This window comes from Strongylocentrotus purpuratus, unplaced genomic scaffold (assembly GCF_000002235.5).
Source record: "Strongylocentrotus purpuratus isolate Spur 01 unplaced genomic scaffold, Spur_5.0 spur5_scaffold_4, whole genome shotgun sequence".
NCBI classification, from domain to species: Eukaryota; Metazoa; Echinodermata; class Echinoidea; order Camarodonta; family Strongylocentrotidae; genus Strongylocentrotus; species Strongylocentrotus purpuratus.
This window is the reverse complement of record NW_022145610.1, coordinates 30,588,863-30,727,932: the sequence shown is the minus strand read 5'-3', so window position 1 is coordinate 30,727,932 and position 139,070 is coordinate 30,588,863. Positions and strand designations below refer to the sequence as shown.

The 139,070-nt window shown below is 38.6% G+C and overlaps 3 protein-coding genes, 2 long non-coding RNA genes and 3 other non-coding genes across 8 annotated transcripts; 5 read left to right on the top strand and 3 right to left on the bottom strand.

The window, feature by feature from the left end:
- Positions 1 to 47,412: 47,412 nt before the first annotated feature.
- LOC100893129 (V-type proton ATPase 116 kDa subunit a) lies at positions 47,413 to 112,336 on the bottom strand. Its single transcript, XM_030997764.1, has 21 exons — positions 112,262 to 112,336; positions 106,461 to 106,630; positions 106,039 to 106,117; positions 104,756 to 104,853; positions 103,459 to 103,587; positions 98,406 to 98,509; positions 96,582 to 96,708; positions 96,059 to 96,141; positions 95,459 to 95,552; positions 94,591 to 94,803; positions 93,947 to 94,097; positions 93,131 to 93,270; positions 91,895 to 92,040; positions 90,599 to 90,689; positions 89,801 to 89,919; positions 89,026 to 89,233; positions 87,787 to 87,894; positions 83,672 to 83,797; positions 82,073 to 82,190; positions 80,108 to 80,279; positions 47,413 to 50,305 (listed from the first exon to the last, which is right to left on the bottom strand). The coding sequence occupies exons 2-21, from the start codon at positions 106,575 to 106,577 to the stop codon at positions 50,215 to 50,217; spliced, it is 2,514 nt and encodes an 837-aa protein (XP_030853624.1). The 5' UTR covers positions 106,578 to 106,630; positions 112,262 to 112,336; the 3' UTR covers positions 47,413 to 50,214.
- LOC115929216 lies at positions 50,967 to 58,536 on the top strand. Its single transcript, XR_004066379.1, has 5 exons — positions 50,967 to 51,341; positions 53,780 to 53,838; positions 55,544 to 55,638; positions 56,184 to 56,252; positions 56,787 to 58,536. It is a non-coding gene; the product is annotated as an uncharacterized LOC115929216 (long non-coding RNA).
- Positions 63,459 to 79,313, bottom strand: LOC115929217. The gene is made up of 3 exons (XR_004066381.1): positions 78,773 to 79,313; positions 68,042 to 68,142; positions 63,459 to 64,164 (listed from the first exon to the last, which is right to left on the bottom strand). It is a non-coding gene; the product is annotated as an uncharacterized LOC115929217 (long non-coding RNA).
- Positions 112,337 to 115,370: 3,034 nt separating the features above from the next.
- On the top strand, positions 115,371 to 121,891 carry LOC115929194 (60S ribosomal protein L7a-like). The gene is made up of 6 exons (XM_030997683.1): positions 115,371 to 115,439; positions 117,248 to 117,368; positions 118,050 to 118,199; positions 118,923 to 119,143; positions 119,594 to 119,794; positions 121,518 to 121,891. Exons 1-6 carry the CDS (start codon positions 115,437 to 115,439, stop codon positions 121,617 to 121,619), a joined length of 798 nt encoding a protein of 265 aa, XP_030853543.1. The 5' UTR covers positions 115,371 to 115,436; the 3' UTR covers positions 121,620 to 121,891.
- On the top strand, positions 117,593 to 117,672 carry LOC115929393. The gene has a single exon (XR_004066468.1). It is a non-coding gene; the product is annotated as a small nucleolar RNA SNORD36 (small nucleolar RNA).
- Positions 119,417 to 119,493, top strand: LOC115929411. The gene has a single exon (XR_004066487.1). It is a non-coding gene; the product is annotated as a small nucleolar RNA SNORD36 (small nucleolar RNA).
- Positions 120,474 to 120,549, top strand: LOC115929389. The gene has a single exon (XR_004066464.1). It is a non-coding gene; the product is annotated as a small nucleolar RNA SNORD36 (small nucleolar RNA).
- Positions 121,892 to 125,222: 3,331 nt separating the features above from the next.
- LOC115929262 lies at positions 125,223 to 130,295 on the bottom strand. The gene is made up of 3 exons (XM_030997947.1): positions 130,049 to 130,295; positions 127,089 to 128,186; positions 125,223 to 125,421 (listed from the first exon to the last, which is right to left on the bottom strand). The coding sequence occupies exons 1-3, from the start codon at positions 130,137 to 130,139 to the stop codon at positions 125,267 to 125,269; spliced, it is 1,344 nt and encodes a 447-aa protein (XP_030853807.1). The 5' UTR covers positions 130,140 to 130,295; the 3' UTR covers positions 125,223 to 125,266.
- Positions 130,296 to 139,070: the final 8,775 nt, after the last annotated feature.

Here is a 139,070-nt window from a genome sequence, read left to right as displayed (position 1 = left end):
GACATTGTTATTGAGGGAATTGTTGATTTGGGGAATGTTTTGGAAGATTTATGATATTTTTGTAGGACTTGTCAGTAAAGATAGGATTAGATTGTCAGTTTTTAATGTTTAGACGGGGAAAAGGAAGATGACATGCTTTCAAACATTTTGTCATGTGTTTTTCCATCAAATTAGTTAGTTACGCATCAATTGGGTGAACTCCTTAATGCGCCCATCTTTTATTTTCAACGTGTGTACATGTACATGTTTACATTGTTTTCTGAACATTATTTTTAGTCATTTGACCTACATGTATATTGATGTTTATGGATATTTGGATTTAAAACATCATCGATACATGAATTCATAAAATATGTTTTTTCGTTACATAAATCATTTGTAGTTGAGATTTTATCGACCATAGACACTGTATTTGTATAATGTCTCCTTAAATCTGAGACAGTTTTGAAAGAGTTATATGTCAGAATGCATGCATATTCTCTGTGTACATTGTATTTCATTATTCAATTGGCTAACTTATTCCAAAGATAATTTTAACAGTAACTCACGAAACAGTGATATTTTTTTCTTTAGGTGAAGACATTGCCATGTATTTTGTTAATAGTTTTTGTTAAAAATTGCCAAATTGGGTATGAAGTATTTGATATTTTGTCATTTATGACAGAGACAGGAAAAAAAGGAAATTATTTAATGTTTATGTCTACAAAACATCAGACTGGAATTTTCCGGGTGAAAAAGGATAGAACCCATTGAAGTTGGGACGTTGCTTGAAAGATGTTCATTGATGAAAGCATACCATTTTTTTTGTATTCGCTATATGTGTGACCTTTCAAGTTAAACAGTTTAATTTTCCCTAATATGAATAGATGCTGTTCCTTAAAAAAAAAAAAAGGGAAAAAAAGAGAGAATTGTACAGAAGGAAAACTTCATGATTTGATGCGTTCAGGTATTTCAAGCAAATTTTATGTGACGCATTTTCTTCGGAAACAAATGCATGTTAATATGATGTATCTTTTAAAATGAGGACATTTTTCTGTGAAGATGGTATATTATGTAAGGTTTTAATTTCACTGACCCAAGTGGTTACTTGTTTATTTTACACTGTACATTTAGTTTTCCACTCCGATATGCTTTAGCGCACTCCTGACCTACATTCATTCTCTCCTGTCTGCTAGCTCTTGGCTTCTATTGTTCTGTCCCTATTCATTCATCCTCATGCACATTACCTGCTATAGCACCACACACACACACACACTCTTCCTTATCTCTTAGCTATTCAACCCAGCACACATGGCACATGGCACTCTATCTTTTACAAGCTTTTCTATTGGTTACCTATTTATTATCCAATCTTGTGATTGGTTATTATTGTTTGATGGACTGGATGTCAGCCATCTTGGCAGCCATTTTGTGGTTGGAATAAAATCTGATAGTGCAGCTCAAGTCCTCAACCATGTGAGACCACTTTGTTTTGTGTGGGACTTTACAACAGTATACTATTAAATATCAGGAATATTGGATGCTCTGTTTCAAATACAGTCCAGATTGCCGAGCAATGAATTATCTCATGCTTCTTGTCCTTAAACCATATCTAACTGGTTTTTAAAACGGTATCATTTTAATTTCCATTTCCCAGCATTATTTTGAACTGTCCCGAAATCGCTTTCCTTTTTTTAAATGAGACTACAGCCCCATTCTATCCTTTTTCTATTGGGATATTTAAAGTGCGTGTCCTCCATGCAGACAAGGAGAAAGACTTTCTCAGTACCTTTATGGACAATACATCAACATAATGCGGTCATTGTTGCAATGTCATGAATGCTATTATTACCTCTTATGTAATCCTCGCAACTGACAAAAATATTCCGTCAATGAAGGGAGGGTCGGTTTTTTTTCTTCAATTCATTAATTGATGCTGCAGGTGCAAGCTATTGAACACAGAATCGAATAGCCAAGCTTCCCTATTCATTTGTGCCCTGTTACAGAATTCGTAGCATATCCTAAATTGAATAGATCCGTGTTCTGTTCATTATGCTATGTCAGGGCAGTGGCCTATTGTCATATCACTTGAAGTTTAAGTCAGCAGATTGCAAAATAAATGAAAATAACATAAAACCTCACTATTATATCAGAAATATCAGTAACTGAAAGAAAACATTTACGGGCAATCTTGACAACATCGGACTGCAAAAATATGAATAATTATGCATCCCGAAATCGTTAAATCAGTAAATCAACATATTAAAGTCGTTAACATGCAGAAAGTGCTATAAGACCAAGAAGTGAGCCACTTAGTAGCAGTGAGGCAAAGTGGTCTTGCGGATAAGACTGATCGCTTCACAACGCAATGTATGTATGTACTCGGGTTCGACTCCCAGCTTCTTCTTTATACCTCATGTTATTTTTTAATTTTTTTTTCTTTACCCCATGATATTGACGTGTCCATCTCCTTTTTTTAAAGGGGACACCCCCCCCACCTCCTCAACAAAGGAGAAAATAACATTTGATACTCTTTTTTTAACAAGCGACTCTCTGAATTAGTTAGAATACGTTTTTTGCTACATCTACAAAAATAAGTATCAATATGAAAAAATACATAAAGATTACCAGTGTGACACATTAGTCTAGTGGATAGGCAAACGCCTGGCAACTGGAAGGTATCGGGTTCGACTCCCAGCTAGTGCTTTTTTTTATTTTTTTTTTATAAATCTTTGAAAAAGAAAAACTGATGTTAGAACCCATTTTCATCTCACTCATAGTTTGGTGTGATAAAATAATTATTGTTGGTGTTGTTGATGTATGGGAAAGGGTTCCAAACCACAATATGTCAATGGATTCCTCAAAAAAAACTTGAAAAAGGGCCTATGGTGAGGGGGAGCAGCTGAGTGTAGGAAAAAACTGTAATGGAGCCCCTTGGGGGGGGGGGGGTCTTTTTTTTTGGGGGGGGGGGTCTTTTTGGGGGGCGTCTTTTTTTTTTTGGGGGGGGGGTCTTTTTTTAGCTGGCGGTCGTCAGCTAGCTGGCGGTCGTCAGCTAGCTGGCGGTCGTCAGCAGCTAGCTGGCGGTCGTCAGCTAGCTGGCGGTCGTCAGCAGCTAGCTGGCGGTCGTCAGCAGCTAGCTGGCGGTCGTCAGCAGCTAGCTGGCGGTCGTCAGCAGCTAGCTGGCGGTCGTCAGCAGCTAGCTGGCGGTCGTCAGCAGCTAGCTGGCGGTCGTCAGCAGCTAGCTGGCGGTCGTCAGCTAGCTGGCGGTCGTCAGCGTAGCCGGTGGCCGGTAGCGTTAGCCCCAAAGCCATGTCCAATTTTTAAACTACATTCAAGAGTCCCTTATTGCCAGGTTAAACAAGTTTTTTACATTTTCAGTACTACTTACATCCATTTATTCAATTTGTACACTCCCATGCTATCCTTTTCCAGTCTGTAAACAACTTTACAAAATGAATTCAATGATGGGCAAGGTTTTACTCCTCATATGAAAACGCCCAAACTTCGCGAGGTGAAACAAAGGGTCTTTCAATTCAAGTCTATTCAAGCCCAATATGGGCTAACAACTGGCCTGCATACCCGAGCAGAATCATTTTGTGCTCGACAAAGACACACAGCCTTGGGTAAAGAGGTCCATTATTATTATTTTGTTTAGTTATATTTTTTTCATTGACAGTATACTATTAAATATCAGGAATATTGGATGCTCTGTTTCAAATACAGTCCAGATTGCCGAGCAATGAATTATCTCATGCTTCTTGTCCTTAAACCATATCTAACTGGTTTTTAAAACGGTATCATTTTAATTTCCATTTCCCAGCATTATTTTGAACTGTCCCGAAATCGCTTTCCTTTTTTAAATGAGACTACAGCCCCATTCTATCCTTTTTCTATTGGGATATTTAAAGTGCGTGTCCTCCATGCAGACAAGGAGAAAGACTTTCTCAGTACCTTTATGGACAATACATCAACATAATGCGGTCATTGTTGCAATGTCATGAATGCTATTATTACCTCTTATGTAATCCTCGCAACTGACAAAAATATTCCGTCAATGAAGGGAGGGTCGGTTTTTTTTCTTCAATTCATTAATTGATGCTGCAGGTGCAAGCTATTGAACACAGAATCGAATAGCCAAGCTTCCCTATTCATTTGTGCCCTGTTACAGAATTCGTAGCATATCCTAAATTGAATAGATCCGTGTTCTGTTCATTATGCTATGTCAGGGCAGTGGCCTATTGTCATATCACTTGAAGTTTAAGTCAGCAGATTGCAAAATAAATGAAAATAACATAAAACCTCACTATTATATCAGAAATATCAGTAACTGAAAGAAAACATTTACGGGCAATCTTGACAACATCGGACTGCAAAAATATGAATAATTATGCATCCCGAAATCGTTAAATCAGTAAATCAACATATTAAAGTCGTTAACATGCAGAAAGTGCTATAAGACCAAGAAGTGAGCCACTTAGTAGCAGTGAGGCAAAGTGGTCTTGCGGATAAGACTGATCGCTTCACAACGCAATGTATGTATGTACTCGGGTTCGACTCCCAGCTTCTTCTTTATACCTCATGTTATTTTTTAATTTTTTTTTCTTTACCCCATGATATTGACGTGTCCATCTCCTTTTTTTAAAGGGGACACCCCCCCCCCCCACCTCCTCAACAAAGGAGAAAATAACATTTGATACTCTTTTTTTAACAAGCGACTCTCTGAATTAGTTAGAATACGTTTTTTGCTACATCTACAAAAATAAGTATCAATATGAAAAAATACATAAAGATTACCAGTGTGACACATTAGTCTAGTGGATAGGCAAACGCCTGGCAACTGGAAGGTATCGGGTTCGACTCCCAGCTAGTGCTTTTTTTTATTTTTTTTTATAAATCTTTGAAAAAAAGAAAAACTGATGTTAGAACCCATTTTCATCTCACTCATAGTTTGGTGTGATAAAATAATTATTGTTGGTGTTGTTGATGTATGGGAAAGGGTTCCAAACCACAATATGTCAATGGATTCCTCAAAAAAAACTTGAAAAAGGGCCTATGGTGAGGGGGAGCAGCTGAGTGTAGGAAAAAACTGTAATGGAGCCCCTTGGGGGGGGGGGTCTTTTTTTTGGGGGGGGGGTCTTTTTGGGGGGCGTCTTTTTTTTTTGGGGGGGGGGGGGTCTTTTTTTAGCTGGCGGTCGTCAGCTAGCTGGCGGTCGTCAGCTAGCTGGCGGTCGTCAGCTAGCTGGCGGTCGACAGCGTAGCCGGCGGTCGTCAGCGTAGCCGGTGGCCGGTAGCGTTAGCCCCAAAGCCATGTCCAATTTTTAAACTACATTCAAGAGTCCCTTATTGCCAGGTTAAACAAGTTTTTTACATTTTCAGTACTACTTACATCCATTTATTCAATTTGTACACTCCCATGCTATCCTTTTCCAGTCTGTAAACAACTTTACAAAATGAATTCAATGATGGGCAAGGTTTTACTCCTCATATGAAAACGCCCAAACTTCGCGAGGTGAAACAAAGGGTCTTTCAATTCAAGTCTATTCAAGCCCAATATGGGCTAACAACTGGCCTGCATACCCGAGCAGAATCATTTTGTGCTCGACAAAGACACACAGCCTTGGGTAAAGAGGTCCATTATTATTATTTTGTTTAGTTATATTTTTTTCATTGACAGTATACTATTAAATATCAGGAATATTGGATGCTCTGTTTCAAATACAGTCCAGATTGCCGAGCAATGAATTATCTCATGCTTCTTGTCCTTAAACCATATCTAACTGGTTTTTAAAACGGTATCATTTTAATTTCCATTTCCCAGCATTATTTTGAACTGTCCCGAAATCGCTTTCCTTTTTTAAATGAGACTACAGCCCCATTCTATCCTTTTTCTATTGGGATATTTAAAGTGCGTGTCCTCCATGCAGACAAGGAGAAAGACTTTCTCAGTACCTTTATGGACAATACATCAACATAATGCGGTCATTGTTGCAATGTCATGAATGCTATTATTACCTCTTATGTAATCCTCGCAACTGACAAAAATATTCCGTCAATGAAGGGAGGGTCGGTTTTTTTTCTTCAATTCATTAATTGATGCTGCAGGTGCAAGCTATTGAACACAGAATCGAATAGCCAAGCTTCCCTATTCATTTGTGCCCTGTTACAGAATTCGTAGCATATCCTAAATTGAATAGATCCGTGTTCTGTTCATTATGCTATGTCAGGGCAGTGGCCTATTGTCATATCACTTGAAGTTTAAGTCAGCAGATTGCAAAATAAATGAAAATAACATAAAACCTCACTATTATATCAGAAATATCAGTAACTGAAAGAAAACATTTACGGGCAATCTTGACAACATCGGACTGCAAAAATATGAATAATTATGCATCCCGAAATCGTTAAATCAGTAAATCAACATATTAAAGTCGTTAACATGCAGAAAGTGCTATAAGACCAAGAAGTGAGCCACTTAGTAGCAGTGAGGCAAAGTGGTCTTGCGGATAAGACTGATCGCTTCACAACGCAATGTATGTATGTACTCGGGTTCGACTCCCAGCTTCTTCTTTATACCTCATGTTATTTTTTAATTTTTTTTTCTTTACCCCATGATATTGACGTGTCCATCTCCTTTTTTTAAAGGGGACACCCCCCCCCCCCACCTCCTCAACAAAGGAGAAAATAACATTTGATACTCTTTTTTTAACAAGCGACTCTCTGAATTAGTTAGAATACGTTTTTTGCTACATCTACAAAAATAAGTATCAATATGAAAAAATACATAAAGATTACCAGTGTGACACATTAGTCTAGTGGATAGGCAAACGCCTGGCAACTGGAAGGTATCGGGTTCGACTCCCAGCTAGTGCTTTTTTTTATTTTTTTTTATAAATCTTTGAAAAAGAAAAACTGATGTTAGAACCCATTTTCATCTCACTCATAGTTTGGTGTGATAAAATAATTATTGTTGGTGTTGTTGATGTATGGGAAAGGGTTCCAAACCACAATATGTCAATGGATTCCTCAAAAAAAACTTGAAAAAGGGCCTATGGTGAGGGGGAGCAGCTGAGTGTAGGAAAAAACTGTAATGGAGCCCCTTGGGGGGGGGGGGGGTCTTTTTTTGGGGGGGGGGGGGTCTTTTTGGGGGGTTTTTTTTTTTTTTTTTGGGGGGGGTCTTTTTTTAGCTGGCGGTCGTCAGCTAGCTGGCGGTCGTCAGCGTAGCCGGTGGCCGGTAGCGTTAGCCCCAAAGCCATGTCCAATTTTTAAACTACATTCAAGAGTCCCTTATTGCCAGGTTAAACAAGTTTTTTACATTTTCAGTACTACTTACATCCATTTATTCAATTTGTACACTCCCATGCTATCCTTTTCCAGTCTGTAAACAACTTTACAAAATGAATTCAATGATGGGCAAGGTTTTACTCCTCATATGAAAACGCCCAAACTTCGCGAGGTGAAACAAAGGGTCTTTCAATTCAAGTCTATTCAAGCCCAATATGGGCTAACAACTGGCCTGCATACCCGAGCAGAATCATTTTGTGCTCGACAAAGACACACAGCCTTGGGTAAAGAGGTCCATTATTATTATTTTGTTTAGTTATATTTTTTTCATTGACAGTATACTATTAAATATCAGGAATATTGGATGCTCTGTTTCAAATACAGTCCAGATTGCCGAGCAATGAATTATCTCATGCTTCTTGTCCTTAAACCATATCTAACTGGTTTTTAAAACGGTATCATTTTAATTTCCATTTCCCAGCATTATTTTGAACTGTCCCGAAATCGCTTTCCTTTTTTTAAATGAGACTACAGCCCCATTCTATCCTTTTTCTATTGGGATATTTAAAGTGCGTGTCCTCCATGCAGACAAGGAGAAAGACTTTCTCAGTACCTTTATGGACAATACATCAACATAATGCGGTCATTGTTGCAATGTCATGAATGCTATTATTACCTCTTATGTAATCCTCGCAACTGACAAAAATATTCCGTCAATGAAGGGAGGGTCGGTTTTTTTTCTTCAATTCATTAATTGATGCTGCAGGTGCAAGCTATTGAACACAGAATCGAATAGCCAAGCTTCCCTATTCATTTGTGCCCTGTTACAGAATTCGTAGCATATCCTAAATTGAATAGATCCGTGTTCTGTTCATTATGCTATGTCAGGGCAGTGGCCTATTGTCATATCACTTGAAGTTTAAGTCAGCAGATTGCAAAATAAATGAAAATAACATAAAACCTCACTATTATATCAGAAATATCAGTAACTGAAAGAAAACATTTACGGGCAATCTTGACAACATCGGACTGCAAAAATATGAATAATTATGCATCCCGAAATCGTTAAATCAGTAAATCAACATATTAAAGTCGTTAACATGCAGAAAGTGCTATAAGACCAAGAAGTGAGCCACTTAGTAGCAGTGAGGCAAAGTGGTCTTGCGGATAAGACTGATCGCTTCACAACGCAATGTATGTATGTACTCGGGTTCGACTCCCAGCTTCTTCTTTATACCTCATGTTATTTTTTAATTTTTTTTTCTTTACCCCATGATATTGACGTGTCCATCTCCTTTTTTTAAAGGGGACACCCCCCCCCCACCTCCTCAACAAAGGAGAAAATAACATTTGATACTCTTTTTTAACAAGCGACTCTCTGAATTAGTTAGAATACGTTTTTTGCTACATCTACAAAAATAAGTATCAATATGAAAAAATACATGAAGATTACCAGTGTGACACATTAGTCTAGTGGATAGGCAAACGCCTGGCAACTGGAAGGTATCGGGTTCGACTCCCAGCTAGTGCTTTTTTTTATTTTTTTTATAAATCTTTGAAAAAGAAAAACTGATGTTAGAACCCATTTTCATCTCACTCATAGTTTGGTGTGATAAAATAATTATTGTTGGTGTTGTTGATGTATGGGAAAGGGTTCCAAACCACAATATGTCAATGGATTCCTCAAAAAAAACTTGAAAAAGGGCCTATGGTGAGGGGGAGCAGCTGAGTGTAGGAAAAAACTGTAATGGAGCCCCTTGGGGGGGGGGGGTCTTTTTTTTTTTTGGGGGGGGGGGTCTTTTTGGGGGGCGTCTTTTTTTTTTTGGGGGGGGGGGTCTTTTTTTAGCTGGCGGTCGTCAGCTAGCTGGCGGTCGTCAGCGTAGCCGGTGGCCGGTAGCGTTAGCCCCAAAGCCATGTCCAATTTTTAAACTACATTCAAGAGTCCCTTATTGCCAGGTTAAACAAGTTTTTTACATTTTCAGTACTACTTACATCCATTTATTCAATTTGTACACTCCCATGCTATCCTTTTCCAGTCTGTAAACAACTTTACAAAATGAATTCAATGATGGGCAAGGTTTTACTCCTCATATGAAAACGCCCAAACTTCGCGAGGTGAAACAAAGGGTCTTTCAATTCAAGTCTATTCAAGCCCAATATGGGCTAACAACTGGCCTGCATACCCGAGCAGAATCATTTTGTGCTCGACAAAGACACACAGCCTTGGGTAAAGAGGTCCATTATTATTATTTTTTTAGTTATATTTTTTCATTGACAGTATACTATTAAATATCAGGAATATTGGATGCTCTGTTTCAAATACAGTCCAGATTGCCGAGCAATGAATTATCTCATGCTTCTTGTCCTTAAACCATATCTAACTGGTTTTTAAAACGGTATCATTTTAATTTCCATTTCCCAGCATTATTTTGAACTGTCCCGAAATCGCTTTCCTTTTTTTAAATGAGACTACAGCCCCATTCTATCCTTTTTCTATTGGGATATTTAAAGTGCGTGTCCTCCATGCAGACAAGGAGAAAGACTTTCTCAGTACCTTTATGGACAATACATCAACATAATGCGGTCATTGTTGCAATGTCATGAATGCTATTATTACCTCTTATGTAATCCTCGCAACTGACAAAAATATTCCGTCAATGAAGGGAGGGTCGGGTTTTTTTCTTCAATTCATTAATTGATGCTGCAGGTGCAAGCTATTGAACACAGAATCGAATAGCCAAGCTTCCCTATTCATTTGTGCCCTGTTACAGAATTCGTAGCATATCCTAAATTGAATAGATCCGTGTTCTGTTCATTATGCTATGTCAGGGCAGTGGCCTATTGTCATATCACTTGAAGTTTAAGTCAGCAGATTGCAAAATAAATGAAAATAACATAAAACCTCACTATTATATCAGAAATATCAGTAACTGAAAGAAAACATTTACGGGCAATCTTGACAACATCGGACTGCAAAAATATGAATAATTATGCATCCCGAAATCGTTAAATCAGTAAATCAACATATTAAAGTCGTTAACATGCAGAAAGTGCTATAAGACCAAGAAGTGAGCCACTTAGTAGCAGTGAGGCAAAGTGGTCTTGCGGATAAGACTGATCGCTTCACAACGCAATGTATGTATGTACTCGGGTTCGACTCCCAGCTTCTTCTTTATACCTCATGTTATTTTTTAATTTTTTTTCTTTACCCCATGATATTGACGTGTCCATCTCCTTTTTTTAAAGGGGACACCCCCCCCACCTCCTCAACAAAGGAGAAAATAACATTTGATACTCTTTTTTAACAAGCGACTCTCTGAATTAGTTAGAATACGTTTTTTGCTACATCTACAAAAATAAGTATCAATATGAAAAAATACATAAAGATTACCAGTGTGACACATTAGTCTAGTGGATAGGCAAACGCCTGGCAACTGGAAGGTATCGGGTTCGACTCCCAGCTAGTGCTTTTTTTTATTTTTTTTTATAAATCTTTGAAAAAGAAAAACTGATGTTAGAACCCATTTTCATCTCACTCATAGTTTGGTGTGATAAAATAATTATTGTTGGTGTTGTTGATGTATGGGAAAGGGTTCCAAACCACAATATGTCAATGGATTCCTCAAAAAAAACTTGAAAAAGGGCCTATGGTGAGGGGGAGCAGCTGAGTGTAGGAAAAAACTGTAATGGAGCCCCTTGGGGGGGGGGTCTTTTTTTTTGGGGGGGGTCTTTTTGGGGGGCGTTTTTTTTTGGGGGGGGGTCTTTTTTTAGCTGGCGGTCGTCAGCTAGCTGGCGGTCGTCAGCTAGCTGGCGGTCGTCAGCGTAGCCGGCGGTCGTCAGCGTAGCCGGTGGCCGGTAGCGTTAGCCCCAAAGCCATGTCCAATTTTTAAACTACATTCAAGAGTCCCTTATTGCCAGGTTAAACAAGTTTTTTACATTTTCAGTACTACTTACATCCATTTATTCAATTTGTACACTCCCATGCTATCCTTTTCCAGTCTGTAAACAACTTTACAACATGAATTCAATGATGGGCAAGGTTTTACTCCTCATATGAAAACGCCCAAACTTCGCGAGGTGAAACAAAGGGTCTTTCAATTCAAGTCTATTCAAGCCCAATATGGGCTAACAACTGGCCTGCATACCCGAGCAGAATCATTTTGTGCTCGACAAAGACACACAGCCTTGGGTAAAGAGGTCCATTATTATTATTTTGTTTAGTTATATTTTTTCATTGACAGTATACTATTAAATATCAGGAATATTGGATGCTCTGTTTCAAATACAGTCCAGATTGCCGAGCAATGAATTATCTCATGCTTCTTGTCCTTAAACCATATCTAACTGGTTTTTAAAACGGTATCATTTTAATTTCCATTTCCCAGCATTATTTTGAACTGTCCCGAAATCGCTTTCCTTTTTTTAAATGAGACTACAGCCCCATTCTATCCTTTTTCTATTGGGATATTTAAAGTGCGTGTCCTCCATGCAGACAAGGAGAAAGACTTTCTCAGTACCTTTATGGACAATACATCAACATAATGCGGTCATTGTTGCAATGTCATGAATGCTATTATTACCTCTTATGTAATCCTCGCAACTGACAAAAATATTCCGTCAATGAAGGGAGGGTCGGTTTTTTTCTTCAATTCATTAATTGATGCTGCAGGTGCAAGCTATTGAACACAGAATCGAATAGCCAAGCTTCCCTATTCATTTGTGCCCTGTTACAGAATTCGTAGCATATCCTAAATTGAATAGATCCGTGTTCTGTTCATTATGCTATGTCAGGGCAGTGGCCTATTGTCATATCACTTGAAGTTTAAGTCAGCAGATTGCAAAATAAATGAAAATAACATAAAACCTCACTATTATATCAGAAATATCAGTAACTGAAAGAAAACATTTACGGGCAATCTTGACAACATCGGACTGCAAAAATATGAATAATTATGCATCCCGAAATCGTTAAATCAGTAAATCAACATATTAAAGTCGTTAACATGCAGAAAGTGCTATAAGACCAAGAAGTGAGCCACTTAGTAGCAGTGAGGCAAAGTGGTCTTGCGGATAAGACTGATCGCTTCACAACGCAATGTATGTATGTACTCGGGTTCGACTCCCAGCTTCTTCTTTATACCTCATGTTATTTTTAATTTTTTTTTCTTTACCCCATGATATTGACGTGTCCATCTCCTTTTTTTAAAGGGGACACCCCCCCCCACCTCCTCAACAAAGGAGAAAATAACATTTGATACTCTTTTTTAACAAGCGACTCTCTGAATTAGTTAGAATACGTTTTTGCTACATCTACAAAAATAAGTATCAATATGAAAAAATACATAAAGATTACCAGTGTGACACATTAGTCTAGTGGATAGGCAAACGCCTGGCAACTGGAAGGTATCGGGTTCGACTCCCAGCTAGTGCTTTTTTTTTTTTTTTTATAAATCTTTGAAAAAGAAAAACTGATGTTAGAACCCATTTTCATCTCACTCATAGTTTGGTGTGATAAAATAATTATTGTTGGTGTTGTTGATGTATGGGAAAGGGTTCCAAACCACAATATGTCAATGGATTCCTCAAAAAAAACTTGAAAAAGGGCCTATGGTGAGGGGGAGCAGCTGAGTGTAGGAAAAAACTGTAATGGAGCCCCTTGGGGGGGGGGGGGTCTTTTTTTTTGGGGGGGGGGGGGTCTTTTTGGGGGGCGTTTTTTTTTTTGGGGGGGGGGGGGGTCTTTTTTTAGCTGGCGGTCGTCAGCTAGCTGGCGGTCGTCAGCGTAGCCGGTGGCCGGTAGCGTTAGCCCCAAAGCCATGTCCAATTTTTAAACTACATTCAAGAGTCCCTTATTGCCAGGTTAAACAAGTTTTTTACATTTTCAGTACTACTTACATCCATTTATTCAATTTGTACACTCCCATGCTATCCTTTTCCAGTCTGTAAACAACTTTACAAAATGAATTCAATGATGGGCAAGGTTTTACTCCTCATATGAAAACGCCCAAACTTCGCGAGGTGAAACAAAGGGTCTTTCAATTCAAGTCTATTCAAGCCCAATATGGGCTAACAACTGGCCTGCATACCCGAGCAGAATCATTTTGTGCTCGACAAAGACACACAGCCTTGGGTAAAGAGGTCCATTATTATTTTTGTTTAGTTATATTTTTTCATTGACAGTATACTATTAAATATCAGGAATATTGGATGCTCTGTTTCAAATACAGTCCAGATTGCCGAGCAATGAATTATCTCATGCTTCTTGTCCTTAAACCATATCTAACTGGTTTTTAAAACGGTATCATTTTAATTTCCATTTCCCAGCATTATTTTGAACTGTCCCGAAATCGCTTTCCTTTTTTTAAATGAGACTACAGCCCCATTCTATCCTTTTTCTATTGGGATATTTAAAGTGCGTGTCCTCCATGCAGACAAGGAGAAAGACTTTCTCAGTACCTTTATGGACAATACATCAACATAATGCGGTCATTGTTGCAATGTCATGAATGCTATTATTACCTCTTATGTAATCCTCGCAATTGACAAAAATATTCCGTCAATGAAGGGAGGGTCGGGTTTTTTTCTTCAATTCATTAATTGATGCTGCAGGTGCAAGCTATTGAACACAGAATCGAATAGCCAAGCTTCCCTATTCATTTGTGCCCTGTTACAGAATTCGTAGCATATCCTAAATTGAATAGATCCGTGTTCTGTTCATTATGCTATGTCAGGGCAGTGGCCTATTGTCATATCACTTGAAGTTTAAGTCAGCAGATTGCAAAATAAATGAAAATAACATAAAACCTCACTATTATATCAGAAATATCAGTAACTGAAAGAAAACATTTACGGGCAATCTTGACAACATCGGACTGCAAAAATATGAATAATTATGCATCCCGAAATCGTTAAATCAGTAAATCAACATATTAAAGTCGTTAACATGCAGAAAGTGCTATAAGACCAAGAAGTGAGCCACTTAGTAGCAGTGAGGCAAAGTGGTCTTGCGGATAAGACTGATCGCTTCACAACGCAATGTATGTATGTACTCGGGTTCGACTCCCAGCTTCTTCTTTATACCTCATGTTATTTTCTAATTTTTTTTTCTTTACCCCATGATATTGACGTGTCCATCTCCTTTTTTTAAAGGGGACACCCCCCCCCCACCTCCTCAACAAAGGAGAAAATAACATTTGATACTCTTTTTTTAACAAGCGACTCTCTGAATTAGTTAGAATACGTTTTTTGCTACATCTACAAAAATAAGTATCAATATGAAAAAATACATAAAGATTACCAGTGTGACACATTAGTCTAGTGGATAGGCAAACGCCTGGCAACTGGAAGGTATCGGGTTCGACTCCCAGCTAGTGCTTTTTTTTATTTTTTTTTATAAATCTTTGAAAAAGAAAAACTGATGTTAGAACCCATTTTCATCTCACTCATAGTTTGGTGTGATAAAATAATTATTGTTGGTGTTGTTGATGTATGGGAAAGGGTTCCAAACCACAATATGTCAATGGATTCCTCAAAAAAAACTTGAAAAAGGGCCTATGGTGAGGGGGAGCAGCTGAGTGTAGGAAAAAAACTGTAATGGAGCCCCTTGGGGGGGGGGGGTCTTTTTTTTTTTGGGGGGGGTCTTTTTGGGGGGCGTCTTTTTTTTTTTGGGGGGGGTCTTTTTTTAGCTGGCGGTCGTCAGCTAGCTGGCGGTCGTCAGCTAGCTGGCGGTCGTCAGCGTAGCCGGCGGTCGTCAGCGTAGCCGGTGGCCGGTAGCGTTAGCCCCAAAGCCATGTCCAATTTTTAAACTACATTCAAGAGTCCCTTATTGCCAGGTTAAACAAGTTTTTTACATTTTCAGTACTACTTACATCCATTTATTCAATTTGTACACTCCCATGCTATCCTTTTCCAGTCTGTAAACAACTTTACAAAATGAATTCAATGATGGGCAAGGTTTTACTCCTCATATGAAAACGCCCAAACTTCGCGAGGTGAAACAAAGGGTCTTTCAATTCAAGTCTATTCAAGCCCAATATGGGCTAACAACTGGCCTGCATACCCGAGCAGAATCATTTTGTGCTCGACAAAGACACACAGCCTTGGGTAAAGAGGTCCATTATTATTATTTTGTTTAGTTATATTTTTTCATTGACAGTATACTATTAAATATCAGGAATATTGGATGCTCTGTTTCAAATACAGTCCAGATTGCCGAGCAATGAATTATCTCATGCTTCTTGTCCTTAAACCATATCTAACTGGTTTTTAAAACGGTATCATTTTAATTTCCATTTCCCAGCATTATTTTGAACTGTCCCGAAATCGCTTTCCTTTTTTTAAATGAGACTACAGCCCCATTCTATCCTTTTTCTATTGGGATATTTAAAGTGCGTGTCCTCCATGCAGACAAGGAGAAAGACTTTCTCAGTACCTTTATGGACAATACATCAACATAATGCGGTCATTGTTGCAATGTCATGAATGCTATTATTACCTCTTATGTAATCCTCGCAACTGACAAAAATATTCCGTCAATGAAGGGAGGGTCGGGTTTTTTTCTTCAATTCATTAATTGATGCTGCAGGTGCAAGCTATTGAACACAGAATCGAATAGCCAAGCTTCCCTATTCATTTGTGCCCTGTTACAGAATTCGTAGCATATCCTAAATTGAATAGATCCGTGTTCTGTTCATTATGCTATGTCAGGGCAGTGGCCTATTGTCATATCACTTGAAGTTTAAGTCAGCAGATTGCAAAATAAATGAAAATAACATAAAACCTCACTATTATATCAGAAATATCAGTAACTGAAAGAAAACATTTACGGGCAATCTTGACAACATCGGACTGCAAAAATATGAATAATTATGCATCCCGAAATCGTTAAATCAGTAAATCAACATATTAAAGTCGTTAACATGCAGAAAGTGCTATAAGACCAAGAAGTGAGCCACTTAGTAGCAGTGAGGCAAAGTGGTCTTGCGGATAAGACTGATCGCTTCACAACGCAATGTATGTATGTACTCGGGTTCGACTCCCAGCTTCTTCTTTATACCTCATGTTATTTTTTAATTTTTTTTTCTTTACCCCATGATATTGACGTGTCCATCTCCTTTTTTTAAAGGGGACACCCCCCCCCCCACCTCCTCAACAAAGGAGAAAATAACATTTGATACTCTTTTTTTAACAAGCGACTCTCTGAATTAGTTAGAATACGTTTTTTGCTACATCTACAAAAATAAGTATCAATATGAAAAAATACATAAAGATTACCAGTGTGACACATTAGTCTAGTGGATAGGCAAACGCCTGGCAACTGGAAGGTATCGGGTTCGACTCCCAGCTAGTGCTTTTTTTTATTTTTTTTTATAAATCTTTGAAAAAGAAAAACTGATGTTAGAACCCATTTTCATCTCACTCATAGTTTGGTGTGATAAAATAATTATTGTTGGTGTTGTTGATGTATGGGAAAGGGTTCCAAACCACAATATGTCAATGGATTCCTCAAAAAAAACTTGAAAAAGGGCCTATGGTGAGGGGGAGCAGCTGAGTGTAGGAAAAAACTGTAATGGAGCCCCTTGGGGGGGGGGGGTCTTTTTTTTGGGGGGGGGGGTCTTTTTGGGGGGCGTCTTTTTTTTTTTGGGGGGGGGTCTTTTTTTAGCTGGCGGTCGTCAGCCAGCTGGCGGTCGTCAGCCAGCTGGCGGTCGTCAGCCAGCTGGCGGTCGTCAGCGTAGCCGGTGGCCGGTAGCGTTAGCCCCAAAGCCATGTCCAATTTTTAAACTACATTCAAGAGTCCCTTATTGCCAGGTTAAACAAGTTTTTTACATTTTCAGTACTACTTACATCCATTTATTCAATTTGTACACTCCCATGCTATCCTTTTCCAGTCTGTAAACAACTTTACAAAATGAATTCAATGATGGGCAAGGTTTTACTCCTCATATGAAAACGCCCAAACTTCGCGAGGTGAAACAAAGGGTCTTTCAATTCAAGTCTATTCAAGCCCAATATGGGCTAACAACTGGCCTGCATACCCGAGCAGAATCATTTTGTGCTCGACAAAGACACACAGCCTTGGGTAAAGAGGTCCATTATTATTATTTAGTTTAGTTTTTTTTTTTTCATTGACAGTATACTATTAAATATCAGGAATATTGGATGCTCTGTTTCAAATACAGTCCAGATTGCCGAGCAATGAATTATCTCATGCTTCTTGTCCTTAAACCATATCTAACTGGTTTTTAAAACGGTATCATTTTAATTTCCATTTCCCAGCATTATTTTGAACTGTCCCGAAATCGCTTTCCTTTTTTTAAATGAGACTACAGCCCCATTCTATCCTTTTTCTATTGGGATATTTAAAGTGCGTGTCCTCCATGCAGACAAGGAGAAAGACTTTCTCAGTACCTTTATGGACAATACATCAACATAATGCGGTCATTGTTGCAATGTCATGAATGCTATTATTACCTCTTATGTAATCCTCGCAACTGACAAAAATATTCCGTCAATGAAGGGAGGGTCGGTTTTTTTTCTTCAATTCATTAATTGATGCTGCAGGTGCAAGCTATTGAACACAGAATCGAATAGCCAAGCTTCCCTATTCATTTGTGCCCTGTTACAGAATTCGTAGCATATCCTAAATTGAATAGATCCGTGTTCTGTTCATTATGCTATGTCAGGGCAGTGGCCTATTGTCATATCACTTGAAGTTTAAGTCAGCAGATTGCAAAATAAATGAAAATAACATAAAACCTCACTATTATATCAGAAATATCAGTAACTGAAAGAAAACATTTACGGGCAATCTTGACAACATCGGACTGCAAAAATATGAATAATTATGCATCCCGAAATCGTTAAATCAGTAAATCAACATATTAAAGTCGTTAACATGCAGAAAGTGCTATAAGACCAAGAAGTGAGCCACTTAGTAGCAGTGAGGCAAAGTGGTCTTGCGGATAAGACTGATCGCTTCACAACGCAATGTATGTATGTACTCGGGTTCGACTCCCAGCTTCTTCTTTATACCTCATGTTATTTTTTAATTTTTTTTTCTTTACCCCATGATATTGACGTGTCCATCTCCTTTTTTTAAAGGGGACACCCCCCCCACCTCCTCAACAAAGGAGAAAATAACATTTGATACTCTTTTTTTAACAAGCGACTCTCTGAATTAGTTAGAATACGTTTTTTGCTACATCTACAAAAATAAGTATCAATATGAAAAAATACATAAAGATTACCAGTGTGACACATTAGTCTAGTGGATAGGCAAACGCCTGGCAACTGGAAGGTATCGGGTTCGACTCCCAGCTAGATTTTTTTTTTATTTTTTTTTATAAATCTTTGAAAAAGAAAAACTGATGTTAGAACCCATTTTCATCTCACTCATAGTTTGGTGTGATAAAATAATTATTGTTGGTGTTGTTGATGTATGGGAAAGGGTTCCAAACCACAATATGTCAATGGATTCCTCAAAAAAAACTTGAAAAAGGGCCTATGGTGAGGGGGAGCAGCTGAGTGTAGGAAAAAACTGTAATGGAGCCCCTTGGGGGGGGGGGGTCTTTTTTTTTTGGGGGGGGGGGGTCTTTTTGGGGGGCGTCTTTTTTTTTGGGGGGGGGGTCTTTTTTTAGCTGGCGGTCGTCAGCTAGCCGGCGGTCGTCAGCTAGCCGGCGGTCGTCAGCGTAGCCGGCGGTCGTCAGCGTAGCCGGCGGTCGTCAGCGTAGCCGGCGGTCGTCAGCGTAGCCGGCGGTCGTCAGCGTAGCCGGCGGTCGTCAGCGTAGCCGGCGGTCGTCAGCGTAGCCGGCGGTCGTCAGCTAGCTGGCGGTCGTCAGCGTAGCCGGTGGCCGGTAGCGTTAGCCCCAAAGCCATGTCCAATTTTTAAACTACATTCAAGAGTCCCTTATTGCCTGGTTAAACAAGTTTTTTACATTTTCAGTACTACTTACATCCATTTATTCAATTTGTACACTCCCATGCTATCCTTTTCCAGTCTGTAAACAACTTTACAAAATGAATTCAATGATGGGCAAGGTTTTACTCCTCATATGAAAACGCCCAAACTTCGCGAGGTGAAACAAAGGGTCTTTCAATTCAAGTCTATTCAAGCCCAATATGGGCTAACAACTGGCCTGCATACCCGAGCAGAATCATTTTGTGCTCGACAAAGACACACAGCCTTGGGTAAAGAGGTCCATTATTATTATTTTGTTTAGTTATATTTTTTTCATTGACAGATCTCTGTTCAAGCCTCAAGATGGTCTTATTCTAGTACGCCTCATTAATCCCTCTGACGAAGCAGTCGATCTACCTGCAGACACCTGCCTTGGTCAATTCTTCTTCCTGTTTCTGTCGATGACAAAATATCCCATCTTTCATTGGGTTTTCGGCCAGACACAGTTTATTGACACATTCAAGTCTTGTATTACTGCCCGAACTCGCCAACCAGGTGAGCCTTTAGAAGTGTTTGCATCAGCCATTGCTTCCTTAGTAGAAGAGGCTTTCCCGTCTTATGATGACAATGCAAAAGGTGGTGAGAGATTTCGACGATTTGTTGCCGGGGTAGACAAACCGCTGTTCAAGCCTCAAGATGGTCTTATTCTAGTACGCCTCATTAATCCCTCTGACGAAGCAGTCGATCTACCTGCAGACACCTGCCTTGGTCAATTCTTCTTCCTGTTTCTGTCGATGACAAAATATCCCATCTTTCATTGGGTTTTCGGCCAGACACAGTTTATTGACACATTCAAGTCTTGTATTACTGCCCGAACTCGCCAACCAGGTGAGCCTTTAGAAGTGTTTGCATCAGCCATTGCTTCCTTAGTAGAAGAGGCTTTCCCGTCTTATGATGACAATGCAAAAGGTGGTGAGAGATTTCGACGATTTGTTGCCGGGGTAGACAAACCGCTTCAAGTTAAGATTCACGAGCTCGGAGGCTTTGATTTTGACGAGGCCTTGAAGATTGCACTTCGTGTAGAAAGAGCACAACAAGCACACGATTTTGGTATAGTAGCAGCTGTAGATGATCGGGTCCAGGACAAGACGCCTGCAGAAGCATCGGTCTTACGACTACTACTGCCAAGACTCAACGAGTTAGAAAAGAAGCTGGACAGGATGTCCTTAAAGTTAGAGACAGTTGAAAGGCCTAGCAGATCTCAGCAACGTGGTGGAAGCCCTTCAGGACGTGCCCATGAGGGAAGACACATGGAACGTCGTGGGTCTCCGTCACCAAGCCGTGACTACCGAAGACACAGGTCGCCAGAATATACAAGACAGAGATCTCCAGAATATGCAAGACACCGATCTCCAGGATATTCAAGACACAGATCTCCGGAATATGCAGGACGCAGATCTCCTGAATATGCAAGACGCATATCTCCAAGCCCTAATCGGAGCTACGCATATCAATCTAGGCGGCCCTATGAATCGTCTAGCAGCCGAAATCAGCAGCATCCTTCCACTGCAGGTTATCAAGTTGACTCCCATAGACAGGCTCCCTATCGTCAAGTTCGTTTTGAAGACCAGCAGCAGGGAAACTTCTGGTAGTTGAGGAAGAGGGCCATTCATCAACTACACACACCAAGGCCCCAATTCGAATAGCACCTATTTCGCCAAAGAAATCGCCCTACATCCCTATCGTTATCGACAATGTCTATGTATTGGCACTCGTAGATAGTGGATCATTCATCTCTCTGTTGAGTGCCAAATTTTTGTCATCCATTCCAGCATCGCAAAGGAGCCCATTGGAAAAGTTGACATCCATGGCATCTACTATCACAGGTGGGCTGGTAGACAACATTGGGACAATCGTACCATCTCTGCACTTAGGGAACAAGGCTACACAACACAAGTTCGTTGTTGCACGCAACATCACTCATTCAGTTGTCCTTGGATGGGACTTTGTTGACAGCCAGAATGCCTGCATATCGCCAACATCGTTCAACATGCCTGGAAATGTTATTCCCTTCATCGATCGTCAGCAATACCAAGCCCCGCTGAAATGTAAAGTTTCTCTTGTTGGACAAGCTCGGATTCCCCCAAGCTGCGAAACTCATGTCCAGGGAAGATTGTCGTCGCCACAGTTCGACATCGTACCAAGAGACTATGATGGCTACTTTGAACCTACATTGCAAGATCACATTCCTGTTATCGGTGCCAGATCTCTGTTCAAGCCTCAAGATGGTCTTATTCTAGTACGCCTCATTAATCCCTCTGACGAAGCAGTCGATCTACCTGCAGACACCTGCCTTGGTCAATTCTTCTCCATTACTGGGGATACCGAAGAGGAATACAAGATCATGAGCGTAACTACTGACGCTGATCCACAAGTGACAGACAAGTCACCAGTTGCTGGTGTTCTCCCTTCTTCAGAACTCACGAGGACAGAGTACGAGAAAGCTGAACATCTTCTTCAGACCTACAGTGATATTTTCAGCACGACGTCTCAGGATATTGGTCAGACTGACATTATTCATCACCACATTGACACCACCACAGCTACTCCAATACGACAGAGGGCGTATCGAACTTCACCAGCAATGAGAGTGGAAATTCAGGAGCAAGTGGATGAACTTCTGCAAAGAGGCATCATTGAAGAGAGCTTCAGCCCATGGGCGAGCCCAATCGTCATGGTGAAGAAGAAGGACAACACATACAGATTTTGCGTGGATTACAGAAAACTCAATGCAGTAACTGTTCGAGATTCTCACCCTATTCCACGTCAAGATGATTCAATTGACTCCCTTTCTTCATCAGCATATTTCAGCGTCATGGACTTATCAAGTGGATATTGGCAGGTCAAGCTCGATCCCCAAGATACAGAGAAGACTGCTTTTACCACAGGCACAGGGCTTTACCAGTTCACTGTCATGCCATTCGGACTGGTCAACGCTCCCATGACATTTCAGCGCCTCATGGAAGCCGTTCTACATGGCCTCCACTGGTCTACATGCCTTGTATACCTTGATGACTGCATAGTCATGGGCAAGGACTTCGATGATCATTGCAAGAACCTCCAAGAAGTATTGCAACGATTCAGAGACGCTGGACTCAAACTCAAACCCTCCAAGTGTGGCTTTTTCAAGAAAGAAGTTACGTATCTTGGCCACATAATCAACACCGACGGAGTGAAACCTGACCCAAACAACGTTGAGAAAGTCAAGTCCTGGCCTCAGCCGAGGACACCGACTGATGTCCGATCCTTCCTTGGCCTGGCATCTTTCTACCGACGTTTTGTGCCAAGTTTCTCTAAGATTGCAACTCCCTTGTCGACCCTTACACAAAAAGGTCAACAGTTTGTATGGACAGCAGAGTGTGAAAATGCTTTTCAACATCTGAAAGAAGCTCTAACCAATCCACCTCTCCTCGCCTATCCAGACTTTGAAAAGGAGTTCATCCTATCTTCGGATGCATCCCTTCATGCAGTTGGTGCTGTCCTCTCACAGACTCAAGATGGTAAAGAACGTGTAATCTCCTACTTCAGCCAAACTCTCAGCGCTACACAGAAGAAATGGTCTACCTATGATCGAGAGCTCTGGGCAATTGTTACAGCTGTTCGCCATTTTCGTCATTATCTGAGACACCAACACTTCACTATCCTGACAGACCACAAACCTCTTTTGGCTCTCAGGAAGTTCCCAATTCAAGACGATGCAACTGGGAAGAGAACACGATGGATATTGGAACTCAATTCCTACACGTTCAGCCTTATTCACAAGAAAGGACAATCACACAGAAATGCAGATGCATTATCTAGACGCCCGAGTCAAGAGAGCCAAGTCACTCCAAGATTGACGGATCAGCTACTCAAGCACATGGTGACCAATCCACTGTGTAATGCAGTCGAGACTCGTTCATCAATGAACACATCTACTCCCAAAGATGCAACGAGGCAGTCTGCACCAAACGTCCTTCATCCTTATCGTGGTGTAATCCTTGACAGTGATGTAGATGTTCAACATGAACAGCAACTAGATCAAGACATCAGTACAGTCATCGAATGCGTCAACAATGGTGAGCGGCCAACCATTCGACAGATCCGTAGACACAACCCCCGGGTTAGACGTCTCTTGTGGCAGTATCCCAAATTCATCCTCCAAGACGGTATACTCTACAGGAAGAAGAAAGACAAGCTTGGTAATCTCTCATTCCAACTTGTCGTACCAAACTCCCTCATTCCAAGGGTACTTCAAGAGTTACACGGTGACCCATCATCCGGACATTTCGGCGCTCATCGCACAATACAGAGAGCAGAGTCAATGTGCTATTGGCCCTTCATGAACAAGGAAATCACTGATTTCTGCAACACATGCACAGCTTGTGAGTCTTTCCGGTTACCAACCCCTAAGCATCAAGCACCCTTACGTCCCATTACCACTACTCGCCCTTTGGAGATGGTTTTTGCCGACATTGCTGAGCTTCCAAGTTCAAGACGAGGATTTCGCTATATACTCGTTGTGACTGATCATTTCAGCAAATATGTCAATATCTTCCCAATGAAAGATCAGACTGCTCCAACCATCGCCAAACATTTGTTCGAAGAATATGTGAAAGAACATGGTATTCCAGAGACTTTGCACACCGACCAAGGTCGACAGTTCGAGTCAAGATTAGTGCAAGAACTATGCAGCAAATTGGGCATCAAAAAGTCTAGATCGACACCCTATCATCCCCAAGGAGCTGGCATAGTCGAACGTTGTAATCGCACCATCAAAGATCAACTTGCGAAGTACATTTCTCATCAAGGAGGAGAATGGGACACTCACATCAATCAAGTCCAGTTAGCGTACAACACAAGTACTCATGCCTCAACAGGTTTGACGCCATACTACATCATGCATGGCAGGGAAGCCCGTACACCTGCGAACATCACCTGTTCAACCCCCCCTCCATCGTCATCTGGCAAGACACTCCTCGAATACACAACCAACCTGTCTGAGCGATTGAGAAAAGCATGGGAGTACACCATACAAAATACACGACAGCAACAGCAACAACAGAAACGACAGTATGATGTGAAGAAACGCATTTCAAAGTATGACACAGGTGACTTTGTTTGGTTACATGACCCTACCAAAATCAGGAACAAACTCGAACCAAACTGGAAAGGTCCTTTCAGAGTATCTTCCTCATCAGACGATGGACTAAATTATGACATAGTTCATGTGCATGATGAAAAGTTCAAGCGACGGGTCCATCATAATCGTTTGAAACCACATCGAGCCAGAGCCCCACAAGTTATGTCAACTCCACCATCCCCACCAACCCCACAGCCTACGTCAATACATGGGACTGAGAGGACAACGACACAGTACCCACCAGGTCCCCCAGCAGACGACGAGACTAGGAGAAAGGTGCAGTCAAATCAACCTACTAGCCATGGACCAGCCTATATCACATGGTCATCTCGACCACCAGATCGCATCCTCCATCACGAGCAGTCGAACCATGACCGACCATCACGGTCAAGTTTGTCTGTTCGGCAACAAGCCTCAAACCAGCCAACCAGTTCAACAGAACGCCTCCTCCATCACCGACAGTCAGACCATGACCAACCATCACGGTCAAGTTTGTCTGTTCGGCAACAAGCATCAAGCCAGCCAACCAATTCTAGCCACCAATCCAGGCTGGTTGACTCAGCCCCACTTCAGCAACAATCTAGGCCATCACTGCCGACTACCCAAGCCCAACATCAGCTGTCCTCGCCGGTTGGCCAACTTCAACTCAGACCCCAATATCAACTGAGGTCGACGACTCACCAATCCCAACTTTGGCCATCCTCATCAGCTGAGCAACCTAAGCCGTCCTCATCCGCTGACCAACCTCAACCTCAGCCATCCTCATCAGCTGACCAACCCCAACATCAGCCGTCCTCATCCGCTGACCAACCCCAACATCAGCCGTCCTCATCCGCTGACCAACCCCAACATCAGCCGTCCTCATCCGCTGACCAACCCCAACATCAGCCGTCCTCATCTGCTGACCAACCCCAACCTCAGCCGTCCTCTTCCGCACGTTCGAGATCTGGTCGACAGGTTAAAGTACCCGCCAAGTTTCAAGATTACGAACTGTAAAGACTTTTGAGAAATAATGTTTGCAATAGTGATAGATAATTGGAAGACCTGCTGATTTTCACTTTTTCTCTGTCATACCTTGCATTGCTACATTGTTTGTGACATTGTTATTGAGGGAATTGTTGATTTGGGGAATGTTTTGGAAGATTTATGATATTTTTGTAGGACTTGTCAGTAAAGATAGGATTAGATTGTCAGTTTTTAATGTTTAGACGGGGAAAAGGAAGATGACATGCTTTCAAACATTTTGTCATGTGTTTTTCCATCAAATTAGTTAGTTACGCATCAATTGGGTGAACTCCTTAATGCGCCCATCTTTTATTTTCAACGTGTGTACATGTACATGTTTACATTGTTTTCTGAACATTATTTTTAGTCATTTGACCTACATGTATATTGATGTTTATGGATATTTGGATTTAAAACATCATCGATACATGAATTCATAAAATATGTTTTTTCGTTACATAAATCATTTGTAGTTGAGATTTTATCGACCATAGACACTGTATTTGTATAATGTCTCCTTAAATCTGAGACAGTTTTGAAAGAGTTATATGTCAGAATGCATGCATATTCTCTGTGTACATTGTATTTCATTATTCAATTGGCTAACTTATTCCAAAGATAATTTTAACAGTAACTCACGAAACAGTGATATTTTTTTCTTTAGGTGAAGACATTGCCATGTATTTTGTTAATAGTTTTTGTTAAAAATTGCCAAATTGGGTATGAAGTATTTGATATTTTGTCATTTATGACAGAGACAGGAAAAAAAGGAAATTATTTAATGTTTATGTCTACAAAACATCAGACTGGAATTTTCCGGGTGAAAAAGGATAGAACCCATTGAAGTTGGGACGTTGCTTGAAAGATGTTCATTGATGAAAGCATACCATTTTTTTGTATTCGCTATATGTGTGACCTTTCAAGTTAAACAGTTTAATTTTCCCTAATATGAATAGATGCTGTTCCTTAAAAAAAAAAAAAGGGAAAAAAAGAGAGAATTGTACAGAAGGAAAACTTCATGATTTGATGCGTTCAGGTATTTCAAGCAAATTTTATGTGACGCATTTTCTTCGGAAACAAATGCATGTTAATATGATGTATCTTTTAAAATGAGGACATTTTTCTGTGAAGATGGTATATTATGTAAGGTTTTAATTTCACTGACCCAAGTGGTTACTTGTTTATTTTACACTGTACATTTAGTTTTCCACTCCGATATGCTTTAGCGCACTCCTGACCTACATTCATTCTCTCCTGTCTGCTAGCTCTTGGCTTCTATTGTTCTGTCCCTATTCATTCATCCTCATGCACATTACCTGCTATAGCACCACACACACACACACTCTTCCTTATCTCTTAGCTATTCAACCCAGCACACATGGCACATGGCACTCTATCTTTTACAAGCTTTTCTATTGGTTACCTATTTATTATCCAATCTTGTGATTGGTTATTATTGTTTGATGGACTGGATGTCAGCCATCTTGGCAGCCATTTTGTGGTTGGAATAAAATCTGATAGTGCAGCTCAAGTCCTCAACCATGTGAGACCACTTTGTTTTGTGTGGGACTTTACAACAGTATACTATTAAATATCAGGAATATTGGATGCTCTGTTTCAAATACAGTCCAGATTGCCGAGCAATGAATTATCTCATGCTTCTTGTCCTTAAACCATATCTAACTGGTTTTTAAAACGGTATCATTTTAATTTCCATTTCCCAGCATTATTTTGAACTGTCCCGAAATCGCTTTCCTTTTTTTAAATGAGACTACAGCCCCATTCTATCCTTTTTCTATTGGGATATTTAAAGTGCGTGTCCTCCATGCAGACAAGGAGAAAGACTTTCTCAGTACCTTTATGGACAATACATCAACATAATGCGGTCATTGTTGCAATGTCATGAATGCTATTATTACCTCTTATGTAATCCTCGCAACTGACAAAAATATTCCGTCAATGAAGGGAGGGTCGGTTTTTTTTCTTCAATTCATTAATTGATGCTGCAGGTGCAAGCTATTGAACACAGAATCGAATAGCCAAGCTTCCCTATTCATTTGTGCCCTGTTACAGAATTCGTAGCATATCCTAAATTGAATAGATCCGTGTTCTGTTCATTATGCTATGTCAGGGCAGTGGCCTATTGTCATATCACTTGAAGTTTAAGTCAGCAGATTGCAAAATAAATGAAAATAACATAAAACCTCACTATTATATCAGAAATATCAGTAACTGAAAGAAAACATTTACGGGCAATCTTGACAACATCGGACTGCAAAAATATGAATAATTATGCATCCCGAAATCGTTAAATCAGTAAATCAACATATTAAAGTCGTTAACATGCAGAAAGTGCTATAAGACCAAGAAGTGAGCCACTTAGTAGCAGTGAGGCAAAGTGGTCTTGCGGATAAGACTGATCGCTTCACAACGCAATGTATGTATGTACTCGGGTTCGACTCCCAGCTTCTTCTTTATACCTCATGTTATTTTTTAATTTTTTTTTCTTTACCCCATGATATTGACGTGTCCATCTCCTTTTTTTAAAGGGGACACCCCCCCCCACCTCCTCAACAAAGGAGAAAATAACATTTGATACTCTTTTTTCAACAAGCGACTCTCTGAATTAGTTAGAATACGTTTTTTGCTACATCTACAAAAATAAGTATCAATATGAAAAAATACATAAAGATTACCAGTGTGACACATTAGTCTAGTGGATAGGCAAACGCCTGGCAACTGGAAGGTATCGGGTTCGACTCCCAGCTAGTGCTTTTTTTTATTTTTTTTTATAAATCTTTGAAAAAGAAAAACTGATGTTAGAACCCATTTTCATCTCACTCATAGTTTGGTGTGATAAAATAATTATTGTTGGTGTTGTTGATGTATGGGAAAGGGTTCCAAACCACAATATGTCAATGGATTCCTCAAAAAAAACTTGAAAAAGGGCCTATGGTGAGGGGGAGCAGCTGAGTGTAGGAAAAAACTGTAATGGAGCCCCATGGGGGGGGGGGGGTCTTTTTTTTTTTTGGGGGGGGGGTCTTTTTGGGGGGCGTCTTTTTTTTTTTTGGGGGGGGTCTTTTTTTAGCTGGCGGTCGTCAGCTAGCTGGCGGTCGTCAGCTAGCTGGCGGTCGTCAGCTAGCTGGCGGTCGACAGCTAGCTGGCGGTCGTCAGCGTAGCCGGTGGCCGGTAGCGTTAGCCCCAAAGCCATGTCCAATTTTTAAACTACATTCAAGAGTCCCTTATTGCCAGGTTAAACAAGTTTTTTACATTTTCAGTACTACTTACATCCATTTATTCAATTTGTACACTCCCATGCTATCCTTTTCCAGTCTGTAAACAACTTTACAAAATGAATTCAATGATGGGCAAGGTTTTACTCCTCATATGAAAACGCCCAAACTTCGCGAGGTGAAACAAAGGGTCTTTCAATTCAAGTCTATTCAAGCCCAATATGGGCTAACAACTGGCCTGCATACCCGAGCAGAATCATTTTGTGCTCGACAAAGACACACAGCCTTGGGTAAAGAGGTCCATTATTATTATTTTGTTTAGTTATATTTTTTTCATTGACAGTATACTATTAAATATCAGGAATATTGGATGCTCTGTTTCAAATACAGTCCAGATTGCCGAGCAATGAATTATCTCATGCTTCTTGTCCTTAAACCATATCTAACTGGTTTTTAAAACGGTATCATTTTAATTTCCATTTCCCAGCATTATTTTGAACTGTCCCGAAATCGCTTTCCTTTTTTTAAATGAGACTACAGCCCCATTCTATCCTTTTTCTATTGGGATATTTAAAGTGCGTGTCCTCCATGCAGACAAGGAGAAAGACTTTCTCAGTACCTTTATGGACAATACATCAACATAATGCGGTCATTGTTGCAATGTCATGAATGCTATTATTACCTCTTATGTAATCCTCGCAACTGACAAAAATATTCCGTCAATGAAGGGAGGGTCGGTTTTTTTTCTTCAATTCATTAATTGATGCTGCAGGTGCAAGCTATTGAACACAGAATCGAATAGCCAAGCTTCCCTATTCATTTGTGCCCTGTTACAGAATTCGTAGCATATCCTAAATTGAATAGATCCGTGTTCTGTTCATTATGCTATGTCAGGGCAGTGGCCTATTGTCATATCACTTGAAGTTTAAGTCAGCAGATTGCAAAATAAATGAAAATAACATAAAACCTCACTATTATATCAGAAATATCAGTAACTGAAAGAAAACATTTACGGGCAATCTTGACAACATCGGACTGCAAAAATATGAATAATTATGCATCCCGAAATCGTTAAATCAGTAAATCAACATATTAAAGTCGTTAACATGCAGAAAGTGCTATAAGACCAAGAAGTGAGCCACTTAGTAGCAGTGAGGCAAAGTGGTCTTGCGGATAAGACTGATCGCTTCACAACGCAATGTATGTATGTACTCGGGTTCGACTCCCAGCTTCTTCTTTATACCTCATGTTATTTTTTAATTTTTTTTTCTTTACCCCATGATATTGACGTGTCCATCTCCTTTTTTTAAAGGGGACACCCCCCCCCACCTCCTCAACAAAGGAGAAAATAACATTTGATACTCTTTTTTTAACAAGCGACTCTCTGAATTAGTTAGAATACGTTTTTTGCTACATCTACAAAAATAAGTATCAATATGAAAAAATACATAAAGATTACCAGTGTGACACATTAGTCTAGTGGATAGGCAAACGCCTGGCAACTGGAAGGTATCGGGTTCGACTCCCAGCTAGTGCTTTTTTTTATTTTTTTTTATAAATCTTTGAAAAAGAAAAACTGATGTTAGAACCCATTTTCATCTCACTCATAGTTTGGTGTGATAAAATAATTATTGTTGGTGTTGTTGATGTATGGGAAAGGGTTCCAAACCACAATATGTCAATGGATTCCTCAAAAAAAACTTGAAAAAGGGCCTATGGTGAGGGGGAGCAGCTGAGTGTAGGAAAAAACTGTAATGGAGCCCCTTGGGGGGGGGGGGGGGTCTTTTTTTTTTGGGGGGGGGGGGTCTTTTTGGGGGGCGTCTTTTTTTTTTTTGGGGGGGGTCTTTTTTTAGCTGGCGGTCGTCAGCGTAGCCGGTGGCCGGTAGCGTTAGCCCCAAAGCCATGTCCAATTTTTAAACTACATTCAAGAGTCCCTTATTGCCAGGTTAAACAAGTTTTTTACATTTTCAGTACTACTTACATCCATTTATTCAATTTGTACACTCCCATGCTATCCTTTTCCAGTCTGTAAACAACTTTACAAAATGAATTCAATGATGGGCAAGGTTTTACTCCTCATATGAAAACGCCCAAACTTCGCGAGGTGAAACAAAGGGTCTTTCAATTCAAGTCTATTCAAGCCCAATATGGGCTAACAACTGGCCTGCATACCCGAGCAGAATCATTTTGTGCTCGACAAAGACACACAGCCTTGGGTAAAGAGGTCCATTATTATTATTTTGTTTAGTTATATTTTTTTCATTGACAGTATACTATTAAATATCAGGAATATTGGATGCTCTGTTTCAAATACAGTCCAGATTGCCGAGCAATGAATTATCTCATGCTTCTTGTCCTTAAACCATATCTAACTGGTTTTTAAAACGGTATCATTTTAATTTCCATTTCCCAGCATTATTTTGAACTGTCCCGAAATCGCTTTCCTTTTTTTAAATGAGACTACAGCCCCATTCTATCCTTTTTCTATTGGGATATTTAAAGTGCGTGTCCTCCATGCAGACAAGGAGAAAGACTTTCTCAGTACCTTTATGGACAATACATCAACATAATGCGGTCATTGTTGCAATGTCATGAATGCTATTATTACCTCTTATGTAATCCTCGCAACTGACAAAAATATTCCGTCAATGAAGGGAGGGTCGGTTTTTTTTCTTCAATTCATTAATTGATGCTGCAGGTGCAAGCTATTGAACACAGAATCGAATAGCCAAGCTTCCCTATTCATTTGTGCCCTGTTACAGAATTCGTAGCATATCCTAAATTGAATAGATCCGTGTTCTGTTCATTATGCTATGTCAGGGCAGTGGCCTATTGTCATATCACTTGAAGTTTAAGTCAGCAGATTGCAAAATAAATGAAAATAACATAAAACCTCACTATTATATCAGAAATATCAGTAACTGAAAGAAAACATTTACGGGCAATCTTGACAACATCGGACTGCAAAAATATGAATAATTATGCATCCCGAAATCGTTAAATCAGTAAATCAACATATTAAAGTCGTTAACATGCAGAAAGTGCTATAAGACCAAGAAGTGAGCCACTTAGTAGCAGTGAGGCAAAGTGGTCTTGCGGATAAGACTGATCGCTTCACAACGCAATGTATGTATGTACTCGGGTTCGACTCCCAGCTTCTTCTTTATACCTCATGTTATTTTTTAATTTTTTTTTCTTTACCCCATGATATTGACGTGTCCATCTCCTTTTTTTAAAGGGGACACCCCCCCCCACCTCCTCAACAAAGGAGAAAATAACATTTGATACTCTTTTTTTAACAAGCGACTCTCTGAATTAGTTAGAATACGTTTTTTGCTACATCTACAAAAATAAGTATCAATATGAAAAAATACATAAAGATTACCAGTGTGACACATTAGTCTAGTGGATAGGCAAACGCCTGGCAACTGGAAGGTATCGGGTTCGACTCCCAGCTAGTGCTTTTTTTTATTTTTTTTTATAAATCTTTGAAAAAGAAAAACTGATGTTAGAACCCATTTTCATCTCACTCATAGTTTGGTGTGATAAAATAATTATTGTTGGTGTTGTTGATGTATGGGAAAGGGTTCCAAACCACAATATGTCAATGGATTCCTCAAAAAAAACTTGAAAAAGGGCCTATGGTGAGGGGGAGCAGCTGAGTGTAGGAAAAAACTGTAATGGAGCCCCTTGGGGGGGGGGGGGGGGTTTTTTTTTTTTTGGGGGGGGGGGTCTTTTTGGGGGGCGTCTTTTTTTTTTTTTTGGGGGGGGTCTTTTTTTAGCTGGCGGTCGTCAGCGTAGCCGGTGGCCGGTAGCGTTAGCCCCAAAGCCATGTCCAATTTTTAAACTACATTCAAGAGTCCCTTATTGCCAGGTTAAACAAGTTTTTTACATTTTCAGTACTACTTACATCCATTTATTCAATTTGTACACTCCCATGCTATCCTTTTCCAGTCTGTAAACAACTTTACAAAATGAATTCAATGATGGGCAAGGTTTTACTCCTCATATGAAAACGCCCAAACTTCGCGAGGTGAAACAAAGGGTCTTTCAATTCAAGTCTATTCAAGCCCAATATGGGCTAACAACTGGCCTGCATACCCGAGCAGAATCATTTTGTGCTCGACAAAGACACACAGCCTTGGGTAAAGAGGTCCATTATTATTATTTTGTTTAGTTATATTTTTTTCATTGACAGTATACTATTAAATATCAGGAATATTGGATGCTCTGTTTCAAATACAGTCCAGATTGCCGAGCAATGAATTATCTCATGCTTCTTGTCCTTAAACCATATCTAACTGGTTTTTAAAACGGTATCATTTTAATTTCCATTTCCCAGCATTATTTTGAACTGTCCCGAAATCGCTTTCCTTTTTTTAAATGAGACTACAGCCCCATTCTATCCTTTTTCTATTGGGATATTTAAAGTGCGTGTCCTCCATGCAGACAAGGAGAAAGACTTTCTCAGTACCTTTATGGACAATACATCAACATAATGCGGTCATTGTTGCAATGTCATGAATGCTATTATTACCTCTTATGTAATCCTCGCAACTGACAAAAATATTCCGTCAATGAAGGGAGGGTCGGTTTTTTTTCTTCAATTCATTAATTGATGCTGCAGGTGCAAGCTATTGAACACAGAATCGAATAGCCAAGCTTCCCTATTCATTTGTGCCCTGTTACAGAATTCGTAGCATATCCTAAATTGAATAGATCCGTGTTCTGTTCATTATGCTATGTCAGGGCAGTGGCCTATTGTCATATCACTTGAAGTTTAAGTCAGCAGATTGCAAAATAAATGAAAATAACATAAAACCTCACTATTATATCAGAAATATCAGTAACTGAAAGAAAACATTTACGGGCAATCTTGACAACATCGGACTGCAAAAATATGAATAATTATGCATCCCGAAATCGTTAAATCAGTAAATCAACATATTAAAGTCGTTAACATGCAGAAAGTGCTATAAGACCAAGAAGTGAGCCACTTAGTAGCAGTGAGGCAAAGTGGTCTTGCGGATAAGACTGATCGCTTCACAACGCAATGTATGTATGTACTCGGGTTCGACTCCCAGCTTCTTCTTTATACCTCATGTTATTTTTTAATTTTTTTTTCTTTACCCCATGATATTGACGTGTCCATCTCCTTTTTTTAAAGGGGACACCCCCCCCCACCTCCTCAACAAAGGAGAAAATAACATTTGATACTCTTTTTTTAACAAGCGACTCTCTGAATTAGTTAGAATACGTTTTTTGCTACATCTACAAAAATAAGTATCAATATGAAAAAATACATAAAGATTACCAGTGTGACACATTAGTCTAGTGGATAGGCAAACGCCTGGCAACTGGAAGGTATCGGGTTCGACTCCCAGCTAGTGCTTTTTTTTATTTTTTTTTATAAATCTTTGAAAAAGAAAAACTGATGTTAGAACCCATTTTCATCTCACTCATAGTTTGGTGTGATAAAATAATTATTGTTGGTGTTGTTGATGTATGGGAAAGGGTTCCAAACCACAATATGTCAATGGATTCCTCAAAAAAAACTTGAAAAAGGGCCTATGGTGAGGGGGAGCAGCTGAGTGTAGGAAAAAACTGTAATGGAGCCCCTTGGGGGGGGGGGGGGTCTTTTTTTTTTTGGGGGGGGGGGGTCTTTTTGGGGGGCGTCTTTTTTTTTTTTTGGGGGGGTCTTTTTTTAGCTGGCGGTCGTCAGCGTAGCCGGTGGCCGGTAGCGTTAGCCCCAAAGCCATGTCCAATTTTTAAACTACATTCAAGAGTCCCTTATTGCCAGGTTAAACAAGTTTTTTACATTTTCAGTACTACTTACATCCATTTATTCAATTTGTACACTCCCATGCTATCCTTTTCCAGTCTGTAAACAACTTTACAAAATGAATTCAATGATGGGCAAGGTTTTACTCCTCATATGAAAACGCCCAAACTTCGCGAGGTGAAACAAAGGGTCTTTCAATTCAAGTCTATTCAAGCCCAATATGGGCTAACAACTGGCCTGCATACCCGAGCAGAATCATTTTGTGCTCGACAAAGACACACAGCCTTGGGTAAAGAGGTCCATTATTATTATTTTGTTTAGTTATATTTTTTTCATTGACAGTATACTATTAAATATCAGGAATATTGGATGCTCTGTTTCAAATACAGTCCAGATTGCCGAGCAATGAATTATCTCATGCTTCTTGTCCTTAAACCATATCTAACTGGTTTTTAAAACGGTATCATTTTAATTTCCATTTCCCAGCATTATTTTGAACCGTCTTGAACTGAAGTTGTTTTCCTTTCTTATATTTCGATACCATTACGTCATCTTTCATACGCCTTCCCGGCATGCACCTCGAGCATTGTATACGTTTCTGTAGAGCAATGTAATGTGCATAGATAGCAATGTACCATACTTGGAACACAAGCCACCTTCAATCTCATATAGTGTAGATGACGCAAATTAGGCTCCGTCTCATTTCATCTCTCTCGGAGCTTCTGATACCGATCATGTCGAATTATGATGTTTGGTTATTTTGGCACATCTGCTCCTACTTCTATAATATCAAGTTTTCTTATATACAAGGCTTATGTTTAGGAATGTCACTAGACGTGAAAAACTAAATGGGAGAGAGAGAGAGAGAGGGGAGGGGGCGAGTTAGAGCGCGAGAGAATTATCACAATCTTTATTCCTAGATCGTGTAAGGGATTTCCTGACTACTTGCATATTTTGTAATGTTACTAATTTTTACATAAAGTTTTCACAATCTTTACTCTTTACCAATATATCAGATATAATGTATTATAAAGTACCGAAATGTCATGTCATACTGGCCAAGTCATCAAGGTTGCTGGTTCCAAACAATCTTGTTCTAAACAATCGTGTGATGATCACACAAGCCCCATACCTAGTATGTTTCATTTTGAAGAACTTCAGTTAGTGTTCTCGCTCATTAAGTATTAACTCCATAATATCTCCTAGCATGATTTCATTTAAAATTGCCTAGCACCCCCTCCATTGAGCCTTAGAGTTATTAGCTCCATCTATCCCCTAGCATGATTTCATTTAAACTTGCACTAACTACATCCAGCCTAGCACCCTCTCCATCTAGCCTAGCACCCCCTCCATTGAGCCTTAGAAATATTAACTCCATTTCCTAGCTAGTTTGCCATTAATGCTAGTTTTCAAAACTAATTTATGTATAATACACCTACGTGTTACTTTCAAGTTGCCTTTGATACCAGGTAAGGAAGTAATGTTCGATAATGTCAAAGTCTTCTGCAATATTTTATCGTAAGTATTGAGATAAGACTGAGTATATGCAGTGCGTCCCATAAAAAAAGAAACTGAGAATTATCAATGTTTTATCATAACTTAATCACAATTATAAACAAAGAAAATGCAATAATTTTTCAATAATTCATTGCATTTCACCCCGGTCCCCAACAGGAAAAATTCTTCTGTAGGGCTCTGCATTATGGTTCATGGAATGCCCACATAGAGGATACTTTTATGTTGGGGGTCGGGACAAAATGCAATGAATTATTGATAATTAAATGCCTTAAACCCCTTAGCTTACTGGGAATCTGCCCTTGACCAGTGGCGGATCCAGGGGGAGCCCGGGGGAAAAAAATCATAGAATTAATGATAGATATGATTCTATTGATATATTATAGAGGTAGAAAATCTAATGATAAGCTTGCTCTAAATAATAAAATAAATGTTTTTTTCTACAGCGAGAAAGACATGTACAAAGTTCATTGGTGTATAAACCATTGAAAAGACTGGAGCGACTATGTAAGATCTAACAAACTGCTACCGTAGTGCCGTAGACGAGTACAGCCAGCGACGTGCATGGGTGGGAGGACTGCAGATATGTTCACTACATTCAACAGTTGCTTCCCCTACTGACAACACGCCTTGCCAGCGCGTCAGTATATGGCAAAAAACCCTCATGACAATTATGGAAAGACAACTTAAAGGAGGCCGTAAAGCCCATGGCCGTAACGGGCGCAACACTCAGAGTTGCAAATTGACCAGTAAACGCATCGAAGAGGATTCTTTTGATGAAGTTTTGCAGTCAAAGCCAAATGGAAGCTGTAAGATGGAGGGATGCAATAAAACTGGCCAAAAATCTGAACTAAATATTTGTACATACAATGTTAGAACCTTGAGAACCGAGGAAAGTTTAGAAAGTTTGTTGGATGAACTAGAGGGATTCAAATGGGACGTCATCGGGCTTGCTGAAACGAAGAGACGAGGAGAAGGATTGACAGAACTGAAAGGAGGCACATGGCTCTACAACAGGGGAAAAACAGAGGATGACAAAAATGCAAAAGGAATTGGATTTTTAATCCATAACAAATTTAAGGACTATGTGAAAGAAGTTAAAAGCTATTCAAACAGGGTAGCAGCCATGAAAATACAATTGACGGGAAAGGATGAAATGTGCATCATACAAGTTTATGCACCCACAAGTGATTATGATGATATAACAGTGGAGGAATTCTATGAAGATATCAATAAGGCCATTACAGACAATTCGGGTACCTACACAGTACTTATGGGTGACTTCAACGCGAAAATCGGACAACGTGAAAAAGGGGAAGAAAATATCATGGGATCATTCAGCTACGGAGAAAGAAACAGGAGAGGTGAAAGGATGATAGAATTTGCAATGGAACATAAACTTAAAGTGACCAATACATACTTTAAGAAACACAAGAGTCGTTACTGGACCTGGGAGAGTCCAAATGGAGTTACTAAAAACCAGATAGATTTCATACTTAGTAACCAGCGAGGGATAATCAAGAACTGTGAAGTCATCACCAATGTAGATATTGCAAGTGATCATAGAATGGTAAGAGTCAATATAAGCATCAACAAGAAACTAGCTAGGCTTAGATTCATTCAAAATAAGAGGAAAACACGGATTAACATCATGAAGCTGAAGGGAAAGAAAGAAGAATTCCAACTAAAGCTTCACAACCGCTTTGATGGATTAGAGTTAGAGGATATGGACATTGATGAGCGATGCGATATGATGACATCAGCAATGCTAGAAGAAGCCAAATCTGTAACCCCAACTGAGAAAAGAAAGATAGTAAGATCGGAAGAAGACAAAGAAATAGAGGAACTAGATCAAAGAAGAAAGGAAATACGACTGAAAGAATCCAAGACAACAACAGAAAAAGTGGAGTATGCAGAAATAGTCAAATTGGTGAAAAAGAAACGACGTCAAAGAAACAGACGAAAAACTTCTAAACTCATTTTGGAAACTCTAGAAAGCGGAAGGGGACCAAAAACAATACAAAAGATGGCAAGCAAAAAGTCCAGAATGAGCAAACTGAAGAAAAAAGATGGAAATATAACTTCTGACAGATCGGAACTGCTAGAAATATGCGCCGATTTCTACCAGGAATTTTATGGTTCAACGAAAAAACAACCGAAGGATCATATAGATATCTCATCCAGAAAATCAGACATACCGCCAATACTACAGAGAGAAGTTGAGGAAGCTGTAAACAGTATGAAGGACAACAAGGCACCGGGAAATGATGAAATAACATGTGATATTATCAAACAAGGAGGGGAGGAGACAATCACACAGTTAATGAAACTATTCAACCAGATATTGGAAAAGCAACAGATTCCAACCACTTGGAAAGAGGCAAAAATAATTCTTTTATACAAGAAAGGTGACATCGCCCTATCAGCCTTCTATCTCATCTGTACAAGATCTTCACCAAAGTAATCCAAAATAGAATCAAAGATAGATTGGACTCAAATCAACCCAGAGAACAAGCAGGGTTTAGAGCTGGATTCTCAACAACAGACCACCTACAAGCTATAAATCAACTAATTGAGAAAGCAAATGAGTACCAACTTCAACTATGCCTCGGATTCGTAGACTACCAGAAGGCATTTGATTCCATCGAACACACAGACATGTTTGATGCCCTACGAAAGATTAACATTGAAGAAGGGTATGTGCGCATCCTGGAAGATATTTACACCAACGCAGTAGCCAGAATTCACATTGATAATGATGTATCAAAGGAGGTCAAGATCCAGAGGGGAGTCCGACAGGGAGACACATTATCTCCAAAGATATTCACAGCCACTATAGAGGAATTATTTAAAAAGTCGCATTTAAATGGAGGAATAAACATTGATGGGGAAACGCTTACTGATCTAAGATTTGCTGATGATGTGGCCTTGATCTCAACATCAACCAAAGACTTGGAAGACCAGCTGACAGGTCTCAATAGGGAGAGCAAACGTATTGGCCTAACTATGCACAAAGAGAAAACTAATATATGACTAATTATGACACAGATGAAAACATCGAGATAGAAGGTCGAACGTTAGAGAGAGTGAGCAGTTACAAGTATCTGGGACAAACTTTGAAAATGGAGGACACCACAAAAGAAGAAGTTATGTTGAGAGTAAAAGCAGGATGGATGAACTTTGGAAGATACAAAGACATGTTGACCGATAAAAACATACCCATGTCACTAAGAAGAAGAATGTTCAACCAATGCATTCTAACAACTATGACATATGGATCAGAAACATGGTCATTGACAAAGGATCTAGAACAGAAGCTTCTGACTACTCAAAGAGCTATGGAGAGAAAGATGTCGCATTTATCTCTGCGAGACAAAATCAACCACAAAGTCATACGCCAGAAAACAAAGGTTAAAGACATCATGAAGAAAGTAAGAGAATCAAAGTGGAGATGGGCTGGGCATGTAGCAAGACTGCAGGACAATAGATGGACAAATCGTTTAACAGAATGGCAACCAAGGGTGGGAAAGAGAAGAAGAGGAAGGCAGAAGAGAAGATGGAGAGATGACCTAACATCATACATAGGAACGGCCGCTTGGACCAGGACAGCTAGAGACAGAAGAGAATGGAAATTTCATGAGGAGGGCTTTGTCCAACGTCTGGATGAACTATAGCCTGATAGATAGATAGATAGATGATTCTATTGATATATTATAGAGGTAGAAAATCTAATGATAAGCTTGCTCTAAATAATAAAATAAATGTTTTTTTCTACAGCGAGAAAGACATGTACAAAGTTCATTGGTGTATAAACCATTGAAAAGACTGGAGCGACCATGTAAAACACACCGTTACATCAATCTCCAGAAATATTGGCATACTGTATAGAATAAAATGTTTTGTTTTTGATAGAATATTAGTTATGCTATATAATAGTCTAATCTTACCACATATATCCTATTGTAATATTTTGTGGGCAACATCCAAGTGTGTGACTAATAATATTCTTTTGCTGCAAAAGAAATCAGTACGCTATTTTGTACCCGAGTTGGTTATCGTGACCATGCTACCCCACCTGAAATGCTTAAAGGTTGATGATATTTACTTCCTCCAAATTTCCATATTCATGTCCCGGGGGTCTCAGTCATGTAGAAATACTGTAAGCATGCATGACCACAGGTCTTCCAGACACCCCGGAAACGAGGCTCTTTAAAGGTATATAGACCAGTTTTGGAAACGCCCCCTCTCGAAAAATGAAATGGAAGCTCTTACTACCAATCATGTGAAAGAATATGTTTTTACTAATACGTGGTCATACAAATTTTGCCAAGAAACCGCCTACTAATTGATATATTTGGTAAATTATTTTATCTATTTGGACCTGATAGATATAACACACGTGTCGCGCACGTGTGCGTAGTCCCATTAACATCTTTCTGTGTACAGTGCTTATAACATTACCAAGACTGGGCCAATATTTCTTATCATTTGATGATTCCTGAACCTTGGAGGACACACCAATACTTAGCCTATATGCTTGATGATCAACCTTTTCTGATCGATTCCACCACGCCTCTTTCATAATGCAATCGCATGACCATAACTGGTCTTTATCTTGAAGTGATTCGCACGCTTCGCTTACTCACCACCGCCCCCAAAATAAGAATCTAGCTACGTGCCTGCAGTTAAATATATAGCTCAAGCCCGTACAAGCTTTTAAGGAGGGGGAGGGGTTCTTATAGGGTTGCCACTTTTGAGCCAGAGGTGAGAGTGAATCATTGCGAGGGGTGTAATGAGCACTTAATTTGTTTTTCGTGAGAAAAAGTTTATCCGCGAATTAGCCGGCGAAAAGGCGGGGGGGGGGGGGGGTGGTGGGGGAGGTGGTGGTGAGCACTAATTTGTACGGGTGTAGCTACGATATTGACTAAGTTAACGAAATAAATCTTAATATATTTATGTTGTCGAGGAAAATGACCTTGTGCCCATATCGCAAGTAGGCCTACTATACAGTGCGTCCCAGAAAAAACGAAACCGAGAATTAATCACAATTATAATTAATAAATGACACATATTTGTAAAGCATAGATCCTCCTCTTTCATTTGATGTAACTCATATGATGCATATTTCACGCGCGAGTGATTAAAAACAAATTGAAGAGAGGGTACCAAAAGGTCATTTGGCGGGCGTTATCTGAATTTCAAAGAGAAAATCACATTTCTAGAAAGTTTATTTTCTGCCCTTTCATACGATACCTCAATCAGAAATAACAAAGTTCTGTTTGTTTAAATTAATGCTTGCATTTCCATAATTTGATGAAACGAATTGGTTTTTACTGGTTGCCTGCCATAGCAACTAGCAGACTCGACAAAAGACTTAACTACGTTTCGTTGACAATCAGCCATGCACAAAGAGGTCGAAAGAGCCCCCAGAAGCTTAGGGGTTTTGGGCATTAAATTTCCATCAGATTAGCATCCAGTGGACCGCCTTAGGGCCCTAGATAGGGTCCAGGGGGGGGGGGGGGGGGGGGCAAAGCCACCGGATGTTCAGGGGTCTTGTTATGCCGACATGTTTTGATCGAGTTATGAAATAAAATTATTTGAATTTAATTGAATTGAATGACAATACCCATTCGAAGACTCGAATCATATCACTTCCCCAAAACGACAGAACATAACTTTAGAGTCGATTTGATATTCGCAGAGAAATTTATTTTTAATTTTTAAAGATAACCAGATAGAATGATTAAAAAAAAAAATATTGGCTGCCATCAAAGCTGAATCACGAGACACACTGAGCTTAAATGTGCTAAATATTACTTTGATATGTATACAAAAATCATACTTTCCGTGCGCGTCTCAAATGTCTGACGGATAATCTGTGCGGAAGAGGTCTCGCACCAATAGTCCGCCTGCCGCACCGAATGTCCGTACTCTAGTCCACACGTATACATATTCAATACAAGTATAATTATACTTAATGAATGAAACGACTGGATAACCCATATTCAGCTTTGCCAGCTAGCTAGGGATGACACTACAGGTCTTCCCGGCGCGGATCCAGGGGGTGGGGGGGGGGGGCGAGAGGGCCTTGACCCCCAACCGCCAACAAAAAATGAAGAGAGAGAGAGAGAAGGTAAAGCGGAGAGTAAGGGAAAGGAAGAAGAGGAAGAAGAAAAGAAAAGGGGAAAAGAAGGTGATCGGGGGCGAAAGGCCTTTGCCTCCCAGGCTGTTGCCCCCCCCCCCCCCCCAGCAAAAAGAAAAAGAGAAGGAAGAGAAGGTAAAGAAAAAAGGGAAAAGAGGAGATAAAAGGAAGGAAAGAAAAAAGAGGGATATCAGTTGCAGTTTTCCCGCGAACAAGTTGGGGATCGGGGGGCGGCAAATGGCTCTTGCCTCCCCCCTTCTACAGCAAACTTCAAAGAGAGAGAAAGGAAAAGAGGAAAAGGGAAAGAAAAGGGAAAGAAAAGAGAGGTACGGGAGATCAATTGTGTTTTTTCCCTCCAACGCGGTGTGGATCGGGGGCAAAAGGCCTTCGCCTTCCCTCCCCTGGCCCCTCAGCAAACAAAAAGAGAGAGAAAGAGAGAGAGAAGGAGAGAAAAGAAGGGAAAGGGAAAGAAGAGAGAAGAGGAAAGGAAGAAGAAAGGAAAAAGGGGAAAAGAAGGAGATCGGTGGGGGGGTCGAAAGTGCCTTGCCGCCCATGCTGTTGCCTCCCCCCGCAAAACAAGAGAGAAGGAAGGAAAGGGAAAGAACCAAAAGAAGAAAAGAAAAGAAGGGATATCAGTTGCAATTTTCATGCACACAAGATGTGGATCGCGGAGAAAGGCCCTTGCCTCTGCCCCCCCGACCACCCCCCCCCCCCTCCCCGCCAAAAAAAAAAAAGAGAGAAAGAAGGGAAAGGGAAAGAGGAGAGCTAAAATGGAACACAAAAGAGGAAGAAGTAAAGAAAAGGGTAAAAAGAAGCAGAGATCAGTTGCAATTAATCCCACCAACATCATATGGATCGGGGGAGGGGGCGAAAGGCCCCTGCCTCCCTCATTAAAGTTAAATGAGAGAGAGAGAGAGAAGTAAGGGAAGGGAAAGGGGAAAAAGAGGAAGAAGAAAGGTAGGGGAGATCAGTTGCAATTTTTCCCGATGTGTACCCCTCCCCCCCCCCCCCCCTCAGCAAAGAGAGAGAGAGAGAGAAAGAAAGGGAAAGAGGAGAGAAAGGGACAGAAAACAAAGAGGAAGAAAAGAAAAGGGGGAAAAGAATTAGGGAAGATCAGTTGCGATTTTCATTGGTTCTTCTATCATCATTGTACAACTATCGTACAAATCGTATTGTACAAATGTATTTATATATTCATTTATTTATTCCTGTTTGATAACAAAAATATGAATATAAACTCATAACAGCAACAAAATTAAATGCAGAAGGAAACTATCACAAAAATGATCATGCGAAGGCTAAATTGTTATGCGCAAATGGTCATTTTCGTCGACGACATAAATATACAAACTTAGTTAGCATCATACAGGGGCGTACGAAGGGGAGGGGGGGGGGGGAGGTTTGGGGGTTCAAACACCCCCCCCCCCTTTGGTATTTTTATGTGTGTAAACCCCCCTAAAAAAACCAAACCCCCCCCCCCCCCTTTGGTTTTTTTTTTATTTTTTATTTTTTAATTATTTAAAAAAAAAAAAATAAAAAAAAAATTATACCCACGATTAACCTAAAAAAGGTGACCTTACCCCCCCCCCAACGAAGAAAAATGTCAAATTATGAAATTTCGAGACCCCACTGAGCGACTTTTCGGCTGGCTGAGTCGTTGCGATTTTTTTTGGACTCCAAAAAAAAAAAAAAAAAAGTGACCGCTTACCCCCCCCCCCCCCCCCCCCCCACTGAGCGACTTTTCGGCCGGCGCGATTTTCAAATTTTCGGGAGCAAACCCCCCCCCCCCCCCCCCCCTTGAAAAAATCCTGCGTACGCCCCTGGCATCATAGCTATATATTTAAACGCAGGTGCGTAGCTAGGATCTTATTTTAGGGAGGGGCGGTATTGAGCAAGCGAATCACTTAAATAGCGCGCGTGGGGGAGGGGATGGGTGAAAGGCCTCCCGCGCGAAGCGCGGTAACTTAGACGTTTCATTAAATTATTATGAAAAGAAGACGATTTGTTGTACCGTTCTCGACTCTTAATCCTTGTCTGAATTCAGTTTCCCCATCCCACGCGCAGCGCGGAAGCTTAGACGTTTCATTAAGTTATTATAGAAAGAAGACGATTTGTTGTGTACCGTTCTCTACTCTTAACCCTAATTGTCTGAATTCAGTTTCTCCCCCTCTCGCGCGAAGTGCGGGAGCTTCAACGTTTCATTAAATTATTAGAAAAAGAAGACTATTCATTGCACTGACTCTAAATCATTGTCTGAATTTTCAAAAATGTTTCTTTGTCCGATAAAAAGTCACAGCTCGAAGGGGAAAAACTTGCTGGCCGACCGACATAACAAACATCCCACCGACTTCAACCCCACACCCCCCCCCCCCTTTAGCGACGCCCCTGAATGTAGAGTGGCCTGAGCGGGTAGGCACAGGGCTTGGTTCTAAACCTACAGAGACACTTCGATGAAGACATCCTTATTTCATGATTGCGTGTGTTGAACTGCCCTGGACTTTACAACTTTAAACCTCCAGGGTTTATTTTGCATATATAGGTATTTATCAAATATCATAGGTAGTAAATAAAGGATGACTAAAAGAGGAATGAAATCAAACAGATAGGAGAGGATGATCGAGCATAATGATGTGCACCAATCTATAATGATAATGATAACCGAGCCCGGCCAAAATATGGGGGGGGGGGGGGGCTCAATGATATCCGAGCCTCTCACAAAATATCGGGGGGCTCCGTGATGTTATCCGAGCCCCACACAAATATCGGGGGGCTCCGTGATGTTATCCGAGCCCCACAAAAAACAATTGGGTGATATCTGAGCCCCACAAACATATGGGAGGGGGGGGGGGCTCAAAGATATCTGAGCCCCACCAAAATATGGGGGGGGGGGGGGGAGGGCGCTCAATGATATCAGAGTCCCGCCAAAATATTTGGGGGTTTCAATGATAATTATCTGAGATCCACCAAATATATTTTTGGGGGTCAATGGTATGCGAGATCCGATGTCTGAGCCCCCCCCCCCTCCTCCCCAAATAAATATTTATAAAATGTTTATATTTGAATGGTAAGCCTGTAGATTATAGGTATACATGAGTTTCATGCCTAGAATATAATGATTGGGGAGGAGGGGGGAGGGTTTAATGATATCCGAGCCCCGCAATAAGTATCGGGGGCGGCTCAATGATATCTGAGCACCGCTTAAATATTGGGGGCTCAATGGTATCTTAGCCCCTAAGGACTCAATGATATCTAAGCCCCACCGACAAATTGGGGGGCTTAATGATATCTATAAGCCCCGCAAAATATTTTGCGGGGCTCAATGATATCTGAGCCCCCCCCGAAGCCCCCCCCCGGTCCCTAAGCCTTTGTACTTGTCAATGAAGTCTACTTTTTGAAACTTAAAGGGATTGGGTAACTTTGTCTCAGGTTCTGAAACAAAATCCTGGAATGATAGTAAGGGCTAGTTCTGACCGGAAAACGACCCAAATATCGGATTATGCATGGCAAGCTGCCCCAGGGCCTTGTCCTATATACGGATCAGGAAAACAATACTTGTCAGGACCTGTGGAACGGCGGGCTTGGGGGCTCAAGCCCCCCCCCCACACTTTTGAAAAAGTATATTAAAGATAATTAAATAGAAAGAAATAGAAAAGAAAGTATGCTCATGTGACCGTAATTAAATGCCCATACCCCTGAGCTTCCGGGGGCTCTGCCCCCTTGATCCCACCTTGTGCCCTAAGGCTGGCCCCTGGATGCTCATCTGACCGTAATTTTAATGCCTAAAACCCCTGCGCTTCCGGGGGCTCCACCCCTTGGACCATACGCCAATTATTGACCTGCTAGTGTCATGAATAAGGTATGAAAATATGCTCATCTGACCGTAATTAAATGCCCCTACACCCTGAGCATCCGCCAATTTGTGCTACGCTCTACCTTATCTTAAATACTCTAGCCTCCCCCACTCACTTTCAACCACATTTTTAATCACTTTTATTTTCCTGGATCACGAGTATATACTAGTAGTGAGTTGGTTGAAGAACGAAGCCACGTACAAAAGTATAATCAATTACAACAGTTTTGGGGCCGATATTCATAGAATAAAGGTTTTAAATAAAATATTCACTTCTACTTTCAAAAGGACTGGCCCATTTGCTTTAAAAAAATTGTAGAGAGTTATTATTATGTAATATCTGGAAAAAATGTCTACCACATGATTTACCGAGTTGCTTCCTTTTATCAAATATACACGTAAAACAAAATGAGGACAGACTGTGCGGATAGCAAACCGCACGGATCGTCCCTCGGACGATCCGTGCGAGTCACGGACGATCGATGCGAGCAGAAAACCCGCATGTTATGTCAAACGAAACTGGTAGGACAAACGGTGCGGTCACACCGGCGGGCAGATTTTTTTTTTTAATTCATTATTTTTGTTGTCTTTCTTTAATTTCATTTTTTTCCCCCATTTCATTTAAAAAAAATTATTTATCGATCTAGATCTAGACCGTTATTTATTTTTCTGTAAAAAAAAAATAATAATAATTGGGATGTCAAGCATTAAAAACGACGGCAGAGCGAAGATCATAGTTCAGTTTACTTTGTAATTCTGCAGCCAAAAAGTATGGTATAAATTAAAAATATGTTATCAATACGAAAATGTCTTGTGTTTGCGTGCTTGTGGTGATGATACAATAAATAATGATATGATTGATCCACGCCACCTCCTCTTCCTGCCCTTTTCTGTTCTATTTTCACAGAGTAATTTGCTGAATTAAAAATACTTTTTCTCCCCTTTTTCTCTCTTCCTTCCAGTGTTTGGAGCATTAATTGCAAATGAAATAGGACTAGATTTTTAATTAAATCACTTTTTTTTCCCTCTGTAATTTCTTATGAAAATTCTAGCATTTCATCTCTTTTCAATTTTTCAATCTCTTCCTGCCCTTTTCTGTTCTATTTTCACAGAGTAATTTGCTGAATTAAAAGTACATTTTCTCCCCTTTTCTCTCTTCCTTCCAGTTTTTGGAGCATTTGCAAATGAAATAGGACTAGAGTTTTAATTAAATCACTATTTTTTCCTCTGTAATTTCTCATGAAAATTATGTGCCCCTTGTATCCTCAGTCATCATCGATCTTTTTCAGTTTTTTAAATCTCTTGTTCCTGTGTCAATATTGGATCTGACTCTCTCGCTCTCTTTTTACTATTCTTTCTCCCTTTCTTTCTCTCTTCAACTTCTCTCTCTCTCTCTCTCTCTCTCTCTCTCTCTCTCTCTCTCTCTCTTTCGCTCCCTGAAGTCCTTAACTGATATACTCCATCTGTTCCTCAGTATCTAATAATATGAACAAAACTTCAATTGAACAAAAACAGGTACAAGAATATTGAAAACAGAAATACACAAAAAGTTTTTATAATCTACACGAGTTATATTTTATTAATCAGTACTTTTGTTACATTAAGATCACATCACCATTTTGGTTTCAAATGCAGATATGAAGTACTTAAGTCCGTACATCATCAAGTTATAAATCTAGTTCTCTTTTAATCAAAGACAGATCACCATTCCATTCCTCTTAAATCCTTCTTAAATTTTAGCCTACCAGAAGTCATTGTTTCTCAAAACTATCCTACGTACAAATTAACCCAACATCCGATTGGATTGTGTATATTTAAATTGCCACATGTATCAATAAGTGGCCTTGCACTTAAAACACTTTTGTGAAACAATTCATGGGTTACACTGATTGGTGCTACAATACACACAGAAGGCATTTCGATGTATTATGTCTAAGAAGCACTTTTTAGCCATTCATAACACACATATAATCTATTGAAATAAATCTACAGTGATAATTAAGAAATGAGAACTGACTCATGTCATAGTTAAAGTGCGTTCAGACAAGACATGTAGTGTTTTTGTTAAAAATAATGACGTAAGTGTAATATGCTTCAAGTTTCTCTATCTTATAACACAGAGCTAATCAAATATGTGGAAGTCCTTTGTTGCATGCATTGCCATTCAATTACATGTAAATAAGCTTGGTGGTAATACCGCGCCATATCTGAACGAGGCTTAACTCATTGGCTACTGAATTATCTTATTGCCATAGGCTTAACACAGGGACCACTAGGTTCCTGTAAGCAATGAGTTAAAAGTGTTGTGAATTTAAAACATGTGTAGAAGAGGAACCTTGGCATATAGCTCTACAAAAATACATTAGCAAGGGTACATTCTCTACAAATGTATGTGAGTTATGTGTACTACAGTGAAATTCCTTTTAACAATGATATATATTCTATAAAAATGTATCAAATCTAAATTAATTTACAGTGTTAATATGCTCTCAAAAGCTTAATGTAGAGTTAATATTCTATATAGTATACATACCTTAAGTATTCATGGGAATAATTTGTTAGTTGAAAGCTTGAAGTGCAATAGTTACATGTAGGTATTAATTAAGTGACATGATGCCCTTCTACCTCAGAAAAGGTGATTTGTTTTTCAGAAAGGCACGGCTTTTCATCAAGAACAAAAAATAAAACATGTCGCAGTGAAATAACAGATATTGCAACATCTCATTAACACCGCATACAAATTACATATCTAGCATGTCCAGTGTTCATTTATGCACATTGTTCCCTGAATGTCATCATTTGTACATTAATATGTTGGCTCCCTCTGATTTGCAAGGCTTACATATACTGTGAACATTTATATATTGCCAAATTTTACACAATTTATGAAAATGGCAGTGTAAATACATGTACAACTTTTCACCCCCTTACCTGTCTTTCCAAAATACATTATGTAAATATCCTTTTGTTAATATCTTTCAATACAGACCCCAATTCATTAGAATCATATTTAAAAGAACCTTTGTTCTACTTCCTCTATCTCAAATATAATTATAATTCATGATGCGATTTAAAAAGGAATGTTAACACAAGTACCATTAGACCTCAGCGTATGTATGATAAAGGTTAGTTTGCTTTAATATTTAAAAGCAAAAATTAATATGACAAAGACAAAAAAGACATGAACAAAAAAGAAAAAGATACATTTACTCTTGCCCAAAATATACTGTAGTCCAAAATGGTGAAAAAGAAAAGAAAAGAAGAGATAAACAAAACAAAATACAAACAGTATGTTTTAAAACATAGACTGTCAGATTGTTCACATAATTAGTGAGGATCTACTATTTGAAACAAAGAAGAAAAGGAAATTCATAGGGGAGTTTCTCCAGACACATAATGCTGACGTAACATTTGGCTTCAAAATTAAAGAACAAAATCATAAATACTTCTCAAATTCTCTTTAAATATAGTATAATCTCATTTGTATTATATAATCAATTAATCAAAATATATATCTATATTCTTACCACCACAATGTAGACTGATCAAATGGTTACAGATAAAAAGATAATAGTGGTGAAAGAGCATAACACACTCTAAATTTGTCCTGTACGAAATATAAATGTAACTTTAAAGGCAGGGTAATCTACTGACACTTCTTTAGATTTATATATACTGCCATCTGCTGCTCACAATGTCCCGATGTGTCAACAGTTAAGTCCCATAATGCATCACCGACTGATATCGCGTGCTTTATGATACTTGGATACAGGAACTGGAAAATCACGCTATGTATGCCTTTACCAAGAGATGGCGCAATTGAAAATACATTAAAGCAGTGGTAGCGATGTCAGTAAATTACCCTGCCTTTAAGGTGTGATGCTATTGAAATAGTCAGTAACTATCATAGCTTGGTTCAGAAGTATGGTAAAACACAGAGTGATCTACAAAATGGATCAGGGTTACAGATATTATTTTGTCAATGTTCACAGATTTCTTTACATTTCTGAATAAAATATATGATTCATTCAAAATGCAGGTGTTCAGCTGCAATACATTCACGTCGGAAATCAAGCAGATGAATTTTTTCATCCTTGGAACTCTTTACAGGTTCATAGTTCACTTTAAAAGGTCAAGATCTAGTAATGACAATCTATACAAATTTAGAAACACACGCCACCTGCTGAATGTATTTCATAGTAAAGTATATCAAGTGATTACATTTGTAATTTAAAGTATTGGTTTTCAGAAAGATTTGGCAATTCTGCTGCAAAGTTATCTGTGTCTTATGGGGCTTGGGAACAGTTATATTGGGATAGGACGAATTTGAGATGTATGATGATGACGATGATTTACTCTTCCTCGGCCTGAAGGATGATATCAAAGGAGAACGGGATGAAGGCGTATCCTTCTCCTTTGAAGAACTTGCTCTGGAATTCCACCCTGGAGAGAGAGAGAAAAGGAGAAACATATTATCATGTAGAATACCAAGCAAAACAGTGATGAAGCATATGGGACATGAATGTCCAATATAAATGTAATGATCTCTAAGGCCCGAATTCACAAAGGAGGTTTAAATCTTCATTTACATAACACATGGTCTAAAATTAGCGCAAAATAAGCGCGACAGTCAGATGTCCAATATTAGATGCCCAATATTAGATGCCCGCTAGGCAAGGTACGCTTATTATGCGCTAATTTCAGTTTTAAACCATGGGTTATGTAAATGAGGGTTAAAACCATGGGTTAAATTTAAACCTCCTTGGTGAATTGGGGCTTAATGGTTTAGCCTCGAGTACCAACTAAGGAGAAGTCACATGAGAAATAAATGAGACAGAACAAACTGTACAAGTGTAGAGTGTGAGACAACTCTCCGCTGGGCAACTTCACCCCATCAAATAGCCAATAAAGACAACTTGTCACCTAGGACAGCAACACCTGAAAAGTTACATGTATAGTATCTCTTGGCAAGTTACTCGTTTTGGAGAACAGATTACTTAAAGTGCGGAACACGAAGGTAGATGGGGGAAGAGGAAGAAAGGGGAGAGGAAGAGAGAGAGAGAGAGAGATTTAACATGTGAAAGTGAACCAACAAATGTGTGAAAGTGAACCACGTTTGTACGCGTCCCTATTGGTTCACTTTGACAAGCGCCGATTCTGCCGATGTTTCACTTTCACAAGTGTGAAAGTGAACCAAATATGATGTGGAGCGCCATCGTAGTATTACGCACGCCAAACATTATTATTTGTATTCTTTAATTTCTTCATTCTATTTGATTATTTCAACTCGGAAGTGTCTCAAATAATTTTCAAAAATCAAAGTAATATTTTAGATTTAACTCCCTCTCGTGTTTTATGATTTTGAATCATTTAAAGTAAAAAATGATGTACTTGATCTCTTGATCAATTTGAAGCTACGAATTTATCGAAAACTACGCTGTCAACGATCAACTTGGGCAGAGTCGACGGTCCTGAAAAGGTAGCATAAATTTCCTTTTTTAAAATCATTCTGATTATTTAAGTAATCTTATTTTGCTTCCGTATTGAGAAAAGTATATATGTAATGAGTTTTAAATGCTGATGAATTAAGCAATTCAAACTGGAGCCATAAGACAAACCAAGAAAAGTTTTCATTTTCAGCATCCAGCGCTAGCGGGGAGTGCGCCTACGTAAAGCCGAAGCAGTAGGGGACATCGCACCGTCGATGACTGTCGCGTCACCGCCGCGGCCTCGGTGCAGTGTGTGAAATAATCATGATGAATGTTAGACTTGGACCTAATTAAGAGGGAGGGTATAACGTAAGGATACATGATAAGAGGTCATACACTACCTAACTTCCACTTCCACTGTACAATATAAAGTATAGAGTCTAGGTCTAGTTAAAAAAAACAGATCTAAAAGTAGGCGTTACGCCGTTAGCAACTACCTAGATAATAGATTAGCTAACACTACAGTAACACACTAACACTACAGTTGCACACTTTGCTTTCAGCAGCCATTAAATTTATATTAATTCAGAATGTTAGTGTTGTAGATCTAGATCTAGAGGTCTATGTGCATTTCATCTAAACTCTTTTACCAGGGGCGGTATTCTCAACATTGTAAGTTTTGTGTTATCTTTTGTTGTATCTTCCAGAGATAACACGGCTGAATATTAATAAGTAATATTATTGTAAGTTGGTATTCTAAAAATCATTTTATCCCTGTGTTATCTCTTGAAGGACCGCCTCTATCTTATCTTTGACATGCACATTTTTATGGACCCTACCAATCAAGATCTATTTTATTTAGTCTAAGCATGATATTGATAAGTAGACTAGGTCAACCAATAGGAGAACCTTATGTCATACTAAAGATCTTAGGCGTAATTAGTTAATTGAGCGCTTATTATGCACGTCATTATATTCGCTGTGACACTTGGATCATGAAGACAAGTCACACTTTCACTTATAGTGGTTAAGAGACATCACACATAAATCGTCATATCCTAGCCAAACTTAAAATTGGTTGTTTGGTTATTTTACCTGACTGCTAAGAAAGCATAAATGCTTGTAAGTAAGCAACCAGACGGCTGATGGCTTTACCTGGTAGTGAGGATTAATGCCTTACCAAAGCGCATCGACTTGGTTTCGAACCACTGATCTACCGACTGAGCTATTGCGCTTCCTCATGTAATTTCTTAGAAAGTTCTCAGATCATCTGTGATGTCTCCGGTCAACACAAAATCTTCTTCCAACTCGTCTATTAGTAATAGTATTGGCATTTTATCACTACGAAAGATACAACCCCCCCCCCCCCTACCTATTGTAAATATTGTTGTAAATACTATGCAAGATAAGATAAGATAAAAGATACAACAATTTTCAGAATACCAATTATTTTGTCATATTATCTATCGTACGCATATGCAAATGAGGATTAAAGCCACACTGTCCTACTTGTAGCTACTTGCTCCCTCTATAGAGAAAACAATGCCTAATCAGTTACCATTGATCCCCATGATTCTCTTTTAATTATGTTAATTAAGAGCTGAGTTGATGAGATAACCATAACCACCTGTCCAGTGACCGTGCAGGGTGGTGTAATCCCTCCTATAAACTAGTACAGATAAGCTTTAAGTGGGATTGTATTAATAATACACATGATTACAACCGCACAAAAGTTTGAGCGCAGGCGTGGCCAAATAAATGAGAGCAGAGTAAAGATACAACAAAAGTTACAACAATTTTCAGAATACCAAATTTATCTTATCTTCAAAGATAAAACAATATTACAGATAACACAGGGTTCAGAATATGGCCCCTGGTTTTGAATAATAATAATAATAATAATAATCTTTTAAAGTTCACTCCAAATTTTATTAAGTTAAACCGAAAATGGAAATTCTTTTTGCCCAATTGATCGTGAGCCCGGCAGCCACTGAGCAGCGCCAGATCGACGTTGCTCTATCCCTTATTGTTGAACGCCAAACAAGGTAGCAGCAACTCCCGTCTTTTAACGTCTTTTGGTATGATGCGGCCGGGGTTCGAACCCACGACCTCCTGGTTGTGAGGCGGACGCTCTACTGACTGAGCCAACGCATTTATTATCATCTACTTTGATCTTTGATCTTTAAATACGAGATATACATGTAGAATTGTAGATATACTTTTGTTTTCATTCAGAGTAGATGCTCTATATAGATTTCACATATACTGTTTTGATCTGAAGTAGATATTGATACACTGTATAGTTATAATATTTTGTAGTTATATATACATAGTTTACAGTACATTTTTTTATAGTAGATAAGAATGTATTGAATTGATCTGTAGTATATATTGACTTACTGTTCTATGGATGTAGATATAATGCTTTGATCTGTAGTAGATGTAGATACACTATTTTGATATATTTAATTCTGTTTTTATTTTTCAGATAGAAGGTAGCACAGCTATTGAAGTTCTGTTTGGGGATGATGGAGATGGTGGTAACTGGTAAGAACAGTGTTGTTGATTTTATTTACTTTTTTTCAATTTAATTGTTTTTGTGTGTATAATTGATTGTCTAAACCACACATATTTATTAATTCAATATTGAAATTTTAAAGATATTTTTTGACACAGGGCTGTATTTCATTAGAATTTATTTGTTAAAATACTTGATATAAATTCATTAATAGCAAATTACAGTCATAATTACTCAATCAATATTAGAATATTATAAGAGTAAGGAATCAATAATTATAAAATGGAAAAGAAAAATGATTAGAGACTGGATGGAGGAGATATGATAAGTGAACAAAATGTGAGGTAGAACCAGTGAAGCATGAACAACTGAGGCTCATTCAAATATGATGCAGTAAACTGCAGCAAAACAACTCCGCACTTTTTAAATGTGTATTAATGGCAACTGCGTGTAACAAAGGTCCTACGCTTATTTACTGAGATCTGTGTTATAAGATAAAGAAAGTTTAAGCAGATTACGGTTCATGTCATTAAACAAAATTGGCAGTATACTGCGGCATAAGTGGACAAGGCTTAAGAAGGGATACCGGTAATCACCATTATAAGAATAATAAGAAAGTAGGTAGGAATAAATTAATAATAAAAATAATATTACGCTTTTATATAGTGCTTAATACATCAACAATGTATGTACAGTATGCATCACCAATGTGCTTTACAGATATATTATTACCCCGGTCATCAGATTCAGGCTTGCCCGCACACAATGTATGCTCATTCTCTACTCCCTTGGGAGCTTCCAGCCAGGTGTCATTTCACAGATGCTCACAATGCTGAGCAAACTACTTTCGCATCCTACCGGGTACCCATTTAACACCTGAGTGGAGAGTGGCAATTGTAAATTAATGTCTCGAATTGGAATTCAAGTATAGGTTTATACCACGTAGAGGTGCCGTGGTCGAGTGATATGTCACGGGACTGTGGATCACAAGGTCCGCGGTTCGAGTCCCGCCGCGGCACTAATGTCCTTTGGCAAGAGTAGACATTAATCTACATTTGCCACACTCAACCCAGGTGAGGTAAATGGGTACCTGATAGGATTATTCCTTGAAATGCACTGCCCTGATAACCGCTTTAAGCTAAAGCTAGGGTTCAGTAATAATTTCCTAACTCTTTGGAAGCGCATAGGGATGTTATATAATGTGATATGCCATATACAAGAATATGTATGCAGTAAATTTCAGTATCTTTATTTTAATCATCGTAGAGAATTTTGTCTTCAGCTGTCAGAGATAGTATTAAAGTACAGACTTTTAAAGCACCATGTCATAATGATTTCATTTGTTATAGCTCTTGTAAATGAACAAGTTTAAAGGGCATTCCTACCTTTGAAATAAGTTCATTAATTTGTATTACAGCAGAAAAAAAAAGGGAATAAGAATGGCGATAGAGTGAAATATATTGGGCCAGTACCGTTATAAGAAAGTTATGAATGTTTGAGATATGAGATCACTAAGTCTATGAGAATTTCACATTGGCAGTTTGGTGAAAGGATTGTAACATAAACTCTCTCATTTGTTCTGTACAAAAAAGTCATCATTTTTTGTTTTTCTTGTAAGTGCCTTCTCCCTTCGGGCAAGATTCAAAATATATTATAGATAGCAGTGTTATAGTTCCTCTAAAGAGAATTGACCCTCCTGAGTCATAAATTTCATTATTTATATTTGATTTTTAGTAATTTTGTGTGTTGGAACAAATGGAAAAGTTGTCCGCCCCTACATCATAGAGACATTGACAGATCCAGCCAAATATGGAAAGCCTAGACCTATAGTGAGTATAACTTTCAAAAATGCATAACTTTCTCATGTTTTGTCCGATTTCATTCAAACTTCACCAGCCTACTTCTCTAATTGTTCTGCTCTCCTCTAGAGTAGTTTGCTGTCGAGATTGGATTTCCCTTTAACTGCAACTAGGCATAGCCAGGAGACACTAGGGGACCATGCCTAGTATCCCTAATGCTAACCAAATTTTGGCCCCAGTTATTTATTTTAAATTTATTTTAAATACATGTATTGATATTTGAATAAGTTGACATAATTGTGTTGATTTGTACAATTTCTAGTGATTACACTTTATTGTGGATATGTTCACTTTCCATGCTATTACCAATTATCTAAAGGTTCTGCCTCCAGCACGATGTTATATGTATTCTCGATTGCCTTTCTTTAAACTATTTAGATAAAATCTTTGATCATGCTATTTTACATTTTCTTATCAAATTCTGTGTTTTTGCTAAGTCTACAGATGTATATTAGACTGTAACATATTTAGATTTATTATTTCTCCTTTTTCTTGTAATTTTCTTTTCTTTATAGTATAGCAGCAGATGAGACATTCATTGTCATTGCACCAGAAGACAAAGAGCCAGAAAAGAAAAAGAAAAGGTTATTAAGAATGAATATGAATATTGTACTAGAACCTTTTACTGATAATAATAATACCCATAGTAATGATAATTTATCTTGTATAGTGCATGATAATAATTAAAGAGAAAATACTTCAAAATAGGTTACAGATTGAGGTTCCTTATATCTGATTAGCATTTGGAATAAATAAAATGTGTATTAAGAGCAGACTGAGATTTGTCTATTGTAGTAATAGAGAGTAATAGAGAGAGATTATTCTGTAAAACTGGGGCAGCATAAGCAATGAATGTTCACCATACATGTATGTTTTTGTCAGAATAGGAAGAACAATAAAGATTTGTTTTGTTTACATGATTGAAGATCTCCTATTGGTCTGTATGCAGTGAGTAACTCATTTGAATAAGAAAAAGCTTGGTGTTGATAATGCAACTTATTCATAGATAATATGAGTAATATGAATTTGTATCTTCAATTATTTTTTTTAAACAACATGATTATTATTAATATATTTTCTTTCTAAATTGTCTTACTTTAAATCTCTTTGCAACACAGTACTTGTGCCTGACCATTAAAGCCCAACCAGAAGTGAGTTAGAAGTGAACAGAGCAGGCCATACGAGGAAACGCCCTTTACATATTTCTCCAGTTACCTGACACAAACTGCCTGGAAGAGTTCACTGGGTTTTCATTGAAATTGGCACTTAACACTCATACATGTATCTGCTTTTTATTTACATCTGGGAAAGGATCTTTACTGCTACCATCTGTAAGAGGAAACTAATTTTTTAACCACGATCCATTGGAGTTGGTTGCTAGGCCAAGCCAAGAGCCAAACACAAGATAGACACTATATTGGTCTGGTTGGGGTAGAAACAAAGTGATACTAACCACTGTCAAAATATGCCAATTATAATCAAGGATCACATGGCCACAAACCTACTTTAGAGGTCTTAGAGTTGATGAGCTTGCATACTGCAGTGTAGATTGATAAAGGATGCTTGACAAGCATGAAGAGATGTCACCGTGCAAGGTATATTTGGAACATGTGTTCTGTTTGTGCTACACCTCTACAATTATTTAAAGAAATGCCTATTGCCAGGTGAATGATTCTTCTTGCCAAACTGAACAAGCTCCATCTCAACTCCTTCCAGACTTTGCTTTCCTCGTTAAAGGGATAATGAAGAGCATACCCCTCAAACATTGCTCTTTTGATCCCAATGATGCTCATTGATTTCCTGCTCATGGCTGTTGAGTTGACTCACTATATGTAGAACAAAATTGGACTTCAAGTCCAATTTAAAGGGCAAAACAACCGTTGTAAAAAAATCATTTGTATGTAAGCAGAAATTAAGAGAAACAGAATGGCAAACGTTTGAAATAAATCAGAATGATGAAAAATGTATGAATGTTTGAAAGATGAGATCACTAAAGCCATGTGAATCTCAAACTGAAAATTTTGACATAGTAGCAATATTGAGGTGCAAGCCTTCAGCTAAATCCTCATTGTTTTGATATAAATAATTGGTATTGGTATTGTGCAATTCTTGGGGCTAAAGGATGATGTCCAGGGAAAACACAGGTGAACTTGTTCGTGAACATGCCAGGACAAGCCAACTCGTATATTTATTCATATTTTATATACACACTGTACATGTATTCATTTGTTAGTGTACCTTGAGATCAATTTCTAAATTTTCTGGTTATGTTTTTTTATTTGAGATAAACTGTATTTGAATTTCCCATTTTGTAATAATTAAGGTTGACTAATGGATGATGGACTTCAGCTTAGCAATACACATGTAAATAAATCTATACAAATTTATTTCAATAGTATATACCGGTAGACCATTTCTTACAAGATGATCTCTACTTAAATACATGTACATGTAGCTAATTTAGAGCACTGATCAAAATGTATGTAAAATATAAGAGGAAGCTTGGAACATTGGTAACTATGTTTTTATATGAGACATATTATTTTATGAGGTTAAAGATAATCATAGTATACAAAGACTAATACGACCAGGTTAATTAACTTGTTATATGTACATTCAAGTTTGTTAAGATGAGCTTTCATTGTGGTCTACATGTTTTATCATAAACTGTACATTGCTGCTTCTGACCATTCACAGATTTAAAGTTGAGTCGGAATACTTTATTGACCCCAACTTCCCATGATGTAACTTACTCAGTAAATTTAGATTATATTGCTAAATTTCTTGGGAAAGGTAAACATGTTCTTATGATTTGTACATGTGTATATGCCAACTTTTCTTTAAAACATTTCAAGATAAGTATACAAATACATGTACGGTATTCATATTTGTTAGCAGATGTTCCTGCATTTATTGATAAATCAAATACAAAACATTCAAATAACAATAATAGTATATAATATAATTGATTTACATAAAGAGTGACAATTGGAATACACACATAAAAATGCATATGATTGAAAACTTGAAAGTATATATAGAGGTAAGTAAAAGAATCAAGATAAACGCAGAGGCCAACTATCATAAGCATGAATGCTTGAGTCCATGGCAGCCGGGAAAGGTGGGGGTGGGGGGGGGGGGGGTACATGGCGCTGTTATAGGAATATGTAGGAGAACAGAGAGTCATGTATGAAAGTGCATTTAACTTTAACAGTGTAAAGTGTCATTTACTTCATTATATTATCTTGTTCAATATCTTTGTTTTTTTCAGGAGTATGTAGGCTAAACTGCCTAAAAAAAGATGAAGAAACAAATAACTTGGACCCCCCCCCCCCCCGCCAAAAAAAGAGACTTTTGTATAGTTATTTGTGTATTTAATAACAGTGTAATTATTTATTAGGTTCAAATACTATGCAATAACTTTGTGTGTATATGTATATATATATCTATAACATACAGTGTATTTGTGTATTTATTTCCAAGAGAGTCACAACAAGTTTTGTGCATTTGTCAAATTTCTTTCATTGCATTATGAATAATTATTCTGGGTAATTAATGCATGTAATAAAGCTCAAAGCCATGATCCAACTGAGGCACGTAGCTTGTTATTGTTCAAATCTCACCTGCCCAGGACAAAAAATTAAAATACATGTACTACTACTACTACACTGTGTGCAACACACCCCCTTCGTGGAGAAAGGAAAGTAGAAGAGAGAACACCTTTAACAAATATGGGAGATAAAGAAATAATTAAATAAAGAGGAAAATGATGAGGAAGATGAATGAGAATTGCATGAGATTAAAATGAGTACATAGATCAAAATAGAGAGAAAAAGAGTGGCATATGGATATAATATTTGTTGGTGTTTGTTAGGGGATGAGATGATGTGCTGTGAGTGCTGCTTTTGCAAGTAGTGTCGAGTGACGAAAACATTGGCTCTTCAAGTTACTTACTTTCATATTAAAGTAGATACAATGAATGGCAGTCTATTTTCATTCAATTTATCTTAATAACTTAAATTAATAACATTTTACCTCAAAGGGTAAAGTTGACATTACACTTTCCAGCTAACAAATTTTGTATTGCCGAAGATTTTGATCCCTCCTTTTCTCAAAAGTTTGAGCTAAATGGCTTATTTTTAGTATTTGATACCATGAGTAGTTCAGCTGGGCATGTGCCCAACAAATTTATTCTTGAGTCAGATGTAACAAAGAATTACCAACTCGTGGACAAAGGGGCAAACAGATTCAGATCTAGATTCACCTTCAAAATAAATTTATTTACCATTAAAAAAAAATAGCAAAAACATAAATAACATGACAAAAATATATTTTTGATAACAAAGATGTTTCAGGAAAATCTCAGGAAATAATGGTTGAACTGTACTAACTTCATAATATAATCAATTTATGATTCACAAGTTATGACCTTCATGATAATTGATAAATATTTTTGTAGAAAATAGTAGGATTTGTATAAAAGAAAAAGAAGCTATGCTTGTTTATTACATGCATAAAAACTAACGTTAGGTAACGTATGAGTGGGTCATTGAAAATGAACCAGGGCCACAATCACCACATCTTCCCTACATATCAAAGCATGCAATGTTACTATCATCATATATTATAATCAAACAATTATAATGTTAATATGTTATTTTACCATTATTTTCTTTCACATACAAATACAGTACAAAAACATTGATAATATGTACATATCATGTACATATATTTGTTTTAACGTATCCCTAAAGAGACTGATTGATTGATTGAAATGGTATGTACATGTATTAAATAATAAATACACATGGCCGCTAGGCAGCTGGATTAAGTTGGATATACATGCACCATGCAATGCAATACAAGTTGGGGAAAACAGCAAAATGCAATCGGTTATTACATATTCATAATTTACAAGCATATCATAACAAATGTATAGCAAAATAAACATATGGACTATTGCACCAAAAAGAAAGAGAGAGTAGAGAGAAAAGGAGAGAAAGAGATAAAAAAAAAGAAAAGAGATATATACTTGGACAGAAAGAAAAGTTAAGGCAAAAAGGGAGAAAATATAGATAAAAGAAGAGAAAGAGAGTGATTACTATATAGACAGCTAGAGATAAAAAGAAAAAGTGAGAAAGCAAAAGAAAGAGAGAGAAGACAGAGAAAGAGAGTAATTGGTAGAAATATAGAGGGAGAGTGAAACAAAAAAGAAATATCCATACATTATATCAAAATGTAGAACAAAGTCATTCTCCAGTTGTAGTCCAAGAGAGGATAGTAAACAGTAAACAAATATACTCATTATGGCCCGAATTCACAAAGGAGGTATCTAAACCCATAACAATGTTTTGTAAATGTTACACAAGGTCAGTATGTGTGACATAGGTACCAACACTTTTGACAAGCACTATATATGGCTGGTCTTTGACCAGATATTACAAAGAGGGAAATAGAGAACAAACAAAAATTATTTGATGTAAAATCTTTTCTCTGATTATTGTGAGATATAAACCTCATCATTCTTTGAAATATATAATACAAATGCGCTTTCTTCATTTTTAACCTACAACAACAGTGTACCATGCAATTGTTTATACTCTAAAGATATATGTGTCTTAAAGGTAATACAAAGTTTTGGTATGGGGTCATGAATTTGGTTCAAATGAACATATTGGAAGCATATACGTTCCTACAATATTCAGTGATCGTTGTCGCGGTCGAAATCGACTCTAAAGTTATGAATTGTAAATAATAAACACATTATGTTGAATAGCTCCCTCTCAAGGTCAAGATAATGATTAGCCTATAAAACAATGTTTATTGACTAAAATCGACCAATTAGCTATTCTCGTTCGGAAATTATATACCACAACTACATACTCTGAGATTTTCATGGTCGCAGCTACCATTGTACGGCCGTAGGAGCTATTTGAAATTTATCAAATTTACCGGGAGCACCGGTAAATCTTTATATTCAATTTTTCTCGAAAGCAGAAGTGTTTTAGGGGCTAAAATTTCTGGTGTTTTTAATACATCCACAGGGGGATCCAAATTTATCAAATTGGTATAGAATCACATTCACCCATTTTTCAAAATTTCCCAAAACTTTGTAATACCTTTAATTGAGCATGAAACAATTTGTATTAAAAAAAAAGATTTAATATCATGATTGAAATTTATTGGCAACATTTTCTGTTAATAACAATAATAATTATAACAATAATTATAATAACAACAATAACAATTACACTACTACTACTAACAATAATACATGTACATGTAATTGGAATTTAATTATATAGGGCATTTCCACAAGATATAAAGCACTACAAAGTACCAAATGTACTTTACCAATTTGAGTAAACATATTTACATTTATTTGGGTGATGCTCTATTATCTGCTGATTATAAGGTGATTTGGTAGGCAACAAGATCAGCATGTTTTTTAGCTTGTGCTTAATATGAAATCCAATCCATCTCAACACAAATGATGGATCAAAATTAGACTTTTGATGGCTATTCAATTATATGCTCATCAAAAACAATATCTTGAGAGTACAAATAATCATTTCCTACACAGCTACATGTTATATTCTGAAGACCATAGAAAATGTACCTGTATCCTATGCCATTGGAACATTATGTGATAAGAAATTCTAAAATTCTAATTTGTAATTTCAAAATATTGTTAAAAAAGTGCAAACGTGTATCCGAACTATACAATTATACCCATTTAAGAATTCATTGAGTAACAACAATCCAGCCATTACTAGTTTTCCTAAGTACCACTTACAAATATTGTGTTGTGACAAATATATCCAACTAGTCAAACAGCTAAAGACACCCTGGGTTACCGATGAATTTGTTAGTTTGTCTCATGAGAGAGATAAGCTTAGCAAAAAGGCTGATAAATCAAACCATCCACAAGCTTGGAGACATTTTAAAACCTGCCAAAATCATGAAAACAGCCTGAAAACTACCTAAAAGAAGGCATATTGTCATCGGTAAATCTTATCTAAGAAGAGTAACCCTTCTGAATTGTGGAAAGTTCTCAAGATTCTTACCCCTAACTCAACACATGGTGAATTAACCCACTAGCTTAAACCTACGTACCCTACATGCTTGTTCTGAGACTGAGCCGCTCATATTTGCCAATGCTTTCAATCAGTTCTTTGCATAAATTAAGAGTTAGACTGCTTCCAAATATCCTCTACAGAATATCCACCTTTCTTTTGAAAATCAAGCTGACATTGCTCAAAATGGCTTTTCTTTGGTTGATGTGACATAATATTTTGTGCTTAAAGAATGACAATCTGTAAAAACTTATGAGGCAACAGGCTTTATTAGAGAAAACCTCACCCCAAGAAATAACTTTGACTTAGAGATTTATTAGATTTTCTTGATAACGTGACGTACTATGTGAAGTCGTTTATCAAGTAAATGTATTCAAATTTATGGATGCTTCTTTCCCAGACGTGTGTGGTGATGAAGCATTTCATTTTACCTGCTATTATCCTTTGTACTACAATTGCCAGAATGCAAATTGCATAAATAAGTTGGTGCTCTTCTGGGGTCAAGGTTTTTCATGTCATGCTAAAAGCCTAAAAGGCATCACATCATGCCAAGAATATCTTCATTTATATATCTCTTGTAAATTTTCATAAGGAACAATTTACATCAAATGGCAGGAATACATCTCATTAGGCTATTATTATTATTATTATTATTATTATTACTTATTCTTATTATTATTATTATTATTATTATTATTATTACTTATACTTTGGGGTGAGGTTTCCTTTAATTATAGGTTATTAAAATTGGCTGCACCTATCAACAAAAAAACAATCACCAAACTTTTTAATCTATCTCTCTAATTAGGAGTAATTCCTGAAGAATGGAAGCAGGCCAGGATTACCCCCATTCACAAATGTGGGAACACAGACAATGGAATACAATTATACAGTATGTGAATATCATCTGATAACGATTCTACCAACAATCATGAAGGTGTTTAGAAAAGACTGTGCACACCTAGTTTACATGACTATTTGTTGGATTCGGACTTGCTTACTCTTACCAATTCATGTTTCCGGAAGGGTTATTCCACTAATACTGCATTGGCATATGTTAGTGACTTCTTATACAGTAATATGGATAGTGGTAAAATAACGGATTTGATTTGATTCCGTGAACTACCGGAAGTTACTATACGCATACTAAAAAGATTTTAGAGATAAAATCATGCTCAGAATACCACCCAAGAAGTTTTCAAATACTGGTCAACTGCGATAACTTGGAACAAGGGAAGCACACATCTGTGATTGCAGATAAGTTTGGCCTGTAAAGCTGAGCACTAAGTTTAACACCACTTGATAAGACGAAGAGTGACGGCTTGAAGACAGAACTACCAGATGACAGGCCTTATGCTGTTTGGTAAGAACGGCTCTGTGTACTCTGTACTCTGTGTACAAAATGGACATTTTGCAGGATCTGTAAAGAAACCATAATGAAACTCACATTGTCATAAACAAATTGTGTTATTTCAATAAAATCTAAACTAGTACGGATGACTTGCCTTATGAAATTGGTATGTATAAAGACTACAAGTTCACATTATTGATATCATTATCTTACACCTTTTTTGTATTCACTGCTGAAAAGAAGCGGACGCTACCTACTTGATCCGCACCTAAAAACATGCAACCTTTCAGAGTAGCTATAGAGTGTAGCACCTCCCATGCGCATTTGTTCCCATGGTTGTGCACATTGTTGTACATGAAATGCCTAATAATCCTATGCTGTCTGATTTTTTTTCCGCTACCTTGTCATGTAACATACAGCCAACCCATTCACAGAAACAGTGCTGGTTAACAGTTTGGGTACACCCTAGATTTTGAAATGTGTTTTAAATTCAGTGTTTGTGTCCCACATACATAATTAGCTTGCTTGGGCTCTAAAAAAGATTGAAACCAGTTTCCCTTTACCGGTATGTTTCTACATTGCACTAAAACACGATTTAGGTATGTTGAATTAAAAAAGTCCCTTCCATAGACCCTCCCCCCCCCCCCCCCCCCCCAGCCTCAAACAAAAGTCTTTCCTGGGAGGATGATTGTCTGAGGTGAATGTCCGGGGGGGGGGGGGGGTATTTGTCCTGGGGGTAATTGTCCCAATTTGAACAACTCAAGATCTCCCTTTCTAGCACGTGATGCCTAAAATTTTGGTAAGAAACCAGCCATGGATTTTTAAAGATGAAGAAGAAAATGTAAAAAGTTTACATCACACAATTTGCGATTAAATAGCTCACTTGGGCAATTGAGCTTGGAAACTTGATGGGCCTAGGTTAAAGCTAGTAACAAGAAATTTTTTAATTTACAACAAAAATAAATGGTACAGTTGCAAAAGTAGGGAAAAATACACATTTAAGATATTTCAGCAACAACAAATTTAACACACATCTATGGAAGTGATTTAAATCACTGATTTTGACAAAATAAATGAATCAAGGTGATCTAAATCATCCCTACCCTAGATGAAACTAGGCTTTAAAATGACAAACAAAACCTTCTAACCAACAGCACCTTGGCAAAATTGCCAAATTTGCTTGGGCAAATGATGCTTTATGTATTAGTATCCAAAATACCTCACAGTAATATTATTTTTTTACATGTATTTCGGCATTGTGACAAACTAATGCCTCAGTCACACCTCTGCGTATGTTGCTGCGTATTGCTGCGCTCTGCGGCGTATATCAATACGCAGCCGTGCCCAGCAATACGCAGCAAATTTGAAGGTAGCAGTCACACTATTGCGTATCTAGCTCGTAGGTAGCTCATATGCCGCTCGTACAAAGACTGCCTACGGTTGCCTATGGCCACGCTATAGCTCATAGCAGTACGATTCAATACGCAGTTTGCTCGCCATGTTGCGTATGTAGCTCGTTTGCTGCTTTTTTGCTGCTCGTTAGCCGCTTGCACCAGTTGGTCTTGTTGCGTGTCCGCTTGCTTTAGCTCGTCTGTTGTTCGTACTGATGCGTGTCGGCTCGTGCTACAGCGTACCAGCTCGTTTGGGCTGCGGCATATGTAAAAATACTAGTCCTTTTGAGGGACTGGGCATAAACATCTATCTTCTGACGATTCTACATCTACAAGAAAAATAAATCTGATGACAATAATGGCCCTGCAGCAGAGCTCTGCTTTGGTTCAGCTGGAAGAAGAGAGGCGAATGAAGATTATGAGCAAGGGAAGCTGCTGAATGAGCTGCATCAACAAAGTATCCCTCGGAGTTGTTGGGTGCGGTCCTGGATCTACTGGAGGAAGGACCAGGGACAATTCGACCAACTGATGAGGGAACTGGAAGACGAGGACCAAGAGGCATTCACGGACGTGTTGAGGCTAACCCCTGAAATGTTTAAAGAGTTAGAGCAGAGACTACATGAAAGACTGGAGAAGTGGGACACCTTCTTCAGGAAAGCCCTCTTACCCGCACTGAAGCTGGCCAGGGTGACAGCTACAAGACACTAATGTATAGCTTTAGGGTAGCCCATAATACCATTTCACTCATGGTACGTGAGATATGCACTGCCATCATTGAGGAATACGGTGATAAGCTGGTGATGTGACCTACCAGCCCACAGGAATGAAAAGCAGTCACACAGGGCTTCGAAGGCTGCTGGAATTCTCCCCAAACCTTGGTGCTTTGGACGGCAAGCATGTTGCAATCAAGTGCCCTGAGGATAGTGGGTCAATATTTTACAACTACCAGTGTTTCTACTCTATTGTACTCATGGCCCTGGTCGACGCCAAGTACAGATTTGTGTGGATAGATGTCGGAAACGAAACCTCTGATGCACAGCTCTTCAACTCGTGTGAACTAAAACAACGTCTTAAATCTGAAACCCTTGGAGTGCCTCTGCCAGAGCCTCTGTCCAACGATGATGAAGACATCCCCTACTTCTTTGTGGCAGACGAGACCTTCGCCATGACAACATGGCCAATGAAGCCGTACGCAAGGAGGGCTATGGCTAAACAAGAGAGAATTTACAACTACCGGCTGTCCCAGGCAAGGAGATTGGTGGAGAATGCTTTCGGCATTCCTACCAACCGATTTCAGTGCCTGCTGAGTACTGACCACTCTCCGACAAACCCCTTCAACCGTCAGGACCATGGTATAGGCAAGCTCCTTCTCTTGGTCACTTGAGAAGTTGACTAGGTCTTTCCGCGGCTTCTCCGCCATGTTCGTCTCGTGTTCACCCAGCGATGGTGACTCCGGAGCCGGCGGGGCGATGGGACCTAGGCAGCTTGACTGGCTTCGTCCTCGTCGTCACCCCCCCCCCCCCCTTTTCGCTTTGGCTTTCGGCATCTTTTCAGTGTTCAGTAGTTGTATATTTTTCAACTGTTGACTGCAGTATGATTCCACCCCGCCTTATATTGCCGATACGCAGCGCATAGGCAACTAATCGCAGTGATAGCGAGCTAAAGCGTGCGGCAACCAGCAACTGCGAGCTAAAGCAAACGCTGTACGAGGTAGACTCGCAGCGTAGCGAGTGGCAATCGCAAGGTTTTTTGGCTGCTGTGAGCGATGTGCGAGCAACAGCGCAACAATACGCGCAATCATGCATATAGACACGAGTTAAAGCGAGGTAATTCGTGCAGGAAACGCAGCTACACATGCTCCGAAAAAAGAGGTGCGTATGATTGCGTTTACCTGCGCTAAGCTACACGCTGTCGCTCGCATTCACTGGTTGCCACTCGTATCCGCTCGTATGCGATTTGACCTTGCGTTTGCTTGCGATAGTTTAGAAAATTTTAAAACTAGCGAGCGACCAACGCAGGCACATGCGCTAGTTTGCGTATTGAGTACGTAGTGAGCATGTTTTATTGCGCGTTATTGGGTATGACTGCCTTTGTCTGCGTTCGGGTAATACCCAGCAATACGCAAGCCAAATACACAAAGGTGTGACTGAGGCATTAGACATTGTAAGACATAAGTTGTGTCATGTTTTTCTAGACATTATTCTACACCAGACTGTAGAGCAGGGTAGAGCAAGGAGAAAATATCTGCCTACCGGTAATTCCAATTGGACACATATTTTCTGGCTGATTTCAATACCCCAAAAGCGATGGACAGTTGTAACTCCTCCAAGTATTATAATTTCTATGAGATATTTTGGAAATCTACATGTATGTACATTATTGTTTATGGAAGTAAAGGATGATTTACAGTTAATCTGGAACAATAAAAAAATGTGCTAAAGTATCATTCAAACATACCACTTTGTCTACAATCAAAATAAATTGGAAGACATATTTACTTAGGTTCAGTTGGAGAGAGAAAAAACATTATTTTCAAAAAGGCCCAAAGTTCTTACATGCTCCGAGTCATCCATCTTCTATCCACTCAGAACTGATCTCTTGAAAATGGGTACATGGCATGGTAGATTCCTTGAAGAAGATCTCTAACGTTGAGGCACTGTGATTTAAAATACAGACAAATTGCTCATTATAAGACAGTCAAAAATAATGTCATTATGCTGATACGGTACATGACCGACAATATGTTACCATATTATTTGTATGGCATGGCTGCAGATAGACCTTAAATCAGTTTATTTGTTCTAGGAAATTGCCTTTTGTCAAAATCCAAATACAGTACCTAAAATCATGTGTTGGCTGACATTAATATATCAAAATAAACAGACAAACAAAAACAAAACATACAAACACTTACAAGAGTACATCCCATCAAGTTTATATCTATTTGTAAATCCATTACTTGTAAATAATACCAGTAAAAAAGAATTTAAATGAACAATGGATACTCAATTCAATACAATTCAGTTCACCAACGTAAGTGTATAATAGAGAGGGGTAAAGGCTAGATGATAATATGAAGTTAATATCCCCTACATGTAGTCTTAATAAACAATAATACAATAATACTCGGGGGGGGGGGGGGGGGTTACAGGCGGGTTACAGCCCCCAGCTGCGTTTGCCAATGGCAGAGCGGTCTCTGTTATCACAGATGAAAGCGTGAAAAGATGTTGTATTTCAGTATCAATAACATGGATTAGGCCCGCCATGTGTATTGTATCGACAGAGAAAATACTAATCAACATTAAAAAAGACTCTCCGTTATGTAACCCTATTGTTGCCTTCCTTTATGAATAACTTGTATGGATGGCCTGGTGGTCTCCATCATTGGCGTAGATCCTTACTTGATACCTATTTTTGAGGGGGGATGAATGAATAGATCACCCCCCTCCCCCCTGAACAATGGGTATTAAGTAATGATCTACGACACTGGTCTCCATTATCAGAAAGGGAAAGGGGCACATATTGTTAAAAAGGAAATTATCATAGGTGAAAAGGGGCACTGATGAGAATAAAAAAAGGGGCACTTATACTGAAGGATAAAGAGCAATATTTTAGAAAAGAAAAAGGGCATGTGTCAAATAAGAGGGGAAGTTATTAGAGGTGAAAAAGGACACTCATTAGTGATGAAAAGAGCACTTATCAGGAGGGGAAGGGGCATTTGTAAAAGTAAAACCAGTATCTCTCAGATTTGAATAGGGGCAATTATAAGAGGTGAAGGGGGCACTTATCTGAAGTGAAAAGGGGTAACTTCTCGTACCTGAAAAGGGATACTTACTAGAGATTAAAAAGGGCACTTTAAATGCGAATAGGAAATGGACACTTATTGCAAAGGAAAATGGACACATGTCAAATTAAAAGGGGCACTTATCAGAGGTGAAAGGAACACTTTTTGGGTACTCTGAAAAGTGAGGGGAGGGGGCATGGGTATATTGTCTGCAAGATTCAGACTAATATTCGCAAAATATGAATTAAACGCTTCTGCTTTTACTATCATTGAGCAGAACATTCCGGTTTTTTTTGCACTATCCACCAAACAGAAGGAATAGCATGTGTAATTCAGTACAATATCATCATAATCTTGAATTAACCAAAACTATTTAAGATATGCTTTACTATACACATTCCATAGATCCTGGTGGGCATGGGCTGCAGCACCTTCTCTTTGGAATACTTTACCATTTAATTTGAGAATCATAACTTCCTTAGAGACCTTTAAATCAAAGCTGAAATCTTATCTTTTTTAACGATACCTGTATTTGGCACTATGACACTCATCCAAACTCTCTCATTCTTTATATTTTTTTTGTGGGCCTCGGAATAGAATTGTCTAGATAGACGGCACGATATAAATGCCTATTATTAATTTTAATGGAGATGATATCAGTCGATCTTTCTTCAATTTAAATTTACAAAATTTCCATCAAAGGTACGCATCAGATTGCACTATTTGAAGTGAAAAATTGCAAAAGCTCCATACTGTGTCAAACTCAAGGCTCAAAATACACAGGGGTAGCGGGCGCTTGGCCCCTGTGAGCTTCATAATCGCCTCCGTCAGATTGCTCACAGGGACGATTGCAAATCTGGTGATTCCAAAAGACCAGCAAATAATAAATCTCGACCAGTAAATCAACCGAAAGCTATATTTAGTAAAAGGAAACCAGTTGGCGAGGAGGCGACTGCACGGGCTTGGACCAGAAATTTCGTACAGAGGTAGGAGATCTGACCATTAGAGCATACAGTAACTTGTAAAGTTGTAAGAGGGAAATAATACCGAAAATGATGAAATAGCAAAGAATTTAGGAGTATCATGGGTACCACCAATTCAATGGAAATTTGTATTTAAAAAAAAAGCCCCCGTCAGTACTAAAAGAGCCCCCGTGAGAAGGCTCACGGGGGGCTCTTTTTTTGGAAGAGCCCCCGTGGACAAAAAATTAATTTGAGCCCTGGTCAGACTGAAATCAGAGTTTTGTTTTCTCTTTATTTAATACAGAGCCTGTATTCAGCAATCCCCCTCCCCCATTCCAACTGAAATTAAAGATTTGTTTTCTCTTTCTTTTATACAGAACATGTATTAGGCGAGCCCCACCCCCCCCCCCCCTCCCCTTCAACCTGTGGTTACGCCAGTCACATTTCCCTACTCTTACTCGACTATGATATGTCTGACTTAAATTATAGTTTTGTTTTCTCTTTATTTAATAAAGAGCCTATTTTAAGCGAGCCCTCCCCCTCCCGATTCCCCCCGTGGCTACGCCAATCAAATTTTCCTACTCTTTCTTGAATATTAGAGTTCCGACTAAATTGAAGGTTTGTTTTCTCTTTATTTAAAACAGAGCTTGTATTGGTGGGGGAACCCCTCCCCCATTCCTCATTTAATACAGAGCCTGAATTAGGTCTCACCTAATACAGGCTCAGTACTAAAAGAGCCCCCATGAGAAGGCTCACAGGGGCTCTTTTAGTACTGAGGGGGGCTCATATTTTGTACAAATTTCCATTGAATTGGTACCCATGATACTCCTCAATTCTTTGCTATTTCATCATTATCATTTATTTAAGTCAGCATTTTCCCTCTTACAAACTTACAAGTTACATATCTGTTACTGACTTTCATCCCGTCATGACAATCCCTGCATAGCCCCCCCCCCCTATGATCTCGGCCGTGAAACGAAAATTTGCATACATGTCAAGTCAAGTGTATAGAATACTATGGTAATTTCAATTTTTTTGAAAAATTCACTCATTTGCATATTTATGGTAATTTATGCAAATAAGGTCATCAAATTCACATTTTTGCCCATGAAACAGACATTATTCATATTTAAGCATTCTTTCTCACTACATATATTTGTTAGACCATTTGGAATGATAAAGAGTAGGGAAATGCGATTAGCGTAGCCACTGGGTGAAGAGGGAGGGGGGGGGGGAGCTCACCTATAAAGGTAATGTATAAAATAAAGAGAAAACAAAGTAATTTCAGTCTGACTTTTTATGGTCGAGAAAGAGTTGGGAAATGTGATTAGCGTAGCCATGGGGAATGGGTGGGGGGGGGGGGGGGGAGCTCGCCTATGAAGGTCATGTATTAAATAAAGAGAAAACAAAGTAATTTCAGTCTGACTTTTTATGGTCGAGAAAGAGTTGGGAAATGTGATTGGCGTAGCCATGGGGAATGGGTGGGGGGGGGGGGAGGGCTCGCTTAATTCAGGCTCTGTATTAAATGGGAATGGGGGGGGGGGGGAAGGGCTCGTTTAATTCAGGCTCTGTATTAAATGGGGAATGGGGGGGGGGGGAGGGCTCGCTTAATTCAGGCTCTGTATTAAATAAAGAGAAAACAAACTATAAGTTTAGTCGGAGGTATCATATTTGAGAAAGAGTAGGGAAATGCGATTGGCGTAGCCACGGGGTGAAGGGGAAGTGGGGGGGGGGGGGGGAGCTCACCTATAAAGGTAATGTATAAAATAAAGAGAAAACAAAGTAATTTCAGTCTGACTTTTATGGTCGAGAAAGAGTTGGGAAATGTGATTGGCGTAGCCATGGGGAATGGGTGGGTGGGGGGGGGGGGGAGGGCTCGCTTAATTCAGGCTCTGTATTAAATGGGGAATGGGGGGGGGAAGGGCTCGCTTAATTCAGGCTCTGTATTAAATGGGGAATGGGGGGGGAGGGCTCGCTTAATTCAGGCTCTGTATTAAATGGCGAATGGGGGGGGGGGGAAGGGCTCGCTTAATTCAGGCTCTGTATTAAATGGGGAATGGGGGGGGGGAGGGCTCGCTTAATTCAGGCTCTGTATTAAATGGGGAATCGGGGGGGGGGGAGGGCTAGCTTAATTCAGGCTCTGTATTAAATAAAGAAAATACAAATCTTTTATTTTAGTTGGAACTCTCATATTCGAGTAAGAGAGAGGAAAAGGTGATTGGCGTAGCCAAGGGGTAAAGGGAGCGGAGGGCTCACTTAATACAGACTCTGCATTAAATAAAGAGAAAACAAACTATAAGTTTAGTCGGACGTATCATATTTGAGAAAGAGTAGGGAAATGTAATTGGCGTAGCCACGGGGTGAAGAGGGAGGGGGGGGGGGAGCTCACCTATGAAGGTAATGTATAAAATAAAGAGAAAACAAAGTAATTTCAGTCTGACTTTTTATGGTCGAGAAAGAGTTGGGAAATGTGATTGGCGTAGCCATGGGGAATGGGTGGGGGGGGGAGGGCTCGCTTAATTCAGGCTCTGTATTAAATAGGGAATGGGGGGGGGGGAAGGCTCGCTTAATTCAGGCTCTGTATTAAATGGGGAATGGGGGGGGGGAGGGCTCGCTTAATTCAGGCTCTGTATTAAATGGGGAATGGGGGGGGGGGAGGGCTAGCTTAATTCAGGCTCTGTATTAAATAAAGAAAATACAAATCTTTTATTTTAGTTGGAACTCTCATATTCGAGTAGGAGAGAGGAAAAGGTGATTGGCGTAGCCAAGGGGTAAAGGGAGCGGAGGGCTCACTTACTACAGACTCTGCATTAAATAAAGAGAAAACAAAACTATAAGTTTAGTCGGACGTATCATATTTGAGAAAGAGTAGGGAAATGTGATTGGCGTAGCCACGGGGTGAAGGGGGAGGGGGGGGGGGGAGCTCGCCTATGAAGGTCATGTATAAAAATAAAGAGAAAACAAAGTAATTTCAGTCTGACTTTTTATGGTCGAGAAAGAGTTGGGAAATGTGATTAGCGTAGCCATAAGGGAATGGGTGGGGGGGGGGGGAGCTCGCCTATGAAGGTCATGTATTAAATGGGGAATGGGGGGGGGGAGGGCTCGCTTAATTCAGGCTCTGTATTAAATGGGGAATGGGGGGGGGGGGAGGGCTCGCTTAATTCAGGCTCTGTATTAAATGGGGAATGGGGGGGGGGAGGGCTCGCTTAATTCAGGCTCTGTATTAAATGGGGAATGGGGGGGGGGGGGAGGGCTAGCTTAATTCAGGCTCTGTATTAAATAAAGAAAATACAAATCTTTTATTTTAGTTGGAACTCTCATATTCGAGTAGGAGAGAGGAAAAGGTGATTGGCGTAGCCAAGGGGTAAAGGGAGCGGAGGGCTCACTTACTACAGACTCTGCATTAAATAAAGAGAAAACAAACTATAAGTTTAGTCGGACGTATCATATTTGAGAAAGAGTAGGGAAATGTGATTGGCGTAGCCACGGGGTGAAGAGGAAGGGGGGGGGGAGCTCACCTATGAAGGTAATGTATAAAATAAAGAGAAAACAAAGTAATTTCAGTCTGACTTTTTATGGTCGAGAAAGAGTTGGGAAATGTGATTGGCGTAGCCATGGGGAATGGGTGGGGGGGGGGGAGGGCTCGCTTAATTCAGGCTCGGTATTAAATAGGGAATGGGGGGGAGGGGGAGGGCTCGCTTAATTCAGGCTCTGTATTAAATGGGGAATGGGGGGGGGGGGGAGGGAGGGCTAGCTTAATTCAGGCTCTGTATTAAATAAAGAAAATACAAATCTTTTATTTTAGTTGGAACTCTCATATTCGAGTAGGAGAGAGGAAAAGGTGATTGGCGTAGCCAAGGGGTAAAGGGAGCGGAGGGCTCACTTACTACAGACTCTGCATTAAATAAAGAGAAAACAAACTATAAGTTTAGTCGGACGTATCATATTTGAGAAAGAGTAGGGAAATGTGATTGGCGTAGCCACGGGGTGAAGAGGAAGGGGGGGGGGGAGCTCACCTATGAAGGTAATGTATAAAATAAAGAGAAAACAAAGTAATTTCAGTCTGACTTTTTATGGTCGAGAAAGAGTTGGGAAATGTGATTGGCGTAGCCATGGGGAATGGGTGGGGGGGGGGAGGGCTCGCTTAATTCAGGCTCGGTATTAAATAGGGAATGGGGGGGGGGGAAGGCTCGCTTAATTCAGGCTCTGTATTAAATGGGGAATGGGGGGGGGGAGGGCTCGCTTAATTCAGGCTCTGTATTAAATGGGGAATGGGGGGGGGGAGGGCTAGCTTAATTCAGGCTCTGTATTAAATAAAGAAAATACAAATCTTTTATTTTAGTTGGAACTCTCATATTCGAGTAGGAGAGAGGAAAAGGTGATTGGCGTAGCCAAGGGGTAAAGGGAGCGGAGGGCTCACTTACTACAGACTCTGCATTAAATAAAGAGAAAACAAAACTATAAGTTTAGTCGGACGTATCATATTTGAGAAAGAGTAGGAAAATGCGATTGGCGTAGCCACGGGGTGAAGGGGGAGGGGGGGGGGGGAGCTCGCCTATGAAGGTCATGTATAAAAATAAAGAGAAAACAAAGTAATTTCAGTCTGACTTTTTATGGTCGAGAAAGAGTTGGGAAATGTGATTAGCGTAGCCATGGGGAATGGGTGGGGGGGGGGGGGGGAGCTCGCCTATGAAGGTCATGTATTAAATGGGGAATGGGGGGGGGGAGGGCTCGCTTAATTCAGGCTCTGTATTAAATGGGGAATGGGGGGGGGGGAGGGCTCGCTTAATTCAGGCTCTGTATTAAATGGGGAATGGGGGGGGGGAGGGCTCGCTTAATTCAGGCTCTGTATTAAATGGGGAATGGGGGGGGGGGGAGGGCTAGCTTAATTCAGGCTCTGTATTAAATAAAGAAAATACAAATCTTTTATTTTAGTTGGAACTCTCATATTCGAGTAGGAGAGAGGAAAAGGTGATTGGCGTAGCCAAGGGGTAAAGGGAGCGGAGGGCTCACTTACTACAGACTCTGCATTAAATAAAGAGAAAACAAACTATAAGTTTAGTCGGACGTATCATATTTGAGAAAGAGTAGGGAAATGTGATTGGCGTAGCCACGGGGTGAAGAGGAAGGGGGGGGGGGGGGGAGCTCACCTATGAAGGTAATGTATAAAATAAAGAGAAAACAAAGTAATTTCAGTCTGACTTTTTATGGTCGAGAAAGAGTTGGGAAATGTGATTGGCGTAGCCATGGGGAATGGGTGGGGGGGGGGGAGGGCTCGCTTAATTCAGGCTCGGTATTAAATAGGGAATGGGGGGGAGGGGGAGGGCTCGCTTAATTCAGGCTCTGTATTAAATGGGGAATGGGGGGGGGGGGAGGGAGGGCTAGCTTAATTCAGGCTCTGTATTAAATAAAGAAAATACAAATCTTTTATTTTAGTTGGAACTCTCATATTCGAGTAGGAGAGAGGAAAAGGTGATTGGCGTAGCCAAGGGGTAAAGGGAGCGGGGGGCTCACTTAATACAGACTCTGCATTAAATAAAGAGAAAACAAACTATAAGTTTAGTCGGACGTATCATATTTGAGAAAGAGTAGGGAAATGCAATTGGCGTAGCCACGGGTGAAGGGGGAGGGGGGGGGGAGCTCACCTATGAAGGTAATGTATAAAATAAAGAGAAAACAAAGTAATTTCAGTCTGACTTTTTATGGTCGAGAAAGAGTTGGGAAATGTGATTAGCGTAGCCATGGGGAATGAGTGGGGGGGGGGGGGGGGAGGGCTTGCTTAATTCAGGCTCTGTATTAAATAGGGCATGGGGGAGGGGGGTTCCCCCTTATACAGGCTTTCTATTAAATAAAGAGAAGACAAAACTTCAATTTCAGTCAGAACTAAAATAGTCGATAAAGAGTAAGAAAATGTGATTGGCGTAGCCAGGTGGTAAGGGGAGGGGGGCTCACCTAATACAGGCTCTATATTAAATAAAGAGAATACAAATAAAAGAGGCCTGTATTATATAAAAGGAAAATAAATATCTTTAAATTAGTTGGAACTCTCATAGTCGAGAAAGAGTAAATAAATGTGATTTGCATAGCCAGGGGATAAAGGGGGGGGGGTGGCTCACCTAAAAGAGGCCTGTATTATATAAAAGGAAAAAATATCATTAAATTAGTTGAAGCTCTCATAGTCGAGAAAGAGTAAGTAAATTTGATTGGCGTAGCCAAGCAGGAATGGGGAGGGGGGAGGGCTCACTTAATACAGACTCTATATTAAATAAAGAGAATACAAATCTTTAATTTTAGTTTGAACTTGGAACTCTCATAGTCGAGAAAGAGTAAATAAAGGCAATTTGCATAGCCAAGGGGTAAAGGGGGGGAGGGGGGGGGGGGCTCACCTAATAGAGTCCCTGTATTGTACAAATATCTTTAAATTAGTCTGAACTCTCATAGGCAAGAAAGAGTAAGTAACTGTGATTGGCGTTGCCAGGGGGAAAAGTGGGGTTAGGGGGGTTAGGGGTTAGGGGGGTTGGGGGGGGGGAGGGCTCGCTCAACACAGACTCTGTATAAAATATAGAGAAAACAAATATTTAATTTCAGTCAGAACTATAACAGTCAATAAAGAGTAAGTAAATGTGATTGGCGCAGTCAAGCGGGAATGGGGAGAGGGAGGGCTCACTTAATACAGGCGCTTCATTAAATAAAGAGAATACAAATGTTTAATTTAGTCGAGAAAGAGTAAATAAATGTGATTTGCATAGCCAGGGGGTAGGGGGGGGATTGGCTCACCTAAAAGAGGCCCTGTATTATATAAAAGGAAAATAAATATCTTTAAATTAGTTGGAACTCTCGTAGTCGAGAAAGAGTAAGTAAATGTGATTGGCGTAGTTAAGCAGGGAATGGGGAGGGGGGGGGGGGTGGCTCGCTCAATACAGACTCTGTATAAAATATAGAGAAAACAAATATTTAATTTCAGTCAGAACTATAATAATTGTTAAAGAGTAAGTAAATGTGTTTGGCATAACCATTAGGTGGCTCACCTAATAGAGTCCCTGTATTGTACGAATATCTTTAAATTAGTCTGAACTCTCATAGGCAAGAAAGAGTAAGTAACTGTGATTGGCGTAGCCAGGGGGGAAAGGGGGGTTAGGGTGGGGGGGGGAGGGCTCGCTCAATACAGACTCTGTATAAAATATAGAGAAAACAAATATTTAATTTCAGTCAGAACTATAATAGTCGATAAAGAGTAAGTTAATGTGTTTGGCATAACCAAAGGTTGAAGGGGGGGGGGGGGGGGGGGCTCGCCTTATACAGGCTCTGTATAAAATAAAGAGAAAATAAGGTAATTTCAGTTAGACGTATCATAGTCGAGAAAGAGTAGGGAAATATAAAGGGCATAGCCACGGGGTAAAGGAAGGGGGGATCTGGAGCTCACCTAATACAGGTTATATATAAAATAAAGAGAAACAAATCTTGAATTTCAGTCGGAACTATTAATAGACTAGATAGAGTACGCAAATATGATTAGTGTAGCCACGGGTGGGGGGGGGGGGGAGGGGAGGCTCGCCTTATAAAATGCAGCCTCTGTATTAAATAAAGGGGAAAAAGTAATTTCAGTCTGACTTTTTATAGTCGAGAAAGAGTTATGAAATATGATTGGCGTAGCCACATAGAATGGGGGGGGGGAGGGCTCGCTTATTACGGGCTCTGCATTAAATGAAGAGAAATCTTAGGTTACCCAACGCTAATTCTGAAGAATTCTGTTTCTTAAGTAAGGACAAATATTAAAAATAATGTCAGGAAAAAGAGGAAGCTGGGCATTACTATTTACTATTTTGCGATTTTTCTTTTCTTCTCCAAAGATGGCTGCCGCACCAAATATAGCTTGCCAAGTCTATTTTATTCACATATATTATGCTATGTGAGTATACTGATGCCATGTATGACAAAACAAATGATTTGTATCACCTTAAAATAGAAGCTATTTGAACAAAATTTATATCAAAGGGTCTAGAATCTAACCATTTTTTTTTAATTTTTTTTTTTTTTTTGGGGGGGGGGGTATATTTCAACTAAATAGTAAATAGTAAAAAAAAGGAGGCAGCGGCCAAAAAGGAGGTGGGCAGGGACGAGAAACACTTTATTTTTGTTACTTGGTCTAACGCTAAACCTAATCTAAACCCTAACTCTAACTCTAACCCTAACCCTAACTCTAACCCTAACCCTAACCTAACCCTAACCTAACCCTAATTATCCCTAACCCTAACCCTAGGTCTATGACGTTTATGTACATGAATCCTAAAGTTAAGCCGAGTAATTGACTAAATTACTGTTTGAAATCAACTGTTCTCAGCCTGAACGTCCGGATAAACAACCTGTTTATCAAACAAACGGCCGAGGGTAAAGAATTATGAGCTCGCGTACTCTCTTCGGAACAGCAGCTTCCCCCTGCCAGAGTTCTGGGGAGCTTGCTGATTAGATCTACGTAATATTCACAACACAAACATCACAGAAAAGACGGAGATCTTATCCGTCATTTACAAATTGCTTACCAAAATTGTTGATCAGGGCTTGAAGTCGAATGCGATGAATAAACAAAATGATGGCCACCGACTTCCTACGTGTCTTTCATGATTTTGTGAGAGATTAGACACACTGTTCACTCCGACTGGGATCAGAATCGTGACAAATGTACTCGCTTTAGAGCCCCATATGTTTTACACGTAGAAGTCACTTTCGAACAAAAGAGGGCGTATTTTTAACAACATTAGAAATAACCCTTTTTCCAAACAGATTTTTAACTCATAAAAGTGGAAAAATATAGTTCTAAAATCCTATAAAAGCAAAATCTAACGTCTGTTTGATATTTCAGAGTAGCATTTGAGCAAAAATAAAACAAATGTATGGTCAAACTAGGTGTATGAATTGACCCGAAAGCTGGTTCACAATGACAATCTCCCATTCATTCATACACATTCTCTAGAGATGCCTTAAATTTCACCATGAAATATTTAAGTTTCCAATGCTAAATTTCCTTTTATTTCAACAAAAAACGAAAAATAGTTGTTAAATAATCAATTTAATAGCATTCATCTATAATCTTCATCGAAAAATTTGAAACTATGAAGGAAACTAAAACCTAAATTTTGTTCCACAATGACAAATTTTATAGATGGGCTATTCGTCCAAAACAAATATTTAATATGTAAAAAATTAATTAAAAATATTTTCTTGCATAATTTCAGGGAAAAAATTATTTTTTTATTTTATTTAGGCTCTATTCTTTGTGTGGAGCACCATCAATTCTTACTGCACTACTTTTATTACAATTACAGATAAGTTTTAGTTTTGGAGAGAAAAACGTTTTTTTATATAGATGTACATACTTAACTAGTATATTGTTCATCTTGTCTTTTTTGCAATTTTTCGAAAACTGAAAAACGAATTGAAAAATCAATTAAATGATCAAAAAGGAATAGAAAAGCTCTTTATATCTCTTTTGGAGAATATGGAATTCGTCAAGAAATGAAAAACCTATGTGGCTTTACATAAAATTTGGTTCACTTTCACATGTTAAAGAGAGAGAGAGAGGCGGTGAGGGGGAGAGAGAGAGAGATAGAGAGAGATAGAGAGAGAGAGAGAGAGAGAGAGAGAGAGAGGGAGAGAGAGGGAGAGAGAGAGGGGGAAAGAGAGAGAAAGAAAGAGGAAGAGAGAGACAGAGAGAGACAGAGAGAGGGAGGGAGGAGGTAGAGAGAGAGAGAGAGAAAGAGAGATCGATCACAGTCTTACCAGTGAAGTCACAGAGTACGAAGGAAGATAAGGGAGAGGAAGATAGGAGAGAGAGGTAGGTAAAGAGAGAGAAAGAAAGAGAGAGATGACAGTCTTACCAGTGAAGTCGCAGAGTATGAAGGAAGGCAGACAGTCCCTCCATGAAGAGGAGGATACTGATTGTCAGGACACCCCATATAGCGAAGATGGCCCAGATTGCAAACGCTCCCACATACCCGTTCATCCTCAGACCTATAGCCAGCATCATGTTCCACAGCACTTCAGACAACTCTGAAAAAAGAATTGAGATGTACAGAAATTGGGTAATTAATAATAGTTAATAATAATAATAATAATTATAGGCATTTCTATAGCGCCGTCTTTCTAGAAATTCTTTTCTGAGGTGAATTGATTATTACCTAGGTTTTAGCTTAGCTGACATTACAGCGCTCCAGCATTTCAAGGAATAAATTCCTGCCAGTTACCCATTTACCTCACCTGGGTCGAGTGTGGCAAATGAAGATTAATGCCAGGCCAAAGGACATTAGTGCCGTGTCAGGAATCAAACCACGACCTTTGAATTTCAAGTCAAGTGCTTAAACCACTCGACTACGACTTCTACAGAGCCTCAAACAGAATCTCTGTAATATGAGGTATCACCACCACCACTACTACCGCCACTGCATGTACCATTACTACTACCACCACTAATACATGTAATATCACCATGACCATCACCACAAACACCATCGTTTACTATCAACACTGATGCTACCCCTACCATGACCATTTATAACCATACCACCATTATCACCATGAACACTCTCATATTACCAGCACGATCCAAACGGAAAGCCCATGACTAACACCATGATCAACGCCTATAATATATAATATGCCGTTCCTGTACAGTCAGGGAATAATTTTCCTCAAATATTTTGATTAGCAATTTCAGCTGATGGATAAATATTTCAAATGAAATTCTGTACATTTCTATGGAAGGAAACTGCTACACAAACAATATTTTGTATAGCAGTCATGCAAAAATGCGTAGCAAATTGCGATGCGATACCAGGAAAATTATTCCCTGACAGTGCAAATCATATTATGATATAATGTCTCTATGCACTTCCAAAGGACTTTGAATATTCTTTAGCTCCAGCAACCATAGCACTCAGTACATTCATGGAATACATCCTACCAGGTACCCACTCACTACACTTGGGTCAAGTGTGGCAAATGTAGATTAACGTCTTGCCAAAGGACATTAATGTCGCTGAGAATTCAAACTTAGTGGTTTGTGGTTCACAGTCTGAAGACTTATTCACTAGACCACAACACCTCTACACCCCTAACTATGCCTCTAACACCATCACCAACACCACTACCACCCATCACCCGACTACAGATCACAAGGTACAGGGTTCAAGTCCCGCCGCGGCACTAATATCCTTTGGCAAGACGTCTTGACACAAAAAAACAGTATCCTAAAAAATCAGATTTTCACAAAAGCTCAACACTACCACTGGACCGTCGGCTCCGGGCCAGTAAAATTTCAGAAAAATGTTTGCTCTTTCGTTAAAATTTAATGAGAAAATAGGAAAGTAAAGTTTTGGTTGGGGTTGCGGGGGTTTACTTGTACATATTTCTATGCGATTCCACTGATTTTATGGGTAAAAAAATAAAAAATTGTATTTTGAGATTTTAAGATTGCATTTCACTCTTATTATCGTACTAAATACGATTAAATCGTATTGGTTGGCATCTCTGCATTTGCCACTCTTCACCCAGGTGTAAATGGGTACCTGATATGCTTGAGCGCTAGTTACTTTGGCACCCTTGTTACGACCAGGGTAATATGTGTAAAACGCCATGAGCGTCAGAACCTGACGGATACCGGCGCTTTATAATTAACCATATTATTATTATTATCATTTCTAACACCCATACCATCACTGCCACCAACATCACCACCACCATTAACACCACCACCACCATCACCACCGCCACCACCATCACTACCACCACCACCACTATTACCACCACCACCACCACCGCTACCACCACTACCACCATTGCCTTACCAGCGTGAGCCAAGCTGAGAGCCCAGAGTCGTAGATAAGACGCTGTGTGTGAGATACATCCAAGGCAGTACTCAATGGTGTGGATAGCTTGGTAGACGAATGTATCACCAAAATCAAACTGGAATAAAGAAAAAATATTCATGTAAGAAAAAAAACACATCACTAACCATTCCCACTAACCATTCCTCTTAAATCTACTATTGCAGCTACATGTACAGGGTTCCACAGTACACTAAATTTCTTTCTGAGGGTCAATGCAATTCCCTGATTTTTCCATAGCCTGATATTTTTTTCCTACAAACTCTAAGACTTTTCTCTGTTTAAAAAAAAAAAGTGATCTATTTTCTTTCAGGTTTTTCCGATATTCTGGATAGATGTCAACCTTGCAGATCACAATCACTCAACTAAAGAGCTTGTGTTCTAATGAATGTGATTTTTTGGGGGGTGAGCTTTCTCATCAATTTCATTTCAGTTTGAGAGAATATTAGAGAAGAAATTAGAAAGTATCACTCTAAATCAAATGCCCTCATATTTGAAATATGACAAGAAAGATGTGATATGTTTGTACCAAACTTTCACGCCACATGTGTGTGCAATCCCGGGTACACATTTTTTTGTGCAGTGCAAGTGACTTTCTGCGAGACTGAATCAATTTCTTAAAATTTTACATTTTCAAAAACCTCACAGTAATCACAATCAATCTTTCTCATTTACTTTCAGACAGATTATATCCATCAAAGTAAAATCCCTTGACCATAACTCAACTTTATCTCAAAAAATCAGTACAGTGTCACCTTTTAGTGATATTTCTCAAATTTATAGAAATTACATATTGTCCATGATCAGGAGGAACAAAAATCACAGAAAATATAAGTCCATTTCCCATGCAGTACATTGTGGCATTCTTGAATAAGAACAATTTAATTGTACGTAATCATTACAATATCAAAATTGGCAACACAGTGTGAAATACATCATCACTATTTTGTGTACACAGTGGCATTTTTATGTTGAATTTAGCCATTTACATTGGTTCATTTCATATTTATTTGTATTTTGTTTCAACCATGTAGGAGTAGAAATTAAGGATAATCACTTCCCATTTGAAGTGGAAAAAGTGATTTATTTAGACCTCACAATACTGTGAGCTGCTAGGATCTCCAACCTTTTCTTCCATAACTATTAAAGATGAAGTTGAGTTCTGGTCATGCGATTGCATTGTGAAAGAAACGGTGTGGAATCAACCAGGAAAGGTTGATCATCTAGCATATAAGAATTTGTGTGTATTGCAAGGTTCTGGAATCATCAAAATGATAAGAAATTTGGCCAAGTCTTGGTAAAGTTACAAACACTGTACATAGAAAGATGTATATGGGACTACACGAACACGTGGCATAAAAATCCTACCCTGGATTTGTACGATGTTACATGACATATTTAGAATATGAAGGCATTTGAAGAGCCATGCTTTTCAGGGAACATGTCTTATCTGATGTTCTTCCACACTTGCGCAATAAAGAATGATAACAATCTCAAATTATTTTTCACCTCTTCCCAGAACTCAACCTTCTCTTTAAAGGTACATGTATGATTACTCACATCATCATCCTTTGAAGCATTGTGAGCGGCACCGCTTGTCTCTGCTTCTAGTTCATCATGATGCAGTACCTCGGCAGTCTCCTCACTCTTACCCGACAGCATACGTACGTCACGATACATCACAGCCTGGTCATGCAAATAATAATACAAATAATAATCATATAAGATTTATACAGCGCTGGTATACAGATACAGTTTCTAAGCGCTCTACATAACAAATGAAATCAAATTTACGTTTAATCTAAATATGTAATAAGGATCAACAAGAAACGTGAAATGGACATTGTGCTTGATTAAGACGAAACAAATGCTCTTACTTTAATAACTAACAGCGTATAACAATAACATGATAATAAAAAATGAAAATGAAAATACAATAATTAAGTAACATATATGAAACTGCAAAGATAAACGTGCAAGGGGGTAATTTGGAACTCACCACTAATCCATTAATACTGCTGCCCAAATTTAGGGCACTCTTGGAGTGCCCCCAACTTTTTAGACAGGCCCAAATCTATTTATACTGCCATCAAAGGGATCTGGTAACTCATGCTGCAATCATAATTATAAACCTTTAAGTCATTCAGGAATCCCATGACTTTTACAAGTCGATCGTCTGTCTGATTATCAAGGTATTTATGAAAATCGAAATTTCATTTTGCGTTTTTCTAACGGTTTTCATAACACTACAGTCTGTTGGGGAAAATGAGTATGGTAAAACGGGTCACTCAAAGATTTTTTACTTTTTTGAGGCACTTCATGATCATTTTGGGCTTCAATATTACACCATATCACAGACACTGATACCACATAGGGCCATGCATCTCAGATTTAACATTGTTAAACGATGCCATTAAGGACCACCCAACTGCACAAGAATGTTGCCACGGTAACCCTCTTAGATCACTGCGATCATTCATACTGGAGTTAGGGCGCCCCTGGACCAGTCTGGGGTATCCACTGGACGGCGCTAACTATGAGGCACCCTAAATTCTTCTTACCCACTTGTACCGGGAGGTAGACCGCCCCTGGAAAGGACATGAGGCAGTCTAAATCCCAGTATAAATGGGGTAATCAATAATCATACTGATATATACTTTAAAAAAGAAATGAGCTCAGAGCAAAACTATGCCATATTGTGCTTACAGGACCCTCGGGAATAACAGTCGATACTGATGAGGCTACCCTTGGTAAAACATACATATTACTAGCAGGACCCGCAGAAATCCGCGGGATTCTAGAGGGGGCGGGGGGTGTAAATAGATATATAGAGACTGTCTAAATTAAAACCACCAAGAACTTTATTTGCCATTCAGTCCATTAAAAAATATAAATGCTTCCTTTTTGGGGGCTGCCTCCTTTTTTTTTTTTGAAAGAAAAAAAACATGAAAAGCACTGCTAAAATGTATTTCTGATTTTTTTTTTTTTTTTTTTTTTTTGAAAGAAAAAAAAAACAGCGTCCCCGCCTGCTTCCTTTTTGGGGGCCGCCTCCTATTTTTTTTTTTTTTTTTTTTTTTTTAATTTTTTTTGAAAGAAAAAAAACATGAAAAGCACTGCTAAAATGTATTTCTGATTTTTTTTTTTTTTGAAAGAAAAAAAAACAGCGTCCCCTCCTGCTTCCTTTTTGGGGGCCACCTCCTATTTTTTTTTTTTTTTTTTTTTGAAAGAAAAAAAACATGCAAAGCACTGCTAAAATGAATTTCTGATTTTAACTCTTATAGTGCCACAGGGCTAATCCCCACTGTGCCAGGTTGTTTTGGAGATAATCTGATTAACGCGATGGTTCTATGAATGGCGAGTGCAAAACACACAGCACAGCCCAATGAGCATGAACAATAACTGCTATTGCAAAAGCACCCTGGCACGCACATGGCACTCAATAGGTAGCGTGCATGCAGCCTCATGGCAGGCTATGGGTTAAAAGAGAAAAAAAAAATTGTCGGCCGCCATCTTGAAAAATAGCCCGAATGTCAGGGAAAATGTACGGAGTTGCCATTTTGAATAAAAAAAAAAGAAAAAAAAAGGGCCTCCTTCCCATTTTTTGAAAAAACAGGACGCTATAAACAGGTTTTTTTTTTAATTTGGCGTTATATAAAAAAAAAAAAAACGATCCAACTGTACCGGTAGTTATTCTTTAAGCCACTGGAACTGCGTAGAGTTTCGTAGTGTGGCGTACCGACTACGCAGCAATTAGGCTGCGTATTAATGGGAAAATAGTCCCTGCGTACGTTATGCGTAGGCTGGCGTACAGGTTTGCTTATGGTTGCTTACTGTGTGGAAAGCTTTTACTGCTTTGTCGATCTGGCGTAGGGTAGCGTACTGTTGCGTAGTCATGTAGCGTAGTGTTGCGTAAAAAGGCGTACTTTCTGCGTCAAGTTTCTACGCCGAAAGTACGCGAAAAAATTAAACATGTTGAATTGTTTTCGTTCATCTTGCGTACCCCTTTCCGTCCCTCAGCATATAGTAACGTAGGCCAGCGTAGTTGGTACGCAACACTACGCAACTCTACGTATTGACCCCACGCTAATTAGTGACCCGCAAGTGTCACAAATAAAGTATGAAAAATATGCTCATCTGACCCTAATTAAACACCTAAACCCCCCAAGCTTTCAGGGGGTTTATGGCCCCTTGAAACCCGTGGACCCCACGCCTATATTATATATACACTCAACTCAGGACCCGCGGAAATCCACGGGATTCTAGAGGGGGGCGCAGGCAAAAAATTAAGTTTTTCATTTCGGGGGCTCCATTTCAAATTTTTGGGAAATTTTCGGGGGCTACTTTTTCAACTTTCGGGGGCTCTTTTTTCTGGGGCTACTTTTTCATTAATTCATAAAAGGATAGGCCTACACTTTGTTGAGATTTGTTTAGTAGGCTAAGGTTTCAGGCTTCCTACTTCATAATTGCCTATTTAAAAAAAACAACATTTTTCTAGTTCAATAACTAAGTTTTCATGCATTGATTTGATGCAAGAACTGTAACATAATAGACCTTAGATTGTGATTATTTCTGACCATGAATTGCGATAATCATTTTTCAAAGTAAAATTTTCACAAGAAAATCAGACAGTCATTTATACATGTAGACATTGTAATACTTTTACTAATTCTAAGCTCAGGTTTCGTAAATCGATTCACGAAACTATATTGAAATCGCGGCATACAATAATGATGCAAACCAACAGATAACAATTTCAAAGTGTCAAATCTCTTCGACTCAAGCTCAGCTCACGTGAACTCACACACACTACAGCGTAACTCCAGGAAGCTCGAACACCGGCGCTGCAGGCGTCGGACGCCTACGGTGCGCGGTGCCGGTGTTAAAGCTTCCTGCAAGCTCATCGCAACTCACACACACTACACAGCAGCACTGCACTTTGTGTTGACTGAAGGCAGCTTGCGACTGAATCGTCAGTCCAATGGTTTTCTTGTGAAAACTTTCCTTTAGAAAATGATAATCAAATTTTAGTATACATTGCCGTAATAATCACAAAATAAGCTTTGATTTCATACCTCCATTCACGAAAACTATATAAAAATCGCGGCAATCATGATGGAAATAGGTCTCTATAACTCTAAGTTTGGACGTCGACGGGAATTAGCCCCGTGTATCTCTCTGGCTTGTGCAGCGCTACTACAAAGGATATCCTGTAGAAAGATGCTTTACTCGGGTAATCCCGACCCTGTGCATGGTGCATTTAATACGCAACTTAATGTGAGTGGATAGTCATCGGTCGTGTGTCTACGGATGTCATGTTGAATATCCATGAGGTATCTCTGTCGTCACGCATATCCTGCATTATGCATGTCGCGTCTGTTTTCGCCCTGGACGTCGACACGGAGGAGGACCTCGGGCGGAGTATAGCCAATTCCACAGAGTAGACTCTCCCGCGGACGATGGCACCGGGCACGGGTACCCCGAGGGGAGGGTTCAGGAGGAGATAGCTGCACCAACTTCGGTCGGCGATCTCATTAAAAAACAATCGAATACAAAGGCTCGCGGAGACGTCGCGCCCCCCGCGGAGCCTTAGCGTATTACTTTATATAGATTGTTATTTAATCCAAATTGTCAAATGTGCATTGAGCACACAGACAACATAAGGGAAAATAACTGACCTTCTTCACTTTCTTGTCGTGCTGTAACTTCATAATTATAGGTTTAGGAAACAACATCCAAGGGATGCATGCAACACCGATGATGATCAAAATCTTCTGGATTTCCACCTGAAAGAGCATGGAAAAAAATAGGAATAACATAAAATAACCTCTTCTGTACATGGTATATTTAGCTAGTAGGAATTGTAATCGTTTGTTAAAATTTCAATAAAAGAGAGAGAGAGAGAGAGGAGGGGAGGGAGGGAAAGGGGAGAGAGAGAGAGAGAGAGAGAGAGAGGAGGAGAGGGGGAGAGGGAGAGAGAGGGAGAGAGAGGGAGAGAGAGGGAGAGAGAGAGAGAGGGAGGGAGAGAGAGAGAGAGAGAGAGAGAGAGAGTGAGAAAGAGATGAAAAGGACTACTGTGTACAAGATACATCTCACATGCTGTCTTTGTTGGCACTAACGTATTTGGATGAATTCAATGAAGGCCTCCATTCTACGTGAAAAATCAGTGGCATATTTGGGGTAAAATATAAAGTTGAGTACTAGTCATGCCATTACACTATGAAGGAATCCATCTAGAAGTTATCAGGAAAGGTTGACTGCGTAGTATATTTTTAAGAACACTCCATACTATGAGGTTTCTAATCAAGTTTTCTGAAAATCACACGGTGAAAAGCACTGTACACAACTAAGAGTACATTTCCTTTTGTTTTGATGATTAAAAAAACCTCAAAGGCTACACCAATTCTTATAATCAACCTTACTCACTTGCTCCTACGGTTTCTCAATGTAATTACGTGACCAGAACTCGACTATATCTTTAAACTTAACTTTAGTTAATATGTTACTCAGCTTAAAGGGCCACTCTAACCCAACTAACATAGCCTTTCATAAAATGAATACACCTCTACTTATTAATATTCCAGCCTCTAATTTTTCAGAAAATCTCTAAATTGACCAAAAAATGATAATAGCCATCCATTTTTCACAATTCTCATGCTTGCTGGGCTATGCCCCTCAAAAAAAGGTAATACGGTCACGTGGCTTGATGACGCATTTGATGTCATTGCGGGCATGTCCGATTTGATAGTTTGATAATTTCATAATTAGGAATGACGAAATTGCCAGAAACGTACTAGGATTATCAAGTGCATATTATTTTTCAGATAAATGTCCTTTAAACAAAAATGAATATCATACTTTGCCTTTTAAAAGACATTATAATGCCTAAATCATCCTCCTTTTGTATGCTTGCTTACCTGACCGGGGAACATGACTGGATCGGGTGGAGTCAGAAGTCCCATATTGATCAGGGTCAGGATGAGGCTGGGGGCATTATGCATGTTCCAGACATCGATGAAGAGCCACTTGTAGAAGATGAGAAACACCAGATAGCCGAAGATGGAGAGCATGAAAATCAACTGGGGCAGAAACTCGCACCAGATATTGATCGACCTCTTGAAGTGCCTGGAAGTAAACAAGATGTCATTTAACCCTATGTTAACCGGGGGTACTTGAAGTGACTTGGAGGCACCATATGCATCTCTTGAGGTGGATATTGTCAAACCAGAACCTTCCAGATTTGCACAAGTTCCATAATACAAAGTAAAAAAATCACAACTGACGTACCACTACAATATAGTTGCCGGTTTTCTGGTTTTAAAGTAGGTGAAAGTGATACATATATCTGCTGTTAGATAACTGGGGGGTGTTTCACAAAGATTCTAAGTCGGACTTAACTCTAAGTTGGACTTAAATATCATGGAGAGCCATTTGTAGCCTTATAATGAAATATATTCAAAAGCAAAAATTGAAGTATTTTAGACTTTTCATAAATTTCACATCAAGAGCATGAAATCTCCCATGATAATAGAAAATATGAATGATTTGAATCAACATTTTATGCCTTTTAAAATAACTTTTACAAAATATTTTCAAGGATGCTAATGGCTTTCCATAATTGTTTAGTCCAACTTAGAAGTTAATCTTGACTTATGATCTTTGTGAAACACCCCCCCCCCCCCCAGGACTCACATGTGGTTGAAGAGACTGAGAATGACTCCAAACAACATCTGACCAATCCCAAAGATGACCGACATCTTCATCTTGAAGGAATTTAAGAAGTTGATCTTATTGGAGGCCAGCTGCCAAATCTAAAATAATAATAATAATAATAATATGAAGAAACATGAAGTCATTCATATACACATTTAGTACATAATGTGTTTCTGTCAAAGAGTTTGAAAATCATCACTGTTCTTAGTTAGTGCTAAATATTCAATTCAACATTTGAATTTTTACTGACCATTTTGCTTAGCTAAAAATTAAATGCATGCAAACATACTTTCTTCGTGTACAGGCAGCTTACTACAAGCTGCGTATGAAAAACAACTTTTGGGTTAACTGCCAGACAAGGCTACCAAAATAATTGGCTTAAGGCTGCTAGGGAGAAATCTTGAACTTAGCCAAAAACCTTAACTGAATACCAAAGTCGGATGAAAACTTGGTAACATACTCATATTTAGTATTGCACTGAATTCTGTTATCAAACAAGTGAACATTCTTTGGATCTACTCCAAATGAATAAGGGTCGGGTACTGGAAATGTAGTCTTTGCATTCTGTTCTTTTTTTTTATACAGCAAACTGCTGTAAGGTTAGATTTCCCAAACATTAGACATACATTTCTGGGGCCCGTCTTAGAGTTGATATCAATCGTAACTATGTACATAAGAGATAGGAGACTGCAAAATTGCGATTGATTGGATCCATCGTAACTCTTTGTAAGACGGGGCCAAGATATTCATTGGATAAAAAAAACTCTGAGCACTTACTGGATCTACTCCAAATGGATAAGGGTCTGTTTCATTGAAAGTCAACTTTGGATCCAAGACAAGGGAGATGTCCTGTTCCAATAGTTCGTGACTGAAACAAAACAAAACAAATGATAACAGAGTCTAAGCAATGTGTGTGTGTGTGTATTGGGTTTTTACAGACGTGTATCAATCAGATATGATTAAATACGTCTGCGGACCGACCTTTAAACGTCACCCTCTGAAAGACGCGACTCAGTTTCGAACCTGCGTCCTCGGCTGAATCAGTTTGTAACTTCCACTGTTAGGTGGATTACAGGCGAATGCCACAACGCCTAGTTGATAACTGATCCTTATAAAGCACTTTACAAGTCACAAATGACCAAAATGCTCATGTATTATTGTAACCCTGGTCATATGAATAAATTGCTGTTCTGCACACGATAGTGGACATTCTCCACTCTCTGGGGAGCATTCCAGCCAGTTGCCCTTGGACAGGCCTGTACAAGCCAACTTAGCACATGGGTGGAGAAGAATAACGTAGATTAATTGCTATGCTCAAGGACATATATGTACATGCCATGCCAGGGCTTGAACCCACACCTTTTGCATTTTCGGTAAAGTGATTATACCAGTCGACCTTGACATATATACACCTCTCCTACATGCTACTATATATAGCATTGTATATTTCATGACAGTACCTTGTACATTCTTGTTCTAATGACCCAATCAATGTGACTTTATCAAATACCATCACTAAGACTTTACTTGGGACAATTTCAATACCCGATTTAAATAATGCCTACAGAAATCCTGTTTGGATAACGTAATGTCGCTGTATCCTTCGAACATTTCATCATGAGATGCACAAGGCTATTTAATTTGCCTTAGGTTGACTTTGTGTAAGTTTTTGCGATCATGTTATCAGTAACGGTCTAGTGGATAAGTCACCCAACTGCATATCACTCAGCGAGTCCCGCCGCAGCACTAATGTCCTTTGGCAAGACGTTAATCTACATTTGCCACTCTCCACCCAAGTGTTAAATGGGTACCCGGTAGGATGCGAAAGCTAATGTGGTTGGATGAGCAAGTGTGCGCTCGTAAAATGGCGACTGGCTGGAATGCTCCCCAGGGAGTGGAGAATGTGCATACATTTGTGTGCAGGTAAGCCTGAATCCGATGAAAAAGGTAATAATATATCTGTAAAGCCCTTAGACACATCCTTGAATCGATGTATTGGGCGCTATATAAATGCGGAATATTATTATTATTATTATAGCAAAGTAATATTCAATTATTAATTATAATACTCACGAATAATCTGCAGCAGACACGTTCCAGGTGGATCCAAAAATGTTGAATGATTTGGAGAAGCAGTCGTTGTAGACAAAGCCGGTGTAGATGGAGAAGAAGCCCATCATCATCAGTACGTACCGTCCACCATACACCGTGCCAAACATCTACAAAGAAAGTAGAAATGATAATAATAACTTTATTTACCTACATAGCGCCTAACACTTACTTTATCAGAAGTCTCTAAGCGCTCTACAATAATGCAGCATAATTACCCTGGCTTTAGCAGTGCAGCTGTCACGTGCGTTGCGTTTCAAGGAATAAATTCCTACCAGGTTTAGCTAGTACATCTCTGAAAAGGCTACAATCTGAATGATACAACTGCTCATAGTAAGGGGGTGGACCCAGGTCTTGTGTACAACAAGGGGGGGGGGGGGGAGGGGGGAGGGGGAATCTTCTCGTTATTTTCATAGTTATTTCACCTACAAAATGTCAGGAGGTTCTTGAGGTGATCCTAAATACACAGCATCCTCCTCGTTCCCCAATCTGCCTATATCACAGATAGGATCTGCCGAAATCACAGGTTGAATTAACAAGCCATGTACAAAACACGGATGCTTATTCATCACCTTGAACTCACTTTAGAGTTTTAAAATCTTATGTTAATCTTATCACAAATAAGATTTACAAATACATGTATATTCACATTTATGAAGGCGATGGATTAACACAGACCCTTTTCTTTCTAAAAAAACAGAAGTAATAACATTCTCGTATAACATTCTCATTTGAATCTAAAGAAATGATCATACCGATTCTGGTTACATACAATGGCAAATTGAGTATTAATTCTCAAATGTATTCGTCCCAAATGGATAGATTGGAAGATTAGCATGATATTGCACTACCCCCACCCCCCCACTCCTTTCACCCCTGTGACCCCTTCACTATCCAACTAAATTACCTGATAGTTGGCTGGAGAGGTGTAAAGTTGCTTCTCTGGGCTTTTACATAACACACTTTGAATACCACATGGTAAAAATGGAACAAAGGACTTGAAGGCATCGTCCTAAAGGTCGCACTTACAGTCTCTAAACCCGACCTTACCCTGATAGGACATCTAGGACACATTGGGTAAAAGACTTAAAAACATAATCTCAAAGTACATAACCCTACAAGCTCTAATCCTTAATCTAACTGGACATAGGATAGATGAAACAAAGCACTTGAAGACATCGCCCCAATGGTCACACTTACCTCATGGTTGGCTAGGGAGGCGTGGAGTTGTTTCTCTCTCACCACCAGCCACAGTCCAAAGAGGAACATGATCGTGCCGTGACCGAGATCCCCAAACATGATGGAGAAGAGGAACGGATAGGTGATGATGGTGAAAGGAGCTGCAGACAGAAGTGAAAAAAAAAAGAAACATGTATTACCGTTCGTTTGCACATGTCACCGTTTTTTAACGCATACCTAACAGTACGTAATCTCAAATTTGTCTATGTTATAACACACAGATAGGTGGGTATGCGTAGGACCATTGTTGCACACAGCTACTTCTTTCTGGGTAAAACAATATTTAAAAAGGTACATATGTTTAGAAATACATTTCAAAACTACAAATAACTATTTAACCAAGAGTTTTGTTTAGACCCTTCTGCTGGGCACACATTGATGTGTTCATGCAGAAAAAGAAAAACTGTACAGATTTTTGACACGTTTAAATACATCTGAGAGGGGATATTCTTTATTGTGCATAACAATCACTCTCGATTTTCTTATCTGATATCGCTGCTTTTAACAACAAGCAAAACAGAATGTGTGAAATTAACAAAAGCATTTTCAAGGCTGTTCTTGAGCCCACATTCTTGAAGGGCCTACAAATAATAATGGTACACATTCTCACAGTTTCTTAATGCAGCCCTGTTAACATATGACATGATGCCACCTTTAAAACACCAGTGGCAATATAAAATGACTGAATAGTAATGCACTTAAACCATTTATTATGGCTATTTTTTTTGGAGGCGGTTCAACAGATTATATGTGAATGATGCTCATCGTTTGTCTGACCTGGATTGACCTCTCCGTAGGTGCAAACACCATAGGCATCGACCAGACTCTGGAAGCAGGAGGTGAACTTGTTGACCTTGTTATACGTCGGTGGGTCTTCGCTGGTCTCCATGCGATTCAGAATGGACGGAACTGTTGAGCCACTTCTCTCCTACATTTCAAACAAATGGTACAAATGGTGTTTAAAATAGGGGTCATATAATAATGATAATAATAATAGCTCACATTTATAATGCGCCTAATACTTTGTTTCTAGGCGCAGCACACATTATTACCCCAGTCATCAGATTCAGGCTTACCCGCAACACAATGTATGCACATTTTCCACTCCTTGGGGAGCATTCATATATCGGAGCTGAACTCTTCATTGATGTGCATTTGCCTTGCATTGCATATTCAATAATATAATAAATAATAAAAGCGGTGCTTATAAAGCGCTTACTACCAAATTCTCTAAGCGCTATAACAAACAAAATACAATGATAAACAATTAGTATTATATAGTTAACAAAACAAAAAAAGTGCAGATAAACCTACAAATTGCAATACATACAAAATATACATCAATGTGAACAGAGTAAGTTAATCATTAAAAGCAATTTTAAATAAATGTGTAATGTATTTTCAAGATGTGTACTACTCACAGTGCCTCGTCTGAGGGCCATCTGGATCTTGTCCAAGTCGGTGATTGGACACCAGCATTCTGCGATGAGGCACTTCTGGGTGACGTCCAGGTTGAAGAGATTGAGGGTGTGGTAGATGGCCTTGAGCTTGCGTACCTTGATGAACCACACCCGCACGTTCTTGGCAGCCGAGACCAGGACGCGCTGACGATGCTCGTCTGTCTGGCTGATGACCTGTTGAGGGACAACAGCATTAAAAAAATATGAGGTGTTGACTCTTTCACTACTTATGGCAGTTTAAACCACCCATATATTCATATTTATAACAAATAACACTTTTACATGCAAATACCCTCCCCCAAAACAACAAACAAACAAATTTTCAACTTAAAATTCAAACTTGGTTCATGAAAGTTAGATATCATGGAATAACATTTCATCAGGTTGAATATTGAAGAAAAAAAGAAAAAAAAAGAAAGATTGAAAAATTATCTTAAGGTATATTATCAGTATTTTTATTATACTGTTATTATTATTTTTTCAAACACGTGTTGGAAAGCATGAACTAGGACTGTGGCAGAAGGTCTGAGACTAGCGAACCTTGATAATAATAATAATATTAATGATAATAATAAAAACCTTGCTTATAAAGCGCTGTCTCTAAGGATGCTAAAGACTTGACCGCATAGAAAGAAGGCCTATTTTAGAATAAATTTTATACCCAAGTCAAAAGTAGGGGATAAATAGATGATGACCATGATGAAAATGATTATAATTATGAGGATAAAGATGAAACTGATGATCATCATCATGATGAAGATGAAGATGATGATTATGTTGACAATGAGGACGATGATGATGACGATGGCTCAAGAGCCCCATTACTCACCACTTGTAGATCCTCTATCCTAGTCATGACACCAATGGCCGTCTCCCTTCGCTCTGCCTGAGTCTCATGGCAGGGGTATAGAGTCGCACGGAACCTGTCAACAAAACCGTAGAATTGTGAAAATCCCTGGAAAGAACATAGAACTCTTTGTGGTACTCCTTCCTTAGCAACTAAAATCAGCATCCAAAGGTGTCACATTCTTATTTGTTTACAGAAATAGATTTTATTTCCTTCTTCAGTATTTCAGAGTCCATCATAATATTTTCCTGCTCACAACTCATGGTATTTCATATGTTTTAGAGTATAACCATTCATATACAAATATAATCTACATTCTAATAAAATCTAGTCATGAACATAATATCATTTCGGTAAAAGATATTTCTGCATAACTCTCAAATATTGCTTTAAGGAAAAAGATCTGGTGAAAGGGGTTTTCCCTCTTTACTCCATTCTTTATTAACTGTTTCAATTCAAGGTTATCCCCTGCTCTGGGACTACAAGTCCTTTGAAATATTCAATAGCTCTACGCTAGTGCATAGGTAATAACAAGGCAATGAAATTCACGGCCATTCTTAGAATAATTATAAATCGGTTTACCCTTCACATATCTTCTTGACTCTGCTTTTGAGCTGGTCTCCCTGAAAGAAGATGATGAAGACAGACTTCTGGACTTGATCTCCCTGCAAAGAGGTTATAAGAAGAGGAAGAAAAGGACCCCAATGAAACAAAATGCAAACATTGATCAAACCTGTCTAATCCACTTGGTAATGCCTTCCTATCAACATGATTTCTGTCTTTTAAAGATAAGCCTGAGTTTGGTAATGATAGAATATAAATTCTCACAGAATCCAAAAAAACCTACACTGAATGTTCAAGATTACAAATAAATGACATGTTGCTAAACAATTTTGGTAAAAAATATATAGGGGCTGCTATCTCATCAACTCAGCTCTCAATTAACATAAGAAAAAGAGGATAATGGGGGACCAATGGTCACTGATTAGGCGATGTTTTCTATATAGAGAGAGCAAGTAGCTACAAGTAGTACAGTGGGGTTTTAAGTGATAAATGTGGTCCCTATAGCCTTCAACAATAACAATGACTGTGATCTTTCACTCACGGTGCTTGGATCCTCTAGGGCAGTATCGATCTCAGCTTGACGGAGGAACACGTTGCCACGGCAAACACGCCACAACATCTGCTCAAAAGCGTGGATGCGTTCACGCTGGATAACCCCAGCAACAAATCTGAATAAAGAACAAACAAATATTAGAATGAAGTGTATATACATGTAAGTGAATATCTTGCACTCTCCCTTAAATCACCATCAATGAACAAACTGATATGGCTGTAAGTAATTTACCCCTATAAATAAAAACAGACCTTCTATCATAAAATATTTCTATCAATATTGGTCAATAACCACTTTAAATGCCATTTTTTTAAAATCCTACAATCCTAATTACAATGCAATGAATGTGTTGTGGTGCATAAAGTCATAAAGTATGTGTTTATGTAGTTTCAGTTTTAGTTAAAAGGTAAACATCCAAAATAAATAAACTAAAACCTGACTTTTGAACCTATCCATATGAAAATATAAAATCTAAAAGAATTAGGCTACTAGATTTGTGATGTGCTTTTTTTTGTTTTTTTTAAAATAAAAACAAAAAATAATGTTTTTGTTTGTCTGTTTCTTGATTTTTTAAATTTTTAATAGAAAATAATTCACACTTGCCCAATCCCTTGATCTATTTAGACATAGTAGTAATGCAATATGTTCCATATCTAATAGTTTTGCATTACTGGTAAGCAAAGGGATACCAAAGAATAACAATGAATTACATACATTGTATTAAAACGCTGTGTGATGCAAGTTGCTAGCTAATTACTACACTCTGTCTATTTGCTAACAAATCAACCCATAGAGTAAATAATATTATAGTGACCGTTGTGTGCTATCATATGCAATGTGAGAGTTTCCGCACCTGTGTCTAGTGTACATGTAAATTACGTTTTATCATAAATTCAGGTTCTATTTGTTCAGCCTTTAGTAATAGGATAACTCCATGGCTTCATACCACTCTTATCTCCCTTTCTATCCCTATTTGAGTGAGTTTTAAAAGAACAATGAGTATGGAATCCAATTCCAAACTGGGTTGCCTCTTCAGGGGCTTAATGTCATCCGTTATTTTATTCATACTTCTCAAGTCATAAATCCATACAATGTTTGGTAAAGTTCTTATTTGATTTTTTCATTGAATTTAAATAAATACACACTAGCATTACGCAACTTATTTATTTAATATTGTGATTGGCCTACTTGAAAATTGATTTTATAGACAACTTTTGTAATGTCACCCAATTTAAGGCACAAACCTTTGTAAAGTGCCTCGTTACAAACAATTTTATTCACCTGTTACAAATAATTGTATTTCAGTAGTCAGTGGGAATTGCATACATTATGTATTGTCAGGTAGGATAAGCAATAATGTTTGTACTACCTATCAAGAACTAATGTATGCAATTTGCATTCTGACTATTGAAATAGAATTATTTGTAACAGGTAAATAAAATAAATTATAACAAGGCACTTACAAGATTTTAAATTTTATTACACTACGAATATGGCACATAAAAAAATGGCAACTTAGTCATAACAGCATTTTTCTCTTCGTATTCATAGAAAGCAGCTAATGCCTCGGTCACATCTTTGCGTATTTGGCTTACATATTGCTGCATTTTTATGGCAAGCCGTTTTAACATTTATTCCTATTTCTTGATATCAAGAATTACCATTGCTTTACATTAGAAAATCTTATCTTGATATCAAGAATTCATTTCTTGAAATAGGAGTAAATAATGAAACGGCTTGCCATAAAAATGCAGCAATACGCAAGCCAAATATGCAAAGGTGTGATTGAGGCATTTACATGTAGGTACATACCCCAGTCTCATAGTGCGTCCAATCATGGGTCCGTCGTCTCCTAGCAGCTTGTGAGCTTCCTCCATGCCGTCACCATCGTGCATCTGCTGGTGGTGGAATTCAGCCTGGAGTTTAGAAATGTCCCACACACACAAACAGACAGACACACAAACACAGGCAGACAGACAGACAGACATGCAAGAGCACGAAGACCACGACAGAAACAGGTAGATATACAGCCCCATTCCCCAGTGGGTGCAGAGTGAGGGGAGATGGGGGTAGTGGTGAGGAGAGATGGGGGTGTTTGAAGAGGCACAGACAGAATGCATTTTTTTTTTTTGATGGACGGGTAAGATGCGTAGGCAATACATGTTTACAACAAACAGAGTAGAATACAGTGCACATAGCAGAGACCCAGTAACAGCAGACGGAAGATGGATTCATACACAAAAGAGAGACAGGGTGCAGTGCAGAATTTCATTGGGTAAATGATGGGCACAATTCACCACAATGCACCAAGAACCAGAAAAAAGCAAGAATGAAAACCATGAATTCATATTTTAAGCAAGCAGTAAGAGGTACCAGATTGAAAGTAGATTGTAGAGAAACAGTTTAGAATTCAACAGCATCCAAGCCCCCAAACCAGACATGAAGGAAATATTTAAAAAAAAAAATAATAATAAAATCATTTAATGGCAAAAGAAAGAAGAATGATTTATTTCACCAAGTATGCAAAGCAAATATGTAAATAGACATAGATTGTAGTTTATTTCAAGAAGTTTAAAGAAGTATACACAAATTTTAATAGTGAAAAGACAAACATGGGGATTTTTTTCATAAATTGAATAAGCAGGCAAAAGAAATTTGTTCACCAGTGTGAATGACATAAAGAGATTTTTAAAAAAAAAACAGAAATTAAATTTTGTTTGAATGGAACATGCCAAGCATTTAATACACGAAGGGTTACATGAAAATGGGAAATTAAATGGTTAGTGCACAATTCAACAAAACATGTGATGGGTGTTATACAAAATGCAATAAAACATACAACTCAAATGGATTAGTCAATTAAATCATTTAAATTCAAAGCATGCATTTCAATTTAGGCCATTATAATCGATGCACAAATGCGGGAGGATGGTGAGGGGAGAATGAAGTATGGAGTGTGAAAATAGTAGGATGAAAGGTAGGTATGCACAGTACATGTGTGAAAGAGAGAAACATGAAAAGGGCGGGGTACAAAAAAAGAAACAGGAAATATAATGTCAGCTGGGGTGCAATGAGTGTAACTTCTGAATGAAAAAAGTTGACAAATTCATTAAATAATTAGGAACATTACCCTTTGTTATTGGCCCGAATTAACAAAAGAGGTTTTAATTTAACCCATGGTTTGATAAACCCTCATTTACATAACCCATGGTTTAAATTAAGCATACCTTGCCTTATGTCCGTTTAATATTGGACCTCTGACTGTGTCGCGCTTATTTTGCGCTAATTTTAGACCATGGGTTATGTAAATGAAGATTTAAAACATGGGTTGAATTTTAACCTCCTTTGTGATTTCGGGCCATTTGGTCACTGATTGGAATGGAAATTCAGCATAAGTAAAGAGCGACTCGCCACAAAGCTGCCAATAACTGGGCAGTGCTAGACCAAGTCTGTCATTCAAAGGGAAAGAACGTTTACGGCAGCAAGTTGGCCTATAAATAATTAATCTTTGTGTACATTTGTTCGCTTCATCACACATGACCTGATGTGTAACATGTACAGTGTACAAATTGATTTTTTTTTTTTGGGGGGGGGGGGGGAACTGGGTAGGAGTGGATGTAAATGTATAAAGTTGTGTATTTATTTCCTAACATATGTAAATGAATGATAAGTGGGGGAAATGTTATGTAACATATTATGTGGTCGGTAATGAATGTGGACAAATTATTCACAACAGTCTATGCACATATATATATTGTATGGTTGCCATAAAATTACATAAATCTACTTATCTCTTAACTACAAATACAAAAACAAATGCCTCAAAACACACATTTTCGAATTTAGAGTTATGCTTAAATGTACACAACCTTTTCTGAATACATGTGATACCAAAACATGCTTCTCAGTCAATTTGTATGCAATCACCTATAACTTTTGCATGTGGACATTTATGGACAGAATCTTTAATGAATATATTTACCACGAACGGTCAGAAAATCATTCATTCATATGTATGATTCAGTAGTAGCTAGGTAAGAAATGGCCTTAAACAGATTATTCATTAGTACATGTACATGCAATATTTCACATACATGTATTATAGATTCATAAAAAGAATGAAATGTTGATCAACAAAAAAATTCCTTAGATGCATGAATACTGAGTAGAATACGAAATAAATGCATCATGAACATTAATGAATATAATAAGTCTGCAAATTATAATCTGAAATGCTAACTCTCATGCAATCATGCATAAGTTCTTTATCAAACACCTAACAATTTATGTAAATGTTCTTAAGAGTTCTGTATATTTTAATAGCCCTTCCAATGCAAAAAAAGGAAAAGATTAAAACAAATTTTCACCCTAAAACAGTGACAAAAAGTCAGAAAAATAAAAATCATTGATAAATTGATAGAGACTGGTAATCTGAGAGCAAAAAGCCAGACACGGTAACACCGACAAGGATAAAATCAAGATGCTGTAAATTCAGAAGAAAGGCCAAATAAATAATAAAGAAAAATACTGAGTGGTTTGAAAGTAGTTCTAGCTAAAACAGGCACCAATCAATTCCTCCGGTCCCTTTGCAAAGTAATCTGAAAGGGACTTTAAACCAACTGGTTCATCATCTAAATACATGTATATCACTATAGACTTGTTATGTTTAAAGCCTGTCTGCACTAGTTTGGCCAGGGGGGTGAGACATGCCTGCAAGATCATTGACAGGTGGTTATCTCATCAATTCAGCTCTCAATTAACATAAGAAAAAGAGGATCATGGGGGATCAACAGGCACCGATTAGGCATTGTTTGCTATATAGAAGGTGCAAGTAGCTATAAGTAGTGCAGTGGGGATTTAAGTATCACATGTTCTATTCTGAGATTATTTGCTCAAAATGTTTGAAGTTTTTGCTCCAAAAATCATCAGTGCTTTAATTATATGTAATTCAATGGTGAAGCCTTTAGAATTTCTTCAGTTTTTTGTATATGTTTTATTTTGTTAAATTTTGTACAGGTTTCCTGTACACGTAACCTTTTTATAATGAATTTAGGAATATTGCTATATTGTCTATGAAAATCACTATAATCATGCAGATGTTAGACAGCTTGTAATGTTAATCTCCAAAGACATAAGAAATGTTGCTTATCTAAAATGTTGACTAATGTATTCACCCAATGCCATAGATTCAATGTAGGGCCCGCCAAGTTCTAGTAGGAAATGGCTGAACACTCGTAACATGATTACTGAAAAATGACCCAAACATGCAAGGCAACTGAAGAATGCATCTTGACAATGACAACAGCTATAACAAGAGCCGATAGAACTGACATTGAAAGTAAAACAAAATTCCCAAAAGGAAGCTGAAAAAGAAGAAGCGACAAAGGCTTCAAGACGGTACCAAATTAAGATATGACAAACACAACTGAAATAATCTCCATTTATTGAAAGTGAAGACATAAATAACTCAAACTAATTCATAACAGATTAACTCTCTGAACATGTTGTCCTATGGGCAGCTTTTGAGCCATGAGATAATGTGATACCCCTTATGACTTATGATTCCTTTTTTAAGTGTGATTGCTTTCCCACAAAGATATTAATAACATCATATTTTTATTACAAGAGGTAAATTAATGTGAAACCAATCAAAAATCATCTCTTTTTTTTTTAGGGTAATTGCTTTCGCCCAAAAAGTTTGGATCCCACCATGGATATGTCCAGTGGCATATTTAGACAATCATGCTCAGAGATTGTAACGTTTCATTACCGTTGACAAGCTCAGTAAGAATGTCTGTAAGAATGTCAAAGAAGAATAGAAACTCTCTGTAAATTAATGTGCTTTAATACATTTGAATCATGGCTGTTTCTGCAGAATAATGTAAAAATACTTCCCGAATACACAGTAAGTATAAAAGTAGATCACAAACATAGAGATCTTTAAATTTGTCCCCCCCCCCCTCTCCCCCGTCTTTACCCAAACAACATATATTTGTTTGTAAGCTTACAACGAGACAGTACTGACCTGATATTGTATATTCATTGGTCTAGGTTTTAAGTCAAGTGTCATGGTAAGGATAAAAATAGTGGGGGGGGGGGGGGAGGCAGAGGTGAGAGTTGACAAGGATACAAGGGGATCTTCAAAGAAATGTATACCAGTTGGATTCACCCTTGAAAGATAATCTCACATGCTAAAGTCCTGTATGTGCTGCACAATACGATACCTGCGCCCCGTTTCTTAAAAGCCGTTATCAATACCAAGTGCCGAAATTCTATGACAAGTTGGCTCGCAACCAATCAAACGCAACTATTTCACTAGCTTATTGTAACTCGTTATTGACAACAAGTATTATGAAATGGGGCCCTGATCAAGCCTGAAATCGTAATATGGCCTGAATACTGGCATCCTTGCACAAATGATTGAGTAGTATATACTCCCTACTGTTTCAAATAATATCAGCTGAAAAGAATCCAACTCTTTCAGTCGCTTATTGTAACTCGTTATTGACAAGTATTATGAAATGGGGCCCCGATCGGGCCGGAAATCGTCATATGGCCTGAATACTGGCATCCTTGCACAAATGATAGAGTAATATATATATATATATATATATATATATATATATGAAGAGTTTAATTCCCAAAGGAGCTAAATCCATTTTTGTAACTTGAGAGAAAAACGCATTTGTTTACCAGATTTTGTACAGGCGTCTACAAAAAAGTGATATTAGAGGGTGCATTTTTTATAATTGCTCCCAAAATTTACTCAATTTTCATCAAAAGTAGATTTAACTCCTTTTGGAATTAAACTCTTCATATACTCCCTACTGTTTCAAATAATTTCAGCTGAAAAGAAAAGGCATACCTCATCAAAGAAATGCTGGGTCTTGCGCAGGATGTGCTTGAGTTCAGTCAGCTCCAAGAAGTTCCTCTTGAGTGCTTCTTGGTTGGTGTTGACTTCCTTTAGTTCATTCTCCAGCTTTTCAAAGCAGGCCTGCAGTAAACAAAGACACAAGAGACAGAGGCACATGTAGAGAGACGAAACGAGGAGAAGAGAAAGTGTCAGTAGATAAACAAAGAGGTACTAGCAGTTTTAAAGGGATTGGGAAACTTTGTCGCAGATTCTGAAACAAAATCCTGGATTTAGTTCCTGCTGCAATGATAGTAATAAACCTTTAGGTCAGTCAGGAACCCCATTACTTTTAAAAGTCGATCGCCTGTCTGATTATCAAGATATTTATGATTGATGCCTTCAAATTCTGCAAAATTGGTTTTGTCCATACTTGGAATAACAAGCTAGACATATAACATCAATTAAATCGCTGGTCTAATCTAAATAAACTTTGATCTCTTTTCATTTTCACAACTTCTTTTATGTATACTGGCCACTAGCACTCATATTCATCATGCAGTGATGCTCATGACGCTTAGACATTATTACCCTGGTTATAGCCGAGCTGCCAAAGTAACTAGTGCTCAAGCATATCAGGTACCCATTTACACCTGGGTGGAGAGTAGCAAATCAAGATTAGCGTCTTGCCAAAGGAAATGAAAGCACGGCTGGGATTTGAAAAATTACAACGATTGCTCTTTTTTTATTTTCCTGTTATTGGAACTTTTCCTTTACTCTGTATATTTATCTCAATAATGTAAAAAAAACGTCAACACATGGTAATCCCACATATTATTTGCAAAATAGAGCTAGAAAAAAATCTGATACTGAGAGGCATTCAAGGCCTGCAATTGGACAAAATCATGAAAGCTGCCACCCATTTCTTTTAAATTTTGACTATAAATCCAGGGGGTGTTTCATAAAGCTGTTCATAAAGTTATGCATGACTTTACAAACGACTTGAATATGAAGTGCAAGATAGGATGCCCTAAGTTTTTCCTGATGATTTTACAAAGTGTGACTACATTTCCAATAACCTCAGTTAAATTATGGCAAAAAATATACTTTTATTAAAAATGTTTGTTATAATAAGAATGTTAATCTACATCTACACAGTTAAACTTTAGTTGATGCAGTTCAAATTGATTGAGCATCCCATTTGGCTTTTCATATTTAAGTCGTTTGCAAAGTCATGCGTAACTTTGTGTGAACAGCTTCATGAAACATCCCCTAGTTGCTAACATGGCTTCAAACTTTACTCCAAGGTTACCTCTAGATCAATCATCTCCCTCGGCGCAGGCGCGTCAGGGTTTTCTCCAGTATCCAAGATAGGGATACCAGCTCTCAGGATCTCCTTCTCAAGATATCCTACAATAAAGAATAACATGAGGTTACAATAAGGGACAAGCACTGAGAGATATCCTACAATAAAGAATAACATGAGGTTACAATAAGGGACAAGCACCGAGAGATATCCTACAATATAGAATAGCATGAGGTTAAAAAAAGGGACAAGCACCGAGAGATATCCTACAATAAAGAATAACACGAGGTTAAAAAAAGGGACAAGCACCGAGAGATATCCTACAATAAAGAATAACACGAGGATAAAATAAGGGACAAGCACCGAGAGATATATATATATATATACTTGAGGTTATTGGTCCTGTCCAGTTTCACTGAAAAGGTGTATCTGGGCCCTGTTTCATAAAACTGGTTATCACTAACAAGTGCTGAATTTCTATGACAAATTTGCTCTCAGCCAATCAAATGCCACGATTTCAGTAGCTTATAACAGTTATTGCTACTTGTTATTGATCACAAGTTTCATGAAACAGGACCCTGATCAGTAATGCGACATTGAGAAATAGTTCCTTTACCATAATCATTCCAAAGATAACCTATTTTGGTAAGCTTTGGCTTGCTGTGTTGCAAGCCCATCAAGGCCCTCTTTCATAAAACTTTATATCAATAACAAGTTACAATAACTGTAATAAGCTACTGAAATAGTGGCATTTGATCACCCGAGAGCAAAACTATCATAAAAATTGAGCATTTGTTATTGATAACAAGTTTCATGAAACAGAACCCACAGGCTCAGAAGAAGCATACAGTGCTCACAGCTAATAAAACCTTATAAGTGAAGACAAGTTTTGGAAACGCCCCTCTCTCAAAAAATGAAATGGAAGCTCTGATTACCAATCATGCGAAAGAATATGTTTTAACTAATGCATGATGATACAAATTTTGCCAGGAAACCGCCTACTAATTGATATATTTGGTAAATTATTATATCCATCTGGACCGGATAGATATCATGCACATGTCGGGTAATCTTTCTGCGTACAGTGCTTGTAACTTTACCAAGACTCTACCAAATATATTATCATTTTGATGATTCCAGAACCTTGCAGTACACACCAATACTTATATGCTGGATGATCAACCTTTTCTGATCGTTTTCACCATGTTTCTTTCACAATGCAATCGCATGACCAGAACTGGTCTTTACCTTTAAGCATGTAGTGAAACAGCATTGAGTATCATACTTACGTAGCTTTCTTTCCATCTCATCACATCGCCTCACTTCATTGACAAATTTTCGTTGGAAAGCATTCACATCTGGATTTAACTACAATGAAGACAGTACAAACAAATACAAAAATGAGATACATCAAAGTACCTGGTCAAAATACACAATAATGATCATCTCCTATGACACAAAGGCCTACTAAACGGAGCAATACAGATAAATAGAGAATTCTAATTATGAAACTAAAAGTACTTCTTTGTGATTAATGTACATATACAGTATATATGACATGTTTAAGTGGTTTGATAAAGAAAGAGAAAATTAAATCAGGTACGGTACACAACTATTTTCTCAGAGCTGTTGGGCAAGTTTAGGTTGTGAGTGAGTTGATAATAGGTTTTAGAAAGATACATTGGATCAGTCTAAGATTATGGATACTTACATCTCTAAACTGGACCAGACCCAGTTCTCCCAACTCTGCTACACATGCATAGGCCGCCTCAGACTGCAAGAATAGCTGGGCCAGGCACATCCCCTCACTACGGTACAAGGAACCCATCTTGGCCCTGTGTACTCGTCTTCCTGCTTGAGAATCTTTTCAGCTCACTGAAACTATATTTCATTTGATAAAAAAGAAAAAAGTATTAAAATAAATCATTAAGAATTTCAAATAGATGCGTGTATACTTTGTATAACAGACATTTGCATTTAACAGCAACATACATAGCACTGGACATAACAAAAACGAGGTAATTCAGAGCAACAAAAATAACAAAAAATATGAAACAAATTATTAGAAGGGCCATAACAAGAAGGAATATAGGCAGGGAGCAATGTTATTCCTTTGACAAACACAGACGAACACACATAATAGCACAAATACATACATGTACAACTTTTATACAGACCAAGTTCTGGGTCTCGTCTTCAGAGAAGTTTTTAATTGATCCACATTGTTTGCACGGCCTCTAATCAATCACAAATCGTTAATTTTCCTATCTCTCTTGTTCAAAGTACACAGTCGCAATTAATGTCAAGTTGTGACTAAATTGAATCAATTGTAAACTCTTTTTGAGATCAAACTCTCGTCTGCACTACAGTTTTCGACAATGGGCAGAAATATGTGATTTTTTCTAGTGATAAATGTACCAGTGATAAGATTATTACAAAGCCTTGGATATCAACAAAGAAAATAATAACAAAGTATACCAGATCACTAAACCCAATTTGTATTTTTCTATTGAGAAGGTACAAGAACATGATCTGCATTTATACACAAATACTGCTAGAGGTACAGTGTATATCAACCTTAACCTCAGAGTTTGTGTAACTGATTATCACCTTCAAACTGACTTTATCACATCGCCAATCTGGACCTTTGAAAGCAAACATCCACTTCAAGGGTGCTTATGACGAAAACAGTTTTTATATAAAGATGGCCATGAATAATCAAATATAACTGAGCAAGTTGGGAGATAAAATTTCAATAAAATTATATCAAATACCAGATATTTAATATGTATTATGTACAGTAAATGAAGAATAATGTTGGGCTAGGCCGCTAGATCAGCCTATTGAAAAAACCAGTAAGAGTTATAAAACTGTATTCCACTGTACTTTGTACTCTTACCGGGTGATTAAAAATTACAAAATAACACCCTGAATTTATGTGTTTTATAGTGTCTATATTATGATACCAATAAGAACACCAAGACCATTACTTTATTTCTTTGCCACTATACAGGCAGAACAAGCAATGACTTTGCAATTTAAAAAAAATACTGTATTGAGGTCATATGACTGTATAATGTGTAATTTTGTATGTACATACATTTACACTTCTCTTTTATTGTGGATGAAATGACTTAAAGATTTAAGCTGGTATTTTGACTAATACATACAGGTACAAATTTACAAAGAAACTGTATGAATACTTTCGGAGGGTACATGTGCATGTATGCATTCTAGCAAATGTACATGAAGCATAGACATGTACCGGTATACAGAGTGTCTAGAACTGGGTATAAAAAACGTACATGTATGCATTATATCTACCGTATTACATCATTTTACATGCCATGATCTGAAGATGGAAAATGATCTTGCAAGAGATCTCCTACACGAGTATACATCAGAATGATCAGAGTTCCTACATGTACACACCAGACTTGCTGGATTTCCAATCTATTAACTGTACATGTATGTATTGTGTGGCCAATGTGGAAAAAACTACTGGTACTATTTACATTCAATATCAGAGGGCATACAAATTACAATCTGGCTTGGAAGACTATTTACCAAGTATTTTAAGAAGAAAAAAATCCTCAGGGGTTTAGATTCTGAAATGGTATACATTTATGAAAGTAGAACCACAGCAGAACTGATTATTTTTTTAATAAGTTTTTTTTGAGGGGGGGGGGGGGGGTATACCGTAACTAAATACTGGCAAATAATGTGATTTCCCTGACTGAAAAACGTACATTTTTATCTTTTTTAATCTTTTTTTTCCCCTTCAATTTCAGCAATGAAAGTAAATTAGAGATGAAAATGAAGATGTTGCAATATTGCTTAAAGAGGGTGATAGAAAGAATCAGAATAGTGAAATAAATGGTGCCCGTTTTTAATTTACGTTAATGATCTTACACATTCTTCTAAAAACGACATTGTTACTATTATTTGTGACAAGTTCACAAGCACAAATCAGCGCCTTCAACTGCACCTGGCAGTTAATTCAAAGTCCTTTCCTGTGCAGGTTTTTTCACTTTCAGCAATGAAAGTAAAATAGAGATGAAAATGAAGAAGATGCAATAAACCTTAAAAGAGGGTGATAGAAAGAAGTAGAATAGTGAAAATAGATGGTGCCCTTCTTCATCTTTTGAATTATCTATAGACAAAGTTTGAATAATCTGGTGAACTTTCCTTTTATGATAGAGGGGAAAGGATATTGAGCTCTCTGCAATGAATAAAGATGTATAGAAACCCTGGGCAGCAAGATATAGCTATAGCCACACAGTAAGTTCAAGAAATAAATAAACTAAATAAGGACCATAAAGAACAACAAACAAAATCAACAACATCCAACAAAAGCAAACAGGATAAAAGCATATAGCATGAATCTACAGTGTAGGATTAAGAACTGGCTTTGCCAATGTTGGTCCTTGATTGGCTACACTGTATGGAATTTAGTAAAAGTTAATTCAACTTAAAAGATACTTATTTCACAAGAGTAAAAACAAAGTAAAAAAACAATGGAATTATATTCTCTTTAGATCAATTCAACTGACCCCAAAAATGAATCAAAATAGCTTACCACCTACTGCCTACTCAATGAAAGGACTCATATATATATATGAAGATGTATTATCTACAATGTACATGCATGTACAACACCTCTCTTACTGCAAACCACTCTTTCTGATTCCCTTCCAAGCAATCGGGAGTCCAGCCTCTTGCCAATCCTGGCAATTTTTGACTAGTCATATCAACAGGAAATGAAACCAATGCAGGCATTGGCTATGACAGGATGCCACTCATACCTGTACTTTCAATATCAAGAGCTTGCCATACTGTGTAGTATTTATGTTCATGACAAGAGCTGTGATTAATGAGACATACATGTATACTGAACTTCCTTTCAAATAAGTTTCGATATCAGTAATACACGTTCGTACAGTTATTACATTATATTACAAGGAATTCAAATGCTTCTTTAAAAAAAAAAAAAATCTAACAAACAAAAAAAGTACAATAACAAGCAAAGTTGTAACTTACATACCACACTGCCTGATTAATATGTTTTATCAAACTTTTATGACACGTTTGAATAAAATTCTTCAAATACGGATGTCAAATGCCAAATAAGCAATCATTGAAATGTAGCAGAGCATGATGACCTGATGATGACAAACTAACAAACAAGGCCTCTTCACAACTTCAGTTTACAAAAATGCACATGTAATGCCCAGGGCTGTATTCATTGACATAGTCTATCATCCTATAGAGTACCAAAGTGTGAACGTTATACATGTATTCGCTCTTACATGTATCGTAAATCTCCATGTATAAGACACATTTTTTGGCTGCCGAAAAAAAAGTTCGGGTGCGTCTTATACACAGGTATAATTTTTTTTTATATAATTAAAAAAAAAAAAGTTCTGATTTATGCCTGGCAATGTCTCCCAGCTCAGTAATCGGTGTGTCGACTCAACACTCGGAAACTAGAACAACACTACCCGCATGTCTGGATTTCTGTTTGGACTTAGAAGAAAATTTGTATGTCATCTTTAATTTTAAAAACATTGTTACTATTAGTGCTGTTATCAAACGTTTAACCGTCCGGTATCCGACCGACCATGGCCCTATCCATTTTCAATTTGACGGTTTTGTTTTCCTGTTTTTTGTTGTTGTTTTTTTAATCAAAAGAAATCACATTATTAGCATATATAATGTACATAATTAGAAACAAAAGCACTGAACAAAAACGGAGACTTAACTGTTGGGCATGCATTAGAATAATGACTGGGTTTCACTTTATTCATCAAGTTTTGCCGATATTATAGTCATCATAAGTCAACCCTGACTGATGAATGTTGAATTGCAGAGCAACAATCTACACGATAATAATCAATTGAAAGATTGTAGATTGAGAAGACTCATAAAACTTAAGTTCCCAGCCTTGAAATACATGCAAAAACAGCACAATACTTCACTGATGCCATATTTTGAATCCCAAATCCTGACCTCTGCAATATCACAATCATGAGCTACAGGTATAAGCATGAATACACGTGCATACTAGACTCATCAGCTTCATAAACAAAGTGAAACCCAGTTATTGTTCCAAAGCATGCCCGACAGTAAAGTCTCTGTTTTTGTACAGTGATTTTGTTTTTGATAAATGTGAATTATTTGTAAATAGACCTAGATCTAGATCTATCATGATTTCTTCTAATTTTCCAATTAAAACACAATTTTTATATATTTTTTAAATGGCGCTAGTTCAGCTAGCGAACGTAAATTAAGATTACATTCGCTAACTTAACACATGCGCGCGCCCGCACCCGACCATCGGGACGGTATGTAATTGTATTGTGCTGCAGTTTGCCGTGAATCCCATGAGAAAGTGCATAGACCTCTAATACTCTCTAGACCTATTCTTGTCTTCGATTTAGGAAAAATACTCTGAAAATGATAAGAAAATTGACACGAAACAGGTAACAAACATATCCAATTTTAAATCATGACCTTTATAAGTTTATTTGGACATTTGATGAATATTTACTTCAAGTTCAAGTTCAAGTTCGTTTATTTACACTCATCATTAAAAAAAATACAAGAACATAGACTAGAGTCTATACAATTAAATGAGGAATAATCACACATAAAATATCATACATTCAACAACAACAAAATAACATAACATAATGGGAGTGAAGGGATGAGCTAAAAAGGAGTGTGGTCCTTATGCTAGAGCCCATCCCTCAGTATAATGTAAATAAAAGGTAAATTAAATGGTGTAATTTTGGAAGGGAATATCATATGTTACTTTGGTAGTGCCTGAGCTGTGCGTGAACTGGATAGAGTCGTGGGCAGCTGCTAGCGGCGGGCGAAGGCATGAAAGAGCAGAGAGGTGCCGGGTGCCGGGTGGCTTACCAAAGTAACATATGATATTCCCTTCCATGTTTTAGTAGGGTATCTCCACGCCAGAGTTACCAGTAAGTTAAGGGTCAAATTTTGGATAGACTTATGAACTAGTCTAGATCTAGATTTAGTAGTCTAACTTTAATAGATCTAGATCTAGACCTAACTTGTTAGCGCCAAAATTAACGTTTAACCGAAAACCGTCCAGTTTTGACTATCGATTAAACGGAATTAGAAATATCTGTGATGTTACAACATTAGTCTAAACCAGTTTTGGAAATGCCCCTCTCTCAAAAACTTAAATGGAAGCTCTTTTTACCAATCGTGTGAAAGAATATGTTTTGACTACGCCTCGGCCTCCGCCAAGCCACCGCCAAGCCACCCGGCACCTCTCTGCTCTTTCATGCCTTCGCCCGCCGCTAGCAGCTGCCCACGACTCTATCCAGTTCACGCACAGCTCAGGCACTACCAAAGTAACATATGATATTCCCTTCCAAAATTACACCATTATGTACCTAGTTCACCATAACAATACTAATTTTGGTTTGAAGAATAAAAACATACAATAATGTCAACTAAATCATGTCAATTTAGACCACTTACCATTCAAAATACTTATATTTAAACGTAAAATTCTTCTCTTCGACTTCAGAAATGTCTGATCTGCCACACGTAGCGATGACGTAATCATGTGATTAAAATGTCGACGATATATCGCGATCGCGATATAATAATAATAGTCTACCTTCTCAGACAACATATTACTAATAGTAGGCCTAGTAGTATATTTGGCGTCATGATCTCCCCCCCCCCCCCCCCCACTCACCTCCAGAGTTAATTAGGGTACGCATATGCTTGTTCTCTCTTTTTGAAAGCACCCCCTATCTGAGGACTGCCAATATTTCCGAACCCCCCTTTCGCAGGCTTTTCGCGGGCTTTTCCTGCCTTGGAGACCCCCCTAAATCATGAAAAATGCTCAATGTACCCCCCCCCCCTAAATTCGGAATAATAAGGAGTCCAAAGAGATGAGAAAAAAAAAACTTTTGAAGAAATCACCGGGTCAAAAGTTAATACACCCCTTTTTTTTTACAATTCTCGGGCCGGACTTTGTCGCACGAAAAGTACCCCTTTACCGGACATTTTGGTAACACGCATGGGGTCCGTCCGTTCTCGGAGTGGGGAGGGGAGGGGGGGGGGGGGCATGATCTGGCGTCATGATCATCATGGACTGCGATTGAAAGTTCAAAATAAGTGTTTGATGACAACAAAATACAAAGAAATAACTAGAGATAAAAGTTTGCCAGCATTATGTTTATGTTTTTGTACACAGATAGACCTAGAGATTATTGTGTGCTGTCTAAATTCTCCTGAGAGTCATTCCAGCAACCAGTTCTTGTAAAACAACTCCTAACTTTATGACCCTATTTTCTTCTTTAAAAACATCCCCTGGGGGGTACTCAGATTTGGTTTGGACGGGGTGTGCCGCTCAAGCCTCGAAACCTATACCCATAATTAGGGGACATTTTGGGGCATTTTCTCGAAAAAGACACATTTTTCAAAACTTTCGGGTGTTCGCTTTTGCAAATTTTTAAAAAATGGACCTATTTTTAATGGTACTTTTGTTAAAAGTGGGACCCATGTTTAGCGATTTTTTGTGAAAAAGTTACCAGTTAGAGTGGCACACCCCCGTATGTCTTAATATATGAGTACCCCCCCCCCCCCTCCCACTCCCCGTAGATTCATCAATAAATGTTAACTCCAGTGGATTCATCGATACATTTAGGTATACGGTACATTTTGAGTAATTCTTAATGTGTAATTATATACTTTTATAGAAAAAAGGTAATTTACTGGATCGAAGTTAACCACTGAATGAAATTCTGATAACATATACGAGCTTTTAGCTTTTTCATCATATTTATCAGTGATTCACAAAGGAGCCCCATTGGAAGCCCACCCCCTCCCATTGCAACAATTAAGATATGAGACAAATATATATAGGAGGGGGGGGGGTAATTCCACTTAAAGAATCAATCTTTTATAAATGTTTAACAATAATAATAATGAAAAGGATCATGATGATGATGATTGTATAATGGTGATGTACGGTGATGATGATGATCCACATCACTTGTATCTGGCCTGGCGCATGTATCTTTTTTAACATTCAAAGGCGCCCGCTTATCCAGTCATGAAAAACAAGAATAACAGATCAAAATTATAAAGTCAGCTTGAAAAGGATAAACCAAGAAAGCTCGAGAGCTTATTTCCAGTGGGGTCCCCGACCAGTGGTGGACTTAGCCGGCGGCAAGAGGAGGGGGAGGGGGGCAATCCATGAGAAAATATTGAGTTGCCACTCAGCCAGCCTGTGAATAAGCGGGGGGTGGGGCAGTGGCGAATCCAGGGGGGGGGGGGGGACCCGGGAGGTCTGCCCCCCCCCCCCGCTGGGAAAAAAATCTTGTAAAAACACGTGATTTTTACCTTTTTGGGGGGATGGCCCCCCTGGCGCCCAAGGGGGTGGGGTGCACATTTTTAAATTTTCGAGGGCCAAAAAAAAAATGTGCTCACTGCCCTCCCCCCTCCCCCCCCCCCCCCCCCCCACCACCCCCCCCCCCCCCCCCCCCACTGAGCGACTTTTCAACCGGCGCGCGATTTTCAAATTTTCGGGAGCAAAAATAAAAGAAGTTGGGCCCCCTCCCCTAAGCAATCCAGGATCCGTGCCTGGGTTAAGTCCCCGACATTATAAGTTAAAGAAATAAAGAAAGAAACAACTTATTAAAGATAATAATGATGATCATAAGAATAACAACGTTAATAGAAATGATAGTAGAAGAAAAGAAGGAGAAGAAGAAAGAGAGGAGGAGGAGGGGGAGGAGGAAGAGGAAAATAAAGATGAATATGGCAAGGGGCACTTGTTATTATAGTAAAAGGGGAACCTCTCATATTTGAATTGGGCAATGGTCAGAGATGAAGGGGGCAATTATCAAAAGTGAAAAGCCTGCACTTCTCGTATCTGAAGGGGCACTTACTAGAGATTAAAAAGGGCACTTATGAGAATGGAAAGTGGACACCTTTTGAAAAGGAAAATGGGAACTTGTTGAAGGAAAAGGGCACGTTTCAGAATAAAAAAAAGGGCACTTATCAGTGGTGACAAGGGGAAGAAGCACTTTTACAAATTATAGGGGCACTTGTTAATGTAAAAAGGGCACCTTTCCTATGTAAAAAGGGACACTTTGGGGATATTAGAAAAAGTGTGTGTGGGGGGGGGGGGAGAGCATTATATCCCCCCCCCCCCCACCCCGGAGGACCGCCTCTGGCTACTACTTCTAATAATAATAATAATAAATAAATAAAATAGGAACAAAGATGATGATGATGATGATGATCAGTGGCGTAATGATAAAAGACTTTTTTTAAGGAGGGCAGAAGGGGAAAAAAGGTATAATTTACATAAAAGTGAGAGCAAAACCCCGGAAAATATTTCAGCAACATTTGTAAATCCCTCGTATCGAGTTAAAAATAAAAACATGTTTGAATTTGGGGGATTTTTTTTGGGGAGGGGGCATCTACCCCACCCCCCCCCCTTCAGTACACCAGTGATGATGATGATTGATGGTGACAAAGAAAATAGTCTGTGGATTTATATACAAATACTCTGCACTGCGGATAGAGTTTAGTGGTCTGCATTATATTTCGTCTACGACTAACTATTTTAACGTTTAAAATCTCGTACGTTACGAGAAAACCCACGTACGGTCTTTTACACCTAGCAGGAATCATGGTACGGAAACCCAAACGAAAATTTCGATTAAATCCTCTTCGATCAATTACATCTTTGATTATATGAGACTGATATTAGGAATTTTGTTTTAAGTCACATTTATAGTATGTTCTGCGAAGAGTTAAATGCACTGATATTTTCCACAAGTGGTGGAAATCGGGCATTATTATGAGCATACGAATTGTATTTGGTGTGAATTTGTGTAATTGTACCACTCGTAGGGATCAGTGTTGGGAGTCGGAGAACTTTCCTTCTCGAGCATATTTTGAATGGAATCCTGATGAACTGTCGTAAAATAACTCTACTTTTTCATTCGTTTATCAACTATCATTCAAATATATTGAACATAATATGTTGTATGACTATGAATTGGCACAAATTTAATTGTTTCTTTTTTGTGCATGTTGCATTGAGTGACTGTTGTTCATGAGATTTGTCATTGATTTGGGGATTATTTACTCTCTTGTTTTATTGCTCTAGTTGAAAGTTAACGTGTCCTTCATCAGTAGGGGCGCTGGTCCGGGAATGAGCATCGTTTGATTAACAAGGATATCCTCGTATGCGTAACAGCGTACAAATTGCGTCCTCTAAAATAAGGATCGTCATTTGCACTCTGCAGGTTTCAGGCTCCAAAACCGGACGCTGGCGATGCGAAAAAACGAATTCCGCCGAAGAAAATAACCCCAGTTCATTGTTTATTTTTATGGGTTGTCCGTCTACTCAAGGATTTTCATAACGTGAAAGTCTGTTCACCATGTAAAATGCATCAAGAAAATCATTGCAGAATCTGTTTTCGTATCTCCAACGCCCAGAGCGAAAATTCAGACGATCCTTATTTTTTGCGGGCGCGCGTAATGAAGACGATCCTTGTTTATGTTGACGATCCTTATTCTCGGACCAGCACTCCTACTACTACTAATTTATGTTTATCAGAATGCAAACACAATCAACAGCTTCTAAATCTTAGCCTTGGCTTGGCTTCAAAAAATGAAAGTTCATGAATATGAAAATGAATTTTTTAAATTCTTGTAAAAAATGTTAACCAAAACGACCACGGTTACCACACATTTTTCTCCATTACCGAATAGCATTACTGCCCCAAAGCAGCCCAATTATTAGTAGTCTAGGGTGTCTGAACGATTTTTCAATTATGGTTTGCATTCCACCATTATGGTTGGATAATTGAGAAGAAAAAAAATCATCTATAGATCTATAACGGAAGAAAGCATTTCAGATTTCAACACTCACCGATATTTCTATCAAAAGATACAGCCTCCCAAAATGACCAAGCAAATATGGTAAGAAACTTTAAAAAGGAAATTTCATGTGCTTGATGTGGAATATATTTGATTTTAAGGCTACAAATGGCTCTCCATAATGTTTTAAACTTAGAGTTAAGTTTGACTTTAGAGCTTTGTCAACCCCCCCCCCCCCCACCTGGTCTTCATAAAGTCTTCCATAATTGATGAAGTCAGTGATGGTTTTGAGTATTTGCTATATGAGAAAATGATTACACTATAACCCCCTCTGAGACTTGATGGAAGTACCAAATCGTTCACAAATTTTTATTTGAAACATTATGTTGCTATAATTATCCATTCCCTTTTAACCTCAGCATTCCAGCCCCTCGGCTGTTTTGTCTGATGCACAAGTACCGCTGGAAGAAAACATTTCAAATTTCAACACTCACCAATGTTTCTATCAAAAGATACAGCCTCCCAAAATGACCAAGCAAATATGGTAACTCAGTGTACTTTTTGTATTGATATATTGAAGTTAACGTGTCCCTTTTCTCTCACTTTTCACAGCCGAAAGCAAAGAAAGTCAAGGGGAAGAAGGTGGCTCCCACCCCCTATGCTGCCAAGAAGTCGGTCCCTAAGAAGGTTGTCAACCCCCTTTTTGAGAAGAGGACAAGGAACTTTGGAATTGGTAAGCAAGAAATAACTTGCCAGTTACACTAATCCTTTATTTGCAACTTAATTCATAGAACAAGCAGTATTTACTCTTATGAAGGCTGTGATATGATTTGATGTTCAAGAAACTTAGCAGCTCCAAATTTGTATTAGTTTAGCATCATATTAAATTCACCTTTTCTTATACTTTTAACTGAACTTGAAAAGCTTTCTTATGACTGTGGTCTTGTGTTAATCGCTCTACTATGATGTATCAACAGAATTTCTTCACCTGAGACAAATCATGAAGAGAAAAGCCAACCTTTTTAAAACTGAGTAGAGCATGAAAGGTTCATTTTCATTATTCAGTGGTGGGAAAGTATATAAAGAAAACAGTGGAGTGTTTAAGAAAAAGTTTTGCTCAGTGTGCCATTTTCAATCTTTAATTAATATTGGATAAAGTTGCAGAGTTGTGTGCACGGCACTTTGAAACATTTCTGTGTGTCTTGATTGAAAGAAATCAAGCTATGCTAAAGACAAGTCCACTACATTTGCCATTTTATGTCACATGCAAGCTGCAGTAGAACCATCAACCTGATACACACATACATACAGGACAAACTACCTTGGACTTGCCCCATAAACAGCCATAATTTGGTGCTGTCTATAAATTTGTAATGTTCATATTATATTTTTTCTCTGATTCATAATCTCCCAGGCAATGAGGTCCAGCCCAAGAGGGACCTGTCCCGCTTTGTCCTCTGGCCCAAGTATGTACGCCTCCAGCGCCAGAAGGCTGTCCTTTACCAGCGTCTGAAGGTTCCTCCTTCCATCAACCAGTTCAGCCAGGCTCTCGATAGACAAACAGGTAAAATATCCTTTTCAATCGATTCTAATTCATGAAGATCTTATTTTTGACTCGGTGTTGATAGAGAAACGGGTAAAATATCATCTTCAATCCTGTTTTAATATCGATTTTAATTGATGAAGATCTTATTTGTTAATCTGTGTTTTGGATGGATCTAGAATTCATGCACCTTGTTTATCATGGCATGTTCATTTTCTGCGCTTATTTTCGAAGGGACTGATTGGCACTATGGGTGATGGGTAAATTCAGATGGCAGCCATAGGGTTTAGAGAATTGAAGTACATGTAGATGTTTCTATTTGGCATTCTTTTTTTAGTGTTTTCAGAGCCAAATGACATAACTATAATTTCATCATTCATTAACATTCGGAAACTGAGAAAAAGGTACAAAGTGAAAGAGTAGTACTTAAATGTAACTTGATGTGATATTTTCAAATACCCTCAGGGGGGTGTTTCACAATTACAGATTTTCAGGCTACAAATGGCTCTCCATAATGTTTTAGACTTAAAGTTCGCCTTAGGATATTTGTGAACCCGCCCCTAGTCTTCATAAAGTTTTCCATACTTAATCAAGTCAATGATGCTTTTGAGTATTTGCTATATGAGAAAGTGATTACAACATAACCCCCTCTGAGACTTGATGGAAGTACCAAATCGTCCAAATTTTTATTTGAAACATTATGTTGCTATAATTTGTGATTCCCTTTTAACCTATGCATTCCAGCTACACAGCTGTTTCGTCTGATGCACAAGTACCGCCCCGAGACCAAGCAGGAGAAGAAGGCCAGGCTCAGGGCCCGTGCCGAGGATCGCGTCAAGGGACGTGAAGAGGTTCCCACTAAGCGTGAAGCTCGCATCATGTCCGGTGTCAACACTGTCACCCGTTTGATCGAGTCCAAGAAAGCTCAGCTTGTTGCCATTGCTCATGATGTCGAACCCATCGAGGTTTGTGACTCCTTTCTTTTAATTTTCTTTGGAATTGATAGATGTACCATTCTTCATCTTAATGCAACACCAAGGTGGATTTTAAATGCTGTTTTGTCAAGAGTAGAGGTATGCCTCATTTCATAGAACTTATCGTTTGGGCTCCTGAATAGACCAGTTTATACATGTGTACTTTTAGCTGCCTCAACTGTTGCAATGATATAAGAAATTTTACTGTTTTAAAATTCTGCAAACCATATAAATCTGTCCATGTTATAGTTGAAAACATCTCTTCCGCAATGATGTAAGAATTTCTTCACCTGAAATAATTTCATGAAGATCACACATAGAGCTTTTTAAAACTGAGCGGAAGGAGATAAAAAAGAAAATAACTGATATCAAATATTAATGAAAAATACAACAATAATCAAAATTAAATAAATTATTATTGCCATGTTTCCCCCATTCTAGATCGTGATGTTCCTCCCAGCACTCTGCCGTAAGATGGGTGTTCCCTACTGCATCGTGAAGGGAAAGTCTCGGCTCGGTCAGGTGGTCCATCGCCGTAACGCAGCTTGCCTTGCGTTCACCCAGGTCAACCCCGAGGACAAGAGCGCCCTCTCCAAGCTGGTAGACACAGTCAGGACCAACTACAATGACAGATTTGAAGAGGTCAGTTTACCAGGCCTGATAATTACCCAAATTAAATCGGTTTCCAGATTTTTATATTTTTTTCATGATTCTTCCCTATTTTCCCCCAATATTCTTACTCAAAAGGAGGGGAATGTTGTTAGATGCCATTCCCCCCCCCCCAAAAAAAAATCCTCTCTTCTTTTTTATTACTCAAGGGGGGCGTGGTTGAGGGGGAAAAAACACATATTTTTTTGTAGTGCTCACTATTACCCGTGGTTTACTTATTTTGTTTTTCACGGGAAAGTAGACTGCAGCTAAAGAGTATAAAGTGAACTTAGACTTTTTTCTCTCCCTGTATAACTTGATTAGGGTGTGTAGGGGTAATGCTACACCGAGTTTCTCCTATTTCTGTGTTAGAAGAGCTGGAGATTCTGAAAGTACATGGGGTATGGCCTAAAACTTTAATACAGGGCACCCCATTAACATCCTGTACCGAGAACTCATGAGGCGATTTGTATTTTCCCCAAGATACATTGAATAATTAAGAGTGAATAGGACTTGGTACTCTGGACGTGAAAATTAGTTGGCTACTATTGGAAGAAAAAAAAACGAAGGAGGATGGGATTGGTAGAGGGAAGATGATATCTAAGGAAAGGTGCTATGATTAATGCTTGTGAGGAGTTATATGTGATAGCATACTATTGTGAATTACTCTCTTCTGCAATGATGTAAGAATTTCTTCACCTGAAATCATAACCTGAAGATAACAATCGAGCTTTTTAAAACTGAGCAGAAAGAGTACTTCATGAAGTAATATATGGTTGATGGTTTTATTCGAGAACATACATGTTGGTACGTACGATGCATTACTAAATGATAAATTGAGTGAAAAAAGAATGGGGGGGGGGGGAACTGATGCTCCTCACCACCTGAGGTTTAAATGGACCTTGTATGAGATGAGAGGTATTGGATTAGAATAACAATGAATGACTAGCTATTATTTGGGAGGATAGTTATTTGGTTGATAATGGCTGCTGGAGCTATAAGGCCTGAAAAAATAGATGTTGTATTGCCCTTTTCGACCGACCCATAAATCTTGAAATCTACGGTCCGCTTTTTAATTTTTTTGTTTACCGATTAAAAAAAAAGGAAAGAAGATTTCTGACCGACGAACCCAAATTTCTGACTGACCGACCAATGTTTTGACACCTAAAGGGCAATACAACATTATTTTTTTTAGGCCTAACTGTTGAGCTTTTAAAAATAATTTAACCTATAGGGAATTCGGGAATGATGTAACTTAACGTTAGATGTGCTGTTTTAAAGGGATCCGGTAACTTTGTCTCAGATTCTGAAATAAAATTTTGGATTTAGCTCATGATGCAATGATAATTATAAGCCTTTAGGTCAGTCAGGAACCCCGTGACTTTTGCAAGCCGATCGCCTGTCTGATTATCAAGATATTTATGATTGGAATTACAAATTTTGAAAACCGTTCGCCTGACGGTTTTCATAACACTACAGTCTATTGGGGAAAACGAGTATGGTAAAACCGGTCACTCAAAGATTTTTACTTTTTTGAGGCACTTCTTGATCGTTTTGAAGCGCAATTTTTTTAGGGCTTCAATATTACACCATATCACAGACACTGATAACACGTATGGCCGTGTATCTCATATTTAACATTGTTAAACGATCCCTTTAAGGTTGGAATATCATTGATATATTTACATTTTTTTTCTTCAAATCCCTCCCTTTCCAGATCCGTCGTCACTGGGGTGGTGGACAGGTGGGTAGCAAGAGCCAGGCCCGTATCGACAAGCTTGAGAAGCTCAAGTCTAAGGAGCTAGAAGCAAGGGCTTAAACCCATCCACACAGACAGACTGAATCAGTGGCAGCTCTCTCGCTGCTGTCATTGAAGAACATGTTGATAGCACATTCTCAGAATGCAAACTTCACATCCAGGCTATTTCAACGTTATTCGTATCGGTTTCATAACCCACTCAACAAACAAACAAACGGCACTCTCATTTTTGGACACCTTCCAAAACATCCTCGCTTTTTCTTGACTGAAAGCATGACAAAAGTACATCTCTGCTATGTAATAAGTATGGAATAAATGACCATTACAACAAATATTAAGATTATTGTTTGATATGTGCTGTATCTCAGTGTGAAGATGTTCATCTCCACTGCATGCATTTTGTTTTGGTGGTGGGAATAGTGGTGAGAAGGATGATGATGATCGTGATGATGGTGGTGATGGTGATGAGGATGAAGTTGGTAGTAATGATAATGGGGGCAGGAGCAATGAAGACGCTGGTGATGGTATTGGAGGTTGATAGGAACGAGTAATTGTGCTAGTAATGATGGTGATGATGATATTGATAATTGAATGCTGTAACCATAATTGTGATGGTGATGATAAGGCGTTAAAAAAAAAAAATGTTGCCCATTGTGACCGACCCCAAAATCTTGAAAACCTAGTAACCTACGGTTGGCTTTTTGATTAATTTTTTTTTTTTTTAAAACTATTTTTGTTAGAGAAAAAAATGTTTAATGAATAAAAAGTATGTATTCTTTTTAGTGAATTCGGATATAAATATATAAAATTATTCCCAAATTTTCACTTGTCTTCAGCCCTAGTTTCAAAATCCTGCTTGCGTAAACAAGTAGCCCCCGCCTCGTGTACATTGTATACCATGCACTGCACCAGCTAGAAACCATCGAGATTTGGGCGACGTTGATGGTTTTTAGTCGCGGTCGCTATTTTGAAGGGGAAAACAAGGAAGATTTCCACCCGACCGACCCAGGTTCTGACACCTAAAGGGCAATACAACATCCCCCTTTTTTTTTTTTAGGCCTAATGGAAGTGATAAAGACAGTATGAAGACGCTGAATATGATAACGGTAAACGACGATGGTATTAATGAGGATGCTTATGCTAATGGCAATGATGGTGGTGATGGTGAATGAAGCTTATAGGACGACTGACGAGTGGTGATGACTATGATGATGGTAATGGTAATTGATGCTGGTAACAATTGTGATAATGATGACAATAGATCAGATGATTAGGAGGATAAGACAATGACATAGATCAGGCCTGGCAAAGGTGACAATAATGTCAATGACTATAGTGATGGGGATGACAATAGTATACTGATGATAGTAAAGAGAATATTGATGGTACTGGTTAAAGTATGGTTTTACTAAGTAGGCGGAAGAACAATTGAGTGCTGAGAGGGGTTGCGTTATATTATATTTTTCTCTCCCTGTCTTTTCTCCCTCCAACCTCTCTCTCTCTCTCTCTCTCTCTCTCTCTCTCTCTCTCTCTCCCTCTCGTTCTCCCTCCCTCCCCCCTCTCTCTCTCTCTCTCTCTCTCTCCCTCTCGTTCTCCCTCCCTCCCCCCCCCTCTCTCTCTCTCTCTCTCTCTCTCTCTATCTCTGCCTCTGTTCCTCATCTCTTCCCTTTTGGGTTATTCAATAAGGGGATCTGAGGGATACTCCATTCACTCAATCTACCTTGTTATTTTCTTTTTCTTTCTGTCTCTGCTTGTATGCTCCTCTTATCCCAGCTGATTGGATATATATTGTACTCTTTTTCTTGTAACTTGTCAATCCGCCCTTTGTTTAGAATGACCTTACCTACAAGAGTTTCTTTTCAATATTCTTGAAAGTGTAACACATGCTGAGTAAGAATTAACAATAAATTTGTTGACTCGATGCAGTTCAGTTTGTTTGCGCTTAATTTTGCTTTTATTATAATTATATTATATATTATTCAAAATTCATTTAGATCTCCATACATTATGTTATATTTCCACTGATTTATCGAATGCAACAAATTATTCATCAATTGGTTATTAAACTATGGATTCGAAGCGTTTAGAACCAGGAAGATTCAGTATAATCCAGTTAAAATTGGCAATTATGCAATAAGAATATTATAGTGTATATGATTTATATACATCATCAAATATGACGACATCTGAAATTGTACTGAATTGAATCAGTTTAACCAAATAAGGTGAAACAATATTTAAATATTGAAATTTGGAAAGACAAGGAAGTTGTGCTAAAAAGATGCAATTTGTCCAATTTGTAACAAAAACAACTGAAAAAGTTCATGAAAGTACTTGTCATTTTTATATTTCTTCTTCACTATATAATGTTCCGACAATAGATTTTACCTTCCATTGGCTTTTAACCCAAATCATTCAGGCATTCTGTGAACTTTCGTGGTTTACTCTCTTGACAGAAGTACATGTATATAGACCCTACCTTTGAATATAATTTGTATCGTTATTAATCATCTCTTCTTAGGTAAACACTGCAATTCTTCCCATTTTTACGAACGGGTGGCTACAAAGCAACGAAATTTACACAAGGCCATACTTATAAGCGGAGGGCCAAAGTCAGAAAAGAGGGGTTTGCCTGCCATTCTCACACAAACTAAGCACACCATGTTTATGCGAAAGATTTTTTTCATAACACACAATATTTCACTGTTTTTTTTTTTGTTTAATTTGCAGCGAACACCTCTAAATCGGGGGGGGGGGGGGGGGGGGGGGAGTGTCCCCAAAATCGGCCTTTTTGACGAAAAATAGTATTTTGTAAAAAATATTTTAAGGCAATCTTGAATCACCATGAGTTTGATGTCATATGAAATATAATTGAATTATCAACATTTTGATACCAATTTAAAAAGAATAGGAGTTGATTGACATCACAAATAGTTTGTATGGTAGTGGCGAATAAATCGAAACCTAGCATGATATTTGACTTTGGCCCTCCGCCTAATAATAGGTCGGACAGCGAAAAATGAATTAGTAAATACCATTCATTTTGCCACCAAGCTTTCAACAAGCTCGTACCTCGGTCACACCGACTATAGAGTCGTAGTTGAATTGAATTGAATTGAAATCTTTATTTATACACGGTTAAAAGAGCCCAAACATTTACAAGCCTGATTTCCATTGGCGCCGTGTGAAACAATGTAAATACATCAAATAAACATAAAATGACAATGGTACATCAAATGACATTTAAAACAAACAAGAAATAACAGGATCAAAATAAATATTATTATAAAAAAATAGAATAGTACTGCCGGAAAAGTATATTTATATGAATAACAATAATCATGAGTGGCCAAACAAGAGCACTGTTAATATACTTCAAATTCAAATCGGTTATAAGAATTGTTACTAGTGCATATATACTGCCGGAAATGATATAACAAAATTAAAAAGGTGTGACGCTGGGAAGCGTTATTTTTTCGGCGGCACAGATTGGGGTTAGGTGCGTGTTGAGCCTATGGGAAAGTTTAGGGTTAGGGTTAGGGTTAAATCAAGACCTCTTTTTATACAAAAAGCCCCAATCTGTGCCGCAGAAAAAAATGACGCCGCCGGGAAGTAATCATAATTATGTTATGCCTATTCACTTTTCTTTGCTTTTCTGGAGGTCAGATGCTCTTTGTCTTGAAAATTGGTGGACCTTTCGATGTATATCATTTTAGTCCTGAAGTGACCATACTCTTGTCACTTGCATGGTTTCGCCTTTTTTCATAATATTTGAATATTACTACCAATATAAAGGTGGCGCCATTGACAATTGCTAAGGCGAGATAAGCTGCGTTGAATCCCATTGTATCTGCGATGAGACCTGTCAAAGGAATACAACACAATTTAGTCAACCATGCAATAGGTCGCGTTATACATATACAATTGAATTGGTGCTCCTTTATTATCATGGGATTTGTATTTGGTTGGAAATGAATGAATATAAATAAATTCGACCTAAATGAAACGAAATGAAGTGAAATAAATATTTTGCACTAGCCTTGATCTATATCTATTCTAAGTAGATCGAAGGGTTATTATCATCATTACTATTATTATTACTATTACTAGGCCTACATGTGCTACTATTACGATTTTTATCATTATTATTAGCATCACCGTCATCATCGCTATCATTATTGTTTTAAATATGAAATTTGAAAGCGCATAAGCAAACTACGACTTAGTTTGTAAAGAAAAAAAACCCGAAATAGTCTTTTAAAGTGAGAATATTCAGTTCCATTATACTATAATAAACCAAATTATATATTCAATTCAATTCAATGTTTTACCTTGTCTGGTCTTACTGAGGAAAACCTAAATGGGATTTTTTTTTTTAATGGGGGGGGGGGGGTTGCAGAGGGAGGTCCAAGCGTCTTCCCCCTCCTTTTCCCTTTCCATTTCTCTCTTTTAGTTTGGCTTTTTCTTTCATCATGTTCAATTAAGTCATACAGGGTATATTAGGTTTCACTTTGTTAGGAGACATACGAAATCAGAGGCAAAGTCGACTATTTGGGAGGTAGAGATGAGAAAGAGGGGGGGGGGGGGGGAGGGTGGGGGCAGTAAACACAAAATTATAAATATCATGTTCTAATCGCACCTGAAGTATGTAATTAACGTATACATTAATTCATCTACTCCATAGGCCTACCCGCTTTATCATTCCACTACCATTATACGTGTATTAATACAAAAAGGGAACAGTTTTCGCAAGAGAGTTTTAAAAATTCTGCGCCAGAAAAATTTAGGGGTTTTATTTTTCACAAAAATTTGTCAACTTTATGGAAGAAAAAAAAAAGGTTAAAAAACATTGATAATCAGTAATTTTGTGGGTACAGATCTTTTCTTAATCTGGAAATATCTAAAGGATAAAGAATAGTAGTCATCAAAATTAACCTCTGCACGGGCAGTAGTTTCTTAGACAATTCTTGGGGCCGGGGCAGATCTATCCAAAGTTGTTCGGAGTTGGATGGATTTTCACTGGTAGTTGTCCACGAGTTGTCGTTCTGCAGAGGATTCTTTTGGGATATTTATTCGGGGTGGAGGGGATAGTTAAAAGTCCAGAGTTAGTTGGCAGGGATAGTTTTAATAGGTGAGACTTATCAGGTGGATAGTTTTCCAGAGGGTAGTAATTTTGTCAACTGGTAGTTTGGGGTAATTGCATCGGTGTAATTTAAGGATGGGTTGCTAATAGGGACTTTTTGAGTTGCACGTCGACATCACACGTACCAGTCCACTATGTCGACGTGCAAATCGAAAAGTCCCTAATGTTAGAGGTCAGTTGGCAGGGGCAAGTGAGTTGTGCGGAGATAGTTTATCGGGGGGTAGTTTTCAAGAGGTAGTTGGGGTAGTTGTCTTGATGTAAATTACAAATGGGCTATATTAATGTTGGAGGATATTTATCAGGGGTGGGCGGTTGTTCGGGAGTAGTTGTTCAGGAGCTAGTTATCCAGGGTTAGTCAAGGAGTAAATTTGTTTCAGAAGTGTTACCTGAAATGGTTCCTCCTGCCAAAAACCCTGCACCATGCATCAGTTCGAGGGTCACGAAGAGGATATCAAAGTCTGCAGGCACCAACAAAAGTTCTGCTCCAAGGATAATCGGCAAAATGGCCATCCCTTCCAACGCGATTCCGGAGAGAAAGGAACAGACCAGCATCACCGGAAACTGGAGAGTAAAGACGTCGAGGAATTTTGAAAGTCCCTCCAGGATCACCAAGCAAAGGAAAACCGTGCTTGAATTCCCAGATTTCTTCATAACCAATCCAAGCGTGAGACGACTAATGAAGTTGGCAAAAGCAGATGTCAGGTTTAGAATGTTGACGTGGGTCAGTGACAGACCCATGTGAATGGCTCGTGGAACGAATAAGGAGCGCCATCCTACGATCTCCATGCCCACCACGAAGTACGCCACAAATAAGACCACCAGACAGGGCTCCCAAAGCCTTCTAAAGCTCTCAAAAATTATGGACAGTTTGTTGAAGCATTCGTAACTTCCTGGTATTCTATTGTGACTACTACTATCCTTCCCGGTTCTCATTTTTTCCGATGAAAAAGATCTTAGGGTTTGTTCTTCGATTTGAATCCTTGTCGCCCGATTGTTCGGTTTGGCGCAGTCCTTTGACCTGTAATCACTATGAAGACCTATCTCATCCTCAGAATACAGCCTTGGCCTTTCTTTTATTTGACTCTTTTGTAACTTTTTATTTCCTATAGATTCTTCGTCGTCTGTTGAATTGGGCGATGACTCCGAAAAATTTGAAGAATAATTATTGTCACTCGAGCTGTATACCCCAGTTTCCGTCCCGCTGTCTTCCGACATCGTATCTTCTTTTGTACTTTTTACATGAGCCCTTATTGAAGGTCCAATTGCGATAACGAATGGGATGATGTTTGCGGATAGCCCACCTAGTATCAACATAGCACCCCTCCAGTCGTAGATCAACTGCAGATATTCAGCTGCAATGGGTACAAAGATGGTTCCAAAGGCAAACCCGGATGTAGCTATCCCGTACATTACGTCGAATCGTTCCTCTGCAACCTCCTTGAGGACGATGACAGATGAGACGAAAACCAAAGAGCTACCAAGTCCTATCAAAGAACAAAATAATAATAATAGTCACAGGGATCAGATTCTGAAACAAAATCCTGGATATTGCTCATGCTGCAATGATAATTATAAACCTTTAGGTCAGTCAAGAACCCCATGACTTTTACAAGCCTATCGGCTGTCTGATTATCAAGATATTTATGATTGGAAATCGAAACCAAATTTTGCGTTTGCCAAACGGTTTCATAACACTACAGTCTATTGGGGAAAACGAGTATGGACAAACCGGTCACTCAAAGATTTTTTACTTTTTTGAGGCACTTCTTGATCAATTTGAAGCGCGATTTTTTTTAGGGCTTCAATATTATACCATAACAGTGCATCTCAGATTTAACATTGTTAAAGATAAACTTGAGTTCTGGTAATGCGATTGCATTGTGAAAGAAAAGGTGTGGAATGGATCAGAAAAGTTGATCATATAGCATGCAAGTATAATGGTGTGTAATGCAAGGTTCTGGAGTTATCAAAATCATCATAAATTTGGCAGAGTCTTGGTAAAGTAAAAAATACTGACACAGAAAGATGTATATGGGACAACACACATGGTGTCGGGGCTAGTACTACCCTGATTTCCTTATATTTCTATGCTCATTCCTCAGCCAGTATACATTTTCTTCCAAAATTGTTTGGCACATAACATTTATTTGTAATCTTGAACATTCAGTGTAAGTTTCGTTAGATTCTGTGAGAATTCATTTTCTTTTTTTACCAGACTCAAGTTTATCTTTAAACGATGCCTTTAAAAGCCTACTACGTGTCCAAGCGCTTTACTATTTTAATTAATATTATCCCGTGGTTATTGAATATAGTTGCTACTCCGCACATGCCGCTCCGCTCCCTGGGGAGTATTCCGGTCAGACGCCATTATACAAGCGCATGCGCACATACCAATCCAACCACGGTAATGTTCCTACTCTACCAGGTACCCATTTATCACCGAGGTGGAGAATGGCAAATGTAGATAAACTTGTCTTGCCAAAGGACATGAACAATCCGGTGACGTATCAACTAGAACACGACAGCTCTACCAAAATCACCATAATAATGATACATGATAAGAATAATAAATTCCATTATAAATCGGCTTCCGAATAGATACAAAGCGCATTAATATAATTAAAAAACATAAAACATACTCATTGTTCTGAGTACACAAAGGAATTAGAAAAAATATGTTGTAAAAAAACTACTTTGATGTTGTAAGATATTTTCAATCTCTCAGAATCACGCAGGGAAATAACAGGTTTGATGTGAGAATGAGAAAATTGTCTGGTACTACGTTACAGTGACATATCACCGATGCAGCCAATAAGAAAAGCACTGGGGGCGTTTCACAAAGCCCTTTTTTAATGACAAACATCAGTGACAAATCTGCTGATAACCAATCAGAAGCAAGGATTTTAGTAGCTTATAACAAAAAACTGTCATTAATTGTCACTGATGACAAGTTATGTGAAACGTCCTGATTAATGGTCCACGCAGAGCAGGACACGTACCCAATACAAATAATTAAAAGTAGCTTTGAAAAGGCAGAGAAGCTGCAGAAGACTCACTTGGACTGAAAATAAAAGTCGACAGGGGTGAATGAAAGCTTGCCTTCTTGAAAGGTTTGTAGAAGCATGGGCACCGTTTCACGAACCCGTGGTATAACAAGTTCACCGCCATCTCATTAAAACGTGTCTTTATAAATTATGTCTTATAATTATGCGAGTTTTAATTCCATGCACGCGTTTCAATGTGATGTCCTTGTTCTTGTATTTATGGCGGTTTCGTGAAACGTTGCCCAAAAACCACATGCCAAAGAAGCATTATATAAAACTAAAGAATGGATCGGATGTCTTACCCAATAAAGCAAAGCATAGACAAAATATCACCGGAGTCAAGGAAAGAGAAGAGAAAATCGTTCCACATGTTGTACAAATAGCTCCCACCATGATGATTAGTCTTGGGTTTCCCAGCTGTCGATATCCTAGAATCACGAATGGAGCTAGAAGACGAAATAATATATTAAATCATTTGAATAATGCCTGACGTATATTAAAGGTATATTACTCATATTGCACAGGAGGAGTAATTTCGATTGCGTTATCTTCCTGCAATGAGCCCGGCAAGGCAATATACCAGTTCTGGAGTCTTGAGTTTCTTGAGTTTGAGTTTATTAACAACAAAATAATAACAAGTAAAACATAATGTATCAAGCATGATTACATAAAATATAACAATATAACACAAGATCGATAACATTACACATGAATTTTATAAACATTGTTTTACAAAGTATGTTGTAAACAAAATTAAAGGCACTGGCAGTGCCTTAAAAGGATGTCACACGTTGTGGTCCACGTTCTCGTCGTGCAAATCGAAAAGTCCTAATTGTTGTTAGGGAGGACCATGCATGCAGGTGGGACCAGGTAGACCAGGCTCCATAAACCCATTTATTTCGTAATGTTATCAAATATAATGCACACATTTATGTTAAAGGTACTATGTCCCTTATGCAGCCAACCTCAAATTCTGTAGAACTTTGCAGGAATTATGAATAATTATGTCTTGTATGTCCTATCTGTGAAATTTAAACGTTAGCAGTGTCCTAATATTCTAAATATGCAAGGAAACCCGTTTACTTGCTAGACTTCACTGTCATGCAGACACTATTGGGTGACTGACTGGCCTTTTTTCTTCTTTGGTAATAACATACATAAAATGAGCTGTAAAGGGTACATGAGCATTTGTCTACATCAATAACCCACTTCTTGTGATGGCCAAAATTAAACTGATTGAATCTTTGCGCAGAATAAAACGTATGACCATACGGTCGTCTGAAAATCAAGACTGTTACTTATTGGCTCTATAGCTCCTAAGTCGATTTGACAACAGTTGGTCGTTATTTTCCCACTTGAAGACATTTTCCAACCCCACCTTTTCATTTGTTGGGCCTGCATAATGGAACATAGTACTTTTAAAAAAGCGGCCTCGTTACAAATAATTATTTCATGTACCCGTTATGACTAATTGTATTTCAATAGTCAGAATGCTAATTGTATACATTAATCGTTTCTAGGTAACACAAACATTATTATACACTTAATCATAACAGGTGAATGAAATAATTTGTAACGAGGCACTTAGCAAGAATTTGTGCATTAAATTTGACTACATAACGAAATAAAAGGCTTGAAGGAGCCTAATAGGGACTTTTAGATTTGCGTGGACTGATACCTGTGACGTCCATTCAAGGCAGTGCATTAAAAGGACGTCGATCGTAGCAATCCACGTTGTCGTTCGGCAAATCTAAAAGTCCCTATTATCTACGACGCCAACTACGACGCCATTTACTCATTTTTACGGAATTTAAAAACAATCAAGGGGCCGATCCCCTCATCGTCACTCTTGATATATTTCGATTACCCGCCTGAACTTACCAAAGAAATAAACGAAGCCGATGGCGAACCCCGCCGCAAGCCCCAACTCGCTCGTAGTCAATCCCAAGTCCTCACAAAGCTCACTCTGGAAGATTCCCACTGATCTATCGATACCTCGCGAGAAACTCGTCATTAGGAAAATCAAAAATACTACCACAGCGTTCCGTCTTTTGACAAAACAACAAGCCATCTTTCGACTTTTATCCAGCTTGACAGCGTCATGAACTAAAGTTGTTATTCTAAATGACAAATGAAAGCCCTATCAAAAGTTACTTTCGAGAGTATCTATTCGTGGCAGTATATAACTACCAGAAAAGCACTGCTTGAGACTCAAGTTAGACCAGACAAGATTTTTTAATGAAGACGGGCTGGGACTGCAATGACCCAATATAGCCTTGCCATACTTTGTCTATCAAAAAGCACTGTTTTTTTTCTTTCAAAGAGGCAAGAGAGAATTATAAAGAAAAACAGTTCTTCCTAACCTTTTACGCTTGAAAGATGCATTCATGCAACTTCTTTGACAAAATTTCAGTCGCTGTAGGCCTTATCTATTAGGCTGTTCACACCGCAATGAGATAGCGCGGTCTTCTAGCGCGCGCTAGACCGCGCTCTCTCTCGTGGACCACCCCCAAGAAGTGCTCCAGTGGCACGCCGTTTTGGCTCGCCGTGGCTCGCTGTTGGGCGGACCGAAACGACGTTGTACCTTCCAAACCGCAGAGATAGCGCGGTCTAGCGCGCGCTATCTCTGCCGGTGTGAACAGCCTCTATGATTTCAAAGCAAAACATCACATTATGCCGAAGTCACTCCCCATCATTTGTTGTTTGTTTGCCATATCTTTGTCGTTCCCTTTATTATAGGACTCAAGTCGACCTACTAATAATAAGTAGTTCATCTTAAAGTCCAAAGATCAAACTCGATGAGTGAACATAACATAGTATACAAATATACACTGCCTTGAGAGATTCTGGTTAAAACTATGCGCAAGAGGTGACTCCAATAGTACTATTTGCTGAGGGGCGCAGCCCCGAAGCAAATGGTACTTTTGGAGTCTCCGAGGCCCATAGTTTAACCAGTACCTCGAATAGAAGGCATGGTATATTTGTTTTATATCCTGCATCACAAATTTATTAAAAAAAAAAAAAAATGTCAATTTTTATCTAAAAAGATTTAAAATATTTTGTTTTCATTAAATTAAGATTTGAAAAATAAAATTGATTCAATTCAAAAAAAAAAATTCACATTTTTTTTTCAATTCCCAAATAGTAAACCAAATGCCCTGCTCTCATATAGTACTTTCTAAAAATAGGTCAAATATTTCTGGTCATGTGACGAGCTCTCAACCAATCAAAAGCCAACAAATTTTTGATGCAGGATATAAAAGAGAATAATGCCATCGATATGGGGAAGGTGTTGTAAAGAATGGCGTCATCTTCTTTGCCTGGAGCTACACCATTGATTCTTGAACATCGACGAAAGTTTTCCTCGCTTAAATAAATTTATGTCAGACTTAGGCTCATTCATACATCCTGAAGCCTACTAGAGTAACAGATAAACTTAATGAAACTATTAATATATGTAGCGAAAAAGATCATACATGGGTGTGTGTAAATGTATGTTTTTTGTAATAACATTATACGAGACTACCCCCGTGTCCACACACAATTTTTTTTTCTTGTATAGCTATCCCGAAACGTATACCGATTCGGGAAAGCCATACGATGAAATTGTGTGTTTGTATGCTTACTAACGATACGTCGTATAAAGAAACGTCGTATAACGAAACGCGGGTCTGGGCATCGATCGTTTCGAACTAGAACTCAATTGCAAACCCTTTGGCCCGAATTGCCAAAGGAGGATTGTCGACAAACCTAGGTTTATGTGCGTCATGAAACGCGTCATAATTATGACGCACAGAAACCTAGGTTTGTCGACAAACCTCCCTTGGGAATTCGAGCCTGCGAGCCGCAAAACATTTTGATCCCATGCTAGAAATCCGGAATCCCCCACTGTGGCAGACGTAAATTAAGAAATTAAAAATACGCCCTGCGGCTACCCTAACTATTATGTGACTGCTATGTATATGACCGTGAGAATGCTGCGGCGGCCCTATAACTATCATTGATATTGGCCGTAGATATTTTTGACCCCATGGCCGCCACGGCAAATGTAACCTAGGCATTATAGCTACAATGCTATTTTGTCATGATTAGGGTTATGATGTGTAACTGCACGGAGCCTATTCTGAAAACGATTTTATCGATTTTATCGACGTCATGTTAGGGAAAAACGATGTAAATTGTCATAACATACTGAAAATGCTCAGAAAAAAATTCCAATTGAAGCTTGGGCAGATGTATCTTTAAAGCCTCGGTCACAAATGCCATTACAAACTGCTACGAACGCCGTACGAACGATTTTCAGACAATGGAAATTCGGGAAGACAATGGAAAAACAGGGAGATTCGTACGAAATTATCGTTCGTACGAACCTTTGTGACCGTAGCATTAACTTTACGCAAACGAACCAGGCTTTGTGAAGACGTTTACCAATGAAATGACACTTTACCACCTACTGCGAGCACGCCAAGCGAAAGACTGTCTAGCCAAGAGAGAGAGAGAGAGAGAGAGGTCTGCTACTTATACACTACACTACATATAGCATGTACTTTTCCAGCCAACTCCTCGGACAAATTTTCTTTTTTACCCAAATCTATGTAAAAATAAAAAATCATACAATAAGGTTGGGTTAAAATTTTACCCAACTTTGGGGTAAAAAATTACACAACAACAAAGTAAACGAGTACCCAGGATGAGTTGGGTAAAAATTACCCAATGTTGTGTCAAAAAGGGAACATGGTTGTCGTTGGGTAACATTTTACCTTTTACATTGGGTCAAATATATTGCACATCAGTTGGGTAAAACATTAAACATTTGCTGGGTAAATTTTTACCCAACCACCCCTGTGTCAAATTTTACCCAACAAACATGCATGTTCCCTTTTTACCCTCGTAAAGTGTAACATTTTACCCAATATTGGGTATCTTTTTTTTAGAGTGTAAGAAGAGTGTCAAAACGTGTTAGAAGAAGATGATGCATCAACGTACTGGGAGAAGTCCGTTGAACCTTTGCTTTGCCAAGGCCAGTTTGTGAAACTACTGACTCTGGAAGACGAACCTCACATGGAAATCCATAATGTACAATCTCACATGGAAATCCATAATGTACAATCTACCTAAGAGGGTATCAAGCTTTGTAACCAACTCATGTATTGACTCTTTACTATCATACGCAAATCTTTACAGGTGGGGAAAACGACCGACAAACAAGTGCCCTTTCTGCCCACTTACGGCTGGCACCCTTCACCACATTCTATCAAACTGTTCAACATTTCTTTATAGATACGAAGATAATATAGATAATATTCTTAGGTATATTTATCGAACTGTGAAAGAGTCTCTCCCTCACGAACAAGTTTATGCCGATATTCAGGGTTTCACCGTTGCGGGCGGAACCATCCCATCCCATATTTATGTAACTTCTCAACGCCCAGATCTCGTCGTTATTTGGGAATCAATGAAAGAAATGCTAATGATCGAACTAACAGTGCCCTTTGAGACAAACACCAATGCTGCTCACACGAGAAAGCTCGACCGGTACAAATAACTTGTGGCCGAAGTAAGAAACAAAGGTTACAGTGTGACATACCATGCTATTGAGATAGGAGCAAGGGGGCAAATAAATAGGGACAACACACATCGGCTAAAGTGGGTACTCAGGAAATGTTCAGAACCTCTTCTTTCAGAACATAAGTAGGTACGCAGTTGTGTCATCTTTTGTCATATTCAATGCAAGAAAAGAATCACAGTGGAAGGATGTGGAATACCTTGACCTCTAATTAACACTCCATTCTCTTCAACGCTTCTTCTCTCTCTCTTCTTTGCCTTATTTCGTCTTCTTCTTCTTTTTCTTATTCTTCGTCTTCTTCTTCTTCCTCTCTCTCTCTCTCATTCTTCCTAAAGTTTTCTTCCTCGCCTACCTCTCCAACCTCCGCCTCCTTTACTCCATTCGCTTGCCTTTCTCCCCTCTTCTCTCTTTACCCCCTACTTTCTCTAGCTTTTCTTCCACTCCGTCCACTCCAGGTGGAATTACTTGTTTTCACTCGTTTACTCTTTATCTCCAACCTATAATGTACCCTCTACTTTCCCATCTCTTACCCATTTTCTTACATCGTTTCCTATTCCGAGCCTTTACCCACATGCTCAGAAAATCATAATCCCCTTAATTTTTTTAAAATTAAAATTATTTAATTTTTGTTGCCAACCTAAGCATTCTTGATGCAGGCACGATTGTTACCATACATGGTTGATATATGAATGTAATGTATATTGATCAATGATTAATGTATAAAACTGTAACTATACATGATTAATATATAATTTTATTATTCATGATCGATATAACTGTAATGCATTATTGTTTGTATATGTTTTATATGTAGTGCGACCTGCCATGGTTTCGGAAAGAGAACATGGACCTGGTATTGAATGTAAACATGTATTCCTTTTATATGAAATAAATGCATGATTTAACAACAATGAAATGAAATGAAAAATGAAAACAAAGATGTTTTATTCAATTACGTCTGGGGTCCTATCATTATTTTACTTAAATATATTTCTCACCTACAGCCTTCAGTATGATTAACAAATTTGATTAAGAAACGGGTTTGTTGTTGATGGCTTTATTTCGCACAATAAATGTACATACCTAGATATTGACTGCATTTTACCATGCAAACTGGTAGCCTTCTTCGCATATTGGCGCCTCTTGCCTGAATATATGGTGTCAGAAGTGAAAGTGGCTGTTGATGGAATACCTGTGCTATCAAGTATGATCTATTAGCGAATTTCAGCAAGGGAACAGCTCCACAATTTTGGCGTGACCGGATATAACATCCATGAAATGCTCCATTGACTAATGAACAGGTAGTGACCGGATACTGCAGTGAACTTTGATTCATCAAGAGGTTTGAATAACCAGTGGCATGGAGCATTTGAAGCCTCCATCACCCTTAGATTTGGAAGCTAGGAATCTTCCTCACGTATGGAAGTTATGGAGGGAAGAATTTGAGCTTATGCACTTACCTGACTGTCACAGCAGATGAAAAGAAAAAGGTGAAACTTTTTCAATACCTATGGTGGGAGCAAAGGGTAGATAGATGTTCAAGACACTTAACATAGAGTCGACCTCTAGTACTGCTTTATGAAACGGGCCCACATGAAGTTACTTGGAAGGCGATGCTAGATGCCTTTGAGAAACACTGCAATCCGCAGAAGAATGAAACTGTTGATCGATACAAATTTTGTCATGCGCCAGCAAGTTGGTGGTGAAACACTGGAAATCAACAAGCCGAAAAGTACAAGTACAGCCGTGATAGCAGTATTCCAGCAGCAGTTTGCACGACATGGCATACCTGAAGAGATAATAACGATATTAGACCACAATATGCAAGTGCAGAATTCCAGCAGTTTTGTGTCGAGTATGGATTGAGACACACAACATCTTCTTCAAGATTCCCACAGTCAATGGGAAAGCTGAAAAAGCTGTGCAAATAGCTAAAAGTCTCTTGAAGAAGTCGGCAGAAGAAGGTGAAGACGATCCTTTAGCTCTTCTGGCCTATATTAACACGCCAGGAGACGGGCTGCCTTTATATGCTAATGCATGGGCAAAAGGACCAACACCATGCTATCCACTTTGAGCAGACTACTTGGACCACAACCTGTGCATCAAGAGCTCCCGCTGGAAAGGAAAAAGGAACTGCAAGAACGTCAAAAGCAGTTCTATGACAGGGGATCCAAAGATCTGACATCTTTACAACCTGGTGAGCGAGTCTTCTACCAAAATGGTAAGGTGTGGGAACCAGCGGTCGTCATCAAGAAAGACAAATCACCTCGTTCATACATCATCGAAAGTGAAGGAGGGAGTCGCTATCGTCCAAATAGACGTCATCTTCAGAAGCGCGACCACGACGTGAACAAAGCGTATGTGCCATTGACTACGAAGACAGCGAGATCGCAGCAGAAGCTACAACCAACTCGCGAGACATGACATCGCCAAAAAGCCCCAGTGAGAATAAACCATCTCATGAGCGTGAACGTCGTTATCCTTTGAGAGTACGAAGACGCCCTGTTATTTTAGATTTGTAAATACATGTAGTAAACTGTACAAGTTAAAAGGGGCAGAATAATGTCCTTTTGTATAGAGTTGGAGTGTTGGGTAGTCAACCCCTGGCCCTTCACTCATTTTAGTTTCATAGTTATATATGCATGTATCTAGTGTATTCAACTATTATTTAGTGTTGAAGTAGGAAAACTGTACTATCCAAGAGGCAGAACATTCCTCTGGTAAAGTTGGAGCAACAGACATTCTACCCTGTTACTTATACATTTTAAATGTTGTAGAAAAAGAAAAAAAAATATCATTACTTGGGAAGTTGTAATATTTGCCAGAGGATCGTGTTGAAAAGCGAACAAGCAAGTTCATGCAAAAGGAAGCAAATACTGGAAGAACTCCACTAGAACGAACACTCGAGTATAGAACTGGACTATATTGGAACTTTATTTCTGAGGTGAACCTCATTTAATCTCAAACCTGGCTGGATTTGAATAGTGGTTTCACATTGTATCGGATTTGATAGTTTGACCAAAAAAAATATATGTATTCTTTGTATTTGATGAAAAGGGGATGTAATGATTATTTATATATCGCATTAGTCAAAAGTAAACAGCGCCACCTTGTGGTGATATGTCACATAGACAATACCGTAGCGGTCTTTCTTGATTTAGAAAAAGCATATGATTCGCTATGGAAAACAGGTCTACTAAGAAAATTATCTATCTTAGGCATTGGTGGAAAAATGTTACTTTTTATAAAAGCATTTCTATTGAGTAGGATTTCTAATGTGAGGATAAATAACTATATGTCTCGCCACTACACGTTAGAAAATGGAATCCCGCAAGGAAGTTCATTAAGTCCTTTATTATTTACTTTAATGTTAAATGATCTCAAGATAAATGTAAGTGATGTTAAATTATCTTGCTATGCTGATGACATTGCAATCTGGTGTTCAAATAAGGATTTAGAGCTGGCCCGCAGGAAATTACAAGAGGCCCTGCATGAGCTTGAGATATGGTGTTGGACGTGGAAGTTAAACGTTTCCCCTACCAAATCTGCAGTATTAGTCTTTACCAACAAACAAAAGAAAGATATTCTTCTACAAATAAAAGGACATAATCTGCCTATATGCGAGCAGTATAAGTTCCTTGGTGTGAGGTTTGACTCCAATTTAACTTGGTCTGTCCATATAGATTCTATCATTGATAAATGTAAGAAAAGAATAAACTTGCTACGTTGTGTCTCCGGCACCCCCTGGGGAAGTAAGT

What these genes read in the sequence shown, in the direction of transcription:
- LOC100893129 (XM_030997764.1), bottom strand. Translation starts at nt 106,577, where the DNA reads ATGGGTTCCTTGTACCGTAGTGAGGGGATGTGCCTGGCCCAGCTATTC. An exon ending in GTCTGGTCCAGTTTAGAGAT is followed by an intron (nt 106,118 to 106,460) that starts GTAAGTATCCAT and finishes TCTTCATTGTAG; the next exon opens with TTAAATCCAGATGTGAATGC. An exon ending in CCCAGCATTTCTTTGATGAG is followed by an intron (nt 98,510 to 103,458) that starts GTATGCCTTTTC and finishes TCTAAACTCCAG; the next exon opens with GCTGAATTCCACCACCAGCA.
- LOC115929194 (XM_030997683.1), top strand. An exon ending in GGCTCTCGATAGACAAACAG is followed by an intron (nt 118,200 to 118,922) that starts GTAAAATATCCT and finishes TATGCATTCCAG; the next exon opens with CTACACAGCTGTTTCGTCTG. An exon ending in ACAATGACAGATTTGAAGAG is followed by an intron (nt 119,795 to 121,517) that starts GTCAGTTTACCA and finishes CTCCCTTTCCAG; the next exon opens with ATCCGTCGTCACTGGGGTGG.
- LOC115929262 (XM_030997947.1), bottom strand. Translation starts at nt 130,139, where the DNA reads ATGGTGGGAGCTATTTGTACAACATGTGGAACGATTTTCTCTTCTCTT. An exon ending in TCTATGCTTTGCTTTATTGG is followed by an intron (nt 128,187 to 130,048) that starts GTAAGACATCCG and finishes GTTCTTTGATAG; the next exon opens with GACTTGGTAGCTCTTTGGTT. An exon ending in GGCAGGAGGAACCATTTCAG is followed by an intron (nt 125,422 to 127,088) that starts GTAACACTTCTG and finishes TTCCTTTGACAG; the next exon opens with GTCTCATCGCAGATACAATG.